The 144,179-nt window shown below is 45.4% G+C and overlaps 1 protein-coding gene, 2 long non-coding RNA genes and 1 other non-coding gene across 10 annotated transcripts; 3 read left to right on the plus strand and 1 right to left on the minus strand.

Moving 5' to 3' along the window:
• Positions 1-12,925: 12,925 nt before the first annotated feature.
• LOC128340072 (uncharacterized) lies at positions 12,926-31,328 on the plus strand. Its single transcript, XR_008313442.1, has 3 exons — positions 12,926-13,114; positions 26,322-26,432; positions 31,146-31,328. It is a non-coding gene; the product is annotated as an uncharacterized LOC128340072 (long non-coding RNA).
• A 7,761-nt stretch (positions 31,329-39,089) lies between these two features.
• HAAO (3-hydroxyanthranilate 3,4-dioxygenase) lies at positions 39,090-86,332 on the minus strand. Of its 7 annotated transcripts, none has more exons than XM_053311499.1 (11): positions 86,220-86,332; positions 85,437-85,597; positions 77,326-77,404; positions 67,247-67,330; positions 64,187-64,293; positions 60,186-60,275; positions 58,952-58,995; positions 52,949-53,094; positions 50,632-50,700; positions 45,280-45,362; positions 39,090-41,492 (listed from the first exon to the last, which is right to left on the minus strand). In XM_053311499.1, exons 2-11 carry the CDS (start codon positions 85,517-85,519, stop codon positions 41,414-41,416), a joined length of 864 nt encoding a protein of 287 aa, XP_053167474.1. In that variant the 5' UTR covers positions 85,520-85,597; positions 86,220-86,332; the 3' UTR covers positions 39,090-41,413. The 7 variants fall into 7 exon arrangements, 6 of the variants coding, with proteins under 6 accessions (XP_053167474.1, XP_053167489.1, XP_053167466.1 ...); XM_053311514.1 differs by lacking the exon at positions 86,220-86,332 and adding an exon at positions 76,017-76,188 and having other exon boundaries at positions 85,437-85,452; XM_053311491.1 differs by lacking the exon at positions 86,220-86,332 and having other exon boundaries at positions 85,437-85,865.
• Positions 86,333-92,528: 6,196 nt separating this feature from the next.
• Positions 92,529-92,622, plus strand: TRNAI-UAU (transfer RNA isoleucine (anticodon UAU)). The gene is made up of 2 exons: positions 92,529-92,566; positions 92,587-92,622. It is a non-coding gene; the product is annotated as a tRNA-Ile (tRNA).
• A 1,005-nt stretch (positions 92,623-93,627) lies between these two features.
• LOC128340141 (uncharacterized) lies at positions 93,628-119,537 on the plus strand. The gene is made up of 4 exons (XR_008313490.1): positions 93,628-93,926; positions 96,295-96,385; positions 110,499-110,560; positions 118,150-119,537. It is a non-coding gene; the product is annotated as an uncharacterized LOC128340141 (long non-coding RNA).
• Positions 119,538-144,179: the final 24,642 nt, after the last annotated feature.

The raw sequence follows: 144,179 nt of genomic DNA on the forward strand, positions 1-144,179 counted from the left end.
CCGTGCCGCCCGTGTCTTTTTCGCCCGATCTGGGCATGCGCGGAGCGCATGCCCAGATCGGGCGAAAAAGATACGGCCGCCCAGAGACGGGCGGCCATGTTGGACCAGGCGGTGGCCGCGGCGGAGCGACTGGCTCCGATGGCGGCCGCCGCCGTTACGGCGAGAGGGCCGGGAGGAGCAGAAGCGGCGGGCCAAGGAGAAGCGGCCGCCGCCAACGGCAGGAGGAGAGTGTGGCCGAGGCGGCGGCGGAGCCGCGGCCTCGGCCAAAGGTAGTTGTGGCCGCGGTGGGGCGACTGGCCCCGTTGGTGGCGGCTGCGACGCCACCGAGAGTGCGGGTGAGGCGGTGGCGGGGCGACTAGCCCCGATGGCGGCCGCGGCCTCAGCAAGAGGTGGCAGTAGCTCCCCTTAAGGCTAGCGCCCGTTATTACAACGGGCTAAAAATTACTAGTAACCTATAAAGCCCTAAACAATGTAGGCCCAGGGTATTTAAGAGAACATCTTAAATACTTAACTATGAGCCCCGTCACCCATTGAGATCATCTGGAGAAGTTCATCTGTAGTTACCACCTGTGGCGCACGTAGGCAAACTGGGCACCCGGACTGCCCTTGCTGTCAGCCCCCCTCCTGAGAACCTTCTCCCACACTGGTGACCAGCCTTTCCCCGCTCCGCGAGCCCTCCTCCCCCCGCCCATGGCAAGCCACCAGTTTGCCATGGGCTTGCGAGACTGTATTCTAACTGCTCAAGTGCACCGGAGCACCTTGCAGTTCTCAGAGGCCGCTGAGCCAGACAGTTAGGCTCAGCGGCCATTCCCACATCGGCTGCCCGCACAGGCAGTGGGGGAGGCCTGCTCACCTCACCCTCACCCCCTGGCTGCGCACATTGGTGCCTGGAATATTTGTGAGGAGGACTCACTGTGGGGGTGGGGTTCATGGGGGTGGCAGGATACCCCCAGCCTTTGGAGGCCTCGGGCTGCAGCCCCAAGATCCGTGGGTTAGAGCACCTCTGGTTGCCACCAGTCACCGGCAGGGACCGGCCTTTTTTGTTACCTTACCAGCCAATGTAATAAGAAAGGGAATGAGAAAAGAGTGCACTTGTTAGGACATCCTCCACAAATGTCTTAATGCCTTCCTAGGACGTCCCTTGATTCTAGGGGGCGCTATTCATCTGAATGACCCCTGAATGCTCTGGTGTTCCTGTTCTCATCACATGGGCAATGCGGTATCATTCCAACTGCTCCCATGAACACTTTTGAAGGCAGTGATGGTCCCATGATCTTACATCTTGTTCTACATCCCATACACTTCCCACTCTTTGTTCCTGAAAATGTCTTCAAATGGAAGATCACACAGGCAATTGAAACCCTGAACTTTAATGCCTTCAGAACTCCATTCCTCTGACATTTCATTCCCTGATTACAATCACAAATTGTTCTGTGCATGGGTGGCTAGTTTATGCTTTCAAAGGGCACTGGCCTTCCTATCTCCCCTGACCCACCAAAGGCATGCTATTCTCCAGTTGCATTCATACCATCAGGAGGATAAAAGGATTGGAAGGAGCTGTTCCAACCTTCTGGAAGTGAGTGGAGATCAGCATTTCTTCCCCTGTGACTTAGGACACAATCTTCTTGATTCCAAGATGCCTCCTATGGATCAGATCCTGTTCCTTGCAATCTGTTCCTTGCCTTGCCTCACATTTGGACGTGAGTTCCTTAAGACTGGGAGAAGACTTTTCAATCAAGGGTGACGTATGCAAAACATCTTCTAGGCAGGTCCTCTCATGGGAATCAGAAACATCTGGGAATGGGTAAAACAAGCCAGAGGACAACTGTCTTTCTAAGAAAGGAAGAACGGTTGGATTTTTGCAACGTTTTCTGTATGTAGCAATGCATGTAAACATTATAGTCCATATGTATTCCAAAATGCTATCATCTGTCAGTCAGTCTGGGTACATGCAGATCTCTGGGTGCAATTCAGCTGACAGTAATGCATTAAAATGAGCGGAATGCAATGTTTTAGAACACGCAGAGATTATTCCAAGGTATGCTTTTTCTACTACTTGTTGCCCCTTGAAATAATTATGGGCTTCATCCTAACAACTGTGTGAGAAGCAAGGTCATGTAAGTGAACATTCTCTCCCCTTAGTAGCCCCTATAAGCCACCCCTATTACTGGAAAAATTCCTGAAAATGGGGTGGGATGGGCCATGGGGAGCTGCAGGGGGAGATGAGAAGTTTCCAAAACTTGCAGCTTTGCCACAGAAAGCGATGTGTGTGAACTGAGCAGTACATGAATACATTTTTGCAGGAGATATTCCCACTCCTTCAAAAAAAATTTAAAGGAGAAATAAATACCAGAAATAAGGAAATTTACAAGTCATGTGTCATTTCCTTCACATGTTTGTAGGTGCTGGTCCCTCTCCACTGCCCAAAGAGAATAACTGGATTCAGAGGCTGACATGAAGACTAATGAAGTGCAAGTGTAGACACACTGCACAGGTGCACACACTGGAGAACTGGCAAATTACAATCTCCCCTTCCCTCTGAAGCTCACCGTGACTCCCAAAAACATGTCCCTGAGGGTTGCGCAGCCCTCTGGGTCATATCTTTGGGGATTACAGTAGGCTTCAGGGGGAAGTGAGAGTGATGAAAATTGCCCCTCTGCTGGAGTAGGGGTGTGCATAAATCAAGGTTCATGCACCAGTTTGAGTTTGGTCTGCTGGTTTGCAGACCGGTTCATTCTGGTTCGGCCAAACCAGGATCCGGTTCAGCAGTTTGAGGGCAGTGCCAGGGTGGAGGTGGCGGGTCGTACCTTCAAAGTAAGTAAGCGGGTCCTTAACTGCATGACCACCTCTCCAGGCAGCTTCCTGCTGCTGTGTCATTCCCTCCAGCAGCCTGCACATGGCAGTGCATCAGGAGGATGCACCTGACCTTCGTGCATATGCAGAAGCCAGGTGTGTGGTCAGCATGGCGTTGCAGAGCCACAGACCAGTCCAAATTTGGATGGGCACACAAATCTTGGTTCATGCACACTCCTATTTTGGAGCACACACTGATGTTTGTTGCATCCACAATTGGTTAGTCTGCAAGTCAGCCATTAAGAATGTCTGGATTCACTAAGATGGGGACTATTCCCAGCTGTTCTTGGACATCTGTTTCACCACCAGCTTATCACAGAACCCAGCATTCCAGTCTTCTCTCGTCTCCTTTCTTTTTCTCTCTGCCATTCTTTCTCGGTTCTTTCTCATTCATCTTTTCAGGATTCATTAACTATAGCTCTATATGCAGATATTATGTGGATACTGTACATCATTTAAAAAGTGAACCTGGGTACGGTCCCCTAAAATAAAGAACACAGATAGTTTACTACTGTACCTGCATTGGTCATAATGGGTGAATAACCGCACGTGCATACAGATCTGTACACATTTACATTATACATAGTGTTGGACATAATGTGTGAATAGGGCTTATGCTTACCAAAGTTTCTGTCTCCTTTTAGCTAATGTCTTATAGCCACTCCTGCTTCAAGGCCTTGTCTGACCCCTCTTTCTCATATTGGTCATTCCTTTTTCTCAACACCCTGCATTTCTCCCTTTCTTTTCTTTAACCCTTTCATCTCTGCCCATTTCTGCCTCAGGTGCTATGTCTCAGACAAGATGTGCCCGCAGACTGGTAACATAGGAAGCTGCCATATACTGAGTCAGACCATTGTTCGATCTAGCTCAGTATTGTATTCACAGACTGGCGGCGGCTTCTCCAAGGTTGTGGGCAGAATCTCTCTCAGCCCTATCTTGGAGAAGCCAGGGAGGGAACTTGGAACCTTCTGCTCTTCCCAGAGCGGCTCCATCCCCTAAGGGGAATATCTTACAGTGCTCAAACTTCTTGTCTCCCTTTCATATGCAACCAGGGCAGACCCTGCTTAGTTAAGGGGACAAGTCATGCTTGCTACCGCAGGACCAGCTCTCCTCTCCAACTCTGTGTTGTAGGTACTCTGTGTACTCTCTCCCCTGACTTCCACCATCTCCCCTCCTGCCTTTGGCCTCACAGTTCCTTAACAACCTTCCCCCACCTTGCCCACGTTTTACTCAAATCTGAAGCCCTAAGACTGTCCCCCATGTTATTACCTGTCCTCATGCTTCTATCTGTAGCCCCTATGCCAGGCATTTGGAAGCTAGCACATCCCCCAGAGAAACAGCAATATGAACATTCAATGATGTCACAGCAGCTCAGCCAGTGGCGAAATGCAGGGGTCTGAAAAACACATACACATTTTTGCCCATTAAACCTGCTTAATGGCTTTGCTGTTGGTCATATGAGGATACTGAAGCCCATTAGTAGCTATGGAATATATATGATGCATTCTAACAAGACTTTGGTTTGTTACTGCTATAATCACAATGATTTATCTTTTGCAACAGATGCTTATCTATGTGCATACTGTAAAGAAGAACCATGTGGCACCCTGTACTGTAGAATTAAGAAAGGGGGAATCTGCGTTACACATCTAACCTTTAAAAGTAAGAAACTAATTTATACTTTCCTTAGCTGTCTAGTACCAGTTCACAAGCCATACCTATTTCTTAAGCTTCCTCTTCTTTGGGTTTAATGATGCAAGGTAAAGAAATATACTACCTTCAGGAGTTGATAACCTTCCCATAGTCAATAGGAGAAGCTTAGAAAGAGAGGAAATCTAGACATAGCAGCTAATATCCAGACTAGCAAAGCCCTGAGGCTACTAACACTGCACTAGTGCTACAAGGGAGGGGTGGTGATTTTCAGCTGTCTTCCCTCCCCTCTGAAGCTGACTGTGACTCCTAAACATGTGTCCCTGAAGGCAGCACAACCCTCAGGGGCATATCTTCAGGAGTCATTGTTGGCTTCAGCGGGGAGGGGACATCACTGAAATGACCCCATCTCCATAGCACTAGTGCTAGCTCAGCATCACTGCACCAGTTCTTCACTAGTCTGGATGCCAGTCAGCATTTCCCCAGTATGACACTTCCATGAAATGTACATAGGGCCCATTCAGATGATAGTTCCCCCCAGCCTCCCCAGTCTAAAGAGCAATAATGCATGGAATGACTCTCCCATGATGAAGGAATACACTGGGAGGATGTCAGGATGGGCATGCTATCAGCATAACCCCCCTTTTTTAAATCATGTGGGCCATTTGAGAAGGTAGAAATATAATCCAAACTGACCCAAGCCAATTATAATCCCATGGGTTTTGTGTGTCAGAGTGGAACGTTCTACCTCCCATGCCTGCAGAGCAGAAGCATATTTTCTTCTTAAGCAGGGGCAGACCTATCATTGTGCTGCTGTGTGCTCTGCATATGGACTCCTGGGGACTTCATCAGGGGAAGGGGGCTGCAGGGAGCAGCCACTGCAGGGTACTCCATTCACCTCCTCCGCTGCAGGCCCTCTGTCCATTTCACCATTTGCTGCCTACCACCACCACCTAGTGCAGGTGGCTGGGCCATGGGCACCAATACCTGGAGGTGTGAGTCCTGAAGCCAGGACTGAGAGCACCAGGAACAGTGGGCTGGCCAATCAGATGAATCAAGACTGGAGGATCAAGAAAGGAATCAAGAGCCAAGTACACAGCATGAGTCAAGCTTGGCAATCCATCAGGAACCAGAGCCCAGGATTGAGACAGAAGCCACAGGTCAGGAGGATGCAGAAGGTCAAACTAAGTAGCTGTCCAGTCAAGTCAAGAAAGAAGCTCGGAGTCAAAGCCTCACCAAGTGTCAAAACTGGATCAGTAGTCAGGAGCCAGAGGGAGCAAACTGGTAGCAGGAGTCACAGCAAGCCAGGAGCCATACCAAGTGGTCAGGAGAAATAGCTGTGCACCGGATCAGGAGAACCTTGATACTGAGGCAAGGCTTGTCCCCGCCAGGAAGTCTATTTATACTTTCTGCCCCAATGAGAAGGCCAATCATGGATACCTGGGCTGGGTCTTACTCAAGGCTTCAGAAGTCCATGGCCATATTTGCATGTAATGTGGAACCATGAAACTGATAGAACTGCGGTTCCACTTCCCCCTCCTCCCGCTCTCCCATCCGAATTCAGACATCATGGAGTGCTCGCTCTTTGCAGTCAGTGAGACTGCAGAGAGGAGGGGGAACTGGCTGCTGGGCTTCCTTCTTGACTGAAGGGCAGCCCTGGCAGCCAATAGCAGACGGAATGATGGAAGAGCTTCCTCCCTCAAACTCCAGTTGCAGAACAGGCAGAATGCAGTGCCATGTTCAGCTGTAACACTGGTTCCCCCTCCTCCCGCCGGCCTCTGTAATCACCTTCTCCAGCTGTTTTGGCTGGTTTTTCGGCCGAAACAGCCGAAATTTGGTGCAGTGCCCAAAATGGTGGCCATCGCACATGCACAGATGGCCTCTGTGAGGCCTGGCATGGCCCAGGGCCTTGTAGAGACCATTTGTGCATCTGTGGCAGCTGTCATTTTGGGTGCCACACCGAACTACGGAGGCCAGTAGTTCAGTGTGTTGCCCCAAATGGTGGCCACCGTGCATAAGCATATGGTCTCTGTGAGGCCCTGGGCCATGCCAGGCCTCACAGAGGTCATATGCTCATGTGCGGTGGCTGCCCTTTTTTGTGCCACACCAAATTACAGAGGCCCGAATAGGCCAAAAAACTGGCCAAAATGGCCAGAAGGGGTGATTACAGAGGCTCATGGGGGGAAGGGGAACCACTATGGACCCCCACACCCACCCCAAAGAACTCCCCCGAACCTCCACAGACCACCCCACCACCCCAAGGAACTCCCCCGAAGGGGAAAAAGGTGTGTGTGGGTGTATAGATAGATAGATAGATAGATAGATAGATAGATAGATAGATAGATAGATAGATAGATTCATGAACCCCCGAACCATTTGGGGGGTTCGGTCTGAGGTTGGACTGAATAGGGGGTGTCCAAAACCATCAAACCAAACCGATTCAATGTCGAACTGATTTGGGGTCAAACCTGTTTGCACATCCCTACTTAAGGCAAGGGAGAAATCCAAGACAATAGGACCCTATTCACAAGTTATGTTCAACACACTTGAAATCCATGTACAGTGTATGTACATACAGATTAGTACACACATTCAGACATTATTTTCAACCTGTGAACGGTGGTACACTTCCTTATTTGTACCTAGCATTTGAGGATTACCTTTTAAGATGAACACATTCACAGTCATTTACACACATTAGCACGTAGACACATACAACATAATGAGGCTGTTTTCATGAGCAGCCTGAACTAGGCTGCTCGTGTGGAGCTCCAGGATCCGCTCAGATCCTGGCACTCCTGGCTAGCCTGCTCCTAAACCCAGCTCTTAGCCATGGTTAAGGGAGCAAGTGCCAGCTTAACCCAGCTGCCGGGACTGAGTCGCAGAGATGGATGCCTAGAGTGCCTGTCTGATGGGGGATCCCGTCAAAGCACTGCATTCATGGAATGGTGCATTGTAGGGTATCCAGAGGTCTCAGCCTCTGGACTCTATGCTGCATGGTGCAGCGTGGATCATCTGGGAGCACTGTCCATGCTCCCAGCAGCATTTCTGTGATCCTAACTGGGGGGAAGGTGAATTGGAGTCGCCTCCCTACCCTCCTGCCCAGTCATGTGAATGACCCAAATTTCTCAATAGGGCTTAGAACGTAACCGAAAGTTGGGTCAAAGAACTGTGAGAAAAAGAAAGGACACAGTTGTAGAAGGGCAAGCTTCATCTTCATACTAGTGGGTTGGGTCGATCACCCATATTTTATGCCTTGGAACCTGTGAATAGCAGGAAGTCTTCAGCCACTGAGTCATAGGTTAAATTTCTTGTTCAAGTGTGGACTTCACTTTCTATATCCCATCTATAAAATGGCAATACTATTAGCCTACTGCAGGAATATGTTTGTTTTGAGGACAAAGAGCAGCATAGTTTGGACATTTAATGTATGTATGTATTTGTTTATTTCGCCCCAAGGCCAGCACAGACATTTAATGTCAAATTCAGATGATGCTGATGCTAATGCTGAAGATGATGACGATGACGACCCACTCTTCTTTCTTTCTTTCTCTCTCTCTCCATCCCTTATATCAGATAGGACGCTCGTTCAAACAAGGCTAGGCTGCAGGAGGACGAGTAAAGCAAAATGTGACACAGAAAGAGACCTAGATAAAGGCCTCATTTACCAAAACAACTGTTGCAGATATGCTGATTTCTGCAATGCAGACAGACGCTACTTCAGACCTCCTGATTGCCCAGAATGCCCTTATGAACAATAGAAGAGGTTTTCATCCTCATTGTTTAGCCCCTCCCTGAATGACTTGAACTGCTCCCTAACTGTGTCATAGTAAAAATCAGGCCAGCAAAACTCTGTGAAAAATCATGGGTAATAAAAATCATGTCAGCAAAACTCAGTGTAAAAACCATGGGTAAAAATCATGTCAGCAAAACTGTAATATCTCAGGTGTGGAAAACAAGTAGGTCTCTCGAATCTTCTGTGAAAGGCTGCCCTATTTCCTGAATGACACTGATGAACTTGTACACTCTATCAAAGAATGTTTATTGAGCTCACCTACACTGTTCCTGGTGCCTGCTGTTGTTCCTTAGCCCTTTGTTCCCAGAGGTAGACTACCAGGGGTGAGAGAATGAGGAAAGAGAAATAATATAACAAGAGAACCCCACCTGCTTCATGTGTACTTCATTAGTCTGCATGTCATCCAGTGACAGAGCTGTCCCCTTAGCTAAGCAGGGTCTGCCCTGGTTGCATACGAATGGGAGACTTGATGTGTGAGCACTGGAAGAGATTCCCCTCAGGGGATGGGGCCACTCTGGGACGAGAAGAAGGTTTCAAGTTCCCTCCCTGACTTCTCCAAGATAGGACAACAAAATCTTTTATTGAACCAACAAAATACCAAAGCATTCAGTACATTACCAAAGCACAATTATATACAAAGGGGTTGTTTGTACATCATATATACAGATTCACACAAGGATTTGGTAACCAACAGGGTTATACAGTATATGCAGGCTGTACTGTAACTCGGGGGGGGGGGATTTCGAGGCACATCAGGTAATCGGGGAGTTTACATCCAGCATCCATTTCTACAATTTGTTCCGTTGCTGTCAAGATAGGGCTGGGAGAGATTCCTGCCTGCAACCGAATCCGCTGCCAATCTCTGTAGAGGCCGAGGCAAGATGCCTCTGAATACCAGTTGCAGGGGAGTAACTGCAGGAGAGAGGGAATGCCTTCAACTCCTGCCTGTAGGCTCCCAGTGGCATCTGGTGGGCCGCTGTGTGTGAAACAGGATGCTGGACTAGATGGGCCATGGGCCTGATCCAACAGGGCTGTTCTTATGTTCTTGTTAGACAATACTGAGCTAGATGGGCCTATGGTCTGACTTAGTGCATGGCAACTTCCTCTGTTCCTATGACTCCCCTAAAAGGGGTGATCCATGGCTAGCACGCTGCTCTTGCACAAAAGCATTGGTGCGCTTCCACAAGAGCACCGCACTATCTATTGCAGCCAGTGGGCTGCGGGGGGTGGGGGCTGGCGGTCGCCGCCTCCCCACGGCTGTGTGCTTTGCAGGCGGTACCTTTCCTTGGCACCAGTGGCACTGCCAAGGAGCGGTTCAAAGGCGCCTCTGCACCTCTCTTTTTAAAAAGTGAGCAGCTGTGTGGACTGCCAGGGGATGGACGTCAGGTCACCACCTCCTCCCCGCTGTGCTCTCTGCACTTGAAAGGTGAGGTCCTGGCACCTTGGTGCCTCTTCTTGTATTTTTAAAAGGAGGCTCTCCTCCCCTCCTTCCCCCATCCTCCCAGGCTTTCACTTTAAAAATGGAATGAATCGATTTGGATTTGGATTGAATCAATTTGATTCCAAATCAAATAGAATTTGAATTTGAATTGAAGCAACACGTTTCGATTCAAATTATAATCGAATTACAATGTTCATTCTGTGCCCATTCCTAACATTATTTGGATGATTCTGGTGAGCTTAAGCATGTAATATTGCAATGTCATTTTGAATTTTGAATTTTTAGCCACCATATTGCATTTTGGGAGTGCCAACCTATATTTTCTAAAACCACACATATCTGACAATATTTCTGCCAAATCACATGCTTTGTATATGAGAGCACACAATACCATCCACTCACTGCATCACGACTAAGGGAGATTAATTAGGATTCCTATTTTGGATATGTAACATATTCCTCAAGGTAGCCTAGTTAATGGTGGTTCAGCTGTACCTGGATTTCACCTCAAGTTCTCTCTCTCTCTCTCTCCCCCTCCCTCCCTCCCTTGTTAGATTTATATACTGCCTTTCATTAAAATAATCTCACAATGTTCTAAAATAAAATTTAAAAACAATGCAAAATTATTAAACAGTTAAAACGAAACAAATATTAAATTGTAATTGTATCTGTTTTTGTGAAATCAGAATGCTAGCATGGCTTTTTAAATTAAAAGTCCACTAATCTGTCTCATCAGCAAGGTTTATGTACAGAACACAGGCATAGGGTTGTTTCCACACTGGATCCTGAATCACATAAAGGGCAATATATCCTTGAGCTCTCTTCCACTGAAACCTTAAAACAAAAGACACAGTGTTGCCATTATCAATTGCTGGGTGACCATAACTGTAGAACAAGCTCTACTACATAGTACAACTAGTGTAATATGCACATCCAAAGTATAATATGGTTGGTATATCTTGCTTGTTAAAACTAACCTTGTTGATCTTTTCAGTTTCACATTAAGCTTTCATTGTCAACTTAAAAAATTATTATTACTATTGCTGTTATTTATATATCAAATTTTAACAAAAGGGTTATCAAAGCGGTTTACATAGAAAGAATTAATAAACTCTCTCCTTAGGACATTCATTGCTTGTTAAGAAACTGACAGACACTTTCGAGGATGTTGAATGTTTTTACAGTGTAACCTCATACATCTCTCTATCTCTGCCTCTCTCACACCTTCTCTAGCTCAGAATTGAATTGTGAGTAACTGTTACAATGGAAACAAGCAATAGGGAAGTTCGGGGGGAAATAGCACTGCTTAATGGAGCAGTCAGCGATACAGAACGTTGCCAAAATACATGGCTGCATTAGGTTGTTATAATTAGACAAGTGAATTTTAGCCCGTTGAAAAACGGGCGCTAGTAATGCTTTCGGCCCCCGCCGCCGAACCTCCCAGCTGCCCGATCCCACCATTTGTACAGGAAAGAGGAGCTCGCCAGCAGAGCTCCTCTTTCTGCAAAGGCTCTTCTCAAACTGGCGCTTTGAGCGGAAAGGACGCCCTTTCCGCTCAAAGCGCCAGTTTGAGAAGAGCCTTTGCAGAAAGAGGAGCTCTGCTGGCGAGCTCCTCTTTCCTGTACAAATGGTGGGATCGGGCAGCTGGGAGGGCGGTTCGGTGGCGGCATTTTTCAGGGCCAATTTGGCCCTTAGTAATTTGGCGGGGGGACGGGAATAGTGGGATCGGGCCCCAAGGTTTCCCCCCCCGCCCAGCTTTACTGGCGGCGCCAGGCCTCGGCGGCGGCTCTGCCGCCACCTCAGCCAGCTTCCCCGCCGCCTCTTCCCCCGGCGCCTCTCTCCTTTATTTGCGGCGGCTGCTTCTGGCCCCGCCGCCGCCTCACCCGCACTCCCGCCGCCAGTTGCCCCGTCGCGGCCACTGCCACCTCTGGCCGTGGCCACGGCTGCGCCGCCGCCTCTCCCGCACTCTCCTCCTGGCGTGGGCGGCAGCCACTTCTCCTTCTCCCGGCCCCAACATGGCCGCCGGGTCCTGCCGTTCGTGCCTCCCTTGCCCTGTTCTGGGCATGCCCAGAACAGGCCAGGCACGAACGCACGCTTGGTGTCCGTCCACGGACGGACACCAAGCGTTTTATTAGAGAGGATTAGCTTGCTGTGGCTGAGGATGAACATCATGTTAGAGGCTGGGGTGGATTAAACATATGGCTGGATTCAATGCAGTGAATGAAAGTGAGACCTCAGGTGTCAATTCCCCATCTCTGAGTTAGACTCAGCAATCTCACAACAAACACAACAGATTAATTCTAACTAGGGGAGCAATCTGTTGCACAAGTGCCACAAACAGAAGAGAAGCTGGCGAGCCGGTGGGCCTGGGTATGGCACCCAGTTCGACCTACACACCTCCCTACCTTGCCATGATGCTTCCTACTCTTCCCCGCTCAATACAGAGGTAAAGAAACATTCTTGGAAGACAGGGGCAGGTGTTATCTTTATATATATTTCTCTAAGGCAAACCAGTCGCTAATCCCATGAATGGCAGTTCTCGTGAGAGTTCATGAGTGAGCTCCTGGGAGGAGGAGGAGAGGAAAGCAGTGGCAGAGAAGATAAGGCGCAGGCCAATTGACAGGTAGAGGAAATCGGCAGCCGGGGTGGGGAAAAGGAAAGCGGCAGATGGGATTGGGGGAGGGAAAAGCGGTAGCCGGGGGAGGGAAAAGGAAGGCGGTGACTGTGGGAGGGGGGAGAAGAAAGGGGAGAGAAGAAAGTGGGGGGAGAAGAAAGGGCAGGGGAGAAGAAAGCTGAGAACTAGAGGCAGATGCTCTGCACCTGGCCCAGCTAGTTTTATGTATTTCTGTAGCATTCATTTAAGGTACACAATCTCATATTTGATTGAACTTGATGCACAACTGCCAAATCATCATCATCATCAACAACAACAACTACTACTACTACTACTACCTCCACCACCACCACCACCACCACCACTACTACTACTACTACTACAAGAACATTGGTGTTAGGGAACTGTGGTGTTTGTGGTTACTCCATTCCTTGATCCAGGCCAGCTTTTGATAGAGCTTTAGTTACTTGTATTCCAGTCCTGGAGTAGAGGCGGGGCTAACAAACTGCCAGCAGCAAGAGCACTGAAAAGCCGTCTCCACTTGCCTCTCTGTCCATAATATCTATTTCATTACATTATTAATATTCCTGATTCCACTCGACTGCCTTGTCCTTGCACACCACAACTCTTTGGATTCTACAGGAACTACTGGGGTTGCTGAGCAACACAATAGGCAGCCCCGACAATGTTGTGCCACAAGGCAGCAGCCTTGAAAGAGCTTCTGGGAAGTCGCGCAGTGCTACTTCCACTCTTTCCAATAGTAAGTGCTGCCTAACTGCCGGAAGCTGTTGTAAGTAATTGCGCTATTGCCCTGTAGCGCGACACCATTGGGGCTGCCAACACCATTTTCCAGCAGTAGCTAATCAAAGTTTCATTGTGCTGAATGTTGGCCACCATTGCTGTTTATTACAAATATTTCTGCATTGGAAAACACTGAAAAAGCATTCAAAGTGGTTGACAAGGAAAAAGAAATAAGATGGTTTCCTGTCTCAAAAGGGCTCACCATCTAAAAAGAAACAAGGCAGAAACCAGAAACAACCATTGGAGGTATATTGTGCTGGGGTGCGATGGGGATGGATGCTGTTTGTAATTGCACCTAGGGCGCCAATTACTACTGGGATTATTTTGGTCTTCTTCTTCCACAGCCTTTCAATTTTGATTTGTAGATCTTTGTATTTGGTCATTTTTTTCTGTTTCTTTTTCTTCTATTCTGCTATCCCCTGGTATTGCTATGTCGATTATTTTGACTTGTTTTTCTTTCTTCTCAACTACAGTTATATCTGGTGTATTGTGTGGCAGATGTTTGTCTGTTTGTAGCCAGAAGTCCCATAATATTTTTTCACCTTCATTTTCTACAACTTTTTCAATTTTGTGGTCCCACCAATTTTTGGCTACAGGTAGCTTGTATTTTTTGCAGATGTTCCAGTGTATCATCCCTACTTTCTTGTCATGCCTTTGTTTGTAGTCAGTCTGTGCTATCTTTTTACAACAGCTGATTAGGTGGTCCACGGTTTCATCTGCTTCTTTACAAAGGTGGCACTTGCTGTTTGTTGTTGATTTTTCGACTATTGCTCTTACTGCATTTGTTCTTAGTGCCTGTTCTTGTGCAGCCAGTATTAAACCCTCTGTTTCTTTCTTCAAGTTGCCATTCCTAAGCCATTGCCAGGTCTTGGTGATGTCTGATTTTCCAGTTATATTGTGCAAATATTGACCATGCAGGGGCTTATTTCTCCATTTTTCTGCTCGGTTCTTGACTTGTTCTTTCTTGTAGGCCTGCTTTCTTTCATTGGTGTTGAATAGTTTCTCGCTATTGACCATTTGAAGTGCATCTTCTTCACTGTCCTTAATATATTCTTCAAGGCCTCTTTTCTCCTCCTCTACTGTTTGATGGACTTGCAGCATTCCTCTTCCACCTGAGCTGCACAGAAGGTATAGCCTATCGACTTCACTGCGGGGGTGCAAAGCATGATTGATGGTCATGATTTTCCTGGTCTTACGGTCTAGCGTCTCTAGCTCTGCCTGGGTCCAGTCTATTATTCCTCCAGTGTATCTGAGAACAGGTATAGCCCAGGTGTTTATGGCTTGTATGGTGTTCCTGCCACTGAGTTTGGAGTCTAGGATTTTTCAAACTCTCCTGATGTATTCACTTCCAATTGTTCTTTTCACTTCAGTGTGTGCAGTGTTATCAGCCTGGAGAATGCCCAAGTATTTGTAATGTTCTTTCTCTTCCAGGTTCTTGATCTTGCTTCCATTGGGCAGTTCTATTCCTTCTGTTTTTCTTATTTTCTCTCTGTTCATTATTAATGCAGCACACTTGTCTAGTCCAAACTCCATTGCTATATCGCTACTGAATATACGGACAGTGTTTAGCAGTGATTCGATTTCTGACTGGGACTTTCCATATACGTTCAAATCGTCCATATAGAGCAGATGGTTTATTTTGTTAGATGTTTGGTATCCAAGGCCTGTTTTGTTTAGTGTTTGTGAAAGTGGAGTCATGACGATTATAAACAACAGAGAGGATAGTGAGTCATTGATTGTTAACTGTGTACTCCACATGCTCATTGTTTTTTAAATAAATATCTTAATGCTTGTGAAAGTTCCTGCAAGATGCATCTTCATTTCATTGCATCACTGGGCCTATGTTCCTGAACTGCTGCATTCTACTATTGCTGCTGCTGATTGTTTCTCCAGCTTGCTGACCTGCACAACCCCTGAAGGTACTTTTTCCTTATCATTCCTGAGCTCTGTTGTTCACTGGATGCCCACTGCAGCATGGCTCAGATCCCACCACCACCTTTTTTTTCCTGGTCCATCCCAGGAGAACCTACTCTTCCTTGGTCCTATTTCTGCAATTACTTCCTCACTATACAGCTCAGTGGCCAGATTTGGCTTTTTTAAAGCCAAATGCTGGCTTACCGCCCATTTGACCCGTGAGTATACCCCTTAGGTTCTGGCAACCTTGCATACAGACATCTTATTTTACTCTAGCAAAGCAGAAGGCTTTATTTGGTCACTCTTTATCTTCCTTGCATGAAGAGAATCTTGCAAAGACTGAGTCAATCACATTATTAATATCCACATAATTTTCCAGGAGAGGATCACTGGAGCCTGCATCAGATAATGATTGGATGCTGCTGCTGTGTGGCAGCCCTGCCTTCACAAAGCCACTAAGAATTGTGCTCTTCTTCACAGCCTTCCAAGTCCTTATTACCTAGTCACAAACTTCTGACATGAGGCACAATGCTGGCTGACATCCAGAGGGAATGAATGAGTGCAAATCCTAGCCATCCACTTTAGGGGTGTACAGAACCAGTTTGAATTGAACCAGGTTCAATTTGAACTGGCCTGGTTTGACCAGTTTGAATTTTAAAAAAGACGGCCAGTTCGTATTTAAACCAAACCAAGTCCAGTCTGTTATGGACCTGTTTGACCTGATTTGATGGCCTTAAAAAGGCATCTGGTTCAAGGTAAAACAGAACCAGGCCCAGTCTGCTGCGGATTGGTTTGGCCTGGTTCGATGGTTCAAGGGACTATGCTTGTAAAGGCGAATCCGGTAAGATGTCCTCTTGCAGCCTGTCCCGCCCCCCGGCTGCCCTTAGAAGCCTTTTAAAGGCAGCATTCCCCTTTGCTTGTAAAGGAAAATCCTCACTAGACTCCCCTTTACAAGTATAGCCTGTTGAACTGAGTCAAACCGATTTAACCTGGTTTGCTCAAATGGTCTGAACCACTGGTTGGGTTGATCGAACTGGTTCATGGATTGGCAGTTCGGTTCGAATTTGGTTCGAATTCAAACCAAACCAAAATGCAAAAAATTGTTCCGTGCATATCCCTAATCCACTTACTCCACTCTTTCCTTATATGGGACTTGAAAGCATGTTTTACAGTGGATGAAATGCCTTGAAGCATTCCTCCTCTTTGCTTCACTCACATACAGATTTCTCATCAAGTGAAAACTCACGACCTGTAGCGCTGTTTCCTTTTTCTTTAGCATATTTTATAAATGAGAGCTTAAACTCTGCAGTGTATGTTTTGCTTTTATGCATCCCCCCCCATGAAGCGCTCTCCCCCCCACTCCGGAAAATTTTTAGACGATGCCTGGATCACACAAGTGCGAGGAGGCAGTTGGAATTTTTTCTCGCCCTTCTTTCCTCTGTAGGAAGCAGCAGCCACTCTCGCCAGACAGGAAAAGGAAACAGAGGATAGGTGTAAATCAACAGTTCTCTAAGTGGGAGGGGGGAGTAAGAAGTGGGGGTCCCCCAAGGATATGAACTGGAACCTGTATTTTTTTAATCTATTCATAAATGATCTAGAAGTTGAGGTAAGCAGGGAGGTGGCCAAATTTGCAGATGACCCCAAACTATTTAGGGTAGTAAAATCCAGAAGAGATTGCGAGGAACTCCAAAAGGAGCTCTCCAAACTGGGTGGATGGTCAACAAAACATGTTTCAGTGTCAGCAAGTATGCATATTGAGGCAAAAATCCCAACTTCACATATATGCTGATGGGGTCTGAGCTGTCAGTGACTGACCAGACCGGGCTTCTACTCCAAATCTCCTTTGGAAGAGAGTGTGCATTCATACACCAGCCAAACTTACCCTGAAGTCCCTTTGAGATCCTTGGACCCTCTTCACACACAAATCGAGCTTTGTCTTGCAAATTCTAGCTTATCTCGAGTTTTTTCCATGTTTTTAAAATGTGGGTTTTAAGCTACTTTTTCTAAAAAATCCCGGAGCAAATAGGGAGAGGCACTGACATAGAATCATTAGCATGATAAGAGAGATACTATCTTTGAAATACAGATATAGCTCTTTAGTAATCTCGCTTTTTCCTTCACCCCCCATTGGCTAGAAGGAAACTGAGAGCAGAGGGGAGGGGCTGTAAATGTAATTCGAAGTGGCTTCACTCAGTATCTACCCCGTAGCATGAAGCCATCTGCGAATAACTCCCTGGAGAGTGATTTTAGGACCATGGTGGACAGCTCATTGAAAGTGTCAACTTAATGTGTGGCAGAGGTGAAAAAAGCCAATTCCATGCTAGGGATCATTAGGAAGGGGGTTGAAAATATAACTGCTAATATTATAATGCCCTTATACAAAACTATGGTGTGGCTATATTTTGAGTACAGTGTACAGTTCTAGTCACCATACCTCAAAAAGGGAACTGTAGAACTGGAGCAGTGCGGAAGAGAGCAACCAAGATGATCAGGGGCCTAGAGCACCTTTCTTATGAGGCAAGACTACAACACCTGGGGCTTTTTAGTTTAGAAATAAGATGACTGAAAGGAGACGTGATAGACGTCTATAAAATCATGCATGGTGTGGAGAATAAATTGTAGCTGGGGATGATGGGAGTTGTAGTTCAGCAACATCTGGAGGGACACTGGTTGGGAACCACTGGGTTAGACAATTGGACCAAGGCAGGGGAGATCTGGATTTAAATCCCTCCTCAGACATGAAGCTCAATAGCTGACCTTCTGCCAGTCATTAGGCTTGCTAACACAGCCACCATCAGAGTATGAGAAGCACTTAGCCTGTGTAGGAGAGCTGCACACACTCTTGATCTGTGGTCATGTGCTTGAAAACACCAAGGTAGAAGGCAGGGGAAGTGATTGTGTGCATGGCGGCCGCTGGGTAGGACGAGTGTGTCCTACCCAGATTCTGTCCCCAGCATTGCACCAAGATAGGAGGAAAAGCTATCTGATCCGGCTGCTGCCTTGAAGACTCTCTCCTCCTCCTCCCTTGATGTTTTCAAGCACACAACCACAGATCTGGAGCGTGTCCAGCTCCCTTACTCAGGCTGCACACTACCCCAACCCTGCTGGTGAGCATGTGAACAAGGCTACTCTCTCTCAGCCTAACCTACCTCAAAGGGTTGTTAAGAGGATAAAGTGGGAAATGGAAAGAATCATATACTATATACCAACTTGAGCTCCTTAGAGAAGGGTAGGATCTAAGCCTCTAACTTAAGAACAAACCAACCAACCCCTGAAATGTTCAGGGGTATTTGCAGGGGACTGCCAATTTGCTGACAGCAGTGGTGGGGGTAGAAAGTGTTTGGCCCTTACCCCATCCTGCATTCCTTATTTACATTAATGCCCCCCCCTCCAGTTGTTGTTGTCCTGTGTGTGGAGAATATAAGTGACCACATTCTCCTCACAAAAGGCAAACAGCAGCTTAAAGGGGAGGAATCCAAAGCTGGAAAACACAATGAGGTAAAAGGATTACCCCGTCCAGCCTCAGTGCTTCTGCCGAAAGCAAGTTGGCAGGCCTTCCCACCACACACACATTACAATTAAAAATCTCTTCCCCCCACCACTTCTTGATAAATTGATGACTGGCTTTGTGTTTCCAGTGGGCACTTTCAGACACAACGCAGAACCTTGGTTGAATTTGAGAATCCCTGCTGTGCTTTCCCATCCAAACATGCCTCTCGAATTCACCCGAGCTTCAATTTTTCCAAACAAGACAATATTTTTACCCGAGGTTTGTAGTTGGCTTCTTTGTTTCAAGCATGGTTGAAATCACCAACGCATTGCAACTGAACAGGCCCCCTGTGGTATATTCTCGGTTTTGCAAGAGAGGCGGGCACAAGGTAGACAAGAAAAAGAGATGGATTGGGCGAATGGCGGAGGAAGGGAGTCAAAGAAACCATCCAGCCCCAAAACTAATCACACTGCAGTTGGTTTGTTTCTCTGTGGTAGGAATTCTCTGCTTGTTTTTGGAAGCTTGGTTAGAAGCTTCCATGGCTCCATATTGCATCTGACAGGGCCCAATATCTCTTGGTAGGTACCTTATCTTGGTCAGAAACATGTAGAACACTGAACTGTTTACACTTTAGTGTGATCATAAATTTGCAATAGTGTTAATAATCTCTCTTTACAATTGGCGAACATTGTATCTGAGGCATTAATTCTGATGTAATACCACTGAAGTCCTCCAGTGAAGATAGTTTAGACAGACCATTCTTGATTAATTATTGCTGGACAATTACTGATTTTTTTAAAATTAAAAAAAACCATGAAGAGGAATATCTGAATATAATTTTCTAGTCTTAGTCCTTCCTGCTCCCCTGGCAAATGCCTTTAAAATAAAAAGAGATCTTTCTTGATTCTAAATAGCCTTATGTGTACTCAGCCAAGTCATGACTGAACTGAGACTTGGAGGCTATTCCCACAATCAGGCAAAATCGGGCTAGGAGAGCCTAGACCGATTTCGTCTGACTGTGAGAACCACCAGATTCGCAAGTGAGCCCAGTAGCCTCCAAACTGTTAACCCGCTTAAGTAACCCTTCCCTAAGCCCAGGTTAGTGGAGCAAGCGCTCTGCTAACCCGGGCTCTATGATTGTGAATTGCCGTGGTGCAGCTCAGCACTGCGTCAACTCACGAGTAGACCCCTGACTGGGAGGCTTAAAAGCAGCCTCCCGGTGTGGGGGGTCTCTCCAGCATGCCCTGTGCACTCGCGGAGGGCATGCTGGAGCTTCTGGTGGCCCCGATCCCCCCAGCCCCTGCCGGCTCTGTAATGGAGCCAGCAGTCGTGTGGGTGGCTGGTTTGGCCACCTGAAGCAGACTGACTGCTCATCTGTGGGGAGAGTGGACTTAGCCCACTCTCCCCGCAAACCCCATCCACGCTCTTCTTGCTGAGCATGAGAAGAGCCTCTTGAATTCATATTTTCCTGGTCACCTCACAAGCAACCAGTTTCCTACATGGAAGCCACAGAGATGTATGTGCTGGAACAATCATGGTATGTCTAGTGGCTTAATATTCTGGATGACACTGAAATTCCAAACATTTCAGGGATATGTCATTATAGTTGAGAACATGGAGGACATGTGCATCAGTACAATACACATATGTCTGTTTAAATAGGCTAACCCTGAAGTCAATAACTTTCCTGTCTGGTCCTTTCAGATAAGAAGCCCACTCCTTTAGCCACTCATTCAGCATACTACGATCTTCTTGCTTCCTTTATTTTTCACCCCAGAGTAGGGATGTGCATGGAACCAGTTTGAAAGGCAGCCGGTTCCGTCAGTTCGATGGCGCCAAGGGTGCTGCTTTAAGAGCAGAGGAGGATGCACTTAGCCCTCCCTCTGCTCTTCTCCCACCGGCGCCCCTTTATTCTGAAGCTAATCAAGGCAGCAGAGTACCTCCCTGCTGCCCCGTCTCCCCCATTGTCTAGATACACCCAGAAGTATCTGCTGCACCTGTGCATGCAGGCATGGGCGCATGCATGCCGGGTGTGCACATGCAATGTGTGTGTGCCTGCACCAAGGTGCAGCGGATACTTCTGAGTGTATCTGGACAACTGGGGTGACAGGGCAGCAGGGAGGTACTCTGCCACCCTGATTAACTTCAGAATAAAGGAGCACCAGAGGGGGAAGAGTGGTGGGAGGGATAAGTGCATGCTCCCCCACTCTTAAAGCAGCACCCCCAGTGCCATTGAACCGCCCTTGCCTGATTCCATGCACATCCCTACCACAGAGCCCTTGTTCTTTAGCTGTGCTGCCCCATGATAATGCTGCATCCTGGCACCTGTGACTAATCAAAATGGACACCCAAAAGATATGGGTGCATGGAGGACCCGTTGTAGTAGTCTGCCTCTGAGTGCTGTCTCTGAGTACCAGTTTCAGGGGATTAACAGCAGCAGGAAACAGCATGCCCTCAACTCCTGCTGTAGGCTTCCAGTGGCATCTGGTGGGCCACTGTGTGAAACAGCATGCTGGACTAGATGGGCCTTAGGCCTGATTCAGCAAGGCTGTTCTTGTGTTCTTATGTTTTTATGAGGAGCTTCTACTATGAGCAACTGTTAGAGGCAAGACACTCTGTTTGATTTATATGTACTGTATATAAAAACCCTAAAAGTAGATGGCACCGAATGGGTCTTTCGAAAGTGAATTCCCCATTCATTCCTGGGCATCTTCATTCTGGAATGGATTGATCCAAAGGAGCCTATCCAGATCCAGATCCATTCATTCTGAAAATCAATGCAAATGTGTAACATGTATGGCCAGCTAGAAATGAGGCACTGAAGGATCTGAATGCATCAATGAGGTTGTGGTTTTGGAAGGAAAAGTTAAGGTTTGTTAAGTACTGGGTAACCTTTTTGGAACACGCCAATCTATTTTGAAGAATTGTTTGTTTGCTTCCTTGCTTGCTTATCTGTTTGCTTGTATGGAATGAAGTCACACTTCCCAATGACCTACTGATACCAATTTGACATACACTATCCTGCCACGGAAATTAGCGGAATGCACTGCGTGCTTTTTACACTGAAATATGCTTGGGGAAAGATATATTTTATTTTGTGTCCAAGACTTTATTCATTAGGTTGGTTCAGATGGTAATCTGAGCCATTTTTGGAAGGGCGTTATAGAAATCAAATAAATAAATAAATAATGGTAGTTTACAAACCAATGTGATGGGAAAGGGGACAAGTGAAGAGTGCAGGTGTCTTCTTGTCTTCCCAGCAGGTCCCTTGATTTCCTTGATCATAGTGGGGGCTGGGAACTATTCATCTGAATGACCCCCTCTACATATGTCCTAGTGTTCCCTTTCTCATCACATAGGCCAGTAAGGTATCATTCCAACTGCTCCCATGAACACTTTTAAACGCGGTGTTGGTTGCATGATCTTACATCTTGTTCTACATTCCATACACTTCCCACTGTTTGTTCCTGAAAATGTCTTCAAATGGAAGATCACACAGGTAATTGAACCCCTGAACTTTATTGCCTTCAGGACTCCATTCCTCTGCCATTTCATTCCCTGATTACAATCACAATCATTGTTCTGTGCACGGGTGGACAGTTTATGCTTTCAAAGGGCACTGACCTTCCTGTCTCTTCCCCCCACAAGGACATGATGTTCTCCAGTTGCATTCATGACATCAAGGGGATAAAAGGAACAAGTTTCTCCATCCTTCTGGAAAGGAGTGGAGATCAGCATTTCTTCCCCTGTGACTTAGAACTTTGCTGTGGCACACCATTCTCTTGTTTCCAAGATGCTTCTCAGGGCTCACATCCTGTTCCTTGCAATCTCTGCCTTCCTCTTTCTAACACCTGTAGGTGAGCTCCTTTTATAAAGACTGGGAGATGGGTTTTCAATCAAGGTTGATGTATACAAAACATTGTCTAAGCAGATCCTCACATGGGAATGAGAAACATCTGGGAATGGGTCAAACAAGTCAGAGGACCACAGTCATTCCAGGAATGGAAGAAGGGTGGATTTGTGCATCCTGTTCTGCATGTAGCAATGCATGTATGTATTTTGTAGCATATGCACTCAAAAGTGTTATAATCTGTCAGTCAGGCTGGGTTCATGCACATCTCTGGGTGCAATTCACCAGATAATAATGCATTCACAGGACAGGAATGCAATGTTTTAGAAAGCACAGAGATTATTCCAAGGTATGCTTTTTCTATTTATTATTTGTTATTTCTCTTTGTAAACCACTTTGGAAACTTTTGTTGAAAAGCGATATATAAATTGTTGTTGTTGTTGTATCTTGAAATACTCATGGGTTGCATCCTAACAACTGTGTGGGAAGCAAGGTCATGTAAGCGGACTTTCCCTCCCCTTCCTCCCCACAGCAGCCCACACAAGTTGCTCCTGATGGTAGGGGGATCCCTGGGATCCAGGGGTGTGTGTGTGGAATCTCCAAACCTGGATGCTTGCAGTTTTGTTACAGAAAGTGATAGTGAACTGAACACTAAAGCAACACATTATACAGGCAATAGTCCCAGTTCTTCCAACCCTTTTAAAGGAGAAATGATTACAAAATGATTACAACTACTATGGAAATAACATGTGCCACTTATTTCGTATATTGGCTGACTACTCTCCAAATACCATTATGGAAAGAAAGAGCTGGATTCACTGTCTGACATGAAAATTAATGAAATGTGAGTGTAGCAATACCGTGTGTGCATGCACACTCTGAAGAACATGCAATTTTCAATCTCCCCTTCCCTCTGATGCTCACTCTGACTCCAAAAACATGTCCCTGAGAGTTGCGAAGCCTTTTGGGACATATTCTTGGGAATCACAGTGGGCTTCAGGGAGAAGGGGAGACTGATGAAAATTGCTCCTCCCTGAAGTAGATGCTTCATGTTTGGTGCACCCACACTTGCTTAGTCTAGATGTCAGTGACTAACAATGCTGGACTCACCAAGATGAGACTGTTTCTAGGGCACTTTCCAGATTACACCCTAGAACAGCAGTAAAATGCCTTGGCTTGGCAGGATCATATTGAAAATGACCCCCAGAATCTCAAACTCCCACAGTGGGAAAATACAGTTATTTATTTTCTGCAACGGATGTGCGGATAAAATCCAAAGTAAGGACAAAAATGTGAATGGTGCCTTGCTGCCAGTGCAGGGACTACAGTGTAACAACACAGGAAGCCCACTTTGCAGATCTGTAGTGACACTGTGGTAAGAGTTAAACTGGAAAGCCCCAGCTGTTCTTGGACATCTTGTTCACCACCTGCTGACCACAGAACTCAATATTTCAGCCCTCTCTCTTCCTCTTTCTATTGCTCTCAGCCATCCTTTCTCAACTATCTTCTCATCTATCTTTTTGGGATAAAGCCATCCTTTCTCAACTATCTTCTCATCTATCTTTTCGGGATAAAGCCATCCTTTCTCAACTATCTTCTCATCTATCTTTTCGGGACTCCTTCACTATAGCTCTATTCAGATATTGAGGTCATTCACACAGTCGAAAACTGTGTTCTACCCAGGTTTGGGAACAGTGTGTACTCCCAATTTTTGATTGTGTGGAAGCAAGGAAAACCTGGGTAGCTTTTTCTCCTACCTTGCTTCCACACAATCACTTCTACCCAGGTTTTCCTCTAACCTTGCTTCCACACAATCAAAAATAAGGAGTACACACAGTTCCCAAACCTGAGTAGAACACAGTTTTCGATTGTGTGAATGACCTCATTATGTGGCTACTGTACATTCCTTCATTTTAATAGTGAACCTGGGTACAGTCCCCTAAAATGTAGGGTACAGATAGGAAGAATACTACTGTGCCTACACTGAACATAATGTGTGAATAACCATATGTGAATACAGTTCTGTACATTCATATACTCTACATATATTGTACACATGTTAAACTTAATGTGTCAATAGCGCTTAGACTTACTAACATTCCTGTCTCCTAGCCAACAGATTATAGCCTCTCCTGCTTCAAGGCCTCTTTCTCATGTTGGTCATTCCTTTTCCTGCAGTTTATCCCCTTTTTTCCTTAACCTGTTTCTGCCTTAGGTGCTGTGTCTTAGACCACTGTGTGCTCTCTCCCCTGACTTCTGGGCTCCTCCTGTCTGTGGCCTCACAGTTCATTAACAACCTCCTACTTTTTACTCAGATCTGAAGCCCTAAGACTGTCTCCACATCATTACCTGCCCTCATACTTCTTTCTATCTGTAGTAGGGGTGTGCATGGAACCAGCTGGTCTGGTCCGGTTCAAGTCCAAACCGGACCCAAACTGGACCTGGCCAGTTCGGTCCGGCATCCTCTTGGAACCACCCCCCCAATTGGATCTATCTATCTATCTATCTATCTATCTATCTATCTATCTATCTATCTATCTACACACACACACACTCTCTCTCTCTCTCTCTCTCTCTCTCTCTCTCTCTCTCTCTCTCTCTCTCTCTAAATTTACCCCCTCCGGGGGGGTATGCAAGGCAGCAGTGACGGGTGGGGGAGCAGAAGTTCCCCCTCCCCCTGCCAGCCTCCTTTAGTTGCAAAATCTTCGGCCCAATTTTGGGCCTCCCCCCACCGGCGTGGTGGCCATTTTGGAGGCCGCTGCACCTGCGCAATGGGCCTCTGCATGGTCTGGGTCATGCCTGAATGGCCAATTTTGAAACTAAAGGAGGTCAGGAGGGGGAGAGGGAACCATGGACACACACCCCCGCCTTACAGTAAATAGCTCTCCCGGAGGGAGTAAGTTTTTTAAAAATATATTTATTTTTTTTAAAAAAAGTGAACCACCTGAAATGGCCAGAGGGGTTTGGTCTGGGGTCAGACCAAACAGGGGATGGTTTGGTTTGACCCCAAACAGTTGAACCGAACCTGTTTGACACTGAACACGTTCAATGTCGAACCTGTTTGCACATCCCTAATCTGTAGCCCCTATGCCAGGCATTTTGAAACTAGCACATCCCTCAGAGAAACAGCAGTGTGAACATTCAGTGATGTCACAGCAGCTCAGCCAATGGTGAAATGCAGAGGCCTGGAAAACACATACACATGTTTGCCCATTAAACTTGTTAAATGGCTTTGCTGCTGAAGATATGAGAATATTGAAGCCAATAGGTATGTGTAAAATGTTTCGACGTTGAAATGTTTCAACTCCTAATGGGCCATTTTGAGTGTTTCAAGCTTGAAACAAAAAAACCTTTAAATAAAAGAGCTTGTTTTGAGCTCAGAACAAAACAATCCTGTTTTGATTTGAAATGTGACATTTTGATTTGAAAATTTTGGATGTTTCAAGCAGCATTTTGAAGGCCTGTTTTTCCCTTGCTGATTTGTTTTCTTGCACTGTCTTCTGATTGGCTTGCAAAACTCCTTGCTTCTTAAAAAATTATTTAAAATTGCCTGCTTGCTCATTTATTTTGGGGTTGGGTGGTAGGTAGCACCCATCATGCCCTACGACACTTTGGTGTCCCTAGGAGCTACCCATTGGGAACAATGGGCTGTTCTGAGTTTCTCCATTGTTCTCTATGGCCAAAACACTTGATACATTTTTGGTTTTGTTCTGTTGAAACAATCAGGTTGACCACTGTTTCAATGAAATGCTCTGGCCATCTGCGTTTTCTTTTGAGCTCGAAACAAAATACAAAATCCATTTCATACACATTCCTAGAAGCTAATTAATAACTATGGAACATATATAATCCATTCTAAGATGATTTTGGTTTTATACTGCTAGAATCACAATGACTTTTATTTGGCAACAGATGCTCTGCGGTGTGCACACTGTATAGTTGTGATACCAGGAATTCCATGTAAACAGAAGGAGTGTGAAATTACATCTGAGGGAACCTGCATTTCCCTTATAACTTACAGAGGTAAGAAACAGATACTGAATTTCTACGTTCCTTAGCTGTCTCATTCCAAGCTCACTGGTCACTAGGGGTGTGAACAAAACCAGCTGGCCTGATTCGGTTTGAGTTCAAACCAGACCCAAACAGGGCAGGGCCAGTTCAGTTTTGCCCCCCACCCATCAACCCCCCCGGGTTCAGTTTGAGGGGTTCATGAGTCTCTCTCTCTCTCTCTCTCTCTCTCTCTCTCTCTCTCTCTCTCTCTCTCTGTATTATTTGCCCCCTTCAAGGGGGGATCTCTGTGGAGGTTCCCCCTCCCCCTCCGGCCTTCCTTGTGGCAAAAATTGCCTGGTTTGGGCATTCTTTGGCCCTTTCCAGGCCTTTCCCCCTCCTGGCCAGGGATCCATTGCACATGCATGGCAGCCTTCAAAAGGTCCACCGTGATGTGGCAAAGGCCCGGAAAGGGCTGAAGAATTGCCTGAACTGGGTGATTTTTGCCACAAGGAAGGCTGGTGGGGGGAGGGAGAACCTCTGTGGACCCCCTCCCCATGGCTTCAGAGAAGCCCCCCTGAGGAGCTTGATTTTTTTAAAAATGATTTTTTAAAGTGACTCACAGCCCCCCACGAATGGTGGAGGTTGGGGGGGGGGTTGGTCAGTGGTCAGACTGAACAGAGTGGTTTGATTCAATCCCAAACTGTTGAACTGAAGCAGTTCAACATCAAACACATTTGACATCAAACCTGTTTGCACATCCCTACTGGCCACACCTAAGCTTCCTTCCTCTTCTTTGGGTTTAATGATACAAGGTGAGGAAATATACTACCCTCATCATATTACCAGACATTTAGCAGTTGATAAGCTTCCCATAATCAAAAGGAGAAACTTGGAAGGAGAGGAAATCTGGCATAGCAGCTGATATCCAAACTAATGAAGCCCTGATGCTGCTAACACTGCAGTAGTGATATCTATCTTGCCTCCCTTCGGAAGCTGACCATGGCTCTCAAAAACTGTGTCTCTGAAGCCTGCACAACCCTCCGGGATATCTTTTCAGGAGTCACTATCAGCTTCAGAGAGAAGTGATCGATGAAATTGCCCGATCCCCGAGGCTCTAGCTAGCACTAGTGCTAGCTCTGCATCACTGCACTAATGCTTCGCTAGTCTGGATGTCTAAGAGTCTGGATGTCTATGAGTCTGGATGTCAACCAGTATTTATCCAGTATGACACTTCATTAAAACTTACATAGGACCAGTTTGGATGATACTTCCCCTCTCCATGCCAGTTCAATGAGCAGTGATTCAGGCAACTGCCCTCCCCACCGCTATGATAAAGGACCATTCTGGGTGGACATCAGGATGGATGTGGTCTCAGCATGTGCCCTTTCTAAATCATGTGGATCAGTATGAGCAGGGAGAAGTAGCATCCCAACTGGCCCAAGGCCATTTCATTTCCATAGGTTTTGTGTTATAGAGTTTTCTTCATAAAATATACCATCTCCCTCCTAATGCACAGCAGATGCTTCTTTCCAACAAAATTCTAGGGCAGGGCATTGGTTGCTTAAAGCAGAGCTGCACAACTTCAGGCCCTCCAGTAATTTTTGAACTACAACTCCCATCAACCCCAGCTACAGTGGTCAATAGTCAAGGATGATGGGAGTTGTAGTCCAACATCCACAGGAGGGCAAAAGCTGTGCAGCCCTGATATAGTGTTGGCACGTATTTCTGAGCTTTGCTGTTTATTCTTCTGCCTGACCTCATAGCGCACTTCAGTCAGCAGATGCCTTCTCTTCTCTATTTCTTTACACGGCCTTTGTTAAAGAGAGGAGAGAAGAGGAGAGCTGTTCTTGTGGTAGCAAGCATGACTTGTCCCCTTAGCTAAGCAGGATCCACCCTGGTTGCACATGAAAGGGAGACTAGAAATGTGAGCACTGTAAGATATTCTCCTCAGGAGATGGAGCTGCTCAGGGAAGAGCAGAAGGTTCCAAGTTCCCTCACTGGCTTCTTCAAGATAGGGCTGGGGGAGATTCCTGCCTGCAACCTTGGAGAAGCCACTGCCAGTCTGTAAAGACAATACTGAGCTAGACCGACCAATGGTCTCTGACTCAGTATACGGCAGCTTCCTATGTTCCTATGTACTAATATTCTGCCCCCCAAAACACAACAAAGAAAACCCAATACATTCATTTATTGTTGCATTCATAATCTATTTCAAATAGTGGGCTGGTTCCCACAATCAAAATCCAGCCAAGCTTTAAGCCCTGTCCATGATCCTGAGAAATAGTCACATGTCAGCAAACATGAGGAAGGAGGAGGGGGAAATGATTATCCGCTTGCCCTGATCTGGGTAGGATTGCAGAAGCCAGCTGGCCTCCTGTACCCAGCACTGTAATGAGGCTGGAGGAAAAGTATGTCCTGCATTGTTCTACTTAGTTTGGGGTTAGCAGCCCATCACTCACTTTCCCCTCCTCCTACTTCAGTGTTTGCAGACATATCACCATTTCTCGGGGGCTGGAAGCTTGGACAGATGCTTCTCCTACCTGATTTTGATTGTGAGAATGCGTCCCATTCTTGTGATGTGGCATCCACAGCTGGGTGCTGGGACGTCAGATCCAGGGGTTGGATTGTCAGTATGATCAAGGGGGCGGGTTCAGTGAGGGAAGATTGTTCCTTCCATTGATCAGGCAAGATATTTGTGAAACAAGCCACCCAAGGAGCATAGGAACATCAGAAGCTGCCTTATACGGATTCAGACCGATGGTCCTCATAGCTGGGGATGGGGCCATAGCTTAGTGGTAGAGCATCTGCTTTGCATGCGGAAGGCCCCAGGTTCGATCCCTGGCATCTCCAGGTAGGGCTGGGACAGACCCCTGCCCAAAACCTTGGGAGCCATTGATAGTCTATGTAGGAAATACTGAGTTAGAAGAACCAACCATCTGACTCAGTATAAGGCAGCTCCCTATGTTCCTAGCTCAGTATTGCCTATACTGACTGGCAGTGGCTCTCCAAGCTTACAGGCAGGGGTCAGTCCCAGCCCTACCTGCTGCATATGCCAGAGAGTAAACCTGGGACCTTCTGCATGCAAGCATGCAGGTGTTCTTCCGATGAGCTACAGCTCCATCCCCTAAGGCAGTGGTTCTTAATGTGGGGGTCTGCCAGATGTTGCTGAACTACAACTCCCAGCATCCACCACCACAGGTGGGGGATTCTGGGAGTTGTAGTTCAGCAGCTTCTGATGGACCCCACGATAAGAACCACTGCTCTAAGGGGGAGATCTTACAGAGCTCACATCTACTCTCCCATCCAATTGCAAACCAAGGGGGACTCTGCTTAGCAACAAGGACAATTCATGCTCGCTATGACAAGACCAGCTCTCCAACTCCAAGAGGAACTGCTGCTCGGCTGGGCGGCCAATCCGCCCGCCTGAGGAGGAGTGAGTGCTTGTCTCTAGGGAGAACTGATGTGTGTAGAGCTTTATTATGTTCAACAAACATATAGTAGTATACTTCCTATCTCTACCCAGCATTTGAGGGGGCCTGTACCCAGGTTGCCTTTTAAGATGAACATATGTACAATCATTCACACAAATGTGCATGGACACACATAGGAACATAGGAAGCTGCCATAGACTGAGTCAGACCATAGGTCCATCTAGCTCAGTATTGTCTACCCAGACTGGCAGCAGCTTCTCCAAGGTTGCAGGCAGGAATCTCACTCAGCCCTATCTGGAGATGCTGCCAGTGCCAGGGAGGAAACTTGGAACCTAGATGAGGGGAATCCCCTGAGGGGAATTTCTTGCAGTGCTCACATGTGGTCTCCCATTCAAATGCAACCAGGGTGGACCCTGCTTAGCTAAGGGGACAAGTCATGCTTGCTACCACAGGACCAGCTCTCCTCCCTTGAAAAAAAGACACATAATGGGGCTATTCACATGGGCAGGCAAACCCAGGCCACGGAAGCCCATCCCGCTTTTGCCTGCGCGGTTCCCAGCAGCGGCATGGAGGCAAACCCTGTAGGGAGCCCCAGCTGTTGGTCATGGTTACGGGCAAGAGCACATGCTAACCCCTGGCTAACTGATTGTCAGTGCTGTGCAGCTCCATGTAGCACCGACAGATGAGTAGCCTCCTGGTCTGCATTGGGGAGCTCCCCATAATGTATCATGCATTTGAGCAGTGCATTATGGGAGCTCCAGGTTCCTCCCAGCCCCCAAACCTCCTGGCTGCCAGTAGCAGCCAGTGAACGTCTGGGCAAGAGATCTGCTTGCCCAGCCAAAAGACAAGGATTGTCTGGGGACGAGGTGTGTGTGAGTATGTGAGTATCCTTTCCTGTAGCATGGAGCCCTTTCTCTCTGATCATAAGGGCTCAATGTCTCAGAAGGGCTTTAAACCTCACAGAAAAGGAAGGTCAAAGAACTGTGAGAAAGAGAAAGGAAACAGTCATAGAAAGGCAAGCTTCATCCCAAGTGCCATACTAGAGGATTCAGTCCATCGCCCTTATTTTGCAGCTCGACTCATGTGAATAGGAAGTCTTCAGGCACAGAATCATAGGTTAAACTTGAAGTGGGGACTCTACTTTCCTTATCCCATCTGTAAAATGGCAATAAAAGTAGCCTTCTGCAGGGTTATGTTTTGAGGACAAAGAGCAACACCGTGGACATTTAATATCAAATCCAGATGATGATGATGATGATGATTGATGATGGATCCACTCTCTCCCCAACCTTTTCCTATCCACCCCTTATTTCAGATGAAAAGATTATTGACAAAGTGCTAAGCTGCATGAGGACGGACTTAGCGAGATGTGGTCTCACACGCATTGGGCCAGAGAAAGGCATCCGTTCCACAGTCACCTGTTGCAGAGATTCTAATTTCTGTAATTCAGGCGGAAAAAAAACTGAAGATCATCTGCTTCATTATTAATAGCGTTCAGGAATTGACCCACAACAAAATGTTGCCATATATCCCCAGTGGGAAACTGTTACCTGAGTCTGTGGCTGAGTATGGTGGGAAAACGGAAGTTAACACAGAGACAGAAATGCATTCTCTGTTTTGGATCTTACTTCATATGAAACATGGTTGGGTTTTTGTTGTTGTTGGTTTTTTTGGGTTATTTGGGAGTTTTTGTGGGGTGGGGACTGGTGCTCAGTTCCAGCTAGTTTTCAAACCCCTTTCCCTTCAGAAACACAAAGCTGTGAAATGGTTGATGAGAAAACAAAAGAGTTTCACACATGCCCTCCCGGCCTCCCTGCTTCCAAAGAGGAGGGCTTGTGACTGTCTTGAGGGAATGTTCTTCAAGCTGATCAATTTCCCGCTCTTTTTGTCCAAGGCATCCTTCCTTCTCCACCACCGACTTCCTTTACTTCCGCCCACTTGGAACATAGGAAGTTGCCATATACTGAGTCAGACCATTGGTCTATCTAGCTCAGTATTGTCTTCACAGACTGGCAGAGGCTTCTCCAAGGTTGCAGGCAGGAATCTCTCTCAGCCCTGTCTTGGAGAAGCCAGGGAGGGAACTTGAAACCTTCTGCTCTTCTCAGAGCGGCTCCATCCCCTGCGGGGAATATCTTATACTGCTCACACTTCTAGTCTCCCATTCATATGCAACCAGGGCAGACCCTGCTTAGCTAAGGGCACAAATCATGCTTGCTACCACAAGACCAGCTCTTTTCTCCCAGACCACCTCTCCTCTCTCTTGCATGCTTGTTAACAATTAACTCTTTGTTTGAGTTCACGATCATTCCATCCCATTGATTAACATGGGGCAGTTCCAGGTATTTCTTTGGATCCCTTTAGTATTTTCTTCAGATTTTTTGAACACTGTGGATCACCCCGAGTCTGCTGGTGCATTCCACTTGCACACAGGCACTCCAATTATCTGTCCATAAGGATCTCAAATCTCTGCCATTTCAAAAATAGCATGTGTGTGACCTTTCCCTTTGAGAATTGTCCTATTTCCTGTTTTCTTTTGCCATGCTTATTGGTAAAAGTAATAGCTGTGTGTGTTACTCCATTCAGCCACAAGAAAGGAAGGTGATATCTGGTGCACAATCCTGGCAAATGGAATAAACACTTTTCTGAAAGAGAAATTTCTACTATTACTACTAGCTCTACTACTATGAATATTTATGTACCATTTTCAACAGACACTCTCAAAGCTGTTTACATTGAAAAGACTGAGGGGCTATTCTTACGATCAAAAAAATCGGGCTAGGAAAATCCTAGCCCAGTTTTTGTGAGCGTAAGAACTACTGGACTTGCAGCTGAGCCCGGTGGTTGAGGAGCGGCTAACCCACTCCTGTAGCCTGCCCCTTAGCCCGGGTTTGTGGAGGGAGCGCTCCGCAAACCCAGGCTATTTGCTCGTGAGTAGACCCCCAGCCGAAAGGCAAAAAGCCGCCTCCCGGCTCGGGGGTACCCCCAGTATGCCCTGTGCGTGTGTGCAGGGCATACAGGGGCTTCCGGGGGCCGCGTGGCCCCCGAGCTCCCCAGCCCCCGCCGGCTCCTTCTCAGGGCCGGCCATCGCTTAGGCGGACGATCCGGCTGCCCAGGGCTCCCTGCCCACTCTATTCTTGTGATTAAAGTCACGGAAGCTATTCTCATGACCAGCAAAAACAGGGCTTGAGGTCTGAAGGCGGGGTTAGCACTCCCGTGTGGAACCTCGTCAAGCTCTCAAACAGGGCTCTGTCAAAAGAGGGTCACCCAGTTCCCAGCCCCTCCTCTAAAACCAGGTTCAGCAAGCAGGGGAGGTTGCCTACCCCCTCCCAGTGCTCGTGTGGAGCCATGGAACAGAACGCTGTCGGACGCTGCTTGAGGCTCCCTCCCCTCTTCATCACTGGGGACACCGGAGTCTGGATACCAGAGTACCCTGCAAAGCAAGCACAATGTTTGGGAAAAGCCTGGCCAGCCACAGCACTCAGCAGCACTCGCTCTAACTTTCTTAAAGTGACAGGCACCTTACAAATGAGCCCAAGGGAAAATATGAACATAGGAAGCTGTCTTCCACTGAGTCAGACCATTAGTCTATCCAGCTTAGTACAATCTACACAGAGACTGGCAGTGGCTTCCCGAGGCTCTCAGGCAGGATTCCCGATAAGCCCGAACTGGAGATGCCAGGCAGGGAGCTCAAATCCTTCTTCCTATAGCAGCCCTATCCCCTAAGGGGAATAGTTGCAAAGACACATATATCATACTATTCATTCATTTTACATTGTACTAGCTGACCCTGTGAGGTTTTGCACTGATCTGTGGCATCGCACCCCCACAACGCTCTTGCTCGCTCTCGCCACCCCCCGCAATGTTCTTGCTCGCTCTCGCCGCCCCCGCAACGCTCTCGCTCATTCTTGCCACCCCCGCAACGCTCTCGCTCATTCTTGCCACCCCCACAACGCTCTCGCTCATTCTTGCCACCCCCTCAACTCTCTCACCTGCTCTCACCATCCCCGCAATTCTCTTGCCTGCGCTCGCCGCCCCCGCAATGCTCTTGCTCGCTCTCGCCACCCGCCGCAACTCTCTCGCCTGCACTTGCCGCCCCCGCAACACTCTCACTCGCTCTCGCCACCCCCGCAACGCTCTCGCTCGCTCTCGCCACCCCCTGCAACTCTCTCACTTGCTCTCGCAGCCCCCACAACTCTCTCACCCGATCTCTCCCCTTGCAAGTCTCACACTAGCACTCTCTATCCTCCGTCTTTCTGTCTCTGTCTTGCAGTCCTTGCTTCCCCCTGCCACTGCCAGGAACTGTCACCTGCTCGCCTGACAGCCTCCGAGCTCCCTGCCGCTTCACGGTGCAGCTCAACCAACCATCTGCCCCCAGCAGCCCCCAGAGCCAACTGTCCAGCTCCCAAAGCTGCCCCCAGCCTCTGAGCTCCCTGCTGCTTCACAGCGCCCCCGATCCAACTGCCAAACTGCTTTCCAGCCGCCCCGCAGGGCACATGGCCCGTGTTGAAGAATTAATAATATAGAATATCCCGCTCTCCCTCCAAGGAGCCCAGAGCAGTGTACTACATACTCAAGTTCCTCTTCACAACAACCCTGTGAAGTAGGTCAGGCTGAGAGTGAAGTGACTGGCCCAGAGTCACCAAGCAAGTATCATGGCTGGATGGGGATTTTTGTGCTCCTTCCTGTCCCCTGTAAGTCACTGGACAGGAGTGTCCCTGCCCTTGCCCGCAGCATGGTGTAGTGGTTAGGGTGCTGGACTAGGACTGGGGAGACCCGAGTTCCAATCCCCATTCAGCCATGAGACTTGCTGGGTGACTCTGGGCCAGTCACTTCTCTCTCAGCCTGACCTACTTCACAGGGTTGTTGTGAGGAGGAACTTGAGTGTGTAGTACACCGCTCTGGGCTCCGCTGGTTCCTCCTTCCATCTGCTGCCTCAGAGGAGATGCTTCCCAACCCCAACCGCTGCCGACCGCCAAGGCAAGGGCAACAGCACCCTTGCCCTTTCCAGGTAGAAACTGCACAGGTGATGGGGCTGCTGCTCTCCCCTTCCTGGTGCCAGTGTGGGGGGGAGGGAGTGCATGCTTGTCCACTATATGATAAGAAGAAGCCTGCAGCAGGGTGGCAGCATCAAAGGAGAGAGCAGCTGCCATGGGGAGAACGGCTTCCATTAGCGGAGACCCACCAGTGCTCCCCTCCCAGAGGTAGCAGGGCCAGTGCAAACAGCAAAGAGTGTTCTTTGCCAGCACTCTCCTCCTTCACAAGCAGACGGCGGTTGCTCTGAGTGGGTCCGACAATGTCTCCAACAGGCAGGGAGTGGGTGGGATGGCTGGCCAAGCTTCCTGCAGGCAGAGGAGCCCCTTCCCGAAGTGCAACAGGCCCCGCCACGCATCTCACCTCCAGAGACTCCCAGAGGTTTGGTCCGCTGTCGTGCTCTCTTCTAGGCTGGGCCATGGTGGTGGCAACAGAAATGGCCACTGCTGACCAGGGCAATTCTGTGGCACCCCACTGGAGGATGAGGCTCTCTTTCCTCGGAGTGCTCCTGCCCCCACACCTCACAGATGCGCAAGAGGGAGCCCTTCACACCCTGCAAGGGGATGCGGAAATGTGCTCCATATGGAGAGCGTATGGGGCCCTCGAACATGTGAGGCCGTAGCATATGGCCAGAGGATGGGGTGAGTGAACAGATGTTCAGCATCACCCACCCACCATCAAGCCAAACTGCTGATCTTTGCAAGTATTCTGGCCACCATGTGTATGGCAGCGGTGTGTGTGTGCTGGATCTGGCTCCTGTGGTGGCGGGTGGTGGAACAGGAGTGACCGTGACCGCTGGATTGACAGACTGTCCACGCAAGGGTCACAGAGCCGGAGGGTCATCCCAGCAGCTGCTCCCGCTCTGCCTGCCACTGCCCTGGTGGTGGTGGTGGGGAGCGGTGCACACATGGTGACTGGGATACTTGCAAAGTGTTTTGGCCTCATGGTGGCAATGGCAGTGGCAGTGGGGGGCTTGCGGTGGCTGCAGGGGGCTCAGCAGTGGGCAGAGCAGCTCCTACACCCACTCGCGTGGTAACATGAGTGGCCTCTGTGCATGCGCAGAGGACCAGAATGGGTTGCAGATTGACTTAACTGTTATTTGGGAGGCTGGCAGGGGATGGCAGTGGCAGATGGATGGGGAGGCAGAGTCACCACTTGGCTACGGCGGCAGTGGGGGGTTCTTACCACCTACACACACTATACAGTGGGATGGGGGGTGCCACAGAGGCCACAGCTGTGGGAAGGGGAGGGGGCGGGGCAGGTTCCCCCTTCTGCCTTCCCAAGCCATGCTGTTGTACGGTGGGATGGGGCAATGGGGGCTGCCACAGCAAGAGTGAAGGGGGTAGTGGCACATGCGGCAAGGAGGGCAGGTGCACACTCCCCATTGCCTGCTTGTCTACCCATCCACTGTGATCAGGGGGGCAACTGGACAGGGGTGGTAGGAGACACATCTCATTGCCCTTGCCACCAGCTTAGTGCCTGGGCTAGTTGTGGGGGCTGACTGCTCTCACCGGCATCTGGCAACTGCTCCAGGGGGCATCTGCTGTGTCCCTCCTGGATCTGGGGTGTGTGTTGGGGTTTGTGTGTGTTCATGTTGGCTATTCCTTTACTGGCAGCTGCAGCTGCTCTCTTCTCTCTCCTGCCTTGTTGTGAGCAGGGGTTTGGGGGCATGGGGACGGAGTTCAGTGCCTTTGACAGTGCTGCAGTTGCCAGGAAAGGGTTAACTGAGGCTACCAATCAGGGAGCAGCAAAGCGGGACTGCAGTTTGGAGCCCTCTGAGTGGTCTCCTTGGGCCATGTGCTTGCTCTGTCCACTCACGGACTGCTGTTGCCATGGGCAGGGCTGGAGGACCAACAATGCTACCTGTGGCTGGTGAACCTTAAAAAGTTAATCGTCTGTCGCTCACACTCCCTGCTGGGTCTGCAGCATGTACTCGTCTGTTTGCTATGAGGTAAAAAGAGGGTTCTATCTGCTTTCATTACATCACCCCATTTTCTGCTCATGTGAATAGCTTCACTGACTAACTGATTATCAACTAACAAACAACTAACTAACTAACTAACTAACTAACTAACTTAGACATTTAATCTAGGCTGCAGAGCTAAAACCAAGCAAACATACTGGGGCTATTCCCACGATCAGGCAAAATTGGGCTAGGGAAGCCTAGCCCGATTTCACCTGATCATGGGAGCCACTGGGCTCACAGGCGAGCCCGGTGGCTTCCAGGCGGTTAACCCACCAAACTATCCCTCCCCTTAAGCTGGGTTTGCGGAGCGAGTGCTCTGCAAACCTGGTTTTTCTAATCTTGAGTTGCCGTGGCATGGCTCCGCACCACGGCAACTCACAAGTAGACCCTCGACCAGGAGGCTTAAAAGCAGCCTCCCGGCTTGGGGGTCTCTCCAGTATGCCCTGAGCGCGCAAGGCATACTGGAAGTTCCCAGCCCCTGCCGGCTCTGTAACGGAGTCGGCAGTCGTGTGGGCGGCCAATCTGGCCGCTCAGGGCTGCCGCCCTGCTCGTCTGCAAGGAGAGTGGTCTAAGCCTGCTCTCCCTGCTAACCCTATGGAGGCGGGTCTCCTTGATCGTGAGACCCGCCTCACTGTATAGTGGAAACCAGGAAACACATGGCTGAGAAATCAGAGTAGGGCAGAACAAGAATTAATTGCTCAGAAGAATCATTATTTAACTTTTCACAACCCAGTTGCCCCCCGTTACTGAATATCCCATCCCTTGTCCTTCTTCCCCCATTCTGGTGCATGCAACAGTGAGTCAGTGGGTGTGGGAAGTATGGTGTGGTGTGGTGGTGCCATCCTTGCGTTCGTAATGGTATTGCTGGTTAACATTGTCGCCTTCTGCACCATGAGAATGTATGAGCTTGTGTGGGTGGAAAGGATGAAGCGTGCTGTGCAGTTGCTTGCTGAATATCAGAAATTATCAGCTTTAGCAAAAGAACTTGGGATGGTGCGTCTTTGTTTGAAGATGGCAACTGTGGAAGTGGGAAGTCTGCATGTGTGAGGGAAAGAGTATGAGGTGAGTAGGGACACCCGCACCTCTGCTAAAACTAGATTAACATGAATTAGAGGAAGCCAAGATCTTGGGTAGAAAAGCCACAGTTACAGAGGTAATCTGTAGACAACCAGGAATCCACTCGAATTAAGTGCAGGCATGCATACAGCTATGCCGATTATAAGGTAGCCAGAAGCTGGCCTTTGGTAAAGGCAACATTCAGAATTAGAATCAGTGGTGTAGCCACCATGGAGCAGGGGGGAAGCATCCCAGGGTTGCCGGGATCCCTCCAGGGTACCCAGCCAGCTGGTGAATGAACTGCTTACCAGCTGGGGGTGGGGAGCAATGGGAAGAGCTTCCGGGTTTCAGTACCGGTCATGCCCCTTGTGCCAGCATCAACATGTTGATGCAGGGGTAGGGCCAGCATCAGAGCACAGCTGCATTGCCCTTTGCCCGCCCGTCTCCCAGTCAGGGAGTGGTCACTTCGCTGACTGGGTCCTTAAACCAATGTAGCATCCAGCTTAAGTTCCCAGCCAGAAAAGGTACCACCCTCTGACAGGGAGAGGGGCAGGCAATGGGCGGTGTGGCGGTGCTCCAATACCAGCCACATTTCCTGTGTTGACATGCGGATGCTGGCACTGTTGGGGTTAATGATTATTTCCCTTTCCCTTTGGGGAAAGTGCAAAGTATTCTAGCAGAGTGTTAGGGGAAGCTTCCACTCCAGTTAAAGAGTGTAGAGTCTAGTTGTGGCAGCTATTTAAGGAACACGCACGGAAATCACTGTAGAGTCTAAATCCGTTAACAAGTCTATTGGTGAAATACATTAGGAAAGGAAAGACCTAATCCTATCTAATAGCAACATAATGAATAAGTAGGGAGAGAAAGAGATGTTTCCATCTTCTCTCTTGGAGGAAAGGAAGAGGACTGACTCAGAAAGTACCTGAGGAGTCAAAGCAGGGGTCATGGAGTAGACACAAGCAGGGACAGGTAGGGAAACCCTCACTAACCGCTTCTACTCCCAATGCCCCTAGTGGCCATTGGGATAGTCAGTGCAAAAGGGTTGATGTCACTGGAACGCCATCTCCAACAGGCACAAGGCTGGTTTTGAAGCCCAGAAGTACTGCCCATCACCCTCCATAACAGATAGGTGGTGGGGGAGAAAAGGCAGCCACCTATGGTCCTCCTTGGAGTACGCAAAAGATAGTAACAGGATCAAGACAGATCTCTTTGAAAACAAAGATTAAGTTTATTAAAGACAGAAGCACACAAGCTTAAAGTGGTAGTTGGCAACCCCTGGGGGAGCTGGACTGAAGCAACTCACTGCAAGATGCTGAATCTTAAGTTGAGCACCCGGCTTTTTTACTAATGCAAACTAGAGAGAATCCTAACAGAGAGGTGGGTAAAAGAGGTGAGGATGAGAGAGAGAGAGAGAGAGAGAGAGAGAGAGAGAGAGAGAGAGAGAGAGAGAGAGAGAGAGAGTAAAAGATGGTGATTACATGATCAGAGCCACACTCAATATACCTGTTCTAAGTTTTCTGAGAAGGCTGAAATTGTCCTTCTCTGGGTGGAAGGCAGTGAATCGGCTGTTCCTTAGAGTTATGCAGGTAACTTGTTGGGCGGGGGAGAGGGTTTCTCAATGGAGATGAATTTCCAACATGATGCCAACATTGTCAAATCTAAGATTTTTGGATCTTGCAAAAAGCCATTAGAATAATTGACCGGACCATACAGAGGTGGATATACTTATCACATGAAAGTAAGCTCAGTTCAGTTGTTTGGTCTTGTACCTCCCCAGCAATGGTTAACTTTGCCGCTAAACTGGCTGGGCCATGCAGTGTACTCTGCTTGGCAAACCAAAGCACACCTGGGCGCTTTCCAGATTACACGCTACAACAATGTCACTTTGTGTTCATTAAGTGTGTTCCTGTACTGCAGGTATTTCGACATTGCAGGCCCTGTGCTGTCAGCAAGGTGCCGTTCACATTTCCGATGCCTCCTTTTGGGTTTTATCTTTGCATTACAGTGCTACAACATTGCAGAAATTACAAATAAAAAGTGCTGTATTTTCCTATTGTAGGAGGTTTGTGCAAGCTAGAAAAGACTGCTCCCCCTGCTGGTGGCTTTGCACAACACCCTTTATTTATGGTTTCAATACGATCCTGCCAAGCCAAAGTAAACTACTGCTGTTGTAGCGTGTAATCTGGAAAGCGCCTGTGAGGCTCAGTGAGTCAGAGAGTAGTTACTGCAGCAGGCGGAGCTATGCTATGCCAGCATTGGCGGAGTGGAGATTTCCTTCCAGTGTGGCTGGGTCCTGTGGCACACACACTTCAGAATGGGCTGTGCTGCTGGCTGAGTCAGAGGGTGGCTGCTGTGACAGGTGGGAGTTGTACCCTGCCAGTGGCAAGAGGATGCCAATTTCCCACTGCTGCCAGCCCAGACTGTGGCTTCTAGCTGTTGCAGCAGCTACACTCAGACACAGCCAGTGGCATGGCGGGCTCTGGTTAGCCAAGAGGAGTGCACTGTAGGATCTGTCTGAGCTGGAGGTCAGGCACTGTGAGAGGTAGAGGCCATCTTCTGGGCTAGCAGGGAAATCTCTTCGCTGTCGCCATTGGTGGAGCACAGCTCCACAGAAAGCTTGCATTGTCCCCTTTGCTCAGCAGGGTCCACCCTGGTTTGCATTTGAATGGGAGACTACAAGTGTGAGCACTGCAAGACATTCCCCTTAGGGGATGGGGCCACTCTGGGAAGAGCACCTGCCTGCTTGCATGCAGAAGGTTCCAAGTTCCCTCCCTGGCATCTCCAAGATAGGGCCGAGAGAGACTCCTGCCTGCAACCTTGGAAGAGCCACTGCCAGTCTATGTAGACAATACTGAGCTAGATGGACCAATGGTCTGACTCAGCATAAGGCAGCTTCCTGTGCCCCTAGGTTCCTATTGATTGCAGCATCTGCCCTCTGACCCAGTCAGCCCCATAGCGCACTCTGGTTTGCCGAGATGAGTCCCGGGAGACTTGCGGGGCAGCTGCTACAACAGGTGGCAGCTCTGCTCTTCACAAAATGTTATTTTGTTCATAAGCCGCTGCTGCTGATGCTTTGCAGTTCCTGCCTGCCCCAGATGCTGCTCTCCTGACCCGGCCAGCATTGTGGTGCACTCTGGTTTGCCAAACAGAGCATGCCACGGGGCCCAGCTGAATTGCTAGGGAATATTCATTAGGATGTCTCTCTAGTTTGGACATATTCCTCAAGGTGGCCTTATTCAAGGATGTAGCTATAATTGAGTGGAGGGGTTCAAAGAACCTCGGGCCCCCAGTTCCACCCCTCCATATTTTCTTCATTATCTTCCTCACTCTGAGGAGCCACCAGGGAGAGGGGCGAACACGGGCCCTCTCTCCCCTAGCTACACCCCTAGCCTCATTAATGGTGGTTCAGCTGTACCTGGCTTTTCCTCCAAGTTTAATTGAATCAGTTTTTGTGGAATCACAACGCTAACATAGCTTTTAGAATTAAAAGTCCATTAATCTGTCTCATCATCAGGATTTGTGCACAGAACTCAGGCATAGGGTTGTTTCCGCATTGGATCCTGAACCACGTAAAGAGCGATAGATCCTTGAGCTCTCTTCCACTGGAACCTTAAAACAAAATACAAAATAGGGTCATTATCCATTGCTGGGTAACCACAACTATAGAACAGGCTCTAGCACAGTGCAACTAGTGTCATATGCACATCCAAAGCATAATATGGTTGTTGTACCTTGCTTGTTAAAACCAACACTGTTGATCTTTTCAGTTTTACTTTAAGCCTTTATTGTCAGATAAAAAACAATAGGTTAGTTCGCACAATTGTTATTTAGGTAGGACGTGCATCCATCCCACATTCTGGAGCTATGCACGCTCCCATTTTGTGATTGTGTGCTTGTAAAAAGCAAAGTGGGGGTGGGGGTGGAAGTGATCTAATATGAGGCTCCTGCTGGATAAGAGGACTCCATCCTACCAAGCAGCTGTACCCAGCTGTAGGGATGTGTGAACCATTCCGGCGTTCCAGTCCGGGAGTTCGGGGTCGAACCCAAACATGCCCCCCCGGTTCCCTTGGACCGGCACCAGACCACCGGGTCTGGACTGGCAGGTCTGGAAATTTGTTTTGTTTTTTTAACATTAAATAAAATAATAGGTACCTTTAGCCCATTCGGGGGGCTTGCTGAGCACACGGGGGCGTCCACGAGGGTTCCCTCCCCCCCCCGGCTGGCCTGATCACCGCCACGGCCTGCCACGGCCGGGTAAACAACCATTTTCAGCCCTTTGGGGCCTCCGTATGAGCACGGCGGCCACCATTTTGGCGGCCACCGCGCATGCGCCAATGCTCTCTGCAAGGCTCGCAGAGGGCATTGGCGCATGCATGGCTCATACGGAGGCTCGAAAGAGCCAAAAATGGTTATTTACCTGGCCGTGGCAGGCCACGGCAGTGATCAGGCCGGCTGGCAGGGGGAGAGGGAATCCGCGTGGACCACCCCTCCCCCCGCGGCCTCAGAAAGCCCCCCGAAGGGGCTAAAGGTACCTATTGTTTTATTTAATGTTAAAAAACAAACAAAATTTGTGGACCGGTCCAGGATCGGACCGGACGGGGGGTGGGTTCGACAGGGGCCGGACCAAACTGGGCCAGTTGGTTCCGTGCACACCCCTACCCACCTGTTCAAGGAGGTAGGAGTAAAAGCTCTCCTACTCAGCGGGAGCCTTGCACATGATCACTCCCTTCACCTTGCTTTTTACAAGCACACAATCACACAAAAAAAGTGTGCACAAGTCCCAAACTTGGATAGGAAGTTTGCCCTACCCAAATAATGATTGCGAGAACGAGCCTTATTATTACTATTAGTAGTAATAATATTAGTAGTAATAATAATAATTACTATTATTAGTAATAAAAATGCTTTTCAACAGAAAAGGGAATCAAAGTGGTTTACATAGATTTTTTTTTAAAAAGAATTAATAAACTCTCTCCTTTGGACATTCATTGCTTGTTAACAAACTGAGACACACTTTCGAGTATGTTGAGTGTTTTTACAGTGTAACCACATACATCTCTCTATCTCTGCCTCTCTCTCTTGCCTCCTCTAGCTCAGAATTGAATTGTGAGTAACTGTTACAATGGAAACAAGCAATAGGGAAGTTCAGGGGGAAATGGCATCGCTTAATGGAGCAGTCAGCGATACAGAACGTTGCCAAAATACATGGCTGCATTAGGTTGTTATAATTAGATTAGCTTGCTGTGGCTGAGGATGAACATCTTGTCAGAGGTTGGGGTGGATTAAACATATGGCTGGATTCAATGCAGTGAATGAAAGTGAGAGCTCAGGTGTCAATTCCCCATCTCTGGGTTAGACTCTAGCAACCTCACAACAGACGCAACAGATTAATTCTAACTAGGGGAACAATCTACTGCACAAGTGCCACAAACAGAAGAGAAGCTGGCGAGCCGGTGGGCCTGGGTATGGCACCCAGTTCGACCTACACACCTGCCCACCTTGCCATGATGCTTCCTCCTCTTCCCTGCTCAATACAGAGGTAAAGAAAATTCCGGGAAACCAGGGGCAGGGGATGGGTGTTTTATTTATGTAGCATTCATTTAAGATACACAAAGGCTATCCACACAAGCAACCCAACCCAGTCTACGGCAACCCAGCCTGGGTTAGGCTGCTCTACGGCTGTGCAAACAGGTTCGAATTTGAACCCGTTCAACATCAAACATGGCCATTTTGAAGGTTTGATATGGAAACCCCCAAACCAAACCAAACCAGCCCCTGTTCGGCCGGATCTCGGACTGAACAACTGCCGGTTAAATACAAACCGCTGTATTTAATTTTTTTGAACTTTTAAAATAAAGTAATAAAACTTACTGCCTCCTGCTCTTGGGGCTTCTCCGTGGCCATGGGGGTTGTCTCCAGAGGTACCTCTTCCCACCCCTAGCCTCTATTTAGTCACAAATAGCCCAGTTTGAGTGGTTTCCGGCCCATTCTGGCCCTCACCTCTGTGGCAGTGGCCCGCCACACAGCCTGAGCATACACAGAGCATGCCTAGAGTGCCTAACTCCCAAGGTTTTCCCGCAATGCATGAGCTCATTGTGCGATACATTGAAGGATTCCTGGAGGCCAGGAAAATGAACCTCGGCCTCCAGCGATCCGTGCTGCATGGAGCAGCCCGGATTGTTTGGGCGTGTGGCAGCATGGCAGAGATTTGCCAGAAGTTCATCTGGGGGAAAGCTGGTGGAATCCTACTTTTGAATTGAATTATTATTATTATTATTAATAATAATGATAATAATGATAATAATAATCCTACCTTCCCCTCCACCGCCCTCCCCGTCCTGTAGGTGATCTTGTGCATCTGTCTCATATATGATTGAACTTGCAGCACAGTCGCCAAAATGTTACCACCACCATCATCATGTGCACTAGGGACCCATGAAAGGCAGCCCCTATGATGCTGCGCTACAGGGCAGTAGCGCAATTACTTACACCAGCTTCCAGGCCATTGTGCAGCACTACTTCCCTTGAAAACAATGGAAGTTACACTGCACAACTGCCCAGAAGCAACCACTGAGCCAGAAGCAATCACTGCCTTTCACTTTGTGCAGCAGACCCCGTGAATCCCTAAACCCATTTTCCATTGCATGGCATGTCAACCACTATTATTATTTATTACTTTTTATATTCATATGTATTCTATAACTTTGTCAACAAAAAGGTTTTCAAAGTGGTTTACACAGAAAAATAAGTAAGATGGTTCCTTGACCCCAAAGGGCTCACAATCTAAAAAGAAGGTAGACACCAGCAACATCAGCTGGGGTTAGATAGGGACACTTGCTCTCTGTCTGCAAATGTGGGGAAATGGCTTGACTACCAAGCCAGAGGTGGCTGGTTCGAATCTCCACTGGTATGTTTCCCAGACTATGGGAAACACCTATATTGGGCAGCAACAATATAGGAAAGATGCTGAAAGGCGTCATCTCATACTGTGCGGGAGGAGGCAATGGTAAACCTCTCCTCTATTCTACCAAAGACAACACAGGGCTCTGTGGTCGCCAGGAGTTGACACCAACCCAATGGCACACTTTACCTTTACCATAGAACATTTATTGGGGCAGTGTTCCTGTAACAGGGGATTCCCAGATGTTAACTACAACTCCCATCATCCTCAGCCAAAGGCCCTTGCAGCTGGGGGTGATGGAAATTGTAGTCAGCAACATCTGGGAATCCCTGTTACAAGGAACACTGTATCAGCGTAATATTAGATTGTTGTTATTTTTTTATTATAATAGTAGTTTAATCGAAAGCTGAAGGGACCATGATGCCTCAACATATTTGAGAGAAGAGAAGGGCAAAATCTAAACTTGGCCAACCGTGCAAACTGTTGTATACTTACTTAGTCTGTACAGGGATGAGAAGACTGTCTCCAGTCCCTAAAGCCCGGGTTCCACTATTGGTAGTAAGGACAGATGTGCCTTCCTGAAAGGCAGGGACAAATGATAGGCTGTTAATTCCTGCTGCCGTGCCATTTATAGTACAGAACAAGGAAGAGTAGCCACAGGACAAGAATTAAATCTTAATTTAAGAGGAAAGATTTGCCTTAAGCTGTTAAATTATCCAATAGCCATACAAGCAGAAAGATACATCAACTAACCAGTCTAGTAGTACATGAGCCTGAGCCAGCTAGGACAGGCAGTGTCATCTCGGGGGCACAAATGTTCATTGTGATTTTTGTCAAGGCTGACATCCCTAGAGATGGAAAATAGCTGATCACATTGCAACACTCTCCAGATTTCAGTGTGCTTTTATTGTCCTGACCATCGGGCCTGCAGTGCCCATGGTATTTTAAAAGTTTTAAAAACTTTTTAAAGTGTTTTTAAAAAACAAAGGTAGTTTGAAAAGCACAAAAACGACTATAACATTTTATTGATGATGTTAGAGGAATGGAAATAAAAACTGGCAGGAATGTCCACTAAAGATTACTCTATGGAGAAAGCACAACCATTGCAGGGGAAATGCTTGACTAACAAGCAGAAGATTGCCAATTCGAATCCCCGCTGGTATGTTTCTCATGGGAAACACCTATATCGGGCAGCAGTGATATAGGAAGATGCTGAAAGGCATCATCTCATACTGCGCAGGAGATGGCAATGGTAAACCCCTCCTGGATTCTACCAAAGACAACCACAGGGCTCTGTGGGCGCCAGGAGTCAAAATCGTCTTGACAGCACACTTTACCTCTTACCTGTACCCTAACAGCATGTGTTTGGAATGCCCTTCTGGCTGGCATCCACTCCTCAGCTTCCACCACAGTTTTTAGGAAACCAGTAAAGACGTGGTTCTTCACCCAGGCTTTTAAATGAGATTAGTTTTTACTTCTGCTGCTCTGTGTTTTGTGTATTATTGTTTTATATAGGTTTTTAAATTTTTAAATTGAGATTATATTTACATTTATATTAATAGTTGTACTTTCTGTATTTTAATTGTGTATTTTTAAAACTGTATTGTAAAATGCTTTGAGGTGATTTTAATGAATAGTGGTATATAAATCAATCAATAAATAAATAACCTTTACCCATGCCTTAGTCAAGTCACGGCTGGATTACTGTAACACGCTTTACCTGGGGCTGCCCTTGAAGAACATCTGGAAACTGCAGCTAGTGCAAAATGCGGCAGCTAGGATTTTATCTGGAGCTGCCCGCTGGGTCCACACTGCACTCATTTTGAAAGAACTGCACTGGCTGCCAGTTTCCCCCCGGGTACAATTCAAGGTGCTGCTTTTGACCTTTAAAGCCCTTAATGGTTTGGACCTGGGATACCTGAGGGACTGCCTGCTCCCAAGGGTTGCTGCCCACTTGACGAGATCATCTGAGGGGTCTCTGCTTGGTTGCTGACAATGAGGGAGGCTCAGTTGTCGTGCACTCGGGACAGGGACTTCTCTGTTGCTGGCCCCAGATTCTGGAATGCTCTCCCGGTGGCTATTCGCTCCTCGGTCTCCATCACAGTTTTTAGAAAGTGTGTTAAATCTTGGCTTTTTACCCAAGCTTTTATACGATTGTCTCTACTGCGGCTTCTTTGTATTTTGTACAGTTTTAATGCTTGTATTTTAAATCTCTTTAGTCACCTTTGTTTTATATTCTAGCTTAATATTTTAATTGTGTCATTTTTATAGTCTTGTTTTTAATTTTTGTGTAAACCACCTTGGGATTGTTTTAATGAAAGGTAGTATATAAATTTAACAGATACATACATACATACATACATACATACATACATACATACATACCTTGACTCTAACCCTCTCCTCTGTGCAAAAATGACTGCAATTTCGCCCTAATTGTTTCGAGGTAGGGATAAAGAAGGGATGATCATTGTTGCACCTATAGTTTTGTTGTGTTTTTTGTTTTACAGCAGGGCCAAGGTTCCCCACCCGTTTTACAGGAAGCTGCAGATGCAACAATGCTACTTCCTATTTTCATCTCTAACGGGGGGTAGACTTGCCAAAAACAAAAAACAAAAAACCCCACTATGAGCATCCATCCTTTGAGATGGTACTGGTGGCCAAAATCTATGGGCCTGGCCCCTGGACAACAGCGGGTTAGCTGTAACGATCAAGCCAAGCTTTGCTGTGTTGAGAAGTTCTGTTAGGCTGCTCCCTTGCTGCACTGATGCATCCTTGCTCTGTGTTGTTACCAGACACGCTTATTCTGACGGCTCCCTGGAGCCTCCCTGTTTGCAGTTGCATCTCCAGGCTTGGAGGCTGCACTTTGGATATGCTCAGGAGCTGCACCACCATGTGAGCTCTCAGTTTATATTACACATGGGGACAAGTCACTTAGTTGGTAGTGGACTAGTCGCCCCTAGATTTGGATGCCAACAAAGCAAATTGGATTACATCCATCCACCCTCCCTCCTAGGCATGGGGTTCCAGCTAAGCAGACTCCAGAGTTAACTATAGCAAGTTAACTCCTGAGGTCAGTTCTAGCAAGTTAGCTCCTGAGTTTACTGTGAACTCTAAACTCCTCTCATCCTCTGGCAGGAGATAACAACATGTTAATGAGCTGATTATGCCAAGCAGGGAGAAAGTAGATAAGACGATGAAGTAATGTTCTCCCCATCACAAAGGAGATGAGTTAGTGACGTGGGCCTAGAGGTATACCCATTGAAATTATTGATAGGATTATTGGAGAGTCCTTCCCAGCAAGGATATTCTTTCACACACCTGCATACTCTGAGTTTCATCACAATCAGCCTTGCATACAGAAGGCAAACCCCACATTGTCACACCCACGAAGAACCATCAGTAACACGGCATTCCATGCAGGTCCACCTGGACAATTCTAGACAGCAAAGCATGACTGTAGGAATGTGTCCCCAAGGCACGTTTGGGGATATAAGTATCTCCAGTTCCATGACCCAGTGTGCTCCCTTGTGTTTTACACTGGGGACTCCATCAGACGCTCCCTACGATCTTAGTGCTCCTTTGGTCTCACCACCTGGGACTCCATTGCAACAAATACTCTCTTGTGCTCCTCTTGGGATCCCATCCAGCCATCTCCGTGCTCCCTTGTATGCTATACTTGGGACTCCACTGGGCACTGCTTTTGCCCCCCTGTACCCTGAAAAGAGCTTGAAACAACTATCTGCATCAGTCCTTGTGCCAATCCATCCAGCTTGCCTTGCTCCTATAGGAAGCTGGACCCACAGATAAATCTTTCTCATGGGCATCTCTCCCTCTATTAATCTCTGCACTCCTCCTGCTTCCTGCTGAGGAGCAAGACTCTGCAGTCCCTCTAGGAACCCCTGGGTCTTGTCATCCAGAACAGGCGAATATGAGCCTTCACCCACCCCTCCTCGGGCCCCGAAACTTTCTCTGCTCCCCTTTCTCAAATCCAACCCCCTCTATATTTATCTCTCAAGCCTCTTTTCTCTTGCCCACCTGCGACCTCACACAAATTAGATTTTAAGCTAAAATGCCTCATTGCAGTTGGTTTACCTGGGAACGTATTTTTATTAGACTTTAAGTTAGAAATGCCTCATCATAGTTAATTTTGCTTAGTAACATATTTTTATTTCTTTAACCACACAATTTCTCTTCCTGAATTCCCCTCTATTAAATAAATTCTTTTTTTTATTTTGAAACCATTTCTTGCCTCAATCCAGTCATTTCTTGAGTCCAAACATTTGCACCAATTAAAACTGGTGGAACTGACCCCCTTAATACCCCCCATGAAGCCTGAACATTCGGGTGCTGACCAAAAACCCCAGGGTAAGCTCCATTAACAATGTCAGCACCATTTCCTAATATAAACATAATTATCTTGCATCTAAACTCTCTATGAAGATATGAGTTAATAAAACACAGCCATTATCTTCCTCAATATTAGAACCAGCTTTCTCTACACTCTCACTGATGTACTTACCTTGGATCAAGGTCATAATGATTGTTTAAAAGAAAACTTTATTGTAAAATCTATCTTAGCCTCTTGGGATACATATAAAGAGGAGATCAATGCAGGGTATTCTCTGATATAATCTGTATATTATGACTAAGCCATCAATAGGAACAGGAAATATAGGCCAGATTTGGACAATGGAAACTTTTCTTTCATTTCCCGTAAATTAAAAAAGCCAAAAGATTTTGCAGACCTTTCATGAGTACCAAAAAGTATGCTATATTTTCTCTCTTGTTCTTCTTGGTGGTAGAAAAATATTGACTTTGTTGACTGCCTTTGGACTTAAGCCATTGAAAATATTTGTAATGCAATCCTGGAATTGCTTTTATAAAATTGGTGAGATCCAGAGAATCTGAAGTTGTTCTGCACATCATTTCAGTGATTCCCTAGTTGCCACTGGCTTAGCGATGCCCTTCAAACATCCATAGGCCCCAGGCAGCTGAGTGACTTAGCCTGCTTCAGAGTCAATGGGCCTGTGGCCTGGCCTGTTTCTTTCAGCCTGTTGGACTGACATGCTCTCTTTTGGGCATTATCAGGATATGTTCAGACACGATGGAATGGAGCCCTGACAGCCAAAATGTTCAACTGTGCTCCCAGCTTTCGTGTCTGAACTCCAGCATTTCTGATGGACCAACTGAAATGGCCTGCAAGCCTGTTCAGGCCATTTAACCTGCCTACAGGGTTTATTTAAGAGGAGTGTGCCCTCAAAATGTGAGGGACAAAGGCAGGTCCTGTGGGTCCCCTCTGGGTGGCTGGTTTTGCCCCTCCCAATTTCAAGGGTGCAGCTCCCAGAAACAAGCCCATGTAGCAAGACTTGGAGAGACATGCTCTTTCACTCCGGCTATGGGGCTTGTTTAAAGGGGCTTCACCCTTGAAATTGGGGTGTGGGTGGGAGACAGAGCCCCTTCAGGGGACCCCTCTCCATTGTGGGTGCAGTACTCACAGTACTTACAGAGAATGTCTCTGTAAGCTGGTTCCTGGGCTGCATTTTGAACACTGCACCCTAGAATAGGGGGTGGGGAGGACAGAAGCAATCCCCACAGGGAACCCACAGGGCCAGAGGGTCCACCCTGGGGGTTGACTCTCCCCACCTTATTTCCAAGGTGCAGCAGCCCCTGAAACTAACTGACAGAATGTCAGGAAATTGACAAGATTCCAACCTGATTCCGTCCAGCCAACAGTTTTGCACGGGGCATGTTGGCCTTCCCCACAATTTCTCTTTTGACTCTGGTTGGATCAGATCAGAACCAACTTTTTTTTACAATGCACAAGTGAGAACAAACATTACATACCATCTGCCATATCCATATATCTGCATTTCCCCCTTTCTCTTCAGTTATTCCTGGTCCAAAGACAACAACCTGGGAAACAACCCAAGAAACTGTAATGCATTTTCATTCAATTGATTGCTAATGTATGTTACTATGAGCAACTGTTTGCTTTAATATAAATGATTCAACAGAAAATTTAATATGCATTACCACTGCTAATAGTTTTATATGCCAGCATGTGAAATAAAAATGGATCACACCCACACAATCCTTCCACACCTCTATGTTCTTGTCCTCTTCTAATGCTTCCATGCTCAGCTTTGTACCTTTATCCATGCTGCACACCAACCTTAGACCAGAGAATGCACTAAACTTTAGATGGATCCAACATTTTGAATTCTTGAACTTAATCGGGATTTCCCCACTTGGCTCCAAAGAGGTATGAGCTTCACTTACCTCTCTCTTTCTCTCACTTCCCAGTCTCTGAAACTTCATACTCTCCTTCAGGGGTGTAACCTTTGTATCTATATCACTTTATCATGTCCTGGGTGCCTGGCATATGTGTTCTATATGGATATATAGTTTAATTGTAACCTGACCCCTTTCCCCTTGCCATTTCCCATTTTGAAAGGTGAATAAAGGCCAAAAAGGCCAGGAAGGGAAGCAATAGTTGTTTAACAATTAGTGCTTAACCATCAAGGCTGAAGACCCAAGCTGGGGAGTAAGTGACAACAGCTCATATGAACATCCTGTACCAAGACATGGTACATCCTGTGCAAGAGATAAGGACTATAACATGGAACCAATTTTTATGACAAGATGAGAGGCTGAGAAAGGAATAACATTCTCTGAGACCAGAACCTGGTGGTTTGGCATCAGAGTTGGCATAATTACATCCTTGACAGATGTGAGGACTGATACCCCTCCCGCTGAGATCTTCAAAGGCCGAGAACAGTATAAGATCTGGAAGTTCGGACCAGGCCATCAGAGGGCAGGTCCAGAAGATGCATCCTCACCCTCTCCAATGCTACAGCATCCCCACTCCCTAGCTTCATGCATCCCGTCTTCTCTTCGAACCCTAGCATCTTAATGGCTGGGAGAAACCTTGAACTGGCCAATTAACTGGTTTCCCCTGCACTTTTGGTAACAAACTTTCCCCTGTCTTCCTTCCTTCTCCTTCTCCCTCCCCTACTAGGTAATTTGCTTGCATGGTAGCCAGACAGAAAATTGGCTTTGCTTGCCAGGTTCCCATATCTATTGTAACTCTCAAAATCTATTTCCTTAAGTAACACTCCAAAAGACATCCCTTGTCTGGTTCCTTGTGCCTCCTCACACAACCATTGGTTGGGACCCACTTGATTAGACTGCTCCCCCTAAGACTCCTAAAAGGGGTTCAGAGTCTCCACAGGTCTTTTGGGTATGTTGGTAAAGTTCTTGGCTATAGTCCAATAACTGATTGGTGAAGTCTTGACTATAGTCCAACATTTGAATTGGTGAAGCCTGGCTATAGTCCAATAGGGTGTTTGGTGAAGTACAGACTGATCAGGGTAACACTGCGGGGAGCAACGATTTGATACTTAGAGAGTGGAGAGCAGAGCCCCCTTGGTGCTTAACACTCCCATTGGGCAGCAGCTCCGCCCCCGCCCTTTTCACTAGCCAATAAGAGGCCCCAGTGGCAAAGGAAGTGGAGATGCAAGTCTGCCAGCTAGTTCATTGATAGATTTGACCGTGGTGAATTGTTCCAACCCTTTCTTAAAAGTAATCAACACTAGTGATCATCACCACATCTTGTGAGAATTGTATACGTTAATTATTGCAAGGGTTGGGGAGAGTGAATTTGGCATACTCACCATTACTTCCGTGTTCACATCCCGAGATGAGATGCATAGCAACACCACTTTCAGCATGAGTGCAGATATGGTTAAATTGAACAGACCACTTAGTTATACCATTTTTGCCATTATGATAGCCACCATTTTTATTTAAAATATATTATGGGGGAGATTTTCAAAAGTAATGAATGTCAATGAGCAACCTCATGGCTGTAGAAATGTTGTGGAGATTGTGTTGTCTGTTGAACTTCCATTGATGAACTCAGACACCAGACAGGTGTAGGTAACTTGACTTAACAGCATTCCGTACAGTTTCCTGGCAGGGCTGTTCAATCCACTCCTGCAGAAAGATTTCTCCTAGGCCTAGGGATGGGGGCAGTCTGGAGGCTGAGCTACTCTTAAGGGTATCTGTGCCTGCATGCAACATAATATCTACCCCACACCAGCTCACTTGAAAGAGCATCTCTTATCCTTCTTAGTCAGACAAAGTAATACAAAATGTTTACCTTGGTTTCAAAATTGTCCCCGAAAAGTCTCAAGGATTTCCTCTGATCTATTTCTTCATGATGATCATCCAGCCATTCTTGAAAGTTGAAGGGATCCATGACCCGAGTGTCATTGAGTGGGAAAGGAATCTCTTTCAAAAGTTCATCTACAAACAGCAATATTTTTTTTAATAGCTTCAAAATCAGAGTCCAGGAAACGTATGAAAAGGATAATGCTTAGTGTTTTGTACTTTGTGAGTGCCACATATATTACTCAAAATTAAAAGGACTAAATATGACATTATCCATCAGTCTTTAAGAACTTCCTTGTTGTATCAGACCAAGAGTTTAGACTTTGCTTTAGCACAATGAAACAAAAATGAAGGGAAGAGACAGTGTGGAAATGTAGATTGAAAATTGGCCTTGGGACAGGGGATATGTCTGAATGTCTGCTTAGCCATGAAACCTGGTGCAGGCTTACGCAGTTCACTGTGGGCGGCGTCACACATCACTCCAAATTGGAGGTTCAGTGGAACTGCCAGTTCCTGGAGCATGTGTGCAAGCCTAACTTCCAGTGTCGGGAAGGCCTTGGGCTCATGCATGTGCACCAGGAAACTCTGGTTCAGCATGATGTGTGAAGCCCTCCTGTCTTTCAATCTAAGATGCTGCACAAGGTTGTTGTAAAGGTAAAATGGGATAATACCATGAGGTCATTCACACAATCGAAAACTGTGTTCTACCCAGGTTTGGGAACTGTGTGTACTCCCAATTTTTGATTGTGTGGAAGCAAGGTTAGAGGAAAACCTGGGTAGCTTTTTCTCCTACCTTGCTTCCACACAATCACTTCTACTGGGTAGAACACAGTTTTCGATTGTGTGAATGACCTCAATGTGTCATTTGACCTAATGAGTTTATGGCAGAAATTAAACAGAATCAGAGCCTTCCCAGCTTATACAGTACCAACTCTACTTCCACACTACACAAACTTCTCAAGCTTTGCCACCCAGTCCTTGAAGTTCTGAATACCCTGCTTTAGTGCAAAAGTCTACAGAGTTAACCTGACATGCCTAGTACTGCCGCTCATTTCCAACCTATTGTTTTCAAAGGCTTTATAGAAGCTCCATTGGCCCGTATGGCTTTTAAGATATCTAAAAGTCTGGGTACCATTTCAGATCTGGCTCTGAGGCTTAGCAGTTTGTGTCCTGTGAAATTAACTTGAGTTTAAGTACAGAGATAAAATCCCCCTTTCCTCTCAGGTTTATTCTTCAAAAACCACAGGGTGCTTTCACAGTATGCCTTCTGGGCTGCTTTTTCAATCATGGCTCAAATAAGATGAAGAAAACGACAATATATTTCAGAAGGATCCCTAGTACTTACTAAACACATCAAGGCTCTACACACGAACGGTGTGTAGAGCCTAGTAGGGTTCTGCGGGGAGAGCGGTCAAGCCCTCTCTCCCCACAGACGATCAGGGGGCTAGCCCTGGTTGGCCGGATTGGCTGCCCACACGATTACCGGCTCCTTCGTGATTCTGGGGAGACCTCCGACGGAAGGAGGCTTTTTTTAGCCTCGTGGTTGGGGGTCTCCTCGTGAGTTGCCTGGAGCTGCACCGTGGTGACTCATGATCATAGAAACGAGGGTAGCTCAGCGCTTGCTCTGCTAACCTCATTTTAGGGGAGGGGTATTTAGGCAGGCTAGCTGCTGCTGGACCACTGGGCTTATCCGCAAGCCTAGTGGTTCTCACTTAGCCCGCTTTCGAGCCATCGTGAGAAAAGCCTCCTTGACTTACATGCCATGCAGATGAATACAGGCAGGGTCAGACCTACCTGCACCACTGTGGGGTTCTAGAACACCCAGAGATACTGCTGTGCAAGAGGGACCATGATGCACACGACTCCCATACTTCCCAAAGGGAGTCATCAGCACCACGTGATCACACAAGGGGCAGCAGTCCCAGTACAGCCCTTTTATGAAGCAGTGCCACTGAATATTTTAAAGCCCTACAGCAGTGCAGGCAGGTCTGGCACAACCCACATTAGAGACGAACCTCATTATTTGTGGAATCACTATTCATGGTCCCGTGTATTCACATTATCTATGTATTTCATTATCCACGAATACTAAAGGGTTAAAACCCATGTATCAGCGGTTCCTAGAGGGCCAGAAGTGACAACAGAGGTCACTTCTGGCTGCCAGTTTGTGAGGAGCCTTTGTGTGTGTGTGTGTGTGTGTGTGTGTGTGTGTGTGTGTGGCTAACTTCTTTTTAAAAAACCCACCCACAAGCTGGTCTTGTGGTAGCAAGCCTGACTTGTCCCCTTAGCTAAGCAGGGTCTGCCCTGGTTGCATATGAAAGGGAGACTAGAAGTGTAAGCACTGTGAGAGATTCCCCTCAGGGGATGGAGCTGCTCTGGGAAGAGCAGAAGGTTCCAAGTTCCCTCCCAGGCTTCTCCGAGATAGGGCTGAGAGAGATTCCTGCCTGCAACCTTCGAGAAGCTGCTGCCAGTCTGTGAAGACAATACTGAGCTAGATAGACCAATGGTCTGACTCATTATATGGCAGCTTCCTATGTTCCCCATGATTTTTCACAGTTTTGGGGAGCATTTTGCAGATTTGGGGGGCATTCCTGAGTAATGGGAGCATGGTACAGTAAACAGTTTACATTATTTTTGTGGTTTTTTCTGTTTTTAATGGGTTTTTAAACCATTTTTCAATTCTGGAACCTTACCCACCTTTTCCCATAGGCATAATGCCTCATTACTTGCAGTTTCATTACTTGCGGTAGTAGGCGAGGGACGGAACCCACGGGAGTAACAAGGTTTGCCTGTATGCTGTAGGTCACTTCATACCTGTGTTCCCAGCATTAGCAGTTAGCACCGGGATTGTTTTGTTCTTTCAAACTACTTTGAAACCTTTTTCTCCCTTTGCTGTGGCCCAATAGTGCCTTGCTGTGCCCAAAAGTGCCCATCTCCGCAGAGAGTTGTTCAATACAGCAATTTTATATGTAATCCCTGTGCATTTACCAGCTGGGAAAGCATGTGGTACAATGAAATACAGTGGGCCATTTGGCTGGGAGCTGGAAAAATTGAGACTTTGGAGACTAAAGTTTGTTTGTTTTTTATTTATTATATTTGTACACCGCCCCAAACTTCTGTCTCTGGGCGGTTTGCAACAACATAAAACAAATTAAACAGACATAAGAACCTTTAAATGATTTAAAGCCACAAGTCTAGTTAAAAAGCCTGGGTGAAATTCATTTTGGAAGGGAGAGGGGGAATTCTCAAATAATTCTCGATTGATTCTTAATTTTTGTAGAACAATTTTTCTTGCAAATTTTCAACGATAGATCTCCTAAATAGTGTTCTTGGTGGGAAACAGGGCCAGGTTGACATAGCCCAAAAGGGATTCTCTACCATGGCCTCACCACAAGAAGTACGTTCTACTGGATTTTTTTGGTGGTGGTGGTGGGGTAATAAATAAATGACCATCATTTTTCACGAGCCACATGGTAAACTTTACCATCAGGCCTAGTTTGGTCCTGACTGGACATTTGCAAAATATTTGTACTGGCTGTCGTTAACCATTTGCAGTGGCAGCATTTGGTATCTATTTTATATTGTTATGTATTCCATTAAAAACAAGTTGTTCTAGTAAGAACTAATCTGCCTACTTTCCTTTCACTATCCCTAAAACTGTACCAAATTTGGTCCAAAGCAGTTCCCACTTGCACCTCAAACATTCATGTGCCTTCCACCTCAAATCAGAGTGGATAATAGCATCACATTACATCACATTGAGGCATCCCTGTGTGTTCCTACAGCTGTAGCAAATTTGGTTCAAATAGGTTAGGCGGTCCTCAAGTTAGCCCACTTGCGCCTCAAATGTTTACACGTGTGCCATCTTGAATCGGGGTGGAAGACATCACCACAAACTATTTTTATTTATTTATTTATTTATTTAAAACATTTATATACTGCCCAAAATGCAAGTTCTCTGGGCGGTTTACAAGACAATAAAAACAACCAATAAAAAATTAACATATTTCAACAATTAAAATTTGAAAAGTTAAAACAATTAAAACTAAAACAATATCTAATTAAAAGCCTGGGTGAACAAATGTGTCTTGACTGCCTTTTTAAAAGTTGTAAGAGGTGGGAGGCTCTTATTTCAGCAGGAAGTCTGTTCCAAAGCCTCGGGGCAGCAACGGAGAAGGCCCGTCTCTGAGTAGCCGCCAGACAAGCTGGTGGCAACTGTAGACGAACCTATGCCATTGAGGTGTCCCTACAACTGTACCCAATTTGGTTCATATTGGTCCAGGCATTGCTACGTTGATGGGCGGGGGGGGGATGGACACGGATGGACACACACACACGGAATGCACATAAGCCTACGGAAAGTAGGCTAAAAATTAAGAGTCACACAAGTTTCAAATATTCCAGCTTTCTGTAGTCAGGAATAAACAAATGATTTAATTACTGTAATCACAACCAAGAAAACAAAACAAAAACCTGCGAGCTTGGGAACACAACAAAATCACCCCCTGGCACAATTTTGTTACATAACACTCTAACCGGAGAGGTTGCCCAGTGAGGCTGTATGCAAACAATAATCTCTAAGAGCTCTCCTAATATTTCACCATGGCAGCTGAACCACGTGTGACCGTTTGCACATGTTTATAGAATAAGCAGTCATAGAAAGCATGAAAACGTGAGAACCAGATCTCTTCTTTTTGTGCACAGCTTTGTAAGAGAGCCCTGGATTTGCTTTTAAAGATTCTCAAGAGCTCATTAAAAATTGTACAGTACATTCAACCCAAATTTACTTCTGAAGCCTCTTCAGAATTAGGTCTGTCAACCAATACACAGAATTCTAGAGCTGGAAAGCACCAGATTGCCATCAAGTCCCACTCAAACGTGTTAGAACAATCCACTCAAGAAGTTACCCTATGTAATCAAGACCACAGTGTGATTCAACTAGGGAGGAAATTACAGTAAGAGGAGGAAGCGGGGTTGGAACCTTTTAACGTGTATATATTGCAGCACTTCAGTTAAGATATATTTGGTAGGATCTCAGAAAGGACAATGTTAGGTAGGTTCAGCAGTTTCTGTCATGGGGGGCTGAAACTAACATTTGTGGCAGGTAGATCCCCCCAAACCCCAAACCCTGAAAAGCAATTTGATTATGCCAGTCTTTGTTACATCTACAGGCACCTTTCTTATATCAGGCAAATTAAAGTGGCATATGTGCAGTTTTAAGTCACACAGCCAGGCAATAACCAGATGAAGCTGTGCTAAGCGTCAGCAAGACTGCTGAATCATATATCCTAATTGTGTTCAACCAGAAAAGGCAAATATGAAAGGGAAAACGTGGACGGGGAATCAAACAGGTAGTCAGTCGCACAGATCTAACCCTTCCTTCCTTCTTCCTTCCTTCCTATTAAGTATTTTTTTCAGTTTGGCAAGATATTTGGGGAGGGGTGTTGAAGTAATGGGACAAAAACTATGTGTTATAGGTTATAGGGTGGGTAGGTGAGACATAAGGGATTTGGGATGTTTATTATGTACAGTATGCTTGAAATGTTGTATTGTTAATGCTTTGAAAACCAGTAAATGGTTAGATTGAAAAAAAGGGGGAGTCATTGGGGCTATGCATACGCCTGATGAGATTCAGACAGGAATGCTGAGATCATTGTTTTTGTAAACGTTCAGGGCATCTAAGGATTCTCTGTCCTTCTGAGCCTCAGCTGTGATGCTCAGTGTGCCTTGGGTAGGCTAGGGATCCCCATCTCCCTGCTGAATTCAGCTTGGAAAATAATGAGTCATCTCTATCTCTCTCTCTCTCTCTCCAAGCCTGGCACACGCTCAGTTATTGGAAGAGGGAGCATTTTTCACGCAGTGATAATTTCACTTAGGGGAGAGAAAGTGATGTGAGTTCAAATAAGTAAGCAAAATGTAATGCTTAAAAAACAACAACACACCATTATTGTTGCTGAATCATTGTCCTGGTTCCAAAAGCAGTTTACATTACCTGGATTGGGTTTTCCAGTTTGATATTGCCTGGAGCTGAAAAATCTGCAAGGACAAACATTAAGCATTTCTAAGATCTGTCTTCTCCTCACCCTCACCCTCACCCTCCCATTTTCTGAATGTAACCAGATAACAGTGCCAACACTTTAACAGGGTACAGTTGTGTGTGATGAAAGACTATGCAGGTCATGCTGTTTTCTAATATAAAACAAATAAATAAGATAAGGTCCTCTTCTTTGCATAGTCAGTTTGGATAAGGAACTCTTCACCCTAAACCCCAGGGATAGTTGAGGATGTCTCCTCCCTGCACTTATCCTCCAATTTTCTGAGAGGGGCACAGGAACCCATGACAATCTCTGGGACAGTGGGTGAGATCCCATTAGAAAGTTGTGTAGAAGTTTTTAAAAGCCTGCACTTTACTGCCAGCTGGAAAAGCCCTAAATTTCATGGTAAGGTGGTTCCTGCACTGAATCTCAAGTCCTTCCTTGGTGCCCCTGGTGGCGCAGTGGTAAAACTGCCGCCCTGTAACCAGAAGGTTACAAGTTCAATCCTGACCAGGGGCTCAAGGTTGACTCAGCCTTTCATCCTTCCGAGGTCGGTAAAATGAGTACCCAGAATGTTGGGGGCAATATGCTAATCATTGTAAACCGCTTAGAGAGCTCTGGCTATAGAGCGGTATATAAATGTAAGTGCTATTGCTATTGCTATTCCTCCTCCTCTCATAAGAGATGAAGGATTCATGATCCGATATGTCCTCTGACAGTGCCAATCACCTCTTTAGCCCAGCATGAGTAGTCCTGCTCCACTACCCTTCCTGTGCACTTGCAGTTCTCTGGATCATGGAGGAAGCCTGTACAATACTTTTTGTATATGCATAAATAGTGCTAGTACTGTAGTTCACATGCCGTGAATCACAACTGAACAAGACTTAGAACATAGCTTAAGGACATAGAACAGCCCTGCTGGATCAGGCTCAAGGCCTATCTAGTCCAGTCCAGCATCCTGTTTCACACAGTGGCCCACCAGATGCCTCTGAGAAGTCCACAGGCAAGAGCTGAAGGCATGCCCTCTCTCATGCTGTTGCTCCCCTGCAACTGGTATTTAGAGGCATCTAGGCCTTTAGCCCTCAGAGTAGTCGCCATTGATAGACCTCTCTTCCATGAATTTATCTAAGGTCTGTTGGCTGTCACCACATCTTGTGGCACAGAATTCCATAGGTTGATCATTGAACTTACTCTTGGATTATTGGGATAAGTTGCGTGCCAAGGTCATCACAGTAAAACCACTTTTCAAAAAGAACATCGGTTGATTCTCCAACGTAATACCTGACAAAGAAAACAAAAGCCTTATTAAATAAATCTATTGTACAAAATATAAGGCTGTTGGTAATTCATTCCCCAAAAGTAGTTTGAAGTATGATGCACTGCAAACAAAATGAACAATGCTTTGAATTTGATTTGTGCATACCTATACTTGGGAGTAAAACTGAAAATTCACAGCCATTAAGAATCCTGAAATTTGATTTCAGACAATTCCGTTTATTCTGAGGATGGAATTGGTTGAGACAGCAGCTGACCTGTTTCTTAAAGTGCAGGTTGCCACAGAAAAGCAGAGGGTGGGGCAATTTTCAAATGCAAGGCTGTTCTTATATCTACTCCTGCATCTAGCTCACAGCCTGGGTGTGAGAAAAGGAACCGGGGAGGTGGGTTTATGGAGACAAAAGTGGTGGGAGGAGAAAAGGTTCAGCACTCACTCCTATAAGCAGCTGCTCTGTTTGAAATCACCCCTCCACCCTACTGCTTTATTGGTGTTTCTGGCAACTGACTTATATAGCAGATACACTGCTGAACAAATTGGTCCACTCTAATAGAATGCTAGGATTGTAGAATTTTAGAATTGGATGGGATCTTGGAGGTCATTCTAGTCCAATGCCCTGCTTAGTACAGGAAACTGCAAAAGTGTCACCAACAGATGGCCTTCCAGCATCTGTTTGAAAACTTCAAGCATTTATTTATTTATTTATTTATTCGATTTTTATACCACCCTTCTGAAATGGCTCAGGGTGGTTCACAATTAAAAACAGAAAACATTAAAACCAATAACAATTAAAACAGAAATATAAATATGAACACCAATTAAAAACATCTTAAAAACAATTAAACTCTCAGAACAATTAAAACCTTGAAAAACAGGTTAACATTAAAAATAATTAAAAATAATTAAAAACCCTGAAAGGCCAGGCCAAACAGATGGGGTTTTAAGGGCTCTCTTGAAGGTCAGTAAAGAATTAAGATTGCAAATTTCTGCCGGGAGTGCATTCCACAACCCGGGAGCAGCTACAGAGAAGGCCCGCCTCTGAGTCGCCACCAAACGAACCGGTGGTAAGTATAGGAGAGTCTGCCATTATGCAAAGCAGACTGTTCTAGTGTCAAACAACTCTTACCATTAGGGAATCCCTCCTGTCCTAAGGTTTAGCCTGAATCTGCTTCCTCCTAATTTCAGCCCATTGTTTCTAGTCCTGCCCTCAGGAACAGGTCTGCTCCTTCTTCTGTGCAGCAGTCTTTTGGGTATTTGGACTAGGGATGTGCATGAACCACAGTTCATAGTGTGATTCAGAACATATCCCTGGCCCCTTTAAAGTGGAGGAGAGCAGGTGCATACCTGCTTCTCTGCCGCTCATCACCACTTTCTGAATCAGTAGCACTCCTCCCAGCTATCTGCACGCACCAGTGGCGCTCTCCCCCAACTACTCTCGCACAACGCCAGCACACACATGGCCTCCACGCAGCTGAGGGAGAGCACCGACAATGCGCACATATGTATTCTGAATCACGCTGCGAATCGCGATTCATGCACATCTCTAGTTTGGACTGCTATGATCATCTCTCCCCTTACTCTTCTCTTCTCCAGGCTAGGCATATCTATTTTCCCTCAACTGTTCCTCACAGGACTTTGTTTCTAGACGTATCACCCTCTTCATTGTCTTCCTCTGAACCTGTTCCACAATGCCTTTCTTCTTTATTATTTGAAAATTAAGCCTAAATTAACCACACACAATACATTCTGAACACCTAATTCATTGAAACCAACAAGGCCAGTTTGTAATAAGGGCATGCTAAGTTGCTTGCACACACAAGCGCCCTCCATACACATCCTCATAGGTATTGTAATGCTTCTCTAAGCCCTGTTGAACTGGCTGGATGACACAAAAGGGGATGAGTATCTACCTACAAGACCACTGGGTGTTGGGTCTGATTAGTTGCCCATTACTGCAGTTGAATTAGAACTCCTATGAGTTCTCATGGGCTTCAGCAGAAGATGGGATTGCACATAATGAATGCAGGAATTAATCAGTTAATCAAATCATCTGCTAAGGTTCAAAATTACCCAGAAATTACAAACAAACCGTCAATACAATCTAGCTTCATTAAAGTCAAAGGGACTTTATTATGTGAGGCTCCCAGCAACCCAGGATTACCCCATTCAGATCAGAGGAACATGTCTTGCTTTCTTCAATATTGAACTGAATATAGCATCACTACAGTCCCTGCAGATGTGCAGTTCTTAGGATTAATTCCAACAAACTATAATTGCCCAAAGTAGAAAAGCCTTGGCTTTTCCAGACCCATTCAGACCCAGCAATTTGTTAGAGACTTGAGAAATCTGAGCTTCTCCCCTTGCAGGATTTGCCCCATGCACTTCAATAGTGAGAAGAGAGAGAGCCAGCATAGTGTAGTGGTTAGAGTGTTGGATTAGGACCGGGAAGACCTGAGTTCTAATCCCCATTCAACCATGAAACTCACAGGGTGACTTTGAGCCAATCATGTACCTCTCAGCCTAACCTACCTCACAAGGTTGCTGTGAGGATTAAAAAATAAGCATGTACACCACTCTGAGCTCCTCGGAGGAAGAGCGGGATAAAAATGAATAATAATAATAATAATAATAATAATTGTAATATTTATAATTGTAATATTTATAATATGATACACTGGAACATCTGCAAAAAAATACAAGCTACCTGTAACCAAGAATTGGTGGGACCATAAAATTGAAAAAGTTGAAGAAAATGAAGATATAAAAATATTATGGGACTTCCGACTACAAACAGACAAACATCTGCCACACAATACACCAGATATAACTATAGTCGAGAAGAAAGAAAAACAAGTCAAAATAATCGACATAGCAATACCAGGGGATAGCAGAATAGAAGAAAAAGAAATAGAAAAAATCACCAAATACCAAGATCTACAAATTGAAATGGAAAGGCTGTGGCAGAAAAAGACCAAAATAATCCCAGTGGTAATTGGCCCCCTGGGTGCAGTCCCAAAAGACCTTGAAGAGCACCTCAACACCATAGGGACCACAGAAATCACCATCAGCCAATTACAAAAAGCAGCTTTACTGGGAACAGCCTATATTTGGCGACGATATCTATAACAACAGCAACAACATTGACAATAAAATTCTGGCATCCCAGGTCCTTGGGAAGGACTCGATGTCTGGATAAAACAAACCAGTCAATAACACCTGTCTGACTGTGTTAATAAATAATAATCCTCTATAATAAATTCCCTGGGTGTGTGCCCGTGTCCTCTGGTGTCTGTGCCCGTGTCTCCCACGGCCGTTCTGGGCATGCGCGGAGCGCATGCCCAGAATGGCCGAGGGAGAAACGGCCGCAGGCACCAGGCGGCCATGTTGGCCGCATGGCCGGCCCGGCCGCAGGAACGGGTGGCCTGCGGGGAGGGCAGAGGCGGTGTCGGCGGATCTGGCCTGCCCGCCGAAAGGCCGAGGGAGAAACGGCCGCAGGCACCAGGCAGCCATGTTGGCCGCATGGCCGGCCCGGCTGCAGGAAGGCCGGAGGCGGCTGTGGCGGGTCCAGCCCGGCCACGGGGAGAGGAGAGGCCGCGGCAGCGGATCTGGCCCACCCGCCGAAAGGGAAAGAGGTGGCGGCTGCGGGTCCGGCGGGTCAGCAGGCGACACTCTTGGTGGCGGCAGCGGAATTCACCGCCCACCTAGAAGGCCAAATGCGGCGTCGGCGGGCGGCACCACCGCGGGAGGCAGAAGGTAGCACCCGTTATTTTAATGGGCTGAAAAATACTAGTAATAATAAAAGATTCTGCACTTATTCAGGCAAACGAGATCCCCAAGCTTTGTCTGTGTGCAAGAGTTTGGAAGAAAACAATAGAATTTGCTGAAACATGTCACCTCCCATGTGCTCATAGTATTTTACCTAAGTCCATCAGTTTCTGTCTTCAACCTTTTCCTCTCAATCACCAGTCCAACAGTGTTTGCATATCTTTGAGGAGAATGTGGTATCCTGGCGGGTAAGAGGAACATCTGCCCAGGAAAAAAAGGAAGTTGAAACAATAGATCAGATGGGGTTGCCAGGTTGGATGCATCCAAAAACCTTAGATTTCTGAGGTGAGGCCTTATGATGTCACAAGGTGGGGCTTGGTGATGTCACAAGGTGGGGTTTGGTGATGTCACAAGAGTCCCAACTCTTGAAAAATGAGAGGGGAAAATCTGGTACCAAGATAGAATCCAGTAGAACCCAGTGGCAGCCCAGAAAAGGCTCGAAATTAACATTTGCCACTGTCTGCCTGAGGGAAACAACAAAGAATAATAATATGTATATATTGCTTTTCAACAAAAGTTCCCAAAGTGGTTTACATAGATATAAATAAATAAAATGGCTCCCTGTCCTCAAAGGGCTCACAATCTAAAAAAGAAACATAAGACAGACACCACCAACAGCCACTGGAGGGATGGTGTGCTGGGATTGGATAGTGCCAATTGCTCTTCCCCTGCTCAATAAAGAGAATCATCACATTAAAAAGGTGCCTCTTTGCTCAGTTAGTGGGAAAGAAGCTGGGAAAACAGGGTCATTTTGGGCAAACTGGCAACCTCAAAATCAAACAATTAGTCCATGAGCCAATCCCACAAATGTTGGCCATCGGTAACGAATGCTCATAGTGATTTTTGGCTAGGTCTGCCCCTGCTCCACCGCCTGAGATGGAAAATAGGTGATAGACTTATTGTACTTACAGCTTTCTCTATGTTATCATCCATTCTTTATCCCTACCCACAAATGATGAGAGCAAAATTGAAGTTATTTTCACACAGAGGAAAGGGTTAGAATCAGGGTCAGGGTCAGGGTTAGGGTTGGTCGGTGTTGTGCCGCCAAGTCGGTGTTGACTCCTGGAGACCAACAATGAACAAATTGTTGTACTCTCTCCATGGAGTAATCTTTGGAGGACAGTTCTGTTAATTTTCATTTCCCTTCCTCTGTCAACACGGATACAATTTTATAGTAGTTTTTGTGTCCAAAAACTTTTAAAAGCTTTTAAAACTTGATTGCAAATTTGGTCACTGCAGGCCCAATGATCAGGGCAATGAAAGCAGGATAACACACTGAAAGCTGAAAGTGTTCTTTGCATTGCTGTTTTCCATTTCTAGGTGTTTCAAAAATCACAGTGGCCATTTGTCTCCCCAGGTGGTAATGATCACCCCAGCTGGCTCATGTTCTAAACATCACTAGGTTTCATTTTGTCTTTCTCTTTCAAATAGTCCTTGGTTCTCCCTTCCCACTTTCCCTCAGCTCAGGATGTTTCTTGGCAACTGTGCTCACATTAATGTGAAGCTACAAAATAAGTGTCTTTTCTTCCTTTCCCAGCCTGGTGCCCTGTTAATGAAAGCCCCCTGATTCTGCAGGCAACTAATTTGTGAATATATGACTGCTTCCCAACCAGTTTAAAAAACAACAACCATAACTCCTAGACACAATTAAATTGGAAAAAACAACCATGCTTTCTATGGAGCGTGATGAGAGTTGGTATAATTTGGGCTCTGGTAACACAAATTACAGAGAAAGTTACTGCTAGCATAAGAGGATTTATAACACAATTATCCACCGGTATTTCTCCATGATCACAAATGCTTGTTGTAAGTAAGTGGGAGGACACAGTCTTCTCCTAATTTATTTTGCTTGCACAAATTATTGGGTGTAAGTAGACACAAGTGAGAACCATGAAACCAGGAGGCAAAGGGCTTGCTAACATGTGAAGGTGGAAACAAAAAACACTTCTCTAGTGTTCAGTAGGGTTAGGGTTGACCTACTGAACCAGATTTTTTTTCCAAAAATTCATTAAAAATTGCCTGATGGTCCGATTGTTTTGTGGGTTTGGTGGTAGGTAGCACCCATCATGCCCTACCACCCAAACCACTTTGGTGTCCCTAGGAGGTACCTATGGGGAATAATGGGGTAGTTAATATTCCCCATCATTCCCTATGGGTGAATTGATTTGAATTGGTTCGAGTTGGTTCATCAAGCTGGTCAGTTTGAACTGGCACAGTCTGATTCCAATTTGGTTCAAATTTGAACTGAATGGCAGAAAATGGTACTGCACACACCCCTAGCAAGGTGTTTTCTCAGATAACCTGGCCTCAAGACATTTAGGGCTTTAAAGGTTAAAACCAGCACTTTGAATTGGGCTTGGAAATGGACTGGGAACTAGTGCAGCTGACAAAGCACTGGTGTGATATGATCAAAATGTCCAGCCCTGGTTAATACTCTGTTTTGAACCAACTGCAGTTTCCGGACTGTTTTCAAAGGCAGCCCCGCGTACAACACATTGTAGTAAACTAAATGGGAAGTTTAGCTCTTTAAACCCTCTTTGTTTGGAGGAAAGCACCTGGAACCTGAACTGTATTCCCAACTGCCAAGGGCCAGAAAACTCTGTCAACATATACACTATGTATATCCCTTTTATAATTATATCTTAATGCACATTTTAATAGTAAACAGTTTTGGGAGCCAGTCTTGGCTGAAAATTCGAGTATAAATATGATTCAATAACCAAAAAATAAATCTTGGATTACCAAATATAATTATTAACTCAGGTCATAATCCAAAAGAAATTAAATGCATGTGCAGGGGAAGGTGTCATGTGCAGTCAGCACTTTGCTTGTTCCTTGTTGTTTCTATTGCTAAAGAGGTAACTCACAAACTAATGTTAAAAGTGGCTTGTCTCTTCAAGCCAAACAAAAAGTCAAGGCTGTATGTGCTGTTCCCTCTCATGCATACTTCCCCCCAGACCTGTAACCAGCTTCAAAATTTGGGGTGGTGGTGGATTGCAGAAGTCAGGGGAGGCAGATTATAAAATGTTCCGCGAAAACAATCAGTGAGGCTGGGGAGGAAAGAGAATTTTTTGGTGTGGCAGGTACACACCATGCCGCCGGCTGGTTACGAGCCTGCTTCCTCCCAGAAATATGTTTACAAGCCTAAGCTTACCTCTCCTTCTTTAATGTGGATATCCTTGTGTTTTCCATTTTCTATTATCTTCAGGCACATGTCTCCCTCCAGTTGATAAAATAACTATAGTTCACAGGAGGAAAAGTACATTAATAATATGTTTCATCATTATCAATATGCCTCATACATTCTGGTCTGAGTTTACACTTCCTGTGTACCTCACACAATTATTTCTGAAAACCAGTAGGGCAGCGTTTTTTTTCTGGCAGTCTACCTCCTCCTCACACGGAAGGGAAAGTCCTAGGGTCTTCAGGAGTCTAGATGAGAGTACTTCTTAAAATATACATTCTATCCTTAGGAAATGTAGGCTACCAATGTATACCTGTCTATGACAATTGATCTGTCATGGCTTCTCCCAAAGATTCCTGGGAATGTGTTTGGTGAGGGTGTGGGAAGGTCACCATAAGTAACCCAATGTGTGTCATACTGAGTCAGATACCTGCATGCATATTGGGCAGACTGAAAGAAAGGGAACTATCCGGATGAAGTTATTCACTTATAAATCTCATTGGTTTCCACAGAGAATTAAGCACTGAACTAACTACTGAAATCAGTGGGATAGGGAAATCCAGCCCAGACCAGTGCTATCTATTCTGAATGATAGTGGCTTGCATACAGCACAGTGTGCTGCCAGTGAAAGAGCAGGGTGCATATGCTTGCTCTGTATGAGTATAAACCACAGCCTCACTTCTCCCGACGTTGCAGAGACTCCATAGCTACTAAGAACTGCATCATTGCTGCAGCAACCACCTACCATTGGGAATAATGAGAGGCTTCTCACTGCAGCGATGACACAATTCTTAGTAGCCATGAAACCAAACAAAGAACCCAAAAAAAGTATTAAAATACCCACTCATTAAATATATAAACTCTGATGTAAACATTTAATAGTATCAAGGCCACAACACTACTATAAAATTCCTTCAAAACTGAAATGTCAAATAAAGACCCACGTGGATTCCAAATCTTATATACTAAAAGATCCCAAATTTCCTATAGAAACATCTCAGTCCATTAAACAGTAAGATGATCCTAAAATCCTGGGTCTTTTATCTCTAAATGTTGAATCGCAGCTCCACCAGATATGGCAAAAGCCAGTTCTCAGATGAAATGAATGTCCTTCCCAAGTGAAGTGCTATAAGGGATCACATTAAAATCTTCATGCGAATAAATATTTAAAATGCCAGACGCCTTTCGGCAACAAGTCTTCCTCAGTGGTATTCATATACATCAACTATCTATTAATTATTATTATTATTATTATTATTAATTCGATTTCTATACCGCCCTTCCAAAAATGGCTCGGGGCAGTTTACACAGAGAAATAACAAGCAAATAAGATGGAACCCTGTCCCCAAAGGGCTCATATTCTAAAAAGACACATGAGATAGACACCAGCATCAGTCACTGGAGGTACTGTGCTGGGGGTGGAGGTATCTAAAAACAAATAGGTAGGTATCTAAAAACAAATACAACACATTGCTAATTCTTAGTAGCAACAGAGCCTCAGCAAGGTCAGAGTTTAGATCAGGACTGCTCAACCTCTGTCTTCCTGCAGATGTTGGCCTACAATTCCCATAATCCCTGGCTATTGGCCACTGTGGCTGGGGATTATGGGAGTTGTAGTTCAGAAACAGCTGGGCAGCCCAAGTGGAGCAGAAATGGATTTGCCTGGTTTAGACTCACACAGAGCCAGCATGTGCTCCTTGTGCTTCCATGGGCTGCATACGCTGTGCTGTACATAAACCGCTATATCTTTACAGGGATTCAGGCAAAGGTATTTCTTACTCCACTCCTTGGGATCCTCTTGTGTGAAGAGGGGGGGAATTGAACAGCCCTTCTGTAAGTGAAGTGCCCTCTCACAGAGCTATCTTTCCTGGAGGAACTTAGGGAGGGAGAATGATTGCTGAACTCATTTAAATCTGTAGTATTAATGTGCTCTTTGTTACCAAGGGAGATAATGGAAAGTGCTCTGTGCTTTTCTGAACTGAAAATGGATCTGGCATATCCTGTATTTTGTGTCAAAATGTCAAACACTAAGTTAATTTGCCAAGCAAATCCATTTCTGGTGAGGAAGCAGGGCATGGGTGATATCCAAGCTTCCCTTATGTCTGATATTTATTATGAGTGAACAAAAATGTTTTCCCAACATAGAGATATAGGGAGCTGCTTTTATATCAAGTCAGGCCACATTGCTCCTTCTGCTACTGTCTTCTCTGACTGGCAGTGGGTCTCCAAGGTTTGAGGACAGGAATCTCTTCTAGCCCTACCTGGAGATGCCATGGATTGAACCTAGGACCTTCTGCACAGATGCTCTGCCACTGAACTATGGTCCCAACCCTTTCTAGAATATGGCCACTCAAGAGTTTATTAAAGTCTTAAACCATTTGTGGCAGGGAATATGTAAGACCAGGTAGGTATAAGAATTTTGCCCTCACTCAACCAGCAATCCCTGCAGATGGCAGGGACTGAACCTGGGGTCTTCTGCAGGCAAGGCAGATACTCTACCACTCAACAATGGCTCCATTCCCAGATCTGCTGATTCTAATCAAATGTAAGCAAGCAAGAAGTATCTATGTATAATGATACAATTCCCTCTCAAGCTGAACTTGGGTGCCCTGCGCCTATGAGTCTGAAACTGAGCAACCCAGTATGGCAGACTGTATTTAGTGAATCACCGAGGTTCACGGAAAAAGAAAAAGAGTTTGGTTGGCATCTTGACTAACGATGCGGATGAGCAGCATGCAAACTGTCTCTGCTGTTGGAAGTTAAAGGACTTTGCACTGTCTCTTGTCTTAGACAGTGGAGGACAGACTAGTGAGTCAGAGGGCTAGAGGGTCAAGACATTGGTCACCCCTTCGCCACTGCTCTGACACTATCCCTTTGAAATGTAGATTGGTACTCTTAGGGATTAACTTCCTTCCTCTCTCTCTTCCCTACCTGCCCTTCTACCTTGCAACATGGCAAGCTCCTCTCCCTGCACCATGTGTGCAGAGAAGATGCAGAATCCATCTGCATCCAGCTAGCTAGCTAGATTAGAGATCCTAACTCCTCACTTTCCTATCTAGAATAGAGTTCCTTAATAAATGCCTTATATATTGATTTGAAACTATGAATTGGCTCCAAGTTACTTTACTCTCAGCATACACGCATGCCTAACCAAATTCCACTGTGTTGTGCCTCTGTGCACTCTGCTATAATGAAAAAGGGATTCTCTCACCACAGAGAATTTCCAACATCTGCAATGTTGAGTAATGTGGAGTTGTGCTGCACACATGAGCGGGGGGCGAGTGGGCGAGTGTGGTTTTTGCCAAACACGTCTCTCCCTGGAAGCTTTCCTGTGACCTGGAAGTCCCTGTGAGTCACACATCCGTCAGGTACCTACCCCTGGGTTGCAGGGAACACTTCTGGAATGAGAGGGGATCAGCAAAATCACCCCCATGTATGCAGCATTACTCTGCAACACACCCTCACACCCACCCACCCACACATCTAGTCTGTGACTTTGCATGCTGCACTTCTGCACCATTAGTCAAGATATCAGCCTTTTGTAAAATAAAATAAAATAAAATAAAATAAAATAAAATAAAATAATAAAAAACAGCCTGATAAGGGCTTCTGCATTTCAAGGATCTATGGAATGCTAAGGATATCAGTTAAAAGTAAAAGGGAGGGAAAGGGAGTGGATGGAATTGGCATGTTTGAGCACGATATTATAATTTAGGGGCGGGTGGGATTAGATTCAGGCAGATATGAGGTTAAAAACCTCCCTTCCATGTTCTATTGAGGGGGGTGGGCTTCAGGAGGGCAGCCAGTTTCTAACTCTAGTGCTTTAAAGCACAGTAGAGGAAGGTTTCAGGAGGGTGGGGTAGAAAAAGGGGTCCCTTTTCCTCCGCACTACCCCAAGTCCCAAACAGTGCGACAAGGCTCCTATTCTCAGCTGGCTGGCTGGAACTCTAAACAGGAGCACTACCATTAGGAGCTCAGGAGACACTGCAACATTTTGTTGAGATTACCACTCATAGCATGCATAGATTTTGCTTATGAGGCTCTTGCATTTCTGTTGGAGACACAGCTCCAGCTGCATCATCTGTTTGCGCCTTCTATCTGTTGGGAGTAATTACTTATATAACAGAATATTTCGAGAGCTAACCTGTTGCAGCAGACGTTATCAAGGTCTCTGGGGCTTATCATTGTAAATCGGCCGCCACTGCGGCTCCCTGGCCCCGCCCCCCGCTTCTGACGTCAGACGTGGGGGCGTGGTCTCCCTCCCAAATGGGCCACACAGCCTCATTTAGGAGGCAGATCAGCCTGGGCTGCGTTGGTTAGCGTGGGCCTGAGCGACTCTCCCTGCCTTTAAGGACAGGAAGAGCTGTTCCAGCCTCCTCCCAAATGGGGCCGCACATTCAGCTAAAATGTTTTAATAGACAAGCTTGTGCTCTAGAAATCTGAGGCTTGTACAAGGATGGAAAATCACTATGCACTGTAAATGGCTTAGAATCTGTTATCCTATGAAGAGTTCAAGGTTGCTGTTAAGAAATTCAGAGCAAAAGGTTATAGCATTTAACACAGGAATGTTTTAAGGCAAACAATTAATGATGGGAGAAGTGAGTTTGTCTTCCATAACTGAATTTTTCTCTGCTTCCTTCCCTCGCAGCCTCACCTCCTCCCTTTCTTCTCCATCAAGATTAATGCAATAAATATGGGTGTTGAGCACCAACTGCTGGCCATGGGTATTGCTTGCTCTCTTGCCTTAGCAAGTTATTTGTTTGTTTGTTATTTACATTTATATCCTGCTCTTCCTCCGAGGAGCTCAGAGCAGTGTACATGGTTATTTAAGTTGGCTTAAACGATATATCATGTCCATGAACGTTTCCCCCCTGCAAGATTCTTCTCCTTTTTAAAAAACCCAAAATGTGCTGGGGGAACCTGCAGTCAATAGCTAAAGGCCATTTTGGCTGGGGAAGATGGGAACTGTAGTCCAACAACCTCTGGGGATCCAAGGGTGGGCACCCCTGAGCTAGACAGATTAATGATCTAACTCAATACAGGAGGATCTCATTAATCACAGGTCCAGAACTCGTGGCTTCGTGTTCCTGCAGTTGAACTCGTGTATCCACAGGTCAGGGTCCTCTTAATAGCCCATCTCTGTTTATAGAGATGGGGCTGTTACTCAGTGGTAGAGCACATGCTTTGCAAACAAAAGCTTCCTGATATCTCCTGGCAGAAATGAGAAAAATCCTGTCTGGGGTAGCCACTGCCAAATAACACTGAAACAGACACGCAGTGGTTTGACTCAGTAACACGGTATACATATTAACATTGTATATCAGATCTTTCAGGGGAGGTTTGTCTGAGGGTGCTGCCAGCTTGTGTGGTGATGACTCAGAGGTGAGCATTCCCTGTAGTCGCCCCAGAACTGTGGAACGCTCTTCCTGCTGAGATTCTCTCTCTCTCTCTCTCTCTCTCTCTCTCTCTCTCTCTCTCTCCCTCTCGCCCAAAACTGGGTGGTTTACAATTAAAACAATTTAACACATCAAATCAATTAACAATTAAAATCATTTAAAACATTTAAAACTCAATACTACAAATATTAAAACTATACATCTAATTAAAAGCCTAGGTGAATAAATGTGCCTTCAGTGCCTTTTTAAATGTTGCCAGAGATGGGCCTGCAACGGAGAAGGCCAGTTCCTGAGCAGCCGCCGAATGAGTTGGCTGCAACCGCAGACGAACCTCTCCAGATGATCTTAACAGGAGGTAGGACTCATGGCAAAGAAGACATTCTCTTAAATACCCAGGGCCTAAGCTTTTTAGAGCTTTATAGGTAACTAGTATTTTTAAGCCTGTGCAAATAACGGGCGCTAGTAGGGTTGCCCCACTCTCTCTTGCCCCTCCCCCTCCCCCTGCCCCACTCCTGTTAGGCTTTTCCCGATGACGCCTCCTCCTCAACCGCCTTCTCCAGACCGGCGCTGGGAGAGTTAGTTGTGTGGGCCGCTAGTGGGCCCGGGGCCAGCCATCCCCCGCCTCCGCCACGCTGCCGGCCGGGCCGCCCCCGCCAGCAGCCTTAGTTTTCCCGCCGCTGCCGACAGCGGGGCCAGTCCCCCCGCCGCGGCTGCCGCTGCCAGCGGGGCCAGTCCTCCTGACCGCTAGTGGGCCCGGGCCCAGCCTTCCCCTCGCCTCCGCCTCTGGGCCGCCCCCGCCTCACATCTGCGGCCGGGCCGCCTTGGTTGGCTGGACCCAGCCGCTGCCTCACGGCCTGGCACACCACCGCCTCGCCCCCGCCTCACATCTGCGGCCATAGCTGCCGCCTCTGCTCTCCCCGGGCTTTCCCTTCCCTGCGGTCGGGCCGGACCCGCCGCCGCTGCCGCCTCTGCCCCCCAGCAGTCCTCGGCCCGCTGCTCTCCTCAACATGGCCGCCTGGTGCTTGCAGCCGTATCTTCCTCGGACGTTCTGGGCATGCGCTCTGCGCATGCCCAGAACATCCGAGGAAGACACGGGCGGACACCCAAGGCTTTTATTATAGAGGATAACCAACATATTGTATTTTGCCCAGAAACGTACTGGCAGCCAGTGTAGTTCCTTCAACACAGGAGTAATATGGTCTCTCCTAGATGGCCCAGAGACCAACCTGGCTGTCGCATTCTGAACCAACTGCAGTTTCCGGACTACATACAAAGGCAGCCCCACGTAGAGTGCATTGCAGTAATCCAGCCTATAGGTTACCAACATATGTACCACCATTTTGAGGTCATTCATCTCAAGAAATGGACACAGCTGGCATATCAGCTGAAGCTGATAAAAAGCACCTCTGGAGCATATTAGAGCTGCTTCATCCCTGTTGACCTTTAGGAAACAACTGAAGACACATCAGTTCAGCCAAGCTTTTTAGCTATGTAGTGGTTTTTATGGGGAGCTATTTTAATTGGAACTTTTATATAAGAGCCCCTGGTGGTGCAGTGGTAAAACTGCTGCCCTGTAACAAAACTGCTGCCCTGTAACAAAACTGCTGCCCTGTAACCAGAAGGTTACAAGTTCAATCCTGACCAGGGGCTCAAGTTTGACTCAGACTTCCATCCTTCCCAGGTCGGTAAAATGAGTACCCAGAATGTTGGGGGCAATATGCTAAATCATTGAAAACCGCTTAGAGAGCTTCGGCTATAGAGCGGTATATAAATGTAAGTGCTATTGCTATTGCTATATGTTTTAAATTGTTTTAAAATTTCTTGGTTTGTTTTAATGTTGTAAACCGTCTAGAGACTTTGCTAGTGGGCAGTATACAAATATGCTGAATAAATAAATAAATACATATTCAGACATTGCATTGTATGTGCATTCAAGTGTCTGTATGCCTGCACATGTTTTTCTGTGAATGACTGCTTACATGTTCATTTTAAAAGTGAACCTGGATGCAGACGCTCAAATGCAGGTACAGACAGGACATGTACTGCTGTACATGTGTCCAACATAACATAACTGCATGTGCGTACAGATCTTTGTGTGCATACACTGTACACAGCCTATACATGTGTTGAATATACAGTGTGAATAGGGTGAATGCTTGACCCGAATGCAGGGCCAAACTCCAATAAACATGAAGATTTTATGAGGATTAACTTGTTCACAATAAAATTAATTCAACCAAGACATTTGTTCCCTCTGAGGCTGTTAGATCCCTGTAGAACTTTCTTTCATTGTCACAAATGAATGTGTTTAATTTAACATTTATGTTAAGTTAACATTAATGGCTCATTATAGCATTAAATGAAATTTTTAAATAATACAAGGGAGTACAAGGAAATGTATTGACATCTACTGGACACATGGAAAACTGCAGGTGAATCATATATCAGAAAATCAAAGATTCCTGCAATATTTTGTTAATTAGGCAGAAAGATAGTCTGGACAACTAGGATGATATATCAAGCTGAAATACTGACTTCACAGATGTTTTGCAGCTATTTAAAGAACATGCAACTATAATTATGCAAATGAAATAATTAGCAACAAATGCTGTAACAATTCAGACTTTATCAGTCAGTTTAAACACTGCTATCATCTGTCTAATTACCTTTTATTTAATATGGAGAACATTTCTATATCCCTGCCCCCAGATTCATATGGCTGGGCTTTCCAGATAAATATACACTTAGATTAAGAAAACAAAATAACCATCAATTTGCTAAATCAGACCAAAGTCATAAAGTCTTCCACAGCGCATCAAGATGCCTTTGGAAAGAACACAATCAGGCAACAGCTGTCCCCTGTTCTTAGTCCCAGCACCTGGTACTCCAAGTACCAGGTAAACTGCTTTTGAACAGTGAGATTCCACATAGCAATCATGGCTAGTATTTGTTGATGGGCCTATCCTCCATAAATTTATCTCATCCGTTAATAATAATAATAATAATAATAAGAAGAAGAAGAAGAAGAAGAAGAAGAAGAAAGAGTAGCAATATAGCAATGGAGTTTGGACTAGACAAGTGTGCTGCATTAAAAACGAACAGAGGAAAAATAACAAAAACAGAAGGAATAGAACTGCCCAATGGAAGCAACATCAAGAACCTGAAAGAGAAAGAACATTACAAATACTTGGGCATTCTCCAGGCTGACAACATTGCACACGCTGAAGTTAAAAGAAAAATTGGAAGTGAATACATCAGGAGTACATTAGAAATACATCAGAATACATTAGAAAAATCCTCAAGTCCAAACTCAATGGCGGGAACACCATACAAGCCATAAACACCTGGGCTATACCTGTTATCCGATACACTGCAGGAATAATAGACTGGACCCAGGCTGAGCTAGAGACGCTGGATCGTAAGACCAGGAAAATCATGACCATCAATCATGCTCTGCACCCCCGCAGTGATGTCGATAGGCTATACTTCCCTCGCAGCTCAGGTGGAAGAGGAATGCTGCATGTCCAAACAGTAGAGGAGGAGAAAAGAGGCCTTGAAGAATATATTAAGGACAGTGAAGAAGATGCACTTAAAATGGTCAATAATGAGAAACTATTCAACACCAATGAAACAAAACAGGCCTACAAGAAAGAACAAGTCAAGAACCGAGCAGAAAAATGGAAAAATAAGCCACTGCATGGTCAATATTTGCACAATATAAGTGGAAAATCAGACATCACCAAGACCTGGCAATAGCTTAAGAATGGCAACTTGAAGAAAGAAACAGAGGGTTTAATATTGGCTGTACAAGAACAGGCACTAAGAACAAATGCAGTAAGAGCAAAAGTCAAAAAATCAACCACAAACAGCAAGTGCCGCCTTTGTAAAGAAGCAGATGAAACAGTGGACCGCCTGATCAGCTGTTGTAAAAAGATCGCACAGACCGACTACAAACAAAGGCATGACAAGGTAGCAGGGATGATACACTGGAACATCTGCAAAAAATACAAGCTACCTGTAGCCAAAAATTGGTGGGACCATAAAACTGAAAAAGTTGAAGAAAATGAAGATGCAAAAATATTATGGGACTTCTGGGTACAAACAGACAAACATCTGCCACACAATACACCAGATATAACTGTAGTCGAGAAGAAAGAAAAACAAGTGAAAATAATCGACGTAGCAATACCAAGTGATGGCAGAATAGAAGAAAAAATCACCAAATACAAAGATCTACAAACCGAAATTGAAAGGCTGTGGCAGCAGAAGACCAAAATAATCCCAGTGGTCATTGGTGCCCTAGGCACAATTCCAAAAGACCTTGAAGAGCACCTCAACACCATAGGGGCCACAGAAATCACCATCAAGCAACTACAAAAAAACAACTTTACTGGGAACAGCCTATATTTTGCGATGATATCTATAATAATAACAAAAATATTAATAATAATGGAGATTGCCACTGCAGTGATGGTGTGGGTGTGTGAGCTGCATAACCAAAAGGAGGCTCTAGTCTACAGGGAGGCAAGAGGCAGGAGGGTGCCTTTTTTCCAACCCACCCTCACATGCTTATGAGTGTTATTTTGTCAGTCTTCCTCTTCCTTCTTTGAGATAAATCCAAATTGCTGGATTAAAAACTATCTCATGTTTTACCTCTTCTCCTTCTTCAATATGATAGTCCTTTCTTTCATTCGGTCCGCCAACAAACATTATATTGAGCTGATGGCGGTGCCTGTAGAAGAGGGGGGAAAGACAAATTTTTAAAGTGTCCATTTATAAAAGGTTTCTAGTGCCTTCCTGTTAAAGTAATACACAAACTGGTATGCAAAAACCAAATCATAAGACATATATTTAAGTACAATAAGTTTGTACTTAAAGGCAACTTAAATTGCTTTCAACTACAAAAACATGAAACAGCAATGATCAGTATGAAAACAATATACTAAAAAGCATAACCTTAAGAGAGGTCCATCTTCGTATACCTCCAGGTCACCTGGCAGGAGCAGGTCTTCTTTATAGTTGCTCCTGGGTTGTGGAATACGCTCCCTATAGACATTTCTGGGTTTACATCTTTTTTAGTGTGAGTTCTCAACCAGAATTTGGTGAGTTTCAGAAAAGGAAGCCTGGGCTTTGGCTTCGGGAAGTTAGTCTAGGGAAAAGTTCATTTAGTCGGACTTTGCGTTAGACTTTTGATTTCTTTTGTGTGCTTTTTGTATATCCCTGATACTGGTCTATTATTGCTAACCTGTAACATAACTAAACTAAGAAACACTAGCCTTCGCCCATCCAGCCAGGGCATTGCAAGACTGAAAACTTTTAAGTGTGCTTTTGTAATTTTCCTACATATCTGTTCTTTGCAACTGGGTAACCACAATTTTTAAAGCATGCTGCCCCAACATTATACGGGGTGCTTTTTGAAGTATTCTTGTAACCTACTGAGTATTTTTACCTGTAACTAAAAGCTGAGAAAGCCTCAGACAGAAGCAGTCTGCAGTACTGGAAATAAAGCTGTTTTTCTTTTTGTTATTTTCTTTTACAATCTCTCTGAATGGGTTTTTATCTCAGGAGGAGGGGGGCTGAAAGGGGTTTTTACTCTGGTGCAAACATGCCTCAGGCGGGTCAACAGCTATCAGTTTTCTCACCACACATAGGCTTGCACATAGACCATTTTGTACTTTTCCAATAGCAAAAGAAAGAGAGTTTGCCTGGGATTCCACCCCAAGCCCGGGGTAGTGGTTTGAGCTCTGCCAATAAATGGGTGGTGGTGGCTACAGCCTTTAGAACTTACCAAAAAGTTCAGGAAAGTTTTGGGAGAAGCCTTGCCAGAAAGCTCTGCAGGGATGATTCAGCATTTTTCTTCCCCTCATGTGAGCTTGCTCTGAGACAAAGGCTTTAATCCACTGTAGGCAGTATATAAATTAAGTAAGTAAGTAAATAATTAATAAATAATAAAGAGAAAAGAGTGTAAAGCTCAGCAGACCAGAAAAGGCTGTGTTGGTTTTTTTAAAATGACTTTAAATTTTAATGACTTTATATTATGAAAAATATTGGTGGGGGTGGGGGAATCTCTAAGAAGAGCTTCAGTCAGAGGGCAACCCTAAACCAGACCCTGTTTTAGGAGGGCAATTACCCCAGGTCTCAGACATGGAGAAGGCTGCATAAACCAGATCCTATTTTAGGAGGACAATTACCCCAGGTCTCAGATGTGGAGAGCTGCATCAACACTTCAACTGAGGGGGGAGATGGTATTGAAACAGAGACCTGCAAGTAGGACAACATGCCTCAAATGAACACTCAAGCTCTTGGAACAAGAACAAGAAGTTCTGGCACAAACTAATCTACCTACTTCCCTTTCATTATAATCTTAATTGATAATTAACATCTTCACTATAATCTTAATTGATAGTTACGATCTTCCACAAGTTGGTCCACTTCTGCCTCCAATGTTCACACATGCATCATCTTGAACTCGGGTGGATAACCTCATCACAAACTACCCTATTGAGATATCCAACTACAATATTGAGATATTGTCGTGACTACCCTATGTGTCACTATAACTGCAGCAAATTTGGTCCAAAACAGGCAGTTCACAAGTTAGCCCAATTGCATTAGCATTCATGCATCGGCCATCTTGAATTGGGGTGGATGATATAATCACAAACTACGCCACTGAAAATGCTGGGGAAAGAATCTGGGTAGGGCGCAGTCATCCTTCCCAGCTCCCACCTCCCACATTTGCACTCCCCTCCTCCCATCTTGCAGTTTATTTTATTTATTTATTTATTTATTTTATTTGATTTGATTTGTATACCGCATTTCCAAAATGGCTCAGGGCGGTTTACAATTAAAACAAACCACCCAAACAGTAAAGAGCTAAAACAAATTAAAAAACAACATAACAATTAACAATTTAAAAACATTTTAAAACAGCAATTAAACAATTACAGTGATTAAAAATCCCGAAATTGGGTTTTGAATTTTAAAATAAACCAGATATTAAAACCCCCATAATTTAGGATGCTGAGAAAGCTTGGGTCAAAAGATGGGTTTTCAGGTGTTTTTTGAAAATTGCCAGAGATGGGGAGGATTGTATCTCAGCAGGGAGCGCATTCCACAATCTTGGGGCACCAACCAAGAAGGCCCGTCTCTGTGTAGCCACCAAACGAGTTGGTGGCAACTGGAGACGGACCTCCTCAGATGACCTCAATGGGTGCTGGGGCTCATAATGAAGAAGACGCTCTCTTAGATACCCAGGGCCTAAGCCATTTAGGGCTTTAAGTTATAACTAGCACTTTGTATTTTGTCCGGAAATCTATTGGCAGCCAGTGTAACTCCATCAGTAAAGGAGTAACATGGTCTCTCCGAGATGACCCAGAGACCAACCTGGCTGCCTCATTCTGAACCAACTGAAGTTTCCGGACTACGTACAAAGGCAGCCCCACGTAGAGCGCATTACAAAAGTCAAGTCTGGAGGTTACCAACAGATGTACCACAGTTTTGAGGTCATTGATCTCGAGAAACGGGAGCAGCTGGCATATCAACTGGAGCTGATAGAAAGCACCCCTGGCCACCGCCTCAACCTGAGAAACCAAGGAGAGGCGTTGATCCCGAAGTACTCCCAGACTGCGAACCTGTTCCTTTTGGGGAAGTGTGACCCTATCTAGAACAGGCAGATCAAAATCATCTCTAGAGTTCCGACCCCACACAATAAGTACCTCCGTCTTATCTGGATTCAGCTTCAGTTTATTCTCCCTCATCCAGCCCATTACTGCTTCCAGGCAGGCATTTAGGGAGGATATGCCAGCTCCTGAAGAAGTTGACATGGGGAAGTAGATCTGGGTGTCATCAGCGTACTGGTAACACCCAGCTCCAAATCCCCTAATGATCTCTCCCAGCGGTTTCATGTAGATGTTAAAAAGCATTGGAGAAAGTACGGAGCCTTGAGGGACACCATACTTAAGCTCAGATTTTGAAGAACAACAGTCTCCAATTGACACCATCTGGAATCTATCCTTGTAGAAGCGGAACCACTGTAGAACAGTGCCTCCCACCCCCAACACCCTCAGACGTTCCAGAAGGATACTATGGTCAATAGTATCGAAAGCCGCCGAGAGATCCAAAAGGACCAACAGAGTCACACTCCCTCTGTCAATTGCCAATTGGAGATCATCCATCAGGCCGACCAAAGCAGTCTCCACCCCATAGCCTGCCCGAAAACCAGTTTGAGATGGGTCTAGATAATCAGTTTCCTCCAAGACCACCTTGGAGCTGAGAGGCCACCACCCTCTCAATTACCTTGCCCAGCCATGGGAGGATGGAAACAGGCCTATAATTGCTCAACTCTGAGGGATCTAATGCAGGCTTCTTTAGAAGAGGTCTAATGCTTGCCTCCTTAAGACAAGGAGGCATCCTGCCCTCCCTCAGAGAAGCATTTATGATTTCCACCAGGCTGTTTACAACAACCTCCCTGCTAGATAGAACAAGCCATGTTGGACAAGAGTCAAGAGAACAAGTGGTAGGCCTCACTGCTCCAAGCAGCTTGTCCGCATCCTCGGGAGTTACAAACTGAAACCGATGCAGTTGAATCACATAAGAGGAGTCGTTGGGCACCTCCAGCTCAGACATCAAATTAATTGTGGAGTCTCCATCTAGGTCAGCCCGAATCTGAGAGATTTTATCTGCGAAAAACTCTTTAAACATATCACAATGGGTAACTGATGACTCCAAATTCTGGTTCAAGGGAGCGGGGGCAGATACTAATCCCCTCACAACCCTGAACAACTCCGCTGGATGTGAACTCGCAGAGGCAATACGGGCAGAAATGAACTGCCTCTTTGCCACACGTATGACCTGAGCATAGATCTTTAGATGTGCTCCATGTTGCAATCTGTCAGAGTCAAGTCGAGTCTTCCTCCACTTGCTCTCCAGTCGCCTCTTGCCACTTTAGCTCCCGTAGATCTTCCATATACCAACGGGCCAAATTTGAAGCGGGTCGGAGGGAACGCTTGGGAGCAATTGTGTCTACTGCCCTGGTGAGCAAGTTGTTCCAATTCTCAACCGGGGCATCAACAGGATCACCAGCAAAGCCAACATTAAATCCCTCCAAGGTTTCTTGGCATCTTAATGGATCCTATAACCTCTTCGGGCGGACCATTCTAATGGGCCCCTCGCCCCTGTGGAGGTGGGAAGTGGTTGTAAGTCCAACCTTAACCAGATGGTCATCCATCCATGACAATGGGGAAATCACAGGAGTCCCCACCCATGGAAAACCACCCTGATCAGAGTAAAATACTAAATCAAGCATGTGACCTGCAATATGCGTCGGTCCAGAGACCATTTGGGATAGGCCCATAGTTGTCATGGCTGCTATGAACTCCTGAGCTACCCTGGACAGATTGGTCCCGAAATGAACATTGAAGTCCCCGAGCACCAAGTCTGGGAGACTCCAACGTAAGTTCCGGGACCAAGTCCGTGAGCTCAGTATGAGATTCCGCTGGGCAGCAGAGCGATTGGTACACCAACAGAAGTCCCAATCTATCCCTGGTCCCCAAACTCAAGTACACACATTCAATATGGTCCGATACCCTGACAGGGACCCTGGTAAGGGAGATGTTATCCCTATAGACCACAGCCACCCCACCTCCCCGCCCATGTCCCCCTCACCTGCTCCTCTACAGAATATCCTGCCGGGAGAAGCTGGGACCAAACTGGACCACTCACCTCCCGCAACCAAGTCTTGGTAATACATACCAGGTTGGCCCCTTCATCCATGATTAAATAATGGATGAGTTCAGATTTATTTTGGACCGAGCTGGCATTACAGAGGAGCAGGTAAAAGCTATGTGGGTTGTTGGCAGTGCTCCCCGAGGTCAAAGAGCTGGCAGGACAGCTGGAAGGGGAGACAGCTGTTAAATTTCTGACTACCCTTCCCCTGGAACGGCCTACTGACCTGCCAACATTATTTCTTCTATTCCCCACCACCACCGGGATAGCTGCCCCATAGTCAACAAAGGCGCCCCCTGTCCCATCTTCAGACGAACCCAAACACATTACAGCAACTTCAACTTCTAAAAGTCTAAAAGAGCTTAAAACTAATTAAACAGAAGCCCTCTAGCCCTTGCTCTCATTCTCCCCTGAGGTGGCTCCCCCAAAGTGGTGACCACCTTTGGTGTTGCCCCTTCGGTGGCAACCCCGCCGAAGGCTCCACAAGGAGCCTTCCTATAAAGCCCAAAACTGAGCAGGTGACCCGAGGAACAGCTGAGTCACTCAGGGGCTGGTCCCAGTCCTGCCCATACTTCCCACAGATGTTAACCTGAGGCTGCAGCAAAAAACCTGCAAAAGCAGGCAGGCAACAGCAGAAGGAACCCCAGCACCCACCTGGTCTCTCACTCCAGGCAGCACTGGGTGGGAGATAGATGGACTCTCCCTTTCCCTCTCTGCTGGGCTTCTACGCCAGGTTAGGAGAGCCAGAGTGCACCTGGCTCTCCTAACCTGGCTAGGCGCTCCTTCTACCCAGATGAGGGTTGTGTGGGCAAGCTTAGTGCCTCAACACAAAGCAGTATGGAACTAAGGCATGGTGGAACTAAGACGGTGGATTTCAGACCCATCTCAGCCAGTGTTCCCTCTAACGGGGAATTCCAGATGTTGTTGACGACAACTCCCAGAATCCCCAGCTGCAATGGCTTTTGCTTGGGGATTCTGGGAGTTGTCAACAACATCTGGGAATCCTTGTTAGAGGGAACACTGATCTCAGCCAGTACTGTTGGGGATAATTACTTATATAGCAGAGTATTTCAGGAGCTAACTCACTCCCCTTACAGCAGAAGTTAACAGGGTCTCAGGGGCAACAGCTTGTAAATGATAAGCATGGATACTGACTTAAGGTTAAACTAATCTACTTTATTCAAAAGTACACAATGATAGAAAAGACCTATATTAACTGCAGCTGGCTACATGGTGGTCAGAGACAGACCTGTAGAAGCATGGTGCTCAGAGAGAGAGAGAGAGCTAAAAACCTTCTGGGAAGAAGGTGGAGGAAGTAACTCCCAGGAAGTTCCTGAGTACACTCTATCGATAGAGGGTTCATAGAGACAGAGATAAATAGGAAAGAGAAAGAGACCCTAACTGACTCTCTGTACTCCCAATGCCCCTAGTGGTCATTAGGGTTGCTGGATCTCCAATAAGTTCTACCTTAAATGCTGGAGTCTATTCATTAAAAATCTTCCAAACATATTAAAAGGAAACAGGAATGAAGCCAAAAGAAACTAGTGCTTGCTGGCTGTGGAGCAGCTGTTTTTCTGCTGGTTATCCTTCTGGAAGCACTTCCTCTCCCTGACCTTTGACACAGACAGTATATTAATTTGGCCGCAGGCAGCAAAAGCACACACACAGGCACACAATCAGAAACAGCAGCAGAGTGAGACTGCAAACAGGAAGCAGCAATTCAAAGAATTAAGTAATATTTTAAGGCATTTGCATCTGAAGTGAGTCGAGAGTTTCCCACCCTTGTTCTTGCTTGACTTGTGAAAAAGTCTCCCATATATTAATTTCACAAATGAGACATTTCTGAGGTACTTTGGATATGTGTGCAGTTTTGCTATTTGTAGTTATCAACAGTTTGACTGAGATCAACAGGGCTACTAAAAAGATGTGACCGTTTCACCAATCTTGGAAGTTGGCTCGTTGATTACAGGAGAATCCTGGCTAAAACATGAAGAGGAAACCTATCTTGACACTCTCAGGGGTAGGTGTTGCAAGGTCTTCTCCAATAACTTTGAAATGCATATCAGAATATAACAAAATGAAAACAACAACAACAACAACAACAACAAAAACCTGAATCCCAGGTTGGTTGAGTGAATATAATTGGCTCACTTTAAGCAGAGTTCTCCTCTCCAGGTCCCTCTCCATTGCTGGTCAGATTTCTGTCAGTAGGAAGCCTATATATCCTTGACATAAGAGACTGTCCTTCACATTTGGATGACTGCCAAGAAAGTAAATGGACCCGAAAGAGCCCTGTGGCCTGAAAATCTTCATGTAAATAAATCCAGACTTTCATCCCATAGGTTGCATCTTCCCCATGGCTGTCATAAAGTGCAGAACATTGTTTTCCTTTTATTATATTTGATTCCCACCTCTTTGTTCCTGGAAAGGTCACCTGTGCCTTCCAGTTTTATGACCGGCTGCTTGTAAAACTGGAGATTGTTTTGAGGTGTGAGAAATACTGGCAATTTGTGGCCTGAAACCATCCTAGTCATGAGAGTTATCTGTTCTCGGGACTCATAGCACAAAGAGTTTTTGAGGCTTATTACTATCACGTACTGTAATGAAAAATCACAACTGCAAAGGATTTGATCCAGAATTGCTGTGCTGTGTACATAATGTTGATAACCAGCTTAGAAAATAGCTTTTATGCATACAGTTTTTCAGTCTTATAAAAGATGACAATGGCCGGGCATTAAGGCCCTGCCTCCATCTTTGAGAGACATATATTTCATTCACCTCCTGTCATTTACATAAAATGAAATGAGGATAGGATATGGACACTATTCATACTGAATCAGGCCATTGGCCCATCTAGGTCAGTATGACCTCCTAGGCAGAAGGCTTCTGTAAGTGGGCTCCGCAGGAATTCAAAAAGGGGCTTTTCACTGCCCTACCTGGGGATGCCAGACAGTGATCGTCTACATGCAATGAACATGTGCGAATACTCAACAACAGCCCCTCCCCTTCACATGGATATATGGCGACCAATTACTTACATAAGCTTATTGCACACTGGAGGCAGGAAAGCGGCTCTGTTTTCTTTGACCCATTTGTTTACATTCACAAGCATCTCCTCCATGACTCTTCTTAAGTGAAGTGTTCCAGAGGAAGGAAATCCGTTTACCCAGATCAGTGTATTGTGCAAACTTACTGGGTCCTGTAGTAGAATTTCACAGTAAGTTACTCCCTCCCTGTAATCAGAGTGATTGGCTGGTAACAGGGCGCCCTTCTTGGTTAAATAATCTTGCTGTCTTCGATCTTCCAAAGGTTATTTGGAAGAAAGGTTATCTCAGTAGCCTAGCTAATAATCAACTTGTGCCTGGAAAGCTCACCTGAAACCTGTCCCTCACAGAAGCTTACACAGTAATCCTCTCTAATAAAACGCTTGGTGTCCGTCCGTGGACGGACACCAAGCGTGTGTCCGTGCCTCCCTTCCCTGTTCTGCGCCTGCGCTTTGCGCAGGCGCAGAACAGGGCAAGGGAGACACGCTCGCCGGTACCCGGCAGCCATCTTGGGCGGCCAGAAGTGGCCGCCCCAAAGAAGCCGGAAAACCGGCGCCGGGGTAAACTGGGCGAGGCAGCAGCAGAGCCGCTGCCTCGGCCAAAAGAGACGGAGGCCGGGGGCGGAGGCCACTTAAATATTTTTTAAAAGGCACCCGCAGCCGACGCCGCCGACCCTCCCTCCCAGCTGACCCCCCCATTAAGGGCCAAATCGGCCCAGCCACTTGCCCCCGCAGCTTCCGCCGCCGACCAACCGCCCGCCCACCCAGCTGCCGATACCTCCTTACTGCCGGCACACGTCCTCCGCTTGATCCGCTGCTCAATTAACAGAAGGAGAGAGGTGCTCGCATGCAGAGCTCCACTCTCTTTAAAGTCTCTTCCCGAACTGGCGGTTTGCGTCCTTGCCGCCCAAACCGCCAGTTCGGGAAGAGACTTTAAAGAGAGTGGAGCTCTGCATGCGAGCACCTCTCTCCTTCTGTTAATTGAGCAGCGGATCAAGCGGAGGACGTGTGCCGGCAGTAAGGAGGTATCGGCAGCTGGGTGGGCGGGCGGTTGGTCGGCGGCGGAAGCTGCGGGGGCAAGTGGCTGGGCCGATTTGGCCCTTAATGAGGGAGGGAGGGGGAATGGCAGCGGGGGACAGGAGAGCCGTTACTAGGGCCCGTTGTTCAACGGGCCAAAATTAACTAGTGGTAAATAAGATGTGACAGTCCAATACATCATTAATATTTATTTTGGTGGGCATTTGGACCACTGCTTTTAGTATTCCTAAGCACAGCACACAAATATCACAGAAAATGTGCTGATCTACAAAATGCCACAGAAGTCTGTTTGCTGTATTAGGTGAGCCTGACTGCCCCTCTGGAACTTTGGCATTAGCTCTGCAAATGAAAAGCACACCCACGCAGCCCAAAGTGTACACATGTTGCATATAATGCTAGTGGGGGATGCAGTTTGGAAGGTGTGCTGTTTTTGGTTAATCCATTCCTTGATCCAGGCCAGCTTTTGAATGGGTCTTTAGTTACTTGTATTCCAGTCCTGGAATAGAGGCGGGGCTAACAGCCAGCAAGAAGAGCATGGATAAGCCTCTGCACTTGCCTCTCTGTAAACTAAAGTGTGCCTTCAAGTCGATGTTGACTCCTGGCGACCACAGAGCCCTGTGGTTTTTCTTTGGAAGAATACAGGAGGGGTTTACCATTGCCAGAGCCAATGGCGCAGTGGGGAAATGCTTGACTAACAAGCAGAAGGTTGCCGCTTTGAATCCCTGCTGGTACTATATCGGGGCTGCAGAAATAAAGGAAGATATGCTGAAAGGCATCTTCTCATACTGGATGAGGCAATGGTAACCCCTCCTGTATTCTACCAAAGACAACCACAGGGCTCTGTGGGTGCCAGGAGTCGAAATTGACTTGATAGCACACTTTACCTTTACCATTTATTTATTTATTTATTTATTAGATTTTACCATTGCCATCTCTCATGCAGTATGAGATGATGCCTTTCAGCATCTTCCTATATCACTGCTGCCTATTTCATTAAACTATTTATATTCCTGATTCCACTCCACTGCCTTGTCCTTGCACGCCACAACAATTTCCCTCGGATTCTACAGCAGGCCGCCTTGGCAGTAATCGGTTCAAAGATGGTTGGTTGCAGCTTTAAACTAGGATCTGCCGAGCGAGGTTGGAGGCAGTTTTCCTTGGCCTGGTGCCATTGCGCCTCCTTCAAACTGGGTCTCAAGCAACTGGCCGTTGGGCCGCTGAGGCAAGGTGTGGAGGGGGCCTGAAAAGAGTGGTGCAGGTGGTGCAGCAGAGCTGGTCTGGCTGGGACTCACTTCTGACCTCCCACTCTCTGCTGCTGCTGTGCCCCTCTGAGATTCATGGGTTGTGGGTGGCAGAAGGAATCCAGTGCTGATGGCAGTCCAGCAGCTGCTGCAGAGCAGGGTTGGTTGGAGTTCACTGTTCTCTCCCCGAGGTCTACCGTGGGTAACCGGAGACCTGCAGCCTCTGAGCAACTGCCTGGACTGTTGGAGATGGAGTTCCAGTGCACCAGCCTTTTGCACCAACTATCCTAATGGCCACTAGGGGCACTGGGAGTAGAGGTAGTTAGTGATAGGGGTGTGCATGGTCCGGTGGGCCCCCGGTCCAGCACGGGGTGGGGCCTGTTTCTTTAAGCAGGGTGGTGGTGGTAGTACTCCCCCCCCCCGCCGCTCTTCCCCCTCCGGCGCTCGTCCTTTGTAAAATCTTCTTGGGGCAGCAGAGTTCCTCCCTGCCGCCCCTGCCCCCGTCGTTGTTTGTAAAGGCTTTAATGAGACGAGCGCTAGCGGCGCACATGTGCTCTCCTCGGCGCGCGCTTGTCTCTGACACTGCCGCGAGCTTGTCTCTTACACTGGCGCGCGCTGCATACGTCATAGCACGCGCACGGCAGCATCAGAGACGAGCGCGCACGCCGAAGAGGGCGCATGCGCGCCGAGGAGGGCGCATGCATGCCGCTAGCACTCGTCTCCTTAAAGCCTTTACAAACAACCTCCCTGCCGCCCCAAGAAGATTTTACAAAGGACGAGCGCCGGAGGGGGAAGAGCAGCGGGGGGGGGGGAAAGTACTACCACCACCACCACCCCGCTTAAAGAAACAGTCCCCCTTTCGCCCCCTCTATAATAGAATATAAACAGTTCAATATTCCTAAAAAATAAACTGAGGCGTGGGGGGGTGTAGTTGGCACATGGCAGTTGACAGTTGACACTGTCTAATGACAGTCAAAATGAACAGACGAAATGGTGTAGAATGTATCCTGATATGGATCCATTATCAGGAAAAGTTATTATACACCAAAGAATCCAAACACTTGAAAAATATAGACCACACGTTTTGTTCCATCACTTCTAGAGCTTAGCTTTTTTTCTTAAATGAAAGCTGGGGATCCATATTAGGGTGAGGATAGGGTGCCTTCAAATCCCCATTATTTCCTATGGCAGAAATATACAAAACCAGTAAAACTAAAGAAAAATCATTAAAGGTGAACCAAGTTCCCCACTGCCTTGAAATATGGGTGGTAGGTGGCACCCATGGGGACCTACACACCACCCATATTTGGTGCCCCAGGACCTTTATAAATGGTCTGAATCAATCCAAATCAAAATTGAATTTGGGGTGATTCGGGGGACAGATTTGGACACAAATCAGGGGTGATTCAATTTGGTCACAAATCGTATTGAAAAAAATAAATCCATGCACATCCTACTAAATTCTCAGCAATATCATTCTGTCCCAAATAAATGGCAACACAGCAGAAACTCATATTTTCCCCTGAAATCTCTTAGCAATATTGTCAGGTTCAAGCTCGAAACTGGTTCTTTTTTCTTTCTTGTAACATCCCACACTGAGAACAGGCAAATCAATTTCATTCTTTTTAGATTGGCGCAGTGAATAATCTGCTCATTCCTTTTGCTGTGTAAATGTGTTTTGTTAAAAAGTGGTTTATTTTATTTATTTATTTAACATATTTATATACTGCCCCAAACCTGTCTCTAGCCGTGTACAGTAAAAACAATACAAATGAAACAAAATTAAAATGATTAAAACATTAAAATCATTTAAAATCAAACATAAAAAGTATTAAAACCATAAATTAATTAAAAACCTGGGTGAACAAATGTCTTCAATGCCTTTTAAAAGGTTGCCAGAGAAGGGGAGGCTCTTTCAACAGGGAGCACATTCCAAACCCCAGGGGCAGCACCGGAGAAGGCCTGTCTCTGAGTAGCCACCAGACGAGCTGGTGGCAACCGCAGACGATCCTCTCCAGATTATCTCAATGTGCGATGGGGCTCATGGCGAAGATGTCCTCTTAAATACCCAGGGCCAAAGCTGTTTAGGGCTTTACAGGTAATAACCAGCACCTTGTTATTGGCAGCCAGTGAATCTCTTTCAACACAGGAGTAATATCGTCTCTCCAAGATGACCTGGTCACCGCATTCTGTACCAACTGCAGTTTTCGGACTACATAAAAAGGCAGTCCCACATAGAACATATTGCAGTAGTCCAGTCTAAGGGTTACCAGCATATGTACCACTGTTCTGAGGTCGTTCATCTCAAGAAACAGATGCAGCTGGCGAATTAGCTGAAGGTGATAAAAAACATCTCTGGCCACCATCTCAACCTGGGACACGAGGAGAGGTTTGGATCCAGAAGCACCACCAGACTGTGTACCTGTTCCTTCCGGGGGAGCATGACCCCATTCAGTACCTCTGTCTTATCTGGATTCAGCTTGTTATCCCTCATCCAGCCCATCACCGCCTCCAGGCAGGCATTTAGGGATGAAGTTGTCATGGAAAAACAGATTTGAGTGTCATCAGCATATCAACAACCCTGCACCAAATAGCCTGATGCTATTTTCCCAGTGGATTCATGTGGATGTTAAACAACATCGGATGAATATACCATGGTAACTGATACGAGATTTCCATGTCAAATGGCTGAGGTGATGTGTTGTGTTAGTTGCAGATTAATTACCATCTATTATTTGTAACCAAGCTACACCAAAGCAGAAGCAGGGGGTGGCTTTTAAGCCCAGGAGACCCTGGTTGCCAATAGTACATGTTTCATATATGTGGGTTATGTTGAAGTATCTTGTAACATAATCACTCTCAAATAAATGAAATTTAAAAACCTGTGAACAGAGAATGTTACCTCTGTTTTGGTTCTTCTTTCACTGGCGGAAACCATGTTTTTGGCTGGAGAGCTGAATTCAAGCTGCCAATCCAGGATCTCTGAAACATTTTTTTAGTTAGCCAGTCCTTCTCCTCAGCTGTAGTTGATGTTCCTCCCCCAAAACTCATATGTGGTTGAGTAGGAAGGCTTTGGGAGTGAGCAAACACACTTTTATTTATCTATCATATTTAAGAGAACACCTTCTTTGTCATGAATCCCACCACCCACTGAGATCTGCTGGAGAGGTCTGTCTGCAGCTGCCACGGGCTCCTGTGGTGGCCACTCAGTGATGGGCCTTCTCCGCTGCTGCCCCGAGGCTTTGGAATGTGCTCCCTAGTGAAATAAGAGCCTCCCCATCTCTGACAGTTTTTAAAAAGTCTTTAAAGACGCATCTCTTCACCCAGGCTTTTAATTAATATTGTTTTAATGCTGTTTTAAAATATTCTTTTAAAAATTTTAAATTGTTATAATGTGTTAATTTTTTCATTTTTGTCTCAACTAATGTTTTACTTTGTTTTTATTCTGTTGTAAACCGCCCAGAGACTTTAGTTTTGGGCGATATAAAAATGCTTTAATAAATAAAATTAAAAAAATATTATATATCGCCTGATAGGCATATCTCTAGGAGGTGTACACAATTTAAAACACAACTGCAGCTATGGATATTTATATACTGCTTTTCAACAAAAGTTCCCAAAGCTGCTTACACAGAGAAATAAGAATAAATAGATTATTTATTGATCTTATTTATTGATCTTATTATTTATAGATTTATTGAATAAATAACACATATGAAAGAGAGTCAAAAACAATTCAAACAATTTTGCAGAATAAAAAGTTAAAACCATTTCATCATGGGGTGGAAACAAGAGTTTTAAAGTTTTGGGGAAGGAAGGGGTGGTGAAGGTTGGCAGGTTTGGCTTTTTAAAAGCCAAACTTGGGTTACGGCCCATTTGACCCACGAGTATGCCCCTTAGGTTCTGGTAACAATTAAGGGCAAGCTAGGCACACAGGCAGCTGCCATATACCGAGTCGGACCCTCGGTCTGCCTAGCTCAGTACTGTTTACACAGACGAGCAGCAGCTTTTCCCAAGGTCGTAGCAGCAGCGTTGCAGAAACAGAATTTGCTTCCCGACTTCCTTTTAGGACTGCAATAACAAACAACGCAGAAGCCGACAGGACGGGATTCTTTCCCGCGATGAGTCTCCTGGCTGCACTTCCCATTTGCCACTGTTCTAGCGCGACGATACATCCGCATTTTGCCTACATTTTGCCGGTTGCTGGGAATTGCCAGCCCCACCTCCCTCCCCAGGTCTTTCCATCCCTCTTCTCTCCCCCCTCCCGCCCCCTGCCCGCACAGCCCCGCCAGCCGCACACACTGAGGAGGCGGCGCCGTGTTTGCGGCCTCTCTTCCATCGCCATCCATCCTCCCGTCTTCCCCGCGCATTCCTCATTCTTCTCCGCCAGCGGAGCCGGAGGCTGTTGACGGGCCCCGGCCAGGGTCTGGTTAAAGAGCGGAGCGCCGCCACCGCCGCCGCCCTCCCGCCTCGAGAAGCCGCCCAGCCCGCCTCCTCCCCCCACAATGGCTGCTCGTGGCGTCACGACAGTGACAAAAGCCAGCCTCTTCTCAGGTCCGGCGCGGCGCCAGCAGCCGACAGAGTGTTTCTCTGAAAGGAAAAGGCGGCCGCGCGGGGTGGGGGGGGGGAACCGGCCCCGCAGAAACAGAACGGAGCGCTTCTGCCTCCTCCCCGCTCCGCTTCTTCGGGGCCCTTCCAGAAAGTGAAATTCGGAGCAAAAAGCGGAGGGCGGGAGAAAGGAAGCCGCGGAAATGGCGTCCGCTCAGACGGAGCCCTTGATAAAACGATCGGGAGGAGTTGGTGTCAGGGCTCCAGTGGCGCAATCGGTTAGCGCGCGGTACTTATACAGCAGTACACAGCAGAGCAATGCCGAGGTTGTGAGTTCGAGCCTCACCTGGAGCACATGTCTTTTGGGACCGCTGGCTTTTGGGCAACTTCAGTGTATTTGCCAGCAGTCGCGAGCTATTGTTGCTGTAGATGCACACAGACTCACGGAGGAATTACCTAGCCGTCACAGACATACGTGCAGAGAAAATGAGAGTTGAAGGCGCTTCTCCGCCATGAGTCCTGCCTGCCTGCCTGGGGAAAATGCAGCAGCTTGCCATTTGTTTTCTCAGACTGCATTTTTTGTTGTTGAAGTTTTTAATAGTATCATAAACATAATAAAATTATTTCTAGATGGGTAGGGATTTATTTGTGCCTATGTAATATTGTATTTAGATATTATATTAAGCGGTTTTTGTCCCTCGCGAACTAATATGTGGGTTTGTCAGTAAAGTAATAGGTAAAGGTAGTCCCGAATTAAATGCACATTCTGAAATAAAATAAAATAAAACAAAAATTAGGGCCCTTCGTTCATTATGCATCCAACATGTTTTATTATTTTGAAACAAATATTGGGCATGATCCCAAAGCCCAAATTAAGCATTTTTAGTCCCACTGAAGTAAATGGGAGAATTAAGCATATGCAGGGATTTCAGAATTTAAAAGGGATTCTCTAGGTTGTTCTCACTGTTTATTTTAGAGTTCCTACAGAGACGATTAGAAAACATGTTACTTGCAGCAGCTTTTTCTTACTACAAGTTGAGTATAATCTTCCCACTCACCTTCACAACTAAAACTGTGAAATTTGCTTTATTAAATATTTTTACTGGAAGGAAATTTCTTTTGATTTCTATTTCCTCTTAACTTCCTTTTTCCTATTTCCTTTACACTTCCTTTTCAGTGAGTGATTCTGATCTTGCTAAAATTAGTCATGGCTCCGATACACACTAACTTGGGAGTAAATCTCACTGAAACTTAGGCCTGGCCTACATGGTGTAGTACAAAATGCTATGGTAAGAATCCTGAAATAGTATGGTGGACTGTACCACTTAAGGTTTGCAGGCAGGAGGTGTCATTTTCGAATCCCCCTTTGAAGAAAAACACCTCCTGCAATTTGAAAGCTTGCTCCTACTTGCACCTAAACCACTCCTTGCTGTGACTGTTTTCTATTTCCATGGGGCTTTGTATGAAAGGGAGCATTCAAAAATGGAAGCATTCAAAAATAATATCTCCCACCTGAAGTCTGAAGTAGTCCAGTCCATTCTATTTGCTCAGAACTTCCCTATCTCTTTCTGCTGTGTATGTAAAACAGACCTTAGGCAGCAGAATAAAGTGGTAAAATCTTGAGGGACCTGAGGGCAGAGTGGAGTGGATCATGCCAGGTGAGGGATGCCTTTCTTTAATGTTCTGCCATGTATAAACCTCACTGCATGCATATAACCTTTATATGCAAGCATATAATTGTAAACTGCCCAGAGATAATTGTAAACTGCCCAAAGATGCAAGTTTTGGACAGTATAGAAATATTTTGAATAAATAAACAATCTAAACTAGCATATAAAGGAGAGAGTTTTGTTGTGTTCGTTTTCCTCCTGCAGGGAACTTTTTAAACAAGGGAGAACATAAAAGAACAGTCCTGTTGTATCAGGACCAAGGAAGAGCTAGTCCACAATCCTACTCAGGGATGTAGCTATAAATGAGTGGATAGGTTCAAAGAATCTGGGTCCCCCAGTTCCTGAGGGCCCCCCAGCTCCACCCCTCCCTATTTTCTTCATCATCTCCCTCACTTATCATCACCATTCATCATCATCTCCCATTGGGGAGAACATGGGCCCCCTCGCTCTTCCCTAACTACGCCCCTGATTCTGCATACAGAAGGTTCCAGGTTCCCTCTAGCATTTCCACGATAGAGCTGAGAGCGACTCCAGCCTGCAACCTTGGAGAAGCTGCTGCCAGTCTGCGTAGACAATACTGAGCCAGGTGGCTCAATGGTCTGACTCGGTATAAGGCAGCTTCCTACATTCCTATCCTGTTTCCCACAGTGGCCCACAAGATGCCCTCTCTCCTGCTCTTGCTGCCCTGCAGCTGGTATTCCGAGGCATCCTGCCCCTGAGCCTGGAAGCAGCCTTTTGTCATCAAGACTAGTAGCCATTGGTAGACCTGTCTTCCATGAATTTGTCATTAAGGAGCATTAATGACTAAGGGCCAAGCTGCCTAAGGGACCAACTATTCCCATAGTTGGCTATAGTTGGTTGGCCTGAGATATGCAGAAGAGGCTTTCCTGTGCATCCTGTTCTTCCGCCACACAGCTGTTGGTGACACGTGAGCGAGCCTTTTCAGTTGTGGCCTTGGCTCTCTGGAACTTCCTGCCCCTTGATCGTCTTCCTTCCTTCCTTCCTTTCAATTTTAAACAGAAGTGGAACACTTGCTTATTTCATCAGGCTTTCTCTTCACTCTCTCCCCCTAGACTTACTAGTCACTGCTGTTTTAATGATTGTCTTTTATATTTGCATTTTTATTCCAGATGCTCCAGTTTTTATTACTTTATTGTTTTTAAATACTTTTGTAAGCTGCCATAAATTCATATGGTTCCCAGAAGCTGAAAATTTGAAAAATAAATAAATAAATAAATAGATCAATAAATATCTGAAGCATGACCGCATGTAAAATATTTTAATAAATAAAGAAATGATTCCTCCACTTGCAGTCTGGTACCATCCTTTCTACCACCTCAGAACTGTTTTCCATCTCAGTCTGCTGCATAATTAGACCAGACCTTATTTACTTCTGAGTAAATGTATATAGGATAAAACAAGCACTTATGGAAAATAGAAGATGCTCTTATACAAAAGTTTTCATGTCTGAGCAGTCTTATTTCAGTCTTCATATGCTCATTGTAAGAGAGCAACTAATAATTGGTTTGACTCACGTTGTAGGACACTATGTAAACAACTGAAGAGTATTTACATACAATATAGATCGGGCTCAGAACAAACTCTCCCACCAATCTATTTTCAGATAAAGCATACAAAAGCAGTCTCAAATTTGCTAAGCATCAAGCCTCACGAAATGCCTGGAATAAGCTTATAATGGCTACTAATAATAAAGATAGCCACACTTTTTGGAGAATTGTCTCTGTAACAAGCAGAGTTAACATGCCTTGTAGGATTTCGGCTAGATCGTGGGAAACCCACCTTTTTACAGTTTATAATGATGCACAGCCTAGCCAGGTTTTTGTACCACCTTTGATTGATATGTTACCCCGTTGCCCCCCGTTACTCCTGTAGAAATAACAAATTTAGTAGGACGTTTAAAAATCGAAAAAGCCCCTGGTCCAGACCTTATTCTTCCTGAACTATTAGAAGTTAATATAGAATGGTGGGCCTTAGTTTTAGCCAATTTATTTACATCTATTAACAGCACGGGAATTATACCAGAGCAATGGAAAACAGCAATAGTTGTTCCCATATTTAAAAATGGTTCTCATTTGGATCCATCTAATTATAGGCCCATAAGCTTGCTGTCCGTGGTTGGTAAGCTATACGCTCTTTATTTATTGGACAAGCTTGAGGCATGGATCTCAGAGAACCAGATTCTTGGGATTGAGCAAGCAGGTTTTAGAGCAGGCCGCTCTACTCTAGATCATTGTATGATCTTGTATCATCTAGCAAAAAAATACTCTAGTGGCCCTAAAGGCAAACTTTTTGTTGCTTTTATAGATTTTAAATCTGCGTTTGATTCAATTTCCAGACACTTATTATGGTCCAAACTTGAAAAAACTACAAGAGACAAGAGACTGTTATTCCTGTTGATGCAGCTCTATTCCACATCTTCATTACAGGTTAGGTATGCCACTAATGGGGCTCTAACTGATTTAATTCCTTCTGCTCGTGAGGTCAGACAGGGCTGTGTCTTGGCCCCTACATTGTTTAATCTTTTTATTAACAATTTGGTCCAATGTCTGGAAAAGGTGGATTCACATGCACTGAAGCTGTCTGATAAACGAGTGCCGGTGTTGTTATATGCGGATGACGCAGCTGTATTATCTCAGACTAGACTGGGTTTGCAAAGATTGCTGTATGCTTTTGCCTGCTACTGTAATGATAACAAGTTAGTTATCAATTATAAAAAATCAAAGGTCCTGGTTTTTTCTAAATCCAGGAAAGTATACAAATGGGTAGTAAACCAGAATCGTATTGAGCAGGTTTACAAATGTAAATATTTAGGCATTTCCCCCCAATATAATCTTAACTGGAATACCCATCCATATAGCCCGCAAAACTCTTAGTGCCTTTTTGCGCTTCTACTATTCTAAAGGAGGCCAGTATATACCTATGGCACTCCAGGTATTTCGGGCTAAGATTGTGGCTCAATTACTTTTTGGAGCATCATTATGGATACAGGGGGTAACAACTGAATTGGAGAAAGTACGGTCTATATTCCTAAGAGCGATCTTTGCAGTGCCTAGGTGTGTGCCATATTCTGTTCTTTGCCTGGAATCTGGGTCTTTTTCTATAGTCTGTAAAGCTTGGGAATCTACTTTTGCTAGATGGATTAAACTCTATTTAGAGATTCGGGAATTTTCTTTTTTCCATTACTTATAGTTGGACTCTTATCTAACTCCCTGGATATGTTATGTAAACAACAAAATAATGCAATTGGGACTGTCTCCTTCTGAACTACTTACTCTGGAGAATAATAAGGTGAAGGAAATACTATTTCTACGGTTGCATGACATTGAACGTCAGGAACTTACATCTTCGGCTAACAGGACCTGCTCTCCCCTACATTTTGAGATAACCCCCCCCCCCATGGGAGATAGAGATGCAAATTAACTAACAACGCTTCGCTTCTCCAAGTTTTGGCTTGCGTTTGCTCGTGCTTGCTTAAATGTGCTGCCCTCCTCTCTTTTAGAAAGGAGGTTCACTAAGGATTCTACAGTTACGGTTTTCTGCCTCTGTGGCTCTGGCCTCCTGGAAATGGTTACCCATGTTTTGTTATATTGTTCTTTGTATCAAGGTGTTAGAGAAGAACTTGTTTTCCCCAATTAGTTAGATTTCCTGGGACGTGTGAGCTTTTTTATACACAATATTGCCTTGCGGACACAAGCTGTGAGATCACAAAAGTGGTGACCAATTTTTTTTATATTTCTATGAGATAAAGGTCTCAATTTTAGTAGTTGTTTTACTGTTTTTAAAGTAATCTATCCTGGATGCTTGAATACTGTTTTATTGTGTGTAATTATCAGCCACTATTTGTGTATATTAGTTATATTTGTTCTGGTTTTTTATCTTTTGGCTGGCCAATGGCTGTAATAAAAACTGACTGAAAACAACCACTATGCCACCAAAACCTGCCATCAAGGTAAGGGGGCCCCACTAGATTTGAAAGAAACTCACCAGAAAACACCTTGTCAAAGACCTGCTCAAACGGAAACCTGGCCCTCTTGCAGTGGGATGCTCTTCTCCCCCGCCCCCCGCAGTGAAGCACTTTTGCAAAGGTGCTGTGAAGAAAAGCCACTGTGAGAATTGGGCTCCAGCTCCCTAAACTGTGAGGATCTGACATACTCATTACCCTCTGGTCCCATGGCGCTGGTCTTGAGAGCCAAAGGCCTTTTATTTCTCTAAAGGTAAAATGTGCTGTCGGGTCAGTTTCAACTTCTGGCAACCACAGAGCCCTGTGGTTGTCTTTGGTAGAATGTATGTATGTATGTATCTATCTATCTATCTATCTATCTATCTATCTATCTATCTATCTATCTATCTATCACATTTGTACACTGCCTCAGACTTTCGTCTGTGGGCGGTTAACAATAGCATAAAACAGTAAATTATATATATAAAAACTTAAAACAATTTAACAATTTAAAAATCACCTACAAATTAAGCAGTTTACCATTGCTTCCTCCCGTGAAGTATGAGATAATGCCTTTCAGCACCTTCCTATATCGCTGTTGCCCAATATATTGAACTGACAACCTCTGGCTTGATAATCCAGTGGATGCAGGTGAGGCCTCAGACTTGCTTAGCTATTTGCACCTCTTCATGACTAGCAAAACCAGAATGATGCAAAATAGGAAAAACAGCATAATAAATTATGGAAATGGGCAAACTGCTCATTGCATAATTAATAAGACTGAGATTCACTTTTCTAAGCACAAAACATGAGCCACCTAGGTATTTATAGATATAGATATGCAGTATTCATAGGCCAGGGAGTTGTGACTTCTCAACTAGGACTATTATTTACAATAAACATTTAAAAACCCTTTGGAAATGTGATGCTTCATAAATAGTAAATAGTAAGTAATAGTTACATTTATTATGCTTTATAAATGGTAAGTATAATTACTTATATTATACATATACATATGTATGTATGTATGTATGTATGTATATTATAACATACGTATGTATAATATACACATATAGTTACATATACAGCAGGGAACCAACATTTTACACTTTGAAAAAGTAAATTCCAGCTTTATTAATTATACAAATTGAATCAATATGCACACATTTCCATAATTTAGTCAGCCTCTCCCCACCCCCTGACCCCCCACATTGTTTGCGTCATTCTGGTTTTGCTAGTCATGGAAAGTACAAAGTCAGGAGCTTTGTCTGTGTGTTGAACTGATGCCAAAGTAACAAGAACAATATATAATTATATTTTCTGTGCAAAGCCATTGTCTCACAGTTCATGTTAGGGTCTTGTGATATAATATTTCAGCACAATATTTGTTTGTTTATTTATTTATTATATTTGTGCACTACCTGACATGATAATAGTTTAGCACAAATTCTATTTATTTATTTATTTATTTATTTATTTATTATATTTGTAAAGTAAAATGTGCCGTTAAGTCAATTTTGACTCCTGGCGCCCACAGAGCCCTGTGGTTTTCTTTGGTAGCGTACAGGAGGGCTTTACCAGTGCCTCCTCCTGCGCAGTGTGAGATGATGCCTTTCAGCATCTTCCTATATTGCTGTTGCGTGATATAGTAGCAGTGGGGATTTGAACTGGCAACCTTCTGCTTGTTAGTCAAGCATTTCCCTGCTGCGCCACTTAAGGTGACTCATTATATTTGTACACTGCCCCAAACTTCCATCTCTGGGCAGTTTACAGCAAAATAAACAAATTAAAACCTTATAACAATTTAAAACCACAAGTCTAGTTAAAAAGCTTGGGTGAATAAATGTGTCTTTAGAGACTTTTTTAAAAGTCAGAGATGAGGATGCTCTTATTTCAGCAGGGAGCGCATTCTAGAGTCTCGGGATGGCAACAGAGAAGGGCCATCCCCGCGTAGCCACCGGACAAGCTGATGACAACTGCAGACGAACCTGTGCAGATGGTCTCATTGGGCGATGGGGCTCATAGTAAAGGAGACATTCTTCTCTTAAATACATTCTCAGTAAGCACACAACCTGATTCAGCTCTTTCAAAACAAAATGTATCATGACTAGTTGTACATAATGTGGACAAGTATACTCATGCCACTGAGAGTACAGTGGTCCCTCTACTTACGAAATTAATCTGTTCCAAATGCACATTTGTAAGTTGAAAAGTTCGTAAGTCGAAAAGCGATTTCCCATAGGAATGCATTGGGAACGGATTAATGCGTTCCGGAGCCTAGAAAAAAGACACAGACCCCCAGTAAGGCTTGCAAACTGTACAGGAACATTTCTTTTCAAGAACAAACAGGCAGTAAACAGGCAGGCAAGTCAAGGAAACCGCATGTAAAATTTGTAAGTCGAGGAAACCCCATCTAAAAATTTGTAAGTCGAAAAAACCGCATCTAAAACCGGATCTAAAACTGCCGTTTGTAACTCGAAAAATACTTATGTCGAGTAGTTCGTAAGTCGAGGGACCACTGTAATTCAGTATGGATAGCTGGCAGCTGGCAGAGGGCTGAAATTCAGTGGTATAGCATCTACTTTGCATGCAAAAGTCCCGAGATTCAATTCTTGGCATCTCCAGGTAGGGGCAGCGAAGTCTCCTGTCTGAAATTCTGAAGAGTCACTGCCGATCAGTTCTGCAAGGCAGACCTAGATGGACAATGCTCCACCCTCAGATATGCACTTCAGGCACACATCTAGTGTACATCATGGTTTGTGATCCAGAAAGTGGTTTACACCCACAGAAGAAGCCCATTTACAGATCTCTAGGGCTGGATTGAGACAACATTTGCCAACTTTTGTTGTAGTGGATCTTGATGGGTTTCCTCAAGGTAGCACCATACCATATTGTGCTGCTAGGGAAATGTGTGTCAGGAATTAAAATCTCAGATGTAATTTGAAATAATCCTCCTCCTCCTGCTCCTGCTCCTCCTCCTCCTCCTTATCGTCTCAAAATCTCAATGTGTTTGAACTAACCACTTTTTGGGATGGGGGAAACTATGGGAACAGTAGCAAGAGCTCATTTACTTGTCATGCAACACCTGTGTGTATATCATTAAAACACACACTGTGGGGTAGAACACATGCTTTGCAAAGAGAAAGTCCCAGTTTCAATCCCTGGTATGTCCAGGTAAGGCAGGAAAAGATCCCCGCCTGAGACCCTGGAGAACTGCTTCCGGTCACAGTTGGCAAGAAACTTGGGCGGGGGTGTGTGTGTGGAAAAAAATATGTTTTGGGGATGAAATATATGCTGCACTATTTGGGGATTTTGACTTTTGGTCCTATTGGTGCTACATTTTTGTTCCTATCCCACTGTTCAGGACTTGTGGCATCACTAAGGAGGAGCAGCACCCACACATGTCATAGGATCATAGGAAGCTGCTGTTACCAGCTGAGCTTATTCTGCCCGGCTCCCAGAAGCCTCACTGTTTACAGTTGCATTTCCAGGCTTGGAGAATGCACTTTTGCTATGCTCAGGAACTGTACTGCAAAATGAGCTCCCAGTTTACACAATACTTGAGGACAAGTCACTTAGTTGGCAGTGGACTGGTCGCCCCTAGATTTGAACACCGGCAATACAAATTGGAAAGGGGATTAGTTTTGCATTCCCTCTGTTGTAAATCTGTCAGGCTAGCCAGACGGAGCTTAAAACAGGCAGGCAGAAGTAACAGCAAAGTCTTACAGAAAGGAATTCTCCAAACCAGGGCCAGTCCGATTCAATCCAATCAATCCAACAGAGTCCAAAGCAAAATCCACGGACAAGGTCAACACAGTCCAGGGTCCAAACACGGTCAAGGCAATACATGAACACAGCTGATTAGCTCACAGGAAATTGACGTTGCTATCAGCAGGGTAGCTGTAGTACAGTCGTCTTAAATAGGCTGACCGCCAGTGCTGTTAATCATTCAAGAGTTCCTGAGTCAGCAGCTTTGTTTGTTGTTCTATGCATGCGGCTCCTTAACTCTTGCTGTCTCTTGGACTGGCGCCTCTCCACAGCTGAGAACTGTTGTGCCTCCTGCACAAGAGCTGTCTCACCCAGCTCTAACTCCTCTTCCACTGCCCGTGCATTGAACCCACTCTCCTTTGCAACTTATGGTCCTTGCCCTTCCTCCTCTGCTGTCAGCTCTGTCCCCTCCTCCAACTCCTCCTCGGAGTCTTCCAGCATGCCCATAACATCCTCTTTCTATGAGTGGTCCCCAGCTAAGCAGACTCCAGAACTAACTATTGTGAGTTGTCTAGCATCCGAGGTCGTTTTGGACTTGGAATGAACTCTAAAAATTCCCCTCATCCTCTTGCAAGAGAGATAACACCTGTTGCTAATGAAGCAATGAGGCTAGGAAGGGAAAGCAGATAAGACAAGTGCAACAACAGCCTCCATCACAATAGGGATGAGTCAGTGATGTAACTTTGAAAAGGTGTCCATTGAAACTTTGGATAGATTTCTGGGGAAAGTCAGTTCCAACACAGGATATTATCTGATGCTCTGCGCCCGGCCCAGCTAGTTTAGTCTTACTGCTTTTATTATTTTTCTTTCAATAAACTCCTTTGTTATTTAATTAAAACCTCTCTCAAGCCATTTTATTGAGTTCATATGCTTGCACAAATTAAGGCTGCTTGGAACTGTCTCCCCTTCTGAGCTAAATTCCCTTCATTCGCCTGAACTGGGGATGCTGACCAATCACCCTCGAGGCAGTTCCATCAACACTGATATATACTAAGTCAGACCATTGGTCCATCTACCTCAGTATTGTCTACACAGACTGGCAGCTACTTCTCCTAGGTTGCAGGCAGAAGTCTCTCTCAGCCCTATCTTGGAGATGCCAGGCAGGGAACTTGGAACTTTCTGCATGCAAGCATGCAGGTGCTCTTCCCAGAGTGGCCCCATCCCATAAGGGGAATTTCTTACAGTGCTCACATGTAGTCTTCCATTCCAATGCAAACCAGCATGGACCCTGCTTAACAAAGGGGACAATTCATGCTTGCTATCACAAGACCGGTTCTGTTAGTGTTGCATAAAAAGCACCTTTTGGCACCTTAGAGACTAACAAAATTATTGTAGGGTACATTTTTGTGTATTACAGTCTGCCTCATCTGATGTGTGTTAACAGTAGAATTATATTCAAACATTATTAATGAACATAAAAAGAGCCCTGCTGGATCAGGCCCAAGACCCATCTAGTCCGGCATCCTGTTTCACACAGTGGCCCACCAGAGGCCTCTGAGAAACCCACAGGCAAGTGGTGAGGGCATGCCCCTCTCTCCTGCTGTTGCTCCCCTGCAACTGGTATTTAGAGGCATCTTGCCTCTTGGGCTGAAGGTGGTCTATAGCCCTCAGACTAGTAACCATAGATAGACCTGTCCTCCATGAATATATCTATAGGAACATAATGAACATGTTATGTGAATGACTGTACATGTGTTCACTTTAAAAGTAAACCTGGGTATAGACCCAGTCAAATGCAGGACGTGTGTTGAACATAATGTGTGAATAACTGCATACAGATGCAGAACTGTATGTGCACACACTATATAGATTGAAAGTGTGTTGAACTTAACATGTCAATAGGGCTACCATAGTTACCTGAATACAAGACTCTGAATTTAAGACAAACCCCATTTTTAAAAAGTAAGGCAATCCTACCATCCCATCTGTTTCCTGCAGGAACTACATATAACTCCATTATTTGTTGAGGGACTTAAAAAAAAGGAAAACAAAGAATGAAACATTTTGCAGGGTAACATGGTTAATGGATCCTCTTTGAAAGTACTTGTTCCTACAAGTACAGTCGCCTGCCTTCTGAAGCTTGTACAATAGATGGCGCTGTGACCACATGTATCAAAGGGAAGCGCACACAGCAAACACTAAAAGAAAGCCGTTCCAGCCATTCTAAAAATAATAAAGAGGCCTCTTGCCAAGCACTCACAATGTTTGTTCCTCAGAGCGAGGCACAATAAGCCTGCATTCCAGTGGTCAGAGAGAAAGCCAGAGCAATCACTGGAGGGATAGTGCGAGTTTTGTCTGTGTGCGATATCCTCCAAAACCAAGCCTGTAGAAGTGAGCTGATCATTTAGGTGCCATATAAAGAGACAGACCAGATGGAAATTGTGCCTTTTTATTTGTTCCAGTGTGAATTTAGCATTCTTCAACTGGCACAGACAGGTTAGCTCTGCAAACAGAATCCTGTGGTCTGCAATCCAGGGCCTAACAATGGGTTATCAGTTGAAAATTTCCTGCATGTTGTAATCATGCAGACCTGTTGGTGTTACCTGTATTCTTTGGCTACAGTCTTCTGGTGCATTCAGGAAAGGGATTGAGGAGAAGATGCAACTGGCCCAGTAAAAATTCAGATGGAAAAGAAAATGTGACTTCACTTTGCACTGGACTTGGGCCAAATCCAGAGCAGATTCTTGTTTTCCCTTCGTTTAGCCCGCTGTAATGCTTTGCACACAGCAGTGCTGGAAGGGAGGTTTCATGGTATCTCCCAGGAAGATCGGAGTGCCCATGTGATTTGGGAGAGATTGAAAGTATGGCCCATGTTATTTTACATTGCCAGTTTTATAATGATGCTAGATTTGAGCTTATTTGTCCTGAACTAATCCTTGCTAACTTGGCAAAGAGGCACCTTTTAATGTGGTGATTCTCTTTATTTAGCAGGGGGAGAGTAACTGGCCCTATCCACATCTAGCACAGTAGCTCCAGTGACTGTTGCTGGTGTCTATCTGTTGTTTCTTTTTAGGTTGTGAGCCCTTTGGGGACAGGGATCCATCTTATTTATTTATTATTTTTGTGTAAACCACCCTGAGCCATTTTTGGAAGGGCGGTATAGAACTCAAATGAATGAATGAATGAACTTGCCTTATACCCAGATTCAGATAACTTATGTTTATCTCGTCTTTTAGCTGAACAGAACGTAGCCAGACTGTGGAAGGTTGCCAAATGTTGTTATATTGTGGGTAGGATACGTCTGGAGGTTATGAATACTCCTTAGTTGGTTATTTTACCAATGTTAATTATAATCTTATTCCTTTATTTTATTTTTATATTTGTTATATTGATATTGATATTTGCATTTTTAATGTTCTCTTTTCTGGTCAATGACTGTAATAAAATTGAACTGAACTGAACTGAGCTTATTTTCCCTTCGAGTTGCACTTTTAGGCCCTGATACAGCAAAGACAATCTTCAGGAAGAGACTATGTTCTATATACAGCTTAGGGGCATCAGACTGCAAAAACCTGGAGGTGGAGTAGAAATCACAATGTGTTGAACACATGGAGGTCGTTCAGTGAAACTCCAAAGAAGCACTCGTGCAGATTTTATTCTCGACAAGCTGAGGCCTACTTTGATGTCAGAGACTAACTCCTAGCATTTAGGTGCATAGTAGTTTAGAGCGTTCAAAGCACTTCATACAAATTTTCCCAAGAACATTTACAACAACCCTGTAGGGTAGGCTACATGGAAGGCAGAGGCTCAAAGACAGGAAGCTTGCCCAGAGCCAGCTACTGAGTAGGCTACTGAAATGAAGTTTGCGCTGAGGACCTTTTGGCTTATGGCTCAAATATACTTTTAGCCATTCAGCCACATCACCTCAACCCACTTGCTCTAGGCCTCCCATGGCAAGGTCTAAGGGCACATGATACAGTCACTTGCTGACGCGAAGCATTTTTAACAGGATGGGTGATTACCTGGGAACCCTAGTTTTGCCACCTTGAGTTCAATGATGGAAGAAAGGCAGGATATAAATGTAATTACAATTGTTGGAGCGTCTGGCTGGCCTGAAGCCACCTGATAGTACTTCCTTCCTTCTAGGCAAACACAAAGGAGGAACTTGCATGATCTTGCATGATCTTTTTCTTGCATGGAAAAAGTGCTCCATCATTTTCCAGAGAAGTTGCCCAGGTCTGATTAAGTACTTAGTCTCTGTTGATCTTGGAATGGGTCCCTTTGCATATCCATTTATGTAAGAATACTCATGAAGTTTTCAGTCTTACAACATGAATAGCTTAGTGCAGGCCAGCACTATCCCCTGCTTAGCAAAGGGGATAATTCATGCTTGCTACCACAAAACCAGCTCTCCTCCCATTTACAGCTAAGCTGCCGTCAAGTCATTGTTGACTCCTGGCGACCATAGAGCCATGAGGTTTTCTTGGTAGAATACAGGAGTGGTTCACCATTGCCTTTTCCTGCACAGTATGAGATGATTATTTTCAGCACCTTTCTATATCGCTACTGGCCGACATAGGAGTTTCCCATATTCTGGGAAATACACCAGCGGGGATTCAAACCAACAGCCTCCTGCTCTCTAGGCAGGTTGCTTCCCCGCTGTGCCATTAGGTCGCTCACAGCGGAGGGGAGGGGAAAGGAAATAATGGTTGTTTGGGCTCCCACACAATGCACATCTCCCTCTTCTCTCTTAGCTCAGTTTGCTTCCAAGGGGTTCAGATGACCTCTTAGCTCTTCAAGCAGCACTAGTTCACACATGCACTTCAGCAGTAAGCATCTCCTTGACGTGCAGAAGGTCCCCGTTTCACTTCCTGGCATCTCCAGTTAAGGCTGAGGAAAATTCCTGCCCAAAGCCCCAGAAATCCGCTGCCAGTCAGTGTAGACATTACTGAGCAGGGTGGACCAATGGTCTGATTCAGTGGATGGCACCAGAAGAACACAAGAGCAGCCCTGCTGGATCAGGAACAATGCTAATCTAGTCTAGCATCCTGTTTCCCACAGTGGCCCACTAGATGCCTCTGGGGAGTCCCCAGGCAAGAAGAGAGAGCATGCCCCCTCTTCTGCTGTTGCTTCCCTTCTGCAATGTTTTCACTATCACTTCAGTGGAGTAATTGTTGCTCTTTGCTACCTCGTCTCTGATGCCCCTCGGGCTCAGTATTGCTTCTGATCCTGGAAAAGATGGGGTGGGCTTTAGGAAAGAGGCCGGAACATCACTAGGGGGCACTGAATGCTCCAGGACACCTCCGAGGGAGTGGCAAACTCTGGCTCCGGAGGGCTGTTGTCAGGGATGGGCACAGCCCAACAAGAGGATCCATGGAAGGCAATTTGCTAGAGCTGTGCAGGGTCTTGTTGGAGTTCCAGTGCATCGACCTTTTGCACCAAATATCCTAATGACCACTAGGGGCATTGGGAGTAGAGATAGTGAGTAAGGGTCTCCCTAGCTGTTCTGCCTGTCACTACTCTATGACCCCTGATATGACTCTTCAGGTTTTGCCTGTGCTGAGTCAGAATCCCTTCCTTTCCTCTTAGAGAGCAGATGGAAACATCTCTCCCTCTCTCTCTCCCTACCTATTCATTATGTAATGCTTTAGATTAAGGATTAGGTTTTTCCTATCCGAAGGTGTACTTCACCAATAAATATACTGAGGGTTTTATTCTACAAGAATCTCCAAGTGTCTTCTCTAAATAGCTGCAACAACTACACTCTGCAAAGTGCTCTGTAACTGGAGTGGGTAAGTTCTTTAGTGCTCTGCTAATCAACTGGGGGATAAAAATTAGAACAGGAATGGGAAGGGTGGAAATGACCCAACACTGTCCACTTTTGAAGGCTTCGGGGTATTTGGACTCTGACCTCGGGAAGCTGATTTCAGGTTGGAGTTTTCTGACCCCATTCAGCTATGTTTGGAGCATTTTGGAGCTCCAAATGGCAGCAGGAGAGGAGTCCACTCACCTCCCCAATCACGGCTGGCAGGGGGAATGCATCTTCTGGCATCTCTCTGGCCTCCAGCTGCCCACTTGCTTGCTCATGCATTTTTAAAAATTTCTTTGTTTTTAAAAAAATGTTTTATTCAATATTTTATTCACAATTTTAAAAAGAAAGCATAAGGTTTTCTGGTGTTATATAAGGACACAAGAACAGCCCTGCTGGATCAGGCCCAAGGCCCATCTAGTACAGCATCCTGTTTCACACAGTGGCCCACCAGATGCTGCTGGAAGCCTACAGCAGGAGTTGAGGGCATGCCCTCTCTCCTGCTGTTACTCCCCTGCAACTGGTACTCAGCAGCATCCTGCCTTTGAGGCTGGAGGTGGCCTATAGCCCTCCGACTAGAAGCCGTTGATAGACCTCTCCTCCATGAAGTTATCCAAACCACTCTTAAAGACTTCCAGGTTGTTGGCCGTCACCACATCCTGTGGCAGAGAATTCCGCAAGTTGATTACGTGTTGTGTGAAAAAATACTTCCATTTGCTGGTCTGAAATTTCCCGGCAATCAATTTCATGGGATGACCCCTGGTTCTAGTGTTATGGGAGAGGGAGAAGAATTTCTCTCTATCAATTTCTCCACACATGATTTTATAGACCTCTATCATGTCTCCCCGCAGTCATCTTTTTTCTAAACTAAAAAGCCCCAGGTGTTGTAGCCTTGCATTGTAAGGAAGGTTCTCTAGGCCCGTGATCATTTTGGCTGCCCTCTTCTGTACCTTTTCCAGTTCTACAATGTCCTTTTTTAGATGTGGTGACCAGAATTGTACGCAGTACTCCAGGTATGGCTGCACCATAGTTTTGTACAAGGGCATTATAATATTAGCCATTTTATTTTCAATCCCCTTCCTAATGATCTCTAGCATGGAATTGGCCTTTTTTACAGCTGCCGCACATTGAGTCAACACTTTCAACGAGCTGTCCACCACGACCCCAAGATCCCTCTCTCTTGATCAGTCACCGACAGCTCAGATCCCATCAACATATACTTGAATTTGGGGTTTTTCGTCCCAATGTGCATCACTTTACACTTACCAACATTGAACTGCATTTGCCACTTTGTCGCCCACTCCCCCAGTCTGGAGAGATCCTTTTGGAGCTCCTCACAATCCGTTTTGGATTTCACTACCCAAAAGAGTTTGGTATCATCTACAGATCTGGCCACCTCATTGCGTACCCCTACTTCTAGATCATTTATGAATAAATTTAAAAGTACCAGTCCCAGTACAGATCCCTGGGGGACCCCACTTCTTACTTCCCTCCATTGTGAAAACTCTCCATTTATACCTACCCTCTGTTTCCTGTCCTTCAACCAGTTAGCAATCCACATATGTACTTGTCTCCTTATCCCATGACTGCTAAGTTTTCTCAGGAGTCTTTGATGAGGGGTTTTAGGTGGTGCCCGGATTCTCTTTAGTATTTAGGCATGGTGATTCCAAATGATCTTTCTTATTTGGTAAATTTAAATTTCTCTAAATTTTTTAGTCAGATGAAAAATGATTTAGATTGATGGTCTGTGATACACTTGAGTATTTGGGGAAAGATAAATTTGCTTGAATATAACACCAAAACTTATGTATATCTTAAGAGGCCTCCCAGTTTTTATAACTTTATCTTATTATAAACAATTTTACAAGATAATTAACAGGTTTATATGGGAAGGTCGCCTACCAAGATTTTCACTTGGCAAGCTCCAATTTCCGGTGGAAGAAGGTGGTTTTAATTTCCCCCACTTCCAAGCTTATCACTGGGCTTTTATTCTATCTTCAACATTGAGTTGGAAAGCTGAGCCCAGCTTTTGGATACCCCATGGGCATGACTGGAGAGTTACTATTTAGCTCCATTATCTGCTTATCAGGTATTGGGTTTGTTATTTATTCACTCTTCTAGTAAACTACCAGCAGTTCAGGCAGCTAAACATATATGGAGGACATATATTTAGGCCTTAAGCATGGTCTTGATCCTTTTCAGCACGCAAAGCTTACATTACGGATGAAACCGGATTTGAAGATTGGGCAGAAACCTTTCTATTGGGCCAATTGGACAATAACTAATATTATTACTTTAGATCAATTAATTACCTCAGAAGAGGTTTTTAACTCTTTTGATATTTTGAGAAATGAATTTAATATCCCTTCAAATGCCAGTTGGCAATATATACAATTAAGGCACCTTTTAATACAGTTATTTGGACATGATGCACTTGCTGCTTCAGAAACTCCATCATTAATACTGGATTTGGAACATCTACCAGAACAAGCTAAACCTACAGTTCCATTTTATTTAAAACTTAAAGAGAAAGAGAAATTTGATATTGATTATATTTGTGTATTATGGAATCAGGATCTTGAATATACCATTACAGTAGACCAATGGTTAATAGCATTAAGGATAATAAAACGAGCATATATAGATCTTAAATTGGGACTTTCAGCAAAAAATTTTCCCCCACTCTTACTGGACTCCCCAGAGGATGCTCAGAAAGGGCTGGGTTCAGAATGCAGTTTGCTGGAGATGTAAAATTTATGAGGGGACATTGTCGCATATGGTTTGGTCATGCCCAATTATAGCATCTTTTTAGGATGAAGTCCATAAAACTGTAAATAAGACACTGCAATTATCATTGTTTTTTAAAGACAGCTATGTTCTCCTGCGATATATTCCCAGGATATGGAATTTAATGCTTTATCAACAACTATGGATTCTTTGCGCTTGGGGAGTGGCCAAAAAGATTATAATTCAACATTGGAAAAACAGATTTACTCTGGAACTTCAGCTTTGGACTACTGAAATGTGTTCAGTATCCACATTTGAATTGGTTTTTTTTTTTTTTTTTTTTTTTGCTGTTTAGGCAAAGAAGAAGAGTTTCAAGCTATATGGTGAACATTTAATGAATTGTATGTGCTTTAGAAGGTAATTACATATATATGCATTTTTGTCAGTTTTTTCTTCTTTCTTTCTTTCTTTCTTTCTTTCTTTCTTTCTTTCTTTCTTTCTTCTTCTCTTTTTTTTCTTTTAAAACTTCATATGAAAGTGTTTCATTCTTAGGAATATCTTAAAGTATAATATTTGTTCTCTCTCTCTCTCTCTCTCTCTCTCTCTCTCTCTCTCTCTCTCTATATATATATATATAAAGGAGTCTTTGATGAGGAACTTTATTGAAAGCTTTTTGGAAGTCCAGGTATACTATGTCAACTGGATTACCCTTATCCACACACTTGTTGACACTCTCAAAGAACTCCAGAAGGTTTGTGAGGAAAGATTTGCCTTTGCAGAAGCCATGCTGGTTCTATCTCAGCAGGGCCTGTTGTTCTATGTGCTTTACAATTTTATCCTTGAGAATTTTTTCCATCAATTTGCCTGGAACAGACATTAAGCTAACCGGCCTGTAATTTCCTGGATGGCCCCTAGTTCCCTTTTTGAAAATCAGTGTTACAATGGCGGCTACACAGTTCTCTGGTACAGAGCCTGATTGCAGGGATAAGTTATATATTTTAGCAAGGAGGCTGGCAATTTCACGTTTGAGTTCTTTGAGGACTCTTGGATGGATGCCATCCGGCCCTGGAGATTTGCTAGTTTTCCGTTTTTCTAGACAGTTTAGAAAATCATCTCTTGTCACTGCTATCCCTCCATCCCTCAAAAGTCTGTTTTAGGAACAGGTATATGCTCAGTATCCTCTGCTGTGAAGACAGACGCATTTAGCTTCTGTGCAGCCTCCACATCCTCCTTAATAATCCCTTTCACTCTCTCATTATCCAAAGGTACAACCACCTCCCTGGCAGGTTTCCTGTATCTGACGTATTTAAATAAGTTTTTGTTATTCCCCTTGATGCTTTTAGGAAAATATTCCTCAAACTCTCTTTTTGCCCCCCTTATTATCACCTTGCATTTCTTTTGCCAGAGTTTGTGTTCCTTTCTGTTCTCATTTGGGCAGGCCTTTCAATTTTGGAAGGAAGTCTTCTTCCCTTCTATGCCTTCCTTGACATTACCTGTTATCCATGCTGGCATCCTCCTGGACTTAGTGGTACCCTTCCACCTTTTGGATATACAATCTAACTGGGCTTCTAGTATTGTGGTTTTGAGTAAACTCCATGCACTACTGATGTATGGCAAATATAGGCCGATTGCTTGACATAAGCTACGCCATCTTGTTTATATTCCAGACCATATTTGAAACTGCTTATGCTGAAATAAATCTTCCCCCTGGCTGTTAGGTTTCCCCATCATTAGCAAGAATTACATTTAGTAAGTAAACCGCAAATGCTGAGGAAGCAAGATAAGGCTGGTCCAGACTGGCCAACTGCTTGCACGCATATTTTGTAACCCATTCCCAAGAAACAGGAACTTTAGCTAACCACGAGTTATGACATATATCTGCCTTTCCTGTGTAACTATTTCTATGCAACTGACTCCTGAATGTATAAAAGTAATGTCTTTGTTGATTAGTCTCTGTCCTGCTTTGAGCGTGAGCCAAGCAGCACCTTTGCTACTTAAGGGCAAATAAAACTTTGATCTTAAGTCCTCTCGTCTGGGCTGATTATTGGGCTCCATCTGCCCAGGAACGAACCTCCCCTATTGGGGGCAAGGGGTGCCTCATACTCCAGTGGTGCCGTGACTCGGATACACACTATGGAGCGAAGTGACTCTCTTGATTCTCCCTTTCAGCTTTCTTTTCACCATACTCATTTTGGAGAAGTTTCCTCTTCTGAAATTCAAAATGTCTGTGTTAGACTTCCTTGGTGATTCTCTCCCCTCGTATGCTGAATTTGATTGCACTATGGTCACTGTTCCCTAAAGAGTTGATGACACTGACATCATGCACCAGGTCCTGGGTGCCACTCAGGATTAAGTCCAATGTCACCTTCTCTCTGGTTAAATCAGAATCGCATTGAGCAGGTTTACAGCTATAAATATCTAGGTATAATATTTCAATATAATCTTAATTGGAACGCCCATAGGCTGTCTTCAATTCATATAGCCCGTAAGACTCTCAGTGCCTTTTTGCATTTTTATTATTCTAAAGGGGGTCAGTTTGTTCCCATGGCTCTTCAGGTATTCTGTGCTAAGATTGTGGCCCAATTACTCTTTGGAGTCCTGCTACGGATCCAGGGAGTGTCAGTGGAACTGGAGAGAGTACAGTCTATTTTTTTAAGAGCAATCCTCACAGTGCCTAGGTGCGTGTCATACTCTGTTCTATGCTTGGAATCTGGGTCTTTCTCCATAGCTTGTAAAGCCTGGGAGCTTACCTTTGCCAGATGGTGTAAACTCTGCTCAGAGATTCAGGAATTCTCTCTTTTTCAATACTTATGGGTGGATTCTTATCCCAACCCTTGGCTAACATATGTAAATAACAAAATAATGCAACTGGGCCTTTCTCCTTTTGAACTTCTCACTCGGGAATGTAATAAGGTGAAGGAAATACTATTTCTCCAGTTTCATGACACTGAACGTCAGGAACTAATGTCTTTGGCCAACAGGACTTGTTCCACTCAGCATTTTGGGATTTTGCCACTTAGGGGAGATAGAGGTGCCAATTACTTGACAACGTTGCACTTTTCTAAATTTCGGGTCTCATTTGCTCGGGCTTGGTTAAACGTGTTGCCCTCTTCTCTTTTGGAACGGAGGTTTGCTAAAGACCAATCTGCTACGGTTTTTCGCCCTTGTGGTGCTGGCCTTCTGGAAACTGTCTCCAATGTTCTGCTATATTGTTCTTTGTATCGGGATGCTAGAGAAGAACTTATTTCCCCTTTGTTACTCAAATTTCATGGGAGGTGTGAGAGTTTTTATACTGTCTCGTAGATGTAAGCTCAAAAACTGTAGCAAAATTTTTTATATTGCCATTAGGTTAAGGTCTCAGTTAAGTGCTTAACTGTGGGAGCTGTTTATGCTTTTTAAACTAATTTTTTATGAATGACTGCATTTTGTTTTATTGTGTTTTATATTGTTGTATTGGATATGTTTGTTGTTCCTATTTCTGCTGGCCAATGGCTGTAATAAAATTGATGATGATGACGACCTTCTCTCTGGTTGGTCCCAAGACCAACTGTTCTAGGGCACAGTCATTCAACGTATCTAGAAATTTGACCTCTTTGTCATTACCTGACTGTGAATTTACCCAGTCTATGTGTGGGTAATTGAAGTCACCCATTATTACTGCCCTGACTCTCCTTGACGCCTCCCTGATTTCCTCCTGCAACTCCCAGTCACTGTCAGTGTTTTGATCCGGAGGGCGATAGCACGTCCCCAGTGGCACATTTCCTTTCAGGCCTTGTATTGTCACCTACAGGGTTTCTGTGGCGGACTCCGGTCCATCTAGGTTTTCTACCTTGTTAGATTCTATCCTTTCTTTTACATACAGTGCTACTCCATCTCCAAGGTGCCTTTCCCTGTCCTTTCTATAGAGTTTATATCCAGGGATAACAGTGTCCCACTGGTTCTCACTGTTCCACCATGTTTCTGTTATGCCCACCATATCTATTTCTGCGTTAGCAACCAAGCACTCCAGCTCACCCATCTTGGCTCAGAGGCTTCTGGCATTGGCATATAAGCACCTATACACTTAATCTCTTCCCTGGTGTATGCTATCTTTCCTTTGACTCCTTGACCAGCTGGCACAGCCTTCTGTCCAGGGGCGTAGCAAGGTTGGCGTGGGCCCAGAGACAAGATTTCAAATCCCCCCCTCACTGAAGCTCAGCTCATGAAGTAAAGAAATCTTAAATGAGGCTGAATAGTGGAAACAAAAAGCATAGTAAAATTCACACACACACACACAGCCTATGTGCCACAATAGAACATCATCCTAAATTATTTTTTAAAAGGTTTTGTATATTGTGGACGATGCAAGTCACTTAATGGTGCTAGAGAAAGACATGCTGTTCTGGTAGCTCCAGGTCTTAACACTCACATCAGTCTCAGAGGATGAATACAACTGAAGGAAGCCCAGGTGCGTGCATGGCTGCGGGAGTCATTCATGTGACTTGCCTCTGGGGGGCCCCCTGAGGCAGTGGGCCCCCAGACAAGTGTCTCCCCTTGCCATATTATAGTTATGCCTCTGGGTCTCAGCTGTAATGGTCAGCTATTTAACTGTCCAAACAGCCTTTCTCGGGAATATGAGGGAGGGATTTGTACTTCTCCTCTCCACCGGGCTCCTTGTGATCACAGGGGCTTGTTCCAGGCTCTCATGCACACTTCCCGCTAAACTCCTGCAAAACTCCAGTCTCCTGTTTGCTATCCCTTTTCACTATGCTTTCTCGCTATGCTCTCAGGCCTACACCTCTTATGTAGAGAGCAGGCTTCCAAATGAGAGACAGGATGTGGGTCAAAGGAATGTGGGGCCTTCCCCAACCCTAGCTGACTCCACCCCCTCCAGGCAGGGACAAACTAAAACACAGGAATTTACTAGCCCTGGCCCTCCTTGTTGAGCCCTCCCTTTTGAGATACGATCCTCCCCATCTCTGGCATTTAAAAAAAAATAAAAAATCTGAAAACCCATCTTTTCACCCAAGTTTTCCCAGTTTTTTTTTAAATGGCCTGTTTTAATTTTATGGTTGATTTTAAATTGTTGAATTGTTTTAACTTTTTATATGTGTTTTAATTGTTTTATGATGATGAAAGTTCAAACAAACTTTCAGAGACAAAAGTTTGGGCGGTATAGAAGTTTGATAGAGAGATAGATGCATGCTAGCCCTGGCAAATAACAAACACAGAGAGACTATGCTAGCCCTGGCAAAATAACACACAAACAGACTAGGACTTATCTTTTAAAGAGAAACCAGTCCCTCAAAATCTCCCCTCCTCCTGTTAGTTACTTCTGCTGTTATATTACTTCCCCTGTTGTTCCTTTTCTTGTTCTTCTGTTCCCCTTTTCTGTTATAGCACTTCCCCTATTCCCCTGGTATAATACTTCCCCTATTCTTCTGTTATATCACTTCCCCTGAGAATCTTGGATGTTACATTACTTTTTGTCCACTATTCTCTGTGATGAATACAATTTCCAGGTTACTTAAAAAGGACGAGTTTAAAAACATCAGATGGTTGGATTCATTTGTAATTAAAAACACAAAATCCAGTCATCGTTACCTACGTCTCTGCCTACTTTCAGAGCTCTCTTTCTAGCTGTTTTTCCTCTGGGTTTTTTTTTTCTTAATTTTCCCCCTAGACTTCTATGGAAAGGGGAAAAAACGATCCCAATCCTGACAGCCTGAAGGGTCCAAAGGATGGACTTTGTGATTGTGCACAGCTCTACAGTTTGCTGAGGGCCCCTTGAAACTTGGAGTGGTCTTGGGGGAGAAAGCCCAGCACACTTCAGACACAGACATAGGCTAACCCAATGTATATTTTAGGGATGTGCACAAATTGATTTTTAAAAATTGATTTGTGCCAAAAACAAATCACCGCTGATTGTTTTGTGTCCAAATCAACCCCCTGCCCCAAATCACCCCAGATTTGATTTGCATTTGCTTTGATTCAATTCAGATTCAGATTGATTTGGACCACTTAACAAGATACAAGAGGCACCAAATTTGGGTGGTGGGTAGATCCCCATGAAAATTTCAAGGTAGTGGGACATTTGGTGGATTTTTAATGAATTATTCTAATTTTTGCTGATTTTGAACATTTCCTCCTTAGGAAATAATGGGGATTCGATGTCACCATATCCCAACCCTAACAAGGATCTCCAGCTTTCATTTAAAAAAGAAAAGAAGAAAAAAAGCTAAGCTCTAGCCCTGGTAAAAGTGGACTTATGGAGCAAAATGTACAGTCATTATTTTTCAAGTGTTCAGATTCTTTGGTGTATAATAACTTTTCCTCATAATGAATCCCTATCAAGATATATTGCACACCTTCATTTCTTATGTTCATTTTGACTGTCACTGGATAGTGCCAACTGTCAACTGCCATGTGCCAACTCCACCCCACCCACCCACCCCCACGCACACTGGGGTACTCTATTTTTTTAAAAGGTATTTTTGAAGTGTTTAGATTACGCATTTACATTTCTTCTATTCATTTTGACCCCATTGCTTTGCAGGTGTGTGTGTGTGGAGGGGGAGAATTAGTGACATCCCATGTTCCAACTACCCGCAACCCACAAGCCATTGGTACTCAGTTCATATTTTAGGATTTTTTTATTTTTTATTTTTGGCAGTTTTAGGAATTTTTTGAGGTGTTTAGACTTTTTGGTGTGTAATGAATCCTCATAGGGATTCATTATGAGGAAAGGTTATTAGACATCAAAGAGCCTAAACACTTGAAAAAAAAATCCTAGAACATAAACTGAGTAGTACTCCACAGCCTTGTGGGTGGGAGGGGGTGTAGTTGGCACATGGCAGTTGACAGTTGGCACGGTCATAGGAGGAAAGCTGGTCTTGTGGTAGCAAGCATGACTTGTCCTCTTAGTTAAGCAGGGTCCATCTTGGTTACAAATGAAAGGGAGACTAGAAGTGTGAGCACTGTAAGATATTCCCCTCAGGGGGATGGAGCTGCTCTAGGAAGAGCATCAGAAGGTTCCAAGTTCCCTCCCTGGCATCGCCAAGATAGGGCTGAGAAAGACACCTGCCTGCAACCTTGGAGAAGCCTCTGCCAGTCTTTGAAGACAATACTGAGCTAGATAGACCAATGGTCTGACTCAGTATATGGCAGCTTCCTATGTTCCTATGTTCCACTGTCCAAAAGACAGTCAAAATGAATAAAAGAAATGAAGGTGTGTAACGAAGCGTCATAGGGATTCAGAGGGAAAGTTATTATACACCAAATAATCCAAACACTTGAAAAGTAGTGACTACACATTTTGCTCTTTAACACCACTTCTACAAGGGCTAGAGCTTAGCTTTTTAAAAAAACATAAACTGGGGATCTGGGGAAATTAATAGGAGCGATCTGAATCTCGAATCAATTTGAATTGAATCAGGCATGATTCGATTTGGATCAGAATCTAGCCAGTGGACCACAGGGGTGATTTGTTTTGTTTCCAGATCACCTGAATCTGCTAGATTCTGGTACAAATCGATTTGTACCTGAATCAGTTTGCACATCCCTAGTATATTTCCCTGTGAAGGAAGCAGGAGAGGGGATTCAAATATGATTAACGGAATTCGTTAAGGTGCATTCTTTGCCTAGGAAATTGTGGCACAAATGACTCCCCTCAAAAGGAAATGAGTGCTGCCTCAGAACATTCAAACACCCTAATCTAGAAATCTTCCAGCATTTGTTTTTTTGCTTTTGGCAGCCAGGACCTCTACAAGAGGCCAAGTCCAATGCCAACGCGGAGTTGGAAAAAGCACAGGCCAGCCTTAAAGCTAAATTAGCATCGATGAGCTAACTGTGTTCCATCTCCAGCATTTATGATTTCCTAAAATGCAGCTGGCAGAAGAAGATAGGCTTCAACCTGTAGGGAATAATCACCACTCAAAGGAGTCCTGTGTTGCTGATGCCTAAATGGTATGTTGGGGTTGACTTGTGGGGTTTATTATAATTCCAGGCTTCTTCTCTTTCTCTTCCAGAGCCAAGATGTTAGCAGTGCCAAAGGAGGTCCCAGCAAGATGCACTATGAACACTGGGAAGGAGCGATAATGGTGGACTGTGAATCTTCTGCAGGGAGATTGCATCCCTTTTTAAGTTCTCTACTCTAACGTTGTGGGATAGTGGCTAAAGCAGTGGACTTCAGCTTGCACAGTGGTAGTGCATCTGCTTTGCATGCGGAAGGTCCCAGGTTCAATCCCTTGGATTTCCAATTAGGACAGGGAAAGACTCCTGTGTGAAACCTTGGAGCGCTGCTGCCAGTCAACGTAGACGATGCTGAGCAAGGTGGACGGATCTAGATAGATCTTTCATGTACAAAGATGGTGCACCTCTGGTCACCAGATCTTAGAGCCAAACAAGAGGGGATGGTCATCAATTGTACTGACCGTTGACCTTTTATGAAAAGTGGTGAATAAATTTAATAGATGGTAAGAATTCATAATAGCAGCCTGCCAAGTTGCTTGTGACGTTTCCAAATTAATCAAGTGATTCCTCCCCCCACCCCCATATGGGTACAGCTTCACCTTCTTACAAGATACTTTATTTGTGAGATATTTATTTATTTATTTATTTATTTATTTATTTATTTATTTAATTTTTATACTGCCCTAGCCAAAGGCTCTTCTTAACAGAGATTGATTGTATCTTCAGCTTTTGAGTGTTTTTTTTCAGTAGATCTTTGGATTTCATTCATTTGATTGATTGATTGATTGATATACCACCTTCCAAAAATGGCTCAGGGCATTTTACTATGGATGAAAATGGCGATATAAGCTGAAAAACAGTATTTCAGACTATGTTCTAATTATCTAATTCTAGAATCAACATGTGTGTACACACACACACACACACACACACACACACACGCTTATTCTTTTGATTTTGTGTGTGTGTAATCCCCTGATGAAGAGCATCAGATCAAAATGTGTTATGATTCCTCAGTAAAAAAAATCCCATAAGGAAGTTTCTTAATTTCATATATTCTTTGAAACAGTTGATCTTTTTGATCTTTTTTTCCATTTCCAAATGATGCTTTCATACATTATCCCACTTGACAAAACCCTGATTTTTTTTTTTTCAAATCCTCAAGAGATCTGAGAGCCTAACTAGATGTCCCAGGGAATGAATGGCTGCCACCAACCAATGACTTTCCGATGCATCTCCCTATCATATTTAATAGAACAAATCAGCCAGCACAGTGTAGTGGTTAAAGTGTTGGACTAGGACCGTGGAGACCCAGTTTCAAATCGTCATTCAGCCATAGGAACATAGGCAGCTGCCATTTGCTATGTTAGACCATAGCTCCATCTAGCTCAGTATTGTCTACACAGATTGGCTGCGGCTTCTCTAAGGCAGGGGTGTGCATGGAATCGGCTAGCCCATTTCAGTTTGAGTGCGAGCTGTACTCGAACCTGACCAGGCCAGTTCGGTTCAGCCCCCATCGACCCCCCGCCCCCCTGCCCCAGTTCAGGTCAGTCCAGGGGGGTTCGCAATTTTTTTTTAAAAAAAAAAGTACCTGTAGCCTCTTCGGGGGGCTTCCTAAAGGCTGCCGGTGGGGGTGTGTGTCCACCTCATTTATCACCACCGTGGCCCGTAAAACCTTCCTTTTTGGCAGATCGGCGCAGCGGTCATTTTGCCTGCTGCCGCACATACTCAAATGGTGTCTGTGAGGCCTGTCATTTGAGCATGCATGGCGGCTGGCAACACGGGCAGGGGGAAACTTTGCACACACCCCACCGCCTTTAGGAACCTCCCCAAAGGGGCTTCAGATACTAAAAAAAAATATTTAATTTTTTTTAAAAATTCGCGAACTGGTGCAGGGGTTTGGTTCCGGTACGGACAGAACCAGTTCAGTTTTACTTCGAACCCCCAAACTGAACCATCAAACCACAAACCCCTGAACCAGTTTGCACATCCCTACTCCAAGGCTGCAGGAAGGAGTCTCTCTCAGCCCTACCTTGGAGATGCCAGGGAAGGAGTTTGGAACCTTCTGCTCTTCCCAGAGCAGCTCTAAACCCTAAGGGGAATATCTTACAGTGCTCACACATCAAGTTTCCCATTCATATGCAACCAGGGTGGACCCTGCTTAGCTAAGGAAACAAGTCATGCTTGTTACCACAAGACCCGCCATGAAACTCAAAGGGTGACTCTGGGCCAGTCACATCTCTCAGACTAACCTACCTCCAGGGACATCATTAGGAGGGTGTCCCATGGAGCACAGGCCCCCAGTAAATTGCTCAGAGCCCCAAATCTCATCAGCCTCCTCCCTCTTCCACAACATCTTCCAGGAAGGAAGTGCAGCCATGGAGGCACCTGCACGTAGGAACATAGGAAGCTGCCATAAACTAAGTCAGACTATTGGTCTGTATAGCTCAGTATTGTCTACACAGGCTGGCAGCAGCTTCTCCAAGACTGCAGGCTGGAATCTCTCTCGGCCCTATCTTGGAGATGCCAGGAAGGGAACTTGGTACCTTCTGCTCCTCCCAGAGTAGCGGCTCCATCCCCTGAGGGGAATATCTTACAGTGCTCACACATGTAGTCTCCCATTCAGATGCAACCAGGGTGGAACCTGCTTAGCTAAGGGGACAAGTTGTGCTTGCTACCACAAGACCAGCTCTCCTCTCCCATGGAGAGGGAGCTCCTAGCCTCACCTAGCACTCTGTTGCTTCCACCTTGATTGGTACTGAATATGAGAGTCTTTAAAAATGTACGTAATTATCCTTGCAGGGAGTACAATTGCATTTAATTATCAAAGGGGCTGTGGGCCTGGTTCCTGAATTTTTTAAGCACCTAGCAATGCCTCTGCCTACCTCACTGGATTGTTGTGAGGATAAACATGAGCACGTACATGGCTCTGGGCTCCTTGGAGGAGCTGTGGGATAGAGATGTATACATAAATTAAAATTAAATTAAACGTGTGACTTGATTTCACCATGTTCACCATCTTCCCAGGCCTGTTGCTATTCTTCAGTTTTATTTATTTATTTATTTTTATTTAACATATTTTTATACCACCCAAAACTTACGTCTCTGGGCTGGACTTGAATGGCAATGTGACATTCGTTTTCTAAATTACGGGGGTGATTTATTGGGGTGATGTGGGTTGACAACAGCCACATATTTCCCATTAAGTCTTACAGAGCCTTAAAAACTCTGGAAATTCAGTTGTGGCCAAAAAAAACCCAAAACCCCATAAGAGTCCAATAGATGGCAGTATTACACTCTGTATCAGCTCCTTCTAAGTCTTTCCTGCACACATCAGATCCCTTTAAACAAAAAACAAAACATAAAAACCCTCTTGTATTGTCCTGTGAAAAGCAACAGGCTGTCAGAAAAACGATAATCTAAACACGATTGGAAAAATGTTCTGAAAAGCAGATTTTAGCAGATTATGCTAATTGCGTTTTTTGGGGGGGACTCAACAGTTTTCGTCTTGGAAACTCCCAGCTTGGGGGGCCTCAATAATGACTTTGAGTCGAAGCCATGTGGTTAAATTGAAAACCAAGTTGTGCACACGGTATGTCTAAAACATGGCTCTGAGCACAGGAAACTAGAGTAGATAGCTGATTTAGATAGAGTACTCTCATCTGCAAAGTGTTAACCCCCCCCCACCGCTTTGCCTTCTTAAAGATGTGACTATCCAAAATTAAAATCAGATGTGAAGAACTGCAAGTCACTTCCTGCACTGGATTTTATGGCTTCCCTCCCCAATGAGAATCAGAGAGGCTCCAGTCCACAACCCATTTTCTCCAGAGTATCCTACCAAAGTCAATGGAAAATGCTTGAAATAACAATGGCCAGGAATTGTAATCTATGTGTGATTAGAACAGCTGCCCTCAGGCATAGAGGGTTGGCTGTGCAGATGGGTAAGGGGGCGGCTAATACAGTCAGCAGGATCAAGAGGTAAAACCTTTCCTGGATTGTTTCATTTCAGGCTGTAGGTATGTGTTTGTGTGTATGTGTGGGGGTGAGTGGGTGGGTGGATGCATTCTTGGATAATTCTGCCCATAGAAGAAACTCCCTGCATGCAGAAAGATAGCATGCAAGAGAGAAATCTTTCAGTTTTCTCCCTAACACGGCTTGTTTTCTATATGCAAGGAGATGTATTTTTGTGCCATGGGAGAATATTCAAATATGTAATCCAGAAGCACTCCTACCCTTGGATTTTGGGGCTGAAGTCCAGGGCCTCCATACCCCGTAAAGTAAAATAAAATGTGCCGTCAAGTCAATTTGGATTCCTAGCACCCACAGAGCAAGAGATGTACCTAGATAATTTTGGAGCCTAAAGGCTTTGGAAGCCGCATCCCCTGCAAATTAAGCATCATCATGCTCGGCTGGGCAACCACACCACCCAGGACAGATTAAAAAGGATTTGGGGGCCCCCGGGGGCTGTGGAGGCCCTGGATTTTGGCCCCAAAGTCCAAGGGTAAGAGCACCTCTGCTCAGAGTCCTGTGGTTTTCTTTGGTAGAATACAGGAGGGGTTTACTATTGCCTCCTCCACACCCCCTAGGGGCCCCCAAATCATCTTTATTCTGTCCTGGGTGGTGTGATTTGTACCCTCAAGAACCTACATGTTAAAAAATTATGCTTAACATGCGGCAGGGGAGCCTCCAATGGCCTTTAGATCCAGGCTCCAAAATTACCTAGGTGCACCTCTGATGTGATCCCATACTTACATTCTGAAGGGATAACAGTCCAGAAAAAGCTTCTGACCACTGTTCCCTGGTGACTGCCACACACTCCATGTGCCGCTTAGGAAGAAGAGGGAGGAAGCATCACACACACCCTTCCTGTATTTCAGACAACTTGTGATTCTTCTTCAAAATCCCTTTCTATCTCTGGCTAACAAACTACACACAGGGGCGATTCTCACGATCAACAAAAATCGGGCTAGGAGAGACTAGCCCAATTTTTGTTCATTGTGTAAACCACTGGGTTCACAGGCGAGCCGGGTGACTTACAAGCGGGTCACCTGCTTTGGTAGCCCTCCCTAAAGTGAGTGCTCCGCAAACCCAGGCTTTCTGCTCGTGAGTAGCCGCAGCTCTGCGCTGCAGCTACTCACAAGGAGACCCTTGGAGGGGAGGCGAAAAGCCACCTCCAGGCTCTGGGGGTCTTGCCAGCATGCCCTGCGCGCTCGCACAGGGCATGCTGGATCTTGCAGGGGCCAATCGGTCCCCGCTCCCCCCAGCCCCTGCCGAATCCATCACGGAGCCGGCAATTGTGTGGGCGGCCGATCCGGCCGCCCAGGGCTCGCTCCCCGCCCCAAACTGGGTCTCACTGATCGTGAGACCCAGCTCACAGAGTAACTATTGTTTTGAAACCTTTACATGAGCTTTTGTGTTTATTAGGCACTAATTGCTTTGCTTGAGGGGAAAATAAGTGGCTGCTTGACCTGTTGATAATATTGCTATAGTTATTATGAGAGATAAAATAACCACACAAAATGCTCTTAAAACCCACAACTTTCTCTCCCTCTGAAATTCGACTTGCATACTTGCATGTGCAACATCTAAATCATCCTGGGAATCCCCCTGAAATCTCTTTGCGCCCTGCCCCCACTGAAATCTCAAGCAGTGCCATCAGGGCAATCATTCATTCATTTACTCTCAGTTTTGGAAGACTGTATTAACTATTAAGGAAGCTACAGGGGAGAGACCAAGTTAGACATGAACCATTTCAATGACAGTATGGCTTGTGCATTTTCCAATATACACGACTAGGTGAGACGCTGAGACTTTCTCCATTATTCATTTCATTTCTATACTGCTCATCCAAAAATAACTCAAGAGTTATTGAGTTTTTTGGGTTTTTTTACTGGTTCACAGTAAAAAACATAAAAAACATTTAAAATATAAACATAAAACAAGGGATGTGCATGGAATGGGATTTGTATTCTGTTCCAAGCCCAGAACAGGGCGTAAATGCCTGGAACATTCTGTTGGAACAACTGGTCAAGTTGGTTATTCTGACAGAACGAGCTCAGAATGTTTCAAGTGCTCCAAGAGCGATTTTGGACTCCTGGCGAGGGGTGGCGGGAGATACCTTTAAATATCATTACCTAGTTACCGCTCACACCTTCAATCCCCTGCGAGCAGTGGCGCTCCTCCTGGCATCTCGTGCCGAAGCTGCCCTGTCTATGACGCTCTTCTGACCAAATCCAATCAAATGGCTGCTGCACATGTGCAGAGGTCAGAAGAGTGTCGTAGGTGGGCCCTGAAGTCCAAAATGGCACTAGGAACACTCAAGATGTTCTGACTCGAAATGGGCCATTTTGTTCCGAGCTCAAAACAGGCCCTTCATTTGAAGGGCGTTCTGGTGTCAGCTTGAAACACACGAAACGGCCTGTTTCGAGTCGGAAAGTTTTAAGCTCAAAACGTTCTACACATCCTTACATAAAACCCATTAAAAACCATTAAAACCACTTACGGCAGGGCACTCCTGGCACTCTTGGCCAGCGTCACAATGGCATTGTGGCTGAGATAGATAGGTACTTTATTTACGGCCAATGGCCAAAAGAAAACAACAACACAAACAATAAACATCATTCCAGCATTCAACATTAACTTAATCATTAACTTTAGCCTCAATCAAAGAACTACGAATTCTAATTGCGATGTAACAAAACTTTGCTACAACATGAGAGATGCAGAGTGCATTATCTTCAAGTAAAAATTTCACCAGCAAATCGCCCGATTGATGTTGAAACCTAGAAAGAAGCGGCAGAATCAAATGACATCTAATATTAGTATAGAATCTACAGTGTAGTAAAATATGAGCCATTGATTCAGGTTCACCCAAACCACAAGGGCACAAGCGAGCCTCCAGGGCTCTCCCCATTAGTATAGCTGAAGGAAAGGCATTAAAGCGTGCTCCTGAAAAATCCCAGCGGAACTTTCTGACAGTTATGGTGGACAAATACGAAGCCGGGGGGGAACCCACCCTGGCCTTAAACTGACTGTAAAATGCCGACAGACAGGCCAACTCGTTCTGGAGCTCCATGTCATTTAAACATAAACGAACTAATTTTTTGGCATTCACTAGGTCAGTTTCTAATAAAAATTCAGGATCCAGGCCAATACGGGAAAGTTTATCCGTAATTGTTACCAGCCAAATAGGCCGGGGTGTCGCCGAAAGAAACCTAGGCACAAGTCCCACTGGCTGGAGGTGGAGCTTCAGCCAGTAGAAAATAATCTGCAACCATGCCCTGGTCTCAATCCTCCACAACCCAGCCTCCTGTCATAGTGCTACATTAGGGTGTACCAAAAAGTGCTCTTAGAAAGCTTGACTGAACCCGCTCTAGGGGCGTAAAGATATCAATGGAGCCCAATTGAATTCCATTCCAAAGCTGCGGTAGAGTCTTAGCAAGGAACAATTTAATGGCAGCAGGAATATATCCTCCGCCCTGCGCGTGGTGAAATCTCAGAATAGCTACCGCGCTTCGTTGAGCTAAATCAGAAACCATTCTAGCATAAGCACGTTGCCATTGTGGCCGAGGATGATGGGAGCTGTAGCCCAACAACATCTAGGGACCCAAATTTGAGAACCCAAATACTATTAAAGCCAAGCTTTAAAAGTAGGTCTTTATGGCTCTCTTGCCTTGGCTGGGACCAGTTGCCATTTGGTTCCTTCCTGTACCCCACAGCATATTTTTCTGCACTAGCCATTCTACATGACCATTATGTAAAACAGCGTGGTCCAGACATTATATGCAACACATGTACAATCTACATACAGTGCACACACCTACAGATCTGCAAGCATGTATATTTATGCACACATTGTATTCAACATGTCTGCACTACTACACTTCCTATCTGTATCCTGCATCTGAGTCCTGTACCTATCTATTTATTTATTCTATACTGCCCAAAACTTGCATCTTGGTGCGGTTTCCAATTACCTAGGTTCACTTTCAAAAAGAACACATGTACGTTATTCCCAGAAAAACATGTACACAAGTACAAAAACATGTCCTGGGCTAACTGATTGTGTGTCCTTGCTGCGTGGCTTGGCACAACACTCACACACCAGCAGCCTCCTGGCCACCGTCACAATACTCCCCACAGAACACTGCACACTTGTGCAATGCATTCTGGGAGTTCTGGGGGGCCTCCTGGCCCCCAAACCTCCCTGCTGCCGGCAGAAGCCAGCAATCACCTGAGCTGGTGATCTGCCCACTCAGCAGCAATAAGGAGAAGATCGTCTGCAGGGGAGGTAAGCTTTTCGATGCTTCCTCCCCTTGCCTCTTCAAGCCCTTCTCACAGATCATGAGGAAAGGCTCTATATGTGCACAGAGACATTGCAGACTTAAACATTTGTGGGAGGAGACTTGGTCTTGCAGTAGTGTGCGTGAATTGTCCCCTTTGAACAGCAGGGCCCACCCTAATTTGTATTTGTATGGGTGACTACATGTGACTACTGTCTGCTGTAAGCTATTGCCTGTAGGGAATGGGGTCATAGCTCAGTGGCAGAGCATCTGCTTAGCCCAATTCAGAGATGATGCCGTATGAATGGACAGATGTCTGTATGCTCGTTTGAGGTTTGCACAAAACCACCTGAACCGGACCTGAACCGCACTGGGCCAGTTTGGTTTTGGCCCCTTTTGAACCCCCCCTCCCCGGTTTGGTTTTTTTTTGGGGGGGGGGGGCGTTCATTGAACATTTTTGGAAAAAATATTTTTTCTTTCTTTTTTTAAACTTACCTCCTCCAGGGGGCTTCTCCAAGGTGGCGGGGAGTGGTCTGTGGATGTTCTCCCCCACTGCTGGCCTTCCTTCTTGTAAAAATTGCCCAGTTTGGGGGAGTCTTCAGCCCTTTCCGGGCCAGTTCTCTGGTGTGGTGGACATTTTGGAGGCTGCTGTACCTGCGCAGTGGGACCCTGCGTGGCCAGGTCATGACCAACGACCGGGGGACACAAAAACAAACAAAAAAGGGTTAGCAGAGCTCCTGGTCCGTTGGCCTCATTTAACCGGGGGGGGGGGGATTTAAAAGGCTGCCAAGTGCCACGTGGCTCCCGTTGCAGCACACAAGCAATAGAAACTGGGCTGGGCTCCCTTAGCCTGCTTCCTGCTGCTCGTGAGAATAGCCTCAATGTGGGAATGTGCCTCTTGTATGCAAAAGGCCCCAGGTCCAATCCCCGGCATCTCCAGGTAGGGCTGGGAAAGACTCCTGCCTGAAACCTTGAAAGCTGCTGCCAGTCAGTGTAGACAAATACTGAGCTGGATGGACCAATGGTCTGACTTGGTATAAGGCAGCTTCCCGTGTTCCTACATTCCTGTGCTAACATATTTACATAGGGGGATCATTTGCTGATGCAATTCTGCTGCCCACCCAAACATTTCAATCGGCAGCTTCAGATGTTGCGCAGAACCCCTGTTAATGCAGAGCTCTGTGTGACATCCCTCAGCCTCAAAAGCATGCACTCTCTCCCTTCTCCCATCCCCACACAAGTGCCTACTTCCTTTCTAGGTTAGGAAGAGCCAAGGTTGGTTGCCACGTCTGAACACATCATTCTTGGCTTCTTCTAACCTACTAGCTTCAGAAAACCTGAGCTCTGAAGTTCACTTCCATCTTTGGGTTTTCTGAAGCAAGTAGGTTAGAAGAAGCCGAGATTGGTGGATTCAGACATCACAACCAGTTCTGGCTAGATGGACCAATGGTCTGACTCGGTATAAAGCAGTTTCCTATGTTCCTATGAAGCTCAGGAATGTCACACAGAGCCTGGCATTAACAGAGATGCCGAGTGATGTCTGAAGCCGCCCAAAGTATGTGCATATCCTCTAAATCAAAGGTTCCCTAACTTGAGTCCCCAGCTGTTGGACAATGATGAGAGTTGTAATCCAACAACATATGGGGACCCAAGGCTGTTCGGAACCCCTGATCTAAATGACACGACATCTGTTTTGCTGATCTTTTGCTTTTGTTGCCTACCCCAGGCTTTCAGCATAGGGCAGGCTTTACATCTAAATAAATAAAACAATCAAGCAAGCAACAGATACAGATGTTGAGGTTACAACGAGGAAGGAAGCAGAGAAGGCATGAGGGTGAAGGGCAGGGCACAGCCGCTAACAGGTCTGCTGTGGCAGAAAGCCAAGGCATTGTTGTGGCAAAGCTGACGGACAGATTTCATACTCAGAGCAGAGAGCTGGTGCTAGAGAAGCTTCAGGGCATCACACGGAGGCAGCAAGAGATAGAGAGGAAAGGACTGCAAAAGTAATGAGGATCTGATGACATTACTGCCTGTCAGGGCTGCCTCTAGCTTCTGCAAGGCTCAGGGCAAAAGCAGGTTGCAGGCCTCCCCAAGAAGAATCCATATGGTTGCAGCCCTGCCAGAAAAAGAAACGCCGCTGTTGTTGTGCTAGTCTGGAGTTCCCTTTAGGTATAGGGCAGTGGGTGACTTCTCCCAGCCCTGCCTTCAGAAGGAGTGGCAAGGTAGAATCATCATACGAAAGCTCTGCCCTATTTTCACTGCCCCTTTCACAAGTGGTAAAAACGAAGGGCTTTCCTCAGTTTCAGGGGCCTATACTTATTTTGAACAATCTCAGGGTTTGACGCTGCTTATCAGAAGTGGCAGGAGGCAATAGCATGTATTTCTCCTTTTACAGAAAACTGTGTGTCTTTGTGGCTGCTGGCACTGGCAGCTCTTGAAGTATTGCTGCTCTTGTGTGGAGTCCCATCAGGATTTGAATCCTTACCTTAACAAATTTCTTGGTTCAACATGCAAATCCTTGCTTATATACATCCTAGAGATGTATATATCAGGTGGTATAAAAAAAGAAAGAAAGAAAGAAAGAAAGAAAGAAAGAAAGAAAGAAAGAAAGAAAGAAAGAAAGAAAGAAAGAAAGTCGCCTCATGATCACTGGGCCATTGGAGACCTTGGATGGTGAATGTGCTGTCCCTTATTCCTGGAAGCATGCTGATGCCTTGTATGAGGGGGGGTGCATACCAGGCAGGGTAACATCATCATGGTATTCCTGGTGTTGCCACCTGTGATTGGTGGCTTTCATGCATGTCGACTGTTGTGGCAAAACCTTGTGATTGGTGAGTGGTGGCAGAGTTCCCAGACACACTGGCCTAGTTCATTCAGATCTCAGTTTCATTTAGTCATTCAGATTGAAATTTAATGTGGGTTACCAACACTTGCATGACTGTGTGAACCCACACCAAGGTAGGAATCTTGGATTCATTTCAGATCATAAACCATCTTGATGTGGGTCTGCACAATAATGCCAATGCTGGTAATCCACATTAAACCTAGATTTGAACGACTGTGTGAAGGTAATGTTGAGTGCTATTGCTACATTATGTTTTGTTTCTACAGCTACAATTATGCTGTTCATTCATTCATTCAATTTATTTGTAACCCTTTTTCGCTTTAGAAAGGAAAACCAAAGCGACTAACAATATAAATCAAGCCATATAAGCAAATGAAAACCAATAGTATCAATTAAGCAGTCATTAAAACTGATTAAAGCAAAATAATTCAAAACAAAACTTGGGAGTAGCAATAATAAAAATATCAATAATACACAGAATAAAAAATTCAATGTAATTACTGCCATGACAAGTGTAAATATAAGCAGCAAATCAATAGCAAAGCTGATATCACATCACCTCCCCTGATTCACATAAAGTCACCCACACACGGCTATTCACTTCCCCCAAGTCCAGAGATGGGAGCAAAAAACCTCTAGAACCAATCCACCATCTCACTATGGCTAGACCCTACACAAATAGGTTACGCTCTCTTACCATGTATCTAAAAGCAGTCCCTCAACCAACTGAAAGAGAGAGGGGACTGTAGATAAGACCCCCCTCTACAGGAGACCCACCTTTGCATTGTGGGATGGGGGCATAGCTCAGTAGTAGAGGATCTGCTTGGCATGCAGAAGGTTTTAAGTACAATCCTTTAGGGATGTGCAGAATGTTTTGAGCTCAAAACCTTCCAACTCGAGATGGGCTGTTTCAAGTGTTTCGAGCTCGAAACAGAACACCATTCAAATAAAGGGCCTGTTTCGGGCTCAGAATGGAACAACCCCATTCTGGGTTGGAACGTTTTGGGTGTTCCAAGCACCATTTTTGGTGTATTTTTCCTTTGCTGACTGGTTTTGACACTGGCTTCCAATTGGCTTGTGACCTCCTTGCTTCTTGGTTGGCTTGTTATCAAGGTTGGTTGGCTGGTTAGCAAGGAGATCGCAAGCCGATTGGAAGCCAGTGCCAAAACCAGTCAAAAAGGGGAACCACAACTCCAAAAATGGCTCTTGGAACATCTCAGAACACTTGAAACATTCCATGCTCATTCTGTCAGACCAACTGGCATGACTGGTTATTCCAACAGAACCTGCCGGGTATTTATGTTCCATTTCGAGCTCGGAACGCAAAACTCGTTTCATTCATTCATTCGATTTCTATACCGCCCATCCAAAAATGGCTCAGGGCAGTTTTCACAGAGAAATAATAAATAATTAAGATGGATCCCTGTCCCCAAAGGACTCACAATCAAAAAAGAAACATAAGATATACACCAGCAACAGTCACTGGAGGTACAATGCACATCTCTACAATCTTTGGCATCTCCATGGGCAGGGAAAGGCTGGGTAAGACTCCAGCCTGAAACCCTGGAGAGCTACTGAGAGGCAGAGCGGACAATACTGAGTTTGAGGGACCAATGGTGTGTTGCAGTATAAGGAGCTTCTTATGGAAATCTCACTTGATGTTTAGGGGTAAAACTGTGTTAAAGGGGGTGGCCTCCTCAATAGCCACCAATACATTCAGCACTCCCACAATCTAAATGGCACTGAGAAAAGCAATCAAATGATATGGGTCAAAACTCCCGCAACTAGTTCAAGCTCTCACCATGGGTCAGAAGAATTCCCATGTGACAATGAAGAGGGAGGGTGTCCCCCAAAGTACACTCCTTTCAAAGATACTCCCACCTTCTCGCTATGAGTGCCTCTTAGTCTTGGAAGTCAGATTTCAAAGGGGGTGACCCCTCACCATCAAAAACTCCTAAAGCCACAACCCCAAAAGGAAAACTGCTTTACATGTTGTCCTTTCAGTAACAACCCACTGGTGACAACTGCCCTCTGCAATGGTGGCAGCCATTTTGATCCCAGTCTCACAAAATGCTGACGAGACTTCTAGGTTGGCGGGGTGATGGTGGTGAGTACAACAGCTGTTCCCTGGGCTTGCTGTCCTGGACAGGTCTCCTCAGGAGTCAGCCAGTTTCTCCTCAGATGTGACAGGAGAAACACCAGAGCAGGGGCAGATGACAGAGTCCCTCAACCCCATAGTTCAGCTGCACTGCTGTTGATGCTTCACTGGTTGGGCATAAGCTTGTGTTTTCATCACACTGCTGTTAGCCTAGGCTGCCAGCATAGCAGGACCAAAGGATTGCCCTTTAAGCCACAAAATACCAGACAAAACAGGAAGACCTTTCACATGGCTTCCAGAAGGAACTTGAACTTTAGTAAAAGAGCCAGAAATGGAATTCTGCTTCAACTTGGAGTCACTAAAGCCAATGGGTCCACTCCAGAATAAGCTGTTTGAGGGCTGCAGAAGAGTTATGAAATGACGGCTGCAATCCAGGGAATGTTAAGCACCTAAATCCCATTGATTTCAGTGGGAATTAGGCATGCTCAACTTCTTCTGAATATTCCCTGTGGCCATTTCCCCCCTGAAATGCACACAGCATTAAACTTACAAATGGTAAGTCATGTGGGACTCAGAACACCTATACAAGAGTCAATGAGATGCTGTAAAATCTAGTAGGGATGTGCATGAATCGCTAGCCCAAGCATGATTTGCAGCACATCCCTGGCACTTTTAAAATGGAGGAGAGCATGTGCGTACCTGCTCCTCCGCCACTCGCCACCACTTCCTGTGTCAGCGGCACTCCCACACCCCAGCTACCATTGTACGCCAGAAGCTCTATTCCCAGCTGCCCTTGCACTGCACCGGCACACACATAGCACTTACATTTATATACCGTTCTATAGCCGGAGCTCTCTCATGGCCTCTGTGCCTCCCAGCAATGGTTGAGGGATCATTGCGGGGGGGGGGGGGGAGGTTTCACAGCCTTCCCTCATCTTCCTGCCCTCCTGATTGGTCATGCGAATACCCTCATTCTCTTCTTCAGTTTGTGAAATCAAATTCCTTTCCCTTTCCTTTGAAAATTGGAGAGAGCTGCTACTGGGGGCTCTGAAGAAGCTGCTTTGGGCGCTGTAAATTCAGACTGTAGGCCACACGTTTACCATCCCTGATCTAACACAGAGAGGTCATTCACACAATCAAAAACTGAGGCTGTTCTCACGAGCAGTCAAGCCCAGGTGTAGGTAGCCAAGCCTGGGCTTGGTTGCCCATGAGAACCACTGGGATCCTCACGGATACTGGCAGTGCTGCAGCGCCAAAGCCATCACTGAAGCCTGGCTTGTAGCCAAGGTTAAGGGCACAAAAGTGCGCTGTGCTCAGTACGCAGTGCACTGTAGGATGCTTGGAGGCCAAGATAACAAGTCCCACCCGGGGCTGATTGTGTGTGGCGAGGAAGCAAGTTTGTCAAGCCTTCCCTCTACCCGCCTGCCTGGTAGGTCATGTGAATGGCCTCATTGTGTTCTACTCAGATTTGGGAACTGTGCATGCTCCCAATTTTCAGTTGCGGAAGCAAGGTAGGAGGAAAAGCTACCCAGGTTGTCCTCCTACCTTACTTAGACACACAATCACTACTACCCACGTTTCCCTCCCAACTTGCTTCCACACAACTGAAAATCAGGAGCATACACAGCTCCCAAACCCGGGTAGAGCACAGTTTTTGATTGTGTGAATGACCTCATAATGTTGCTTCATACTGATTCAGACCATTGGTCCAGCTAGCTCTGTAATGTCCACTTGGACTGGCAGCAGCTTCTGGTTCAGGGTGGGTTCTTTCCCAACTCTTCCTGGAGATTCCAGGAACTGAACCTGGGACCTTCTGCATGCCCTTTACCATTGAATCTCCACCCCAGCAGCAAGCAGCTGATCAACTTTGATGTCACACTGCACTTAATAAAAAGAGTTGACAAAACTTATCTGGCTGACATAGAAGGACTGGGCCACCTTGGGCCAGAGATTTGAACGCTAAGGGTGGTGGGTTAGTGGACTTTGGTTTGGAGGACTTCGAATTGTAATTCCATGGCCAAGAAGCATCTTTTGGTCAGTTACGCCCATGAGCTTTCAAACGATTTTCTTGGTGCAAACTAACTGAGTGATCACAGAAGCCCCATTCAGACATTGCGCTGTACATGTGAACAGGTGTCTATACACATGTAGATGCGTTTGTGTGAAGGACTGTACATGTGTCCCTTTTTAAAATGAACCAGGGTACAGTTTTATCAAATACACAGAGCAGATAGGAAGTGTCCTACTGTACAGACTTTGAACATAGTATATGAATAACTGTATGTATGTACAGATCTGTATGTGTGTTAAACATAATGAGGCTATTCCCACGAGCAGCAAAAATCAGGCTAGGAGAGCATAGCCTGATTTTTGCTGCTTGTGTAAACCACCGGTTCGCAGGTAAGCCCAGTGGCTTACAAGCAGCTTGCCCGCTTAGGTAGCCCGCCCTTTAGCCCAGGTTAGCGGAGCGAGTGCTCCGCTAACCCGGGTTAATGGGTTGTGAGTTGCTGTGGTGCGGCTCCGTGCCATAGGAACTCACGAGGAGACCCACGACCGGAAGGCTGAAAAGCAGCCTCCTGGCTCGGGGGTCTCTCTAGCATGCCCTGCGCGCTCATGCAGGGCATGCTGGAGCTTCCAGGGGCCGTGCGGCCCCCAAACTCCTCATCCCCGACCAGCTCTGTGACGGAGCCGACAGTCATGTGGGTGGCCACTGCGGCAGCCCAGAGCAGACTGCTGCTCGTCTGCGGGGAGAGCGGGCTAAGCCCACTCTCCCCGCAAACCCACTAGAGGCTCTTCTCAGTAATCATGAGAACAGCCTCAATGTGTGAATAGAGCTAGAGTCTTCTGATGAAAACAGACTCCTTTTGTTTACAAAATGCATAGGTGATTGTTTCTTTACAGGTACTTTCTGTTAGGACCTATCTATTTTTACATACTGCATCATGATGAATATCAGAATATTAAGAAACAATTAAAAGCAGGACACTTCTGTAATTTCCTTATAAACATCACAAATATAATATGCTACAAGCCCTGTGCAGTTTTGAATTACATGAATAAATAAATGAATGCATGTAAGATGGCAATCACGATAGTGCTTGTTCAAGTAGCAATTTATGTCCATGCACTCAAACACATTTAGGTCCCCTACATGTAATTTGTATCTTCAATTTTTGGAAGGTATAGATAATAAATAAGGAGCTTATTTTGGATGTTTGGGTGTACATACTTAGGCTCCTGTGCAAATTGCAACTTGAAGATGACCACCCTGGGACATTCAGGGAGGTGCAGAGTACGAATATTTTAAATTAATAAATATAAACATTTTGAGTTCAGGGACAAGTTCCTGATTCTTACTCTTCAGGGGTAGGCTTTCCGTGAGGTGAGATGAGGTGGTCACCTCAAGAGGTGAATTATGGGGCATAACCTTAAGTGGCACAGCAGGGAAACTGCTTGTCTAAAAAGCAGAAGGTTGCTGGTTTGAATCTCCGCTGGTCCTATATCGGGCAGCAGCGAAATAGGAAGATGCTGAAAGGCATCATCTCATACTGCGCAGGAGGAGCCAATAGTAAATCTCTCCTGCATTCAACCAAAGAAATCCACAGGGCTCTGTGGGTGCCAGGAGTCTAAATTGACTTGATGGCACACTTTACCTTCAGTGTGGATGCAAGATGCCCCCCCTTCACATGTGACTCTGTGACATCCAGTTCCCCCTCTCCCTCTCCCCTCACTGCTCGGTTGATCATGAGAAGGGGGAGGAAACAGAAGAAGAAATGAGGGAAGTGTATAGAGTACTGTAGATGCTCTATAAAGCCACCTAATGGCGCAGCGGGCAAAAGGTTGCCGGTTCGAATCCCCGCTGGTATGTTCCCCAGACTATGGGAAACAGTGAAACACCTATATCGGGCAGCAGCAATATAGGAAGGTGCTAAAAGGCATCATCTCACACTACACGGGAAGAGGCAATGGTAAAACCCTCCTGTATACTCCCAAGAAAAGCACATGACTCTGTGGTCGCCAGGAGTCGACACTGACTCGAAGGCACGACTTTACCTTTAGATGCCCTATAGAACATCTAAAGTACTCTACGTCCTTTCCTCATTTCCTCTTCCTCCGCTTTCTCATTATCAGCCCAGCAGTGAGGGAAGAAGCACAGGAGGGAAAATGGAGAAAGCAGCAGTGGTGTGTGTGTGTGTGTGTGTGTGTGTGTGTGCGTGCGCAGATGTGCAGATGAAATCAAGTGATGGCAGCTACTACCACTACTTCAAAAAAGAAAGGAGCAGCGGCAGACTTTGACACCCTGGCTCAGGCCTGAGGAGGTCTTGAGTTGGCACTGAGACCCTCCATGCATTATTTTGTACACAATGAACATCTGCAATGGCTAATTGTGGTGAAATTAGCACCAGTTTAATCCCCATGTTGGGACTGGAGATAACTAGTAGAAGTAAGAATCTTAATGGTAATTGCCACTGAAGAAGACTTGAGGCTGTTCACACACGCAGCCTAGCCCAGGCTAGGGCAGGCTAAGCGCGTGCAGTGCCAGGATTGAGCCCGACCCCAGAGCTGCCCTCGCACCTAGCTCTGCTTTTGAACCCAGTGTTTAGCCGGGGTTAAGTGAACCTGCCATTTGCTTAAGCTCAGCAGGCAATCGTCTGGGCGATCACTGCCAGGTTAAGAAGCTTTGCCAGGGGCCGCTGCTATTCCGGCAGCGAGCCAGGGGAGAGGAATGGCCGTGCAGAGCACGGCGGCTGCTCTAATGTGAGCAGCTCCCGTACTCATGGTGTGGCACACCCTGGGACATGGGAGGGGGTAAGTCCTCCCACTCCTGGCTACAGTCTTCATTGCGCCACCACTCGTGTGGGTGTGCAATGTGGCGAAGGCTCAGATGGCCACTGCTTGTCTGCCAGGGAAGTCAGGTGAGTCCCTACCTTCCATCCCTTTAGCCCTCCCAGAAGCAGCCATGAGGTCATGTGAAAGGCAGGGGCGTAACTATAATAGGGCAAGGGGAGACAGTTGTCTGGGGGCCCACTGCCTTGGGGGGGCAGGGGCAAGTCACATGACTGACTCCCCCAGCTGCGCACCCACTCGGGCTTCCTTCAGTTGTATTCATCCTCCGAAATTGATGTGAGTGTTAAGAGCTGGGGCTACCAGAACAGCACGTCTTTCTCTAGTACCATTAAATGACTTGTATCGTCCACAATTTACAAAACCTTTTAAAAAATAATTTAGGATGATGTTCTATTGTGGCACATAGGAGAGAGAGAGACAGAGAGACAGACAGATATAAATTTTACTATGCTTTTTGTTACCACTATTCAGCCTCATTTAGGATTTCTTTACTTCATGAGCTGAGCTTCAGTGAGGGGGGGCATTTTAAAATCTTGTCCCTGGGCCCACTACAACCTTGCTATGCCCCTGGTGAAAGGCCTCTTCGTTGAGTCGAAACGTGTTTGGCAAAATCGCAAAGTTGATCAGATATTGGCAAACTATAAGAGTGATCTGACATTTTATCTCTCAATCAAAACATGACGCTGCAACCACATGGGAATATTTGTCTTCAGTTCTCCCATTCATCGACAATATGACATTTTGGAAATGAATTTTTGGATTTAATTTGTTCAGTCTGACAAACAGAGATCATTTTAATGAGATCTTATTGATCATTTTTCACAAACTTTATCGTGATTATGTATGTATGTATGTATGTATGTATGTATGTATTTATTTATTTGGTTTCTATACCGCCCTTCCAAAAATGGCTCAGGGTGGTTTACACAGAGCAATAACAAACAAATAAGATGAATCCTTGTCACAATAGGGCTCATAATCTAAAAAGAAACGTAAGATAAATACCAGCAACAGTCAATGGAGGTACTGTGCTGGCGGTGGATAGGGCCAATTACTCTCCCCCTGCTAAATAAAGATAATCACCACGTTAAAAGGTGCCTCTTTGCCATACATATACACATACATACATATTTTATTGATTTTGATTAATTATATTAAATGTAGTCTGGATAGTTTTCAATCATACAGTTTTATCACTATTATTATATTAAAACCTGTGTATACAGTATTTTGGTTTTCTCTCGATACTTTTATATTTTGTCGAATCCAAAAAAGGTTTCCTTTTCTTCTATAGGATTAGGAAGCATTCTAATGTATACACACACATTTTTGTACCATTTAAAACCTGTGTCAACAGCTATATAGTTAAGACCTGGAATCCCAATCATCTGATGATTTTAAGAAACAATATGATTTCTTAACATCATTATTTCTTAAAATCTTCAAATGATTGGAGTCATCAAATTCTATTGGAAGATTTCTCTGCATGAGTGCCACTGAAATGAAGGAGAGGTGTGCACGGACACTAATGAAGATGACATCTATGGGGCTTCTGCAGGAAAGCAATTCCTGTGGATGTTGTCAACGTAATCAGTCACTGCTGCAATTGTAACATATCCCCCTGATTTTCATGGTGCTAGTTCAGCAATGGGCTCTCCTGTTTTTCATTATTATTGTTTAGCAATTCTGTCACTGTGGATCTTGTGGCAGAGGCTACAAAACATGATGCCTGCTCTTTCTACTCTGTGTCATCACACTGAGAAAAAATGGTATTAGAAAATTGCATTATATGGTCTGTGAATAATTTAAGAAACAACTTTTTTTTGGCCTTTCCCCATAGTTTGGATGTTCATTCAGGAACAGCCTCAAACTTCCTTGTTTCACACTGGCTGTATTTTGGCTCCTTATGCCAATTTATACCATCTCTGACCCAAGGACTCTCTACATCAGATGTGAGCAGAACACCCGCTGATTGTGGATTGATTTTTCATTTCAGCTGTGACAGTCCTGGCTCTAGGGGTGGCCCTTTCATAATGTTAGGCAAGGTGGTAACCTCAGGTGGCAAATTATTGGGGAACCAGCTGGGTGGCAAAATGACCCCTGCTAGTGCCATCACTGGTATAGAAATTGAATTAATTAATTATTAATAATAATAATTATATATTATATATCATCATCATCATTATCATCATCATCATCACAGCAGCTCTTGGGGGAACTATCTGAGCCTTGAACAGATGGAACTATCTGAGCCTTGAACAGATGGAACTATCTGAGCCTTGCACAGATGGCAGATGGAAGCCATAGGAGAGCTGGTCTTGTGGTAGAAAGCATGAATTATCCCCTTTGCTAAGCAAGGTCCACCATGGTTTGCATTTGAATGGGAGACTATATGTGAGTACTGTACAATATTCCGCTTGCATGCAGAAGGTTCCAAGTTCCCTCTCAAGCATCTTCAGATAGGGCTGAGAGAGATTCTGCCTGTAACCTTAGAGAAGCCACTGCCATTCTGTGTAGACAGTACTGAGCAAGATGGACCTATGGTCTGACTCGGTAGAAGGCAGCTTCCTATGTTCTTTTGTTACAAGGAATCTGAGAAGTGGGGCAGAGAGTCCAAACAACACTAGTATGGAACAGTTTATCTTTATATGGCGAGATTCTAAAGTTTTATAAATGCTCTTTTGCCCCTGAAACCAAATATACTACCCTTTTGTCCACATAACTCAGTCCAAGAGCATACACACACAATGTCCTAGTTGGTACAGGGCCACAGTTTGAAGTTTACAGCACCAGTGTCTATTAATGCGCTTGTGTGGTAGGCCTCCTGCTCCTGCCTGCTCCTCACAGCCATTCTGTCACTTGCTGCTCTCCTGACAGGATTTTGACATGCTGAGGCCCTAAACTATGTCAAGCTTAAAAGGCTTAACAACATGCCATTAGCTGTAGCATGTCTCCGTTTCGCTGCAAGGTTCTCCTTTTATTTGGATGAGTTTAATTTCTAATGTTAAGACAGAATGCCCCTCTAGGGCTTTTCAAACAGAGGCTGGATGGCCATCTGTCAGAGATGAGCAGAGGGAGGGATTAGAAGATCTCAAAGTTCCTGTCCATTCTAAAACTCTATTATTCTGTGCCCTCCCTCAAGGATATATTCCCTTCTCCCTAACATATGGGCTTATTTGGAAATTGAACAGGGTTCCTCATATCCAAAGCAAGAACCATGCTCCTAGGGCAACTAACTTGATCCCCAACCAGCAAAATGCACAGAATACAGAATCAAAACCGCCGTGGAACCATAACGGGGTATTCCTTTAATGACCCCTTGCCTCAGAGCAGATCCTTCACCATTCCTCCCAGTGTCATCATGGGCTGTCAAAAATTACCATACAAACTTGTTACAGGTCTAACTGTTGTAACAGGGAGAGAGTATGAAATGCACTCCAATGGCATTTTGGTACTTCCCTGTTGTGATTTGGGGGGGGGGGGGATGTTCCAGTGGTTTAAAAACCTGCAAAATAACAGGAAATCTCTTAAATCGTACTTTCCATTCCTGTAGTCAAAAACGCATTCCAAACCCTGGCTATAAACACAAGGCGAAGGACTAAGTGGGCATAGACAGCTATATTTAACTTTGATGAAACAGCATTCTGAAACTGGCAATGTGCTGAACTTTCTTTGAACACAGGCTTCCAAGGATTCAAAATGTTTATTATCTGAATGAAGGCACATGCAAAATCCCCAGGTCTCCCTGGGAGAAATTCCCAGCATTAAAGTTCACCTACCACCCATTTGTAATGTTTATGGCTGTGTTCGCACAACCACAAGGATCCTGGTTAAAGAGGATTAGTGAGCCCAGTGGAGCTGATTGTACTGTATTTACCCAAATAAAAGGTGAGGGCATTCACACAATCAAAAACTGTGTTCTACCCAGGTTTGGGAGCTGTGTGCGCACCCAATTTCCATCTATGTAGAAGCAAGGTAGGAGGAAAACCTGGGTAGAAATGACTGTGTGGAAGCAAGGTAGGAGGAAAACCTGGGTAGCTTTTCCTCCTTCCTTGCTTCCAGACAACCAAAAATTGGGAGCACACACAGGTCCCAAACATGGGTAGAACATAGTTTTTGATTGTGTGAATGATCTCAAAATTTAAGACAATCCACTTTAAATGTATGAATTTAAAATGTATGAAATGTAAATGAATTTAAGATGACCCAGTTTTTAAAATAGAGGTTAAATACAGGTTATACTCTTTATTTGCCCAGAAGGAAGAGGACTCTGAATTTAAGATGACCCCGAGGCTATTCACACGATGGGGTGAAAATAGGCTAGCAGAGGCTAGCCTGATTTCGCCCCATCGTGTGAACCACCAGGCTCGCCTGTGAGCCCCATGGTTCCTAGGCGGGTAACCTGCCTAAGTACCCCTCCCCTAAAACCAGGTTTGTGGAGCGAGCGCTCTGCAAACCTGGTTTTAAAGATCATGAGTAGCCGAGGTGTGGCTACTCACGAGTAGACCCCTGGAGGGGAGGCAAAAAACCGCCTCCCAGCTCCGAGGGTCTCCCCAGTATGTCCTGCGTGCTCGCGCAGTATCCCCTGCGTCCTCGCGGCCCCCGAGCTCCCCAGCCCCTGTCGGCTCTGTCATGGAGCCGGCAATAATGTGGGTGGCCGATCTGGCCACCCAGGGCTCCCTCCCTGCTCGTGTGCGGGGAGAGCGGGCTTAGCCCACTCTCCCCACTCACCGTTCTAAACCGGGTCTCACTGATCATGAGACCCGGCTCCCCCTTATTCTAACATGAAAAAACTTGGAAAAAACCTAGAGGCGCTTCTCACAAGTTGTGTGAAGCGCCTTACCAGGCTCTGTGGGGAGAGTGGGCTTAGTCCGCTCTCCCTGCAGACGATCATGCCTGCAGCCCTGGGCAGCTGGATTGGCCGCCCACATGACTACAGTCTCCTTCATGGAGCCGGTGGGGGCTGCAGGGATCCCCATGGGCCACGGGACCCCCAGAAGTTCCAAGATGCCCCATGCAAATGCATGGGACATTCTGGAGAGACCCCCAAGGCTGTGAGGCTGGCTTCAGCCTCCCAGTCAGGGGGTCTACTCATGTTTCATCACACCACGGCAGTGACACACAAGCAAAAAAGTTGAGGTAAACAGAGCGCTCGCTCACTTAACCTCATTTAAGGGGAGAGGGAATTAGGTGGGCTAGCTGCCTTTGAACTACCAGGCTCACCTGGTGATTCCGATGATCAGTAGAAAGCGGGCTAGGCTCCCTTAGCCCACTATCTACTGATCGTGGGAATAGCTTCCTAGTCTTGCATTCAGGTAAATACAGTAATGCAGACTTTCAGGGCAATTCCGTTCAAATCACTCTGGTTAACCAGCATTTAGCCAGGACAGTTCTGATGACTGCTGACACCCCCAAAATTCCAGTGTGAGGCAACTTTGCCTCATGAAAGGGCCGCCCCTGCAATGAGATGACTCAGGGAAACTTTGAGGAGTGGCATGGCGAAGATGATGGGCTTCCCTGTTGTTAGCCATGGCTAACAGTAGTTTAGGGCTATCTTCTGTGCGTCCAAATTCTTTTTCTAAAAAAGCCCATCTAACCTAATGCCCATCACTAGGTCTTATGGTAATGAATTCCATAAGCTACTTATGAGTCAAATGAAGAGAAACTTCCTTTGTTTGCTAATCAGTCTTGCTGGATGGCCCCAAGTTCTAGGAGAAAGAGATCAAAATTCTCTCTCTCCACATCTCTTATCATCTTATATGAACACAGCTCTCTACACAGGAGATGCTTAAAAGGCGATTTTGCAAAGGTGAAACTGAGATTTAAGTTCCATAGATCAATGTTTCATCTAAGCTGGGGGGCGGGGTGTCTCCCTATATAACAAAGAATGTTGCATGTCATGTTATGAAGACAACAAAGCACCCCCCTTCCAATCCTTCTCTTTTGTGATCCCATTACAGGTTCAATGTAACATCAAAGCACCTGGCCTTAAGTTTGAACTTTTGTCTTTACCAAGAACTCAGGAGCTATGGCTTGCACTGTGTACAAGTTTTCTTTCAAAACAGCCTTGACTCTTGACCTTTCCAAGTTTGCATGTGTGAATGAGTGGATGTTTGTTATTACCAGCCTTTCTGAGTGCTGCAGAATTAAACCCTTGGCCTTTGTGGGAGGCTTGGAGAAGGCAAGCGCTTAATATAAACACTCTGGCAACCGGACCAAGTCTGTTTGTTCTTAGCCAGGCCTATAATTCTTCTCAAGCTGATGTGTTTCTCCCTCCCTTTTTGTCATATAAAACAGAGATATCATGCATGGCTTGGAAAGAATTACTTCAGAAGAGGGGAAGAGCCTGAGCTCATTACCTGCCTTGCATAGAAAAGAGATTCAATCCCTGCCAGCTTAAATAAATAAATAAATAAACAAACCAACCAACCAACCTGGGGAAGAGGACTTGGAAAGACCTAAACTTGATGCCCTGCTTTGCATCTAAAAGATTCCAGGTTCAGTTTCTGCCATCTCTAGTTAAATCAATGAAAACTGGGGTAGACAGTACTGGACTAAGAAGACTATTGTTCTGACTCCATGGAATAGCTTGGTAAGTTCAAAAGCAGGGGTTTTCAACCATAGCCCCCAGACCTGGTCTGGAGAGGAGAGCTGGTCTTGTGGTAGCAAGTATGACTTGTCCCTGTTGGAGATGAACTTCCAGTGCATTGACCTTTAGCATCAACTGTCCTAATGACCACTAGGGGCATTGGGAGTAGAGACAGTGAGTCAGGGTCTCTCTATCTGTCCCTACTCTATGACCCCTGAACTGACTCTGCAGCACTTCCTGTGCTGAGTCACAATCCTTCCTTTCCTCCTAGAGAGCAGATGGGAACATCTCTCTCTCTCCTTACCTATCCACTATGTAGTCCTTTAGATTAGAGCTAGGTCTTTCCTATCTAAGTGTATTTAACCAATAAATATTTAGTGTTAAGTCATACAAGGATCTCCATGTGTTTTCTCTAAACAGCTGCAATATCCAAACCATCCTCTGCTACCTACTCTGTAACTGGAGTGTGTGCTCATTCCTTAGTGCTCTGCTGTTTTACCTATTGTGGGTAAAAATCAACAACCTCTAACAGTCCCCTTAGCTAAGCAGGGTCCATCCTAGTTGCCTATGAATGGAAGCTTTGATGTGTAAGCACTGTAAGCTATTACCCTCAGGGGATGGAGCCACTCTGGGAAGAGCAGAAGGTTTCACATTCCCTCCCTGGCCTCTCCAAGATAGGGCTGAGAGAGATTCCTCTCTGCAACCTTGCAGAAGCCGCTTACAGTCTATGTAGACAATACTGAGCTAGATGGAACAATGGTCTGACACAGTATATGGCAGCTTCCTATGTTCCTGTTCCTATGTTGTTGGACTACAACTCCCACCATCCTCAGCCACAATAGCCAACTCCCACCTTCCTCAGCCACAATAGCCAAAGAGGTTGATGTGGGTTGTAGTCCAACATGTAGGGAGACATTGCAGATTCTTGTTCAAAAGCACTGGGAGTAAGAAGGTGCAAAAATGTTGCATTACTTGAACAGCTGCTATGAGACCTCTTGGGCAAAATCCAATTGTATCAAATGCTTAAAAAAAACCATTGCAGGGTAGCTCAGCTGTGTACTTCCATGGTGAAACATTTGTGGAACCTTATGAAGAAATGTGTACATGACTTTGCTTGTTTCCCCTTTTTTCCTTTGGTACCATGTGTATTAGATTGTCAGCCCCTAGGCAGGTCATGTGTTTTTAAATAAGAATATAGGAAGCTGCCATCTACCGAGTCAGACCACTGGTCCATGTATGTAGCTCAGTATTGCTACACTGACTGGTTGCAGCTCTCCAAGATTTCAGGCTGGAGATGCCAGGGAGTGAGCCTGCGACCTTCAGCATGCAAGCATGCAGATACTCTACCATCGAGCTAATACCTTACAACAGAGAGAGCTCACATGTAGTCACCCATCCAAATGCAAACCAAGGCAGACCCTACT

Source organism: Hemicordylus capensis, chromosome 1, assembly GCF_027244095.1.
Source record: "Hemicordylus capensis ecotype Gifberg chromosome 1, rHemCap1.1.pri, whole genome shotgun sequence".
Taxonomy (NCBI): Eukaryota; Metazoa; Chordata; class Lepidosauria; order Squamata; family Cordylidae; genus Hemicordylus; species Hemicordylus capensis.

Bases quoted from the DNA above. Each gene is read 5' to 3' on its own strand.
- HAAO (XM_053311482.1), bottom strand. From the start codon at position 74,026: ATGAATGACCTCAAAATGGTGGTACATATGTTGGTAACCTATAGGCTG. The intron at 53,095-58,951 runs GTAATGTAAACT...TGCTGTTTGTAG, and splicing joins AACTGGAAAACCCAATCCAG to ATGAACTTTTGAAAGAGATT. The intron at 45,363-50,631 runs GTATGTAATGTT...CCTGCCTTTCAG, and splicing joins ATATATGGATATGGCAGATG to GAAGGCACATCTGTCCTTAC.